The sequence below is a fragment of the Varanus komodoensis genome, unplaced genomic scaffold (genome assembly GCF_004798865.1).
Source record: "Varanus komodoensis strain SLA01 unplaced genomic scaffold, ASM479886v1 scaffold46_3, whole genome shotgun sequence".
Lineage (NCBI taxonomy): Eukaryota > Metazoa > Chordata > Lepidosauria > Squamata > Varanidae > Varanus > Varanus komodoensis.
In genome coordinates, this window is record NW_025336044.1 from 929,948 (window position 1) to 1,069,231 (window position 139,284).

A 139,284-nucleotide genomic window follows, 5' to 3' on the forward strand; every position below is an offset into this window, starting at 1 on the left:
CGGGACCAGAAGACCCAGCCTGGGGCAAATGGATTTCATATGATACAACCTCTTTTGGTGCCCCTCGCAGAATCCCTGATGGCGCCTCCCGCAGTTTTGTGGGGAGGGAAAAAAGATCAGAGCCAGTTTGATCTCTTTCTGGGGGTCTCCTTCGAGGTTTTTTCGTCTTTTAAAAATGTTTCCTTCCTGTTTCCTTTTTGCCGTTGTATTTGGAGTGCTAACACCTGGGAAGGTTTCAGCCTGGGTTTTGGAGCATCTGAAAAATATTAGGAGGAGTTTTGTTCAAATGTGATTGGGATGTACATTTTATGGCCTGTTCTGCCCTGGAGCAAAAGTCCCACTGTCTATGGGGGAATGAGACTCCAGAGCCTGGCAACCCGTTCGGGGTGCAAATCTGCCCGAGCTTACTCAGAAGTAAGTCTCCTGTATTCAAGGAGCCTTATTTCCAGGTGTGTGCATCACAACCTTCGTGTTTTAAATTAGTTTGCCTTACTGCTGATGAGAATGTTTTCATGCAGATTTGAGGAAGGGGCAGGGGGGGGACCTCTTTGGATTATATTGCCTTCAAAATTGCAGGAGAGCTAAACAATCCGAAACGGGAAATGTTACCGTGGTGCAGTGGTTAGAATACTGGTTTGGGAAGCTTGCTGAGTGTGTGTGAAGAGGTAGTCACTGACCTGGGTTGCACGCAACGGCACTGCCTGGGCCGCTCAACCCAGGCACGGCTGCGACCGAGCCACGCGAGCGAACACGCTGCCCGGCAAGTGCCCCCTGCCTCAGCGCTCGGTCTGGAACGAGCCGCGGGTGCTGGTTGGGTGAACCTGGAGCTGCTTCATGTGGCTCAGGCCAGAGTCCTGGCTGCACGAATGGGTGTTCCTGCGTTGTCAGATGAAAGCGGAAGTGAGCAGTAGGGGTGGTCGCACGCCCTGGGCTAAACAACGCGAGTCACAACATGGTTACGCGTGAGTCAAACCTAAATGGATTGAGGACAAGGATGTTTTTCGGTTCTTCCGTTGTTTTTCTGCATGCATTTCAGAGTGGAGTATATTAATTTTGATATAAGCGTTTTCATTTCTTATTCATATGGTGTCAGTGGAACACCCTGCTCTCTCTGGAGGAAATAAACAAATAAATAAAATTTCAACTAGGCAGGGGAGTTTTTGTAAAACGGAAAAGGAATTCTTTGCAATTGCTTTGTCCATGTGCCGCAGATGAGTACCACTGGTGTGCAGAGACGATGTGGAAACTTCCATATATTGGCCCAAAGTGGGGCTGCCATGGAGAAGGTCTCTCAAGCATCCCTGGGCTTTTCATTCGTGGCAGGTGAAATTACTCCTTAACTTTCGCTGCAGCTTCTTACGTGGCTGGTTCAGAAGTAGCACCTGACTGTGCCTTGCTGCTGTGTGAATGAGACTTGCACTCTGCCTTCCCCTTCTCTCCCTCTCTCTCCCCCCATGCCGCCCTGCCAGCTACAGGCTCTGATTTCTGCTTGATGTAGTGCAAACCACAGTTTATCTTAACTCCAGGTTGGGCAAACTGTGGTTGGTCCTTGTGATTTGTGGAACAATCAAGGTTGGCCTGACCCAGATTAATTGTCAAGCTGGATATTTGGGACAAGGAATATCTGAGGTCAGGTTATTCCTGCACCCCCCTGCTGCCCACTGACAGGAACCAGGGAGGCTGGGCTCCATGGCCGGCCTCTGCCTGAAGCAGGATTGGTGCTTACAAACTGCAGGGCCTTCTTAGTGCTGGCTCCAGATTCCGGAACTTTCAGAGCCCCACAGGAAAGCAGAAAGAATATCTGGTTCAGCAGTGTTCAGGGTGGGACAAGGTTTTGTTTCTCCTGTATAGCTGGAGGTGGTGGCTGTTTTAGTCTGGCTCTGCTTTGGATTGTACCTCAGATTTCTTTGCAACCGGCTCCCCGCAGCCCTCTGCTGCAATGGCTAAGAGAAAGCTGCTACTCAGGGGACACCTGTGCCAAGGTGCGCCAGGTACCTCACACAGGGGCTTTCCAGAGAAGGAAAGGGAGAGGTTATTTTTGTGGGGAAGGGAGAGGCTGGGCAGGGCTTCCAGGTGGCATCCGGCCCATGGACTAGGATCCCCGGCCCCCGATCGAGTCAGGCGTGGTAGTTCTGCTTCGAAGCTGGACAAAAGGCAGAGTTTAATCTGTAGCGACAGAAGGTTTGAGCACATGGCCAAGTTCTCGTAGCCATGGTACGCTGGGCTGCTCGTCTGGGACTGGGTTGGTGCTTTCTGTAACGAGAGATAAAGGCGACCAGTGGATGTTGGGTGAAATTAGTCATTTTATCTAGGAAAGGAGAAGCCTGCCCCGCAAATTTTGTGGGCTGGGTGGGGCGTGGGATGGTTCAGGTTGTCGAAAAGAACTGCAGATGAGCCATTCAGTCAACAGAGCTAGCGAGCACGTGGGGCTTTGAGGAAGGGGTGGGCAAGCAATAATTAGATCAGCTTCAAAGTGCCTTGAAAGCCGTCCATGCATCCCGAGCACCTTTCCCCCTCCCTCCTCTATCCGAGTTCAACCTTGCCAATGCTAATTGCTCGCTCTGTGATCAAATATTGGGTGATATTTTTTGTTAAATAACCATTTGTGTTGTCACACAGCCTTTTGCTGAGAAAGATATGAAATGTTTCGTGCAGGGGCTGTCAGAAAGGGGGAGGTTTTGCCATCAGGTGCTTCCTCTTCCATTGTGTTGTTGTCAACCCCGCTCCTCTCCGCCCTTCCTCCGCCTGCCATTAATAAAAGGTAAAAGTGATCTTTTAAAAATCCCTTGACAAAACCCAGCTGGAGTTGAGACAGTCGTGCACTTAATTGACGGAGGGAGAGTCGCCTGCTATTTCAGGAGCTGGGCTGGCATCTGAGGCTGGCATCCTGCACATGCAGGTGTCACCGTCAGCGCTGTGCTGCACACCTTGATCTGGAAGTCTCCTTTTCGTGGTACCTCCTGGTCTTCCCCCTGGAACTTGCAGGGAAGTGAGATGGGATGTGCAGCGGAACCAAGATTTGTGGACACATGCAGCAAATATTTTTCTTTCCAGGCAAATGGGAACAAGAAAACTATGTGATGAATTGGGACAGAAGACCTTTCCTCCGTCTCAATTAATTGCGCGATCTTATCGTTTCCGTTTGCCTGGAAAGTTGATGCCCTTCCTTTACGCTTCACCTTGGCCTGTGAGTGTATTTCATTCCGTCAGAGGAGGCGTCTATAAAAACAGCACCTCTCATCCCAGATCGCCTTCTTTTCAGCGGTGCCTGCTGCCCGCCAGAGCTGGATGACCTCTAAAGCAAGCATTCCTTTGTCTTAAAGCTGGGCTCCTGCTCCCGCTCGAGGGAGAGGAGGAAGGGAGGGGCTCGGGAGGGGCTGGAGCAAGGGATCGTCCGGGGAATGCTCGTTCTGCAGTTAGCATTCCTTTTCCTATCGCCCGGAATGTCAGGCAGAAGGTTTCAAGATCTAGACTCTGATCTGGCCAACGGATCGGTGCCCAGTCAGGGGTTTGCGGCTCTCCGTCCAGGGAACCCAATTTTGGCCCTGCTGGCTAGTTGTCGGTTTATCAGAGGTCTCCTGGATCCCCCGTGCTGCACTCTGGCTGAGGGGTGCGTGCACGTGCTGCCAGGTGCCTCGGAAGCCACGTTCTGGGCAGGGCCCAGAATGCACTGGGGCTGCTTTCCCTGTGGCTGCAGAAGCAGCTTGGTCAATGGTGGCGACCGCGAGCGCACTCTGACGCAAGTGGCATGCTCTGTCCGCTCCATCGGATGCACTTCCACGAGCAGTTCCTTCCTTGCATTTCTCAGCATGCCTGAACTTGGGTGGACGGCCATTTCTTCCACCTTGGGTTCCATGGGCGAAAAGGTGGGATATCGGTGTGGTCAATATATCTGTATTTTGTTTATCAGATTCTATCCTGCCATTTTCTTTCGTAAGGAATGCAAAGTGGCCGAGTGCCTTCTCCTCTCCTGCCCTCAGACTTATCCCCATAACAACTACCCTGTGAGGTAGGTTGGGCGGAGCGCCTGTGCCTGGCCCAGAGTCCCCCAGTGCACAAGCAGGGACTGGAACCAGGATCGCCGGAGGCCCGGAGCTGTGCTGTTCACCCCTGTGCCACACAGGCTCTCCAGTATAGCACCTATCTTAAGATACCTGCTTGCAGGCGGAGATGCTGGGCGCTCCCCCTGCCTGAACATCCAAGGTGCTGTTGCTGCCAGTCAGTGCTGACGATCCTGGGCTAGATGGCACAAGGGATGTCCGTACGCGGCAGCCCCTGTGCATGTCCCTCCCACAGCACCTGAGACCCACCTCCAAGTTTGCCATTTCCAGAGACCGAGCAGGGACCCGCAGAACCGACTGTGGGGTGGCGAGGAAACAGAAGCCTGTGCGGAGAGCGGGGAGGAGATGCGGCCGCCACGGCTTCCTTCTCCTCCACACAGTCCCTCGTGCAGGACAAGGGTGTGACGGGATTCCTCCTGCCCACGTTCCCCAGCAACTGGTCCGCAGGTCCACGGTCTCTGATCGCCGAGGTAGCCCGTAACTGCCAGGACCAGCAGCCACAGACAGCCTCTTCCTCCATCAGTCTGTCCAGCCCCCTTTGGAAGCTGTCCAGCCTGCTGGCGTTCCCTGCCAGGGTCACGAGAGTCCTCCCAGGAGCCAGCCCTTTTCTCTCCACGACTCCTTGTGCCTGGCCCTGGCTTGGGACGTGCGCCGAGCTGAGCGGAAGCCAGCGAGTGCCGGAGGAACTCCAGCTGCACACCGTTTTGTCCACGCTGTGCATCACTTGTCCACCCCTGTCGCGTTCCCCTCATTCGCCTCTCTTCTGAGCGAAACAGCCCCGGAGTATCTGAGAATTGAAGGCACCCTGGCCCGTTTTTTCCAGGCCTCCTGTCGCGCCCACTCAAGGAGGAATTGAATTTGCACACTTGGCAAAAAGGGAAGAAGAGATGGGACAAAATGATCTCTGGGCAAAAGACGCGGGCTGGGGACTCGCCACGTTCTCCCTCTCCCTCTCTATGGCAACTTAAATTGGATTATGAGAAGATCAGCCGGGAGTGTAACCTGAGATGAGGCAGATGGACTGGTAGACAAAGGAGGGGAGGGTTGCTGGCGCTGCGTGTCAAAGGTGAGGCTGCAAGAACTTTCCCAAACGGAGAGGCTCCGTTCAGTGGCGGAGCAGAGCCCGAGAATAAGCGTGGCTTTTGTCTGTTGCTTTTATTAACCCGTTCAGCATCTGTAAACACCGGGCTCCATCCTGTCCCGCAGGACCGTGCCAAGACCTCCCTCCTGCTCACACTTTAAAAAGCTGCCCGTGTTTTAAACACTTCTAAATGTGGAGGGAGGGGAGGCATTGTGGAAGAGAGCCGAATTAATCTGAATCACATTCTTTACTTCTGCAATCTGGGCCAGTGCTTAAAGCCCAGCGTGTGTCCCCAAACTGACACTGTTATCCAGGAGCCCTGCTTCTCCCACGATGGTCTCCGCAGAAGAGCTCACGTTTACAGTCTTGCCTTTTCCAAGACGTTCCAACCAGTTCCACTCCAACTTCAGATATTTGCCAAAATTGTCCAGATGGTTTCAGGTTTGCCCCCAGGAGTAAGGACTAGCGACTTGTGGTGTCAGAATGCTTGGGTCCCGAGGTCTCCAGCTGTGTGCTGGGTCTCGTCCTGGGCTATGCAGCTTGCATGTGGACTTTTGGCGCTCCCAGGAGCCATCCGTGGAACTCTGTGTGTGGTTTGGTGCATGTAGGGAAAGGGGGCTGGCTTCAGAAATCTTACGGGGAAGGCTAAGCATAGGTCCCCAGGAATAACCTGCCCTCCCTGCTGCTTCTCTTCCAGAGGTGAGCCGCTCCACAGAACTGGCCTTCACCCTTGAACCCAGTGACTGCATCGCCGTGCAGGAAGAGCCACTGGCGCTTCACTGCCAGGTGGGGGGCATCCCGCCCATCAGCATCACGTGGCGGAGGAACGGCGTCCTGGTGGCGGACGGCGAGGACTCCTTCACGCTCACAAACGGCTCGCTGTACTTCTCCCGCTTCCAAAGGCTGAAGGGCGATGGGTCTTCGGACGAGGGGGACTACGACTGCATGGCGCAGAACCGCTTTGGGCTGGTGGTGAGCCGCAAGGCCAGGATTCAAGCGGCCAGTAAGTCTCCTCTCCTCCCCTCCCCGCCGCGCGAAACCTGCCAGTTGGCCGCGTGCAGCAGTGGGAGGGCTACTCGGCCGTGGGGCGGGCGGGCCGCGAGGTGGGGAGAGCCCCGTGGGTGTGCTGCAGGGCCCCGGTGACGAGGGTCGCACGGCTGCTGTTGCAGTTCATTTTCGTGCCGCTGTTCCTCCTGCGAGGAGTGCTGGGTGACTTCGGAGGTTGTCCTCTCCATTTTATCCTTGCAACGGCTACGCTGCGAGGGAGGCGAAGCTGGGAGTCTGTGACTGGGCCAGCGTCCCCAGCCCGGTGGGGACTAGGACCCGGATTCCCCCAGACCCGGGCCAGCACCCTACTGTGCCGCGCCGGCTGGCCGTAAACGGCTGAGACTGTAAAATTCCGAAGCGTTGCAGTTTCAGTCCGGGTGCGATGCGAGACCCCAGGCGGGGAGAGCCTCTTCCTCTCTTGAGCATCTACAGCAGGGCCCTGGCTCATAATTGGACTGTGGTGCAGGGCTTGGGGGTCAGCTCTTTGCCCCGTTCCAGCCCCCCAGCTTCCATACATCGAGCCCCCAAATGGCTGGACGCTGTGCAAGGGAGAACCTGTGGCTGTGAACCCGCTCCCCACGCCCTGGTCCTCCCCGCACGCATCCAGCTGAGACTTGCATCGTCTCCAGCTCCGCTGCTGGCCAGGAGGTGTGGGGGGCCCCTGGTTGGGGGAGGCTGGTGCAGACGCTTTCCCCTCTGCTTGCAGCTTCAGGGGCAGGTGGGCTGCAGCCACGGCATGTGTCAGGCAAAGGCGGGTCTCCTGGAACACGGCTGGCGTCGTGGTGTGATTTTGTGGGAATGCCCATGAGCGCGGCGGGGATGCGACACGCGGGGCAGAGTTTGGCCTCTCAGCTCCTGCCCCAAAACAAGCAACCACAAGTTGCTCGTGTTGTGGCTGCGGAGAGGCTGCTGAAATGCATTTGCGGTCCTACGGAGTGGGGTGGCCGGGGTCTTCGGGCTCTGCCAGCCAGAAGGAGCAACGCCAGGAAGAGGCCTGTGCTAGGATACATTTGCCAGCCTGCTCACTTTGCCTCGATGTTTGCAGGGCCCGCAGTTTGGATCACCTCGCAGCAGCTCCTTGGTTAGGGCTGTGCGGTCACTGCCAGGAGGGAAGAGGGCTGGGAAGCGGCAAGGTCTGCCTGGGGCCGGGGGCCTTGGCAGGTGCTGCAGAGTGTGTGGTGCTCGTCGCAGGCACCTGAGCCACACGGCACTGCGTGTTTATCGATCGCATCCATCACTCACTTCTCTGCCATAAGCGTGGAGAGGCCGATTCAAGGGATCCGTCCCTCTTTGGCACTGGGCCGCTCTTCCATTCGCTTTGCCCCGCTCTTGCATGAATCTGCCGTTCTGGAAAGAAGCCTCCACGGAGCCGCAGCCCTTTCCGAGAACTGACCTCTCAGGGCGAGGTGGAAGGGGAGGGGCTCCATTGCCCCAGCCCCGCTTCCAAATCCTGGTCCGTTTTGATTCCGTGGCTGAGGGTGTCCAGCACTGTTGGGGGTCAAGGGGAACAGGCAAGTGGCGCCCTGCTTCCCAGGGCTCAGACCTGGCCGAAGCGCAGGTGGAGCAGGTCCAGCCCCCCGTGGCTGCCTCCTGCCCAAGCACTGGGCCTCCGGAGCCGGAGGGGATAGTCACACTCGCACATTCTTGTTTCTCCGGCCCAAGAGAAGCTTTCACCAGGAGTGGTCACACAAGCCCTCCTTCAGGGGGGCTGCCACCCCCGAAGGGATGGGTTCCTCCCGGACCCCGCAAATGTAATTAGCCAAGACGGGCAAAGCTTGCTTGCACGGCCCGTTCCCCAGATGTACTGCCCTGCCTGCGTCCGTAGGCTGCAGGCATTCCCAGGACGTTTTGTTGCCCGAAAGAAGGTCTGCGCCGTGCCCCCCACGCCCCAGCCCCAGCCCTGCGCCCCACCCTGAGAACGGCGCACCTTCCCGCGTCGCACTGCATGCAGCCCTCCTCCAGGGGGGCACTGCTGCCCCCCCAGGACCTGCCGCCCGAGTCCAGCGCCCCGTCCCACCTTCCGGGAGGGCCGGCCCTGCAGTGGCCAAACCTGAGCCCATGGTGGCGGGGCGCTGGGCTCCTCCGCGGGGCTGCCCCCAAGGCGCGAGAGCGCAGGCAGAAGGCCCAGCATTTCTCCTTCTCGGAGCCTTTTCTGGAGGTGAACGGGGGGTGGAATCCTGCTTTGAGAGCGCATGGCACCTCGCCGCCCTTCCCTCCTGCCCCGGTCCTTTGTTTCTCTGGGTCTTATCAGGCCGGGATCACTGCTGCCCCCTGGAATTTGCTCTGGGGGGCTTCCTTGCACCTCCTGGCTGTAAATCTTCATCTTCTTTGATGGCTTGATAACAGGCCATTAGCTGCCAAATAAAGAGTCGCAGTCCAGCTCAGCTCGATATCTTTGCCAAGCCCCCACTCTGGATTCAGAAGCATTAACTCTCGACGCTCCGGGATTAAGGCCGAGGCCGGTGATATCCCTCAGTGAGCGAGCCTTTCTCAACCGCTTCTGAATCAGTGCACAGGGTCTTAGATTCAGTTATTAATTTCTGTAGCTCTCTGGGCTGTATTTTATAGTATTTTAGTTTTAAATTGCAAGAACAGAATAGAGCAACATGAACCAACCTTCAACAGTTTAAAACAACAGTATGCACCCCAAATGAAAGCTGTGGCATCAAGATCTAAAAACACACCAGGGGTGCAATTCTGTGCACCTTTTCTTATCTAAACTTACATTTTTATTTTATTTTTTATTTATTTTTGATTTATATCCTGCCTTTTTCCTGCAAAGGGCTCAAGGCAGCTTACATCATTCTCCTCCTCCATCTTATCCCCACAACAACAACCCTGTGAGGTGGGTTGGGCTGATAGTCTGTGACTGGCCCAAAGTCACCCAGTTGGCTCCATGGCTGAGCGGGGACTAGAACCCGGGTCGTCCGAGTCCCAGTCCCAGCTCTTACTTACATAATCTGTGCCTTAAGACAATTTCTAAAATTGAGGTATAAAATTCCTGGAAGAATGAAAGGGGAGTGTTAAATCCAGCAATGGGGACACCAGCAAGCTCTTCTAGGGAGGATGTTCCTCAACCAGGGCGCCACCACTGAAAAGGCTCTGTCCTTAAAGGCCACTCACTTCACTATAAGAACCTCTAGGTGTTTTCTTGGGGCCCAGGAGACATAGAGGGAGCCATGTCTCCGAGTCACCTGGCCCAAAGAAGTCTAGGGCTTTCAAAGATAGTATCAGCACTTTGAATTGGGCCTGGAAGTGGACTGGAAGTCAGTGCAAATCAGAGATCAGCTGGTTCCAGTTAACAAACTCCCTGTCCTGTTCTGGACTACCCGAAGTTTTATTGTGGGTTGCAAAAGTCCAGCAAGGTGCTCTGTACTCTGCAGGCCTGGCAAGCAGGGAGAACAAGGTGCCGGAGCTGGCTTTCCGTAGGGACATCTCCATTGACCATCACGCTTAGATGCCTTCTGTGTTAGCTGGACTCCTTCCTCCCACCCTGGAAGGAGAACTGCAGAGACCTCGGGCTTGTGCAGCACCCGTCCCGAGACATCCAAGGGCGCAACCGCCTGGCTGTGCTTGGCATCGTCTTGCCACGGAAAATGCCTCGGGCCGGTCCCGGCCGTGTCCCTCCCACGATGTGACACAGAGTGCGGATCACAGGGGTGGCAGGCGTGCCTGTTCGTGGGCAGCCCCCTCAGGCACAGGTTTTGGAAGGCTGCCCAGAAGTACGTTTGGGCTACGGGTGAATGAGCGATGGTTGCAGAGTTGGAGAAGGCCTGCTTCTGCCGTCGTCTGAACACAGGTTGGACAAATGGTGCTTTTTGGCCCTTTTGAGAAACTCGCCTGGCTGTTTCAAAAGTCCCGCCTGCTGGGGCCGAGCTGAACCCGCCCCCCCCGCACCTATTCAACACCGGATCTATGGGTGGCAAATTGGATTGGAGGTGTGAGGAGGCGGGGGGTGCATTCACCTTGTCTGCCTTTTTGCCCTCTCAGCCGTTTCATGGTGCTCTGGGGAAAGGGGACCTTTAGCCACGGTTCGGGCATGGCTTCCCGGAAACCCTGCTATGGGCCTGCAATGGCCAGAAACTGGCTCCGCCCATTTTTGCCCCTTTTCTGGCCTTGCATCCATTGCATTTATGGGTAATCCTGCATGCTGCGAATTGCTAGATCCTTTTCTGTCTAAATATGCACAGAATTGCTCCTCAGTTTGCTTTTCTCATCAAAGCAAGATAGTTAAAAAAAACCGGAAAGCAAGAAAAGCGCCCCTTAGATGAAGGCACAGTAGAGCAGCATGACCTCCAGCCCCGTTTTTCTGCAGCTGAGGGAGAAAAGCTTCGTCCACCATGAGATGGGTCCCCCTCTGCCGAAACAACTCCAGGGCCCATCAACCTGCAATTGTGGCCCCACTTCCCATGGGGGGCGTTGCACTCTGGCTCAGTTTCGTTGACCCGTCCAGGTGGCTGCTCTGGCCAAGCCCTCCTCACAGAGTGCACAGCACAGGAGTTCCATTGCCCTGCGGCAGGTGCGGCATTCCGTGGGGTCTCACGCTAGAATCCAGAGGGACTTGCGCCTGGCCCGGGACCGTCACCATGCGAGTGACGGCGCAGTGCTTCTTTCTCTCTCATTGCGACGTTCCTCTGCGAGGCCCTGGCTTCTCTTCCTTTGCGCAGGGGACAGCAATCCCCACTCATTTCCAGGCAGTCGGAGGGAAATTCATCCAAGGGACCGAAGGAATGGCAAAATCTGCAGAGCGGTTTCTCTTTTCCAGCTCTGCTGTGAAAACGCAGAGGCTTTGGCATCAGGATGGCCAGCAAAACAGACTGCAAAGCGCTGCAGAACGCCTGCAAGGATCTCGAAGCTCCTCTGGCGGGGGTGGGGGCCATTGCTGCTCTCCCCGGGCCGGATGCCTGCGCCATTGATTTGGCAGTGGGGCACAGTGCTGGCAAGCGTAGCTCCCTGCAGAAATTTGGTGGTGGATCCCCATGGAGTGCAATTAGGGCGCATCTGAAAGCGCACCCTGTCGCTCCGAAGGGGCTTTTTGCTGATGCAGAATTTGGTTGATGTTGGGGTTGGTGGGGGGCAGGGGGGCAAGAGCAACAGGGCCCTGTGTCATGTGCAGCCGATCGAGGGGCCCCTTCCAAATCAGTGTGCATTCACATGGCAGAGTTCTCTGAGCTGAACTCCGTTCTCTGCGTGTCCGCGGGCGGGCACTGGCTGCAAATGCAGTTCTCTCCTTCCAGCACCCGGAATGGGGGACAGAGCTCTCCCTGATCCGGTTTGTGCCAGAATTTTCCTGCGTCTCATAGTGGGGAAGGATTTGATGCCCTCAGGAAGAGCAAATGGGCAGGAGTATAGCCCATGCTTGCTGCTCTCTTTAAGCAGGACAAACTTCTGCTGAGAGGACAGAAGGAAAAGCGCTCCCCCTCCCAGATCTGAGAGCTGAAGTGAGCGGCAGCGCCAGTGATGTGTGTGTGTGTGTGTGTGCGCGGCTCGCACACAGGCGTGCTCTGAGAATATTTTCTGTCCCTCTTAAGGATGCAACCTCAGCAAGCAAAGAGGCCTCTTTCAATCCCTCTTGAAAACCCACATTGCAGCAGCATCTCCCAGGCGCCGCAAAGCAAGCAGACTTTCGCTTTCCGCGGTGCTCCATTCAGCCCCGAACAATGGGGAACAATGGGAGAAGGGGAGAGGGTGGCCAGCCCTGAGCTGCATTCAAGAGGCCATCTGCTCCAGCCCGTCACTGCCAAGGCTGGGAACAGGGAAGATCCCAGGTTCAGACTTAATCGGAGCGACCTGAGGGAGCGCCTCCCCTTCCTCCAGCCAGCCCAACCGTTAGAGGCCCAGCCCGGCGCAGAAAGCCCCCTGAAAAGGCTGAGCCAAGCCTGCCATCGTCCCTGGTAGCCCTTCTTCCAGGGCCCCTCTCCTCGAATTTCAGAAAGGTGTGACCAGGATGGGAGCCCTTCTCAAACGGCTTCCCACAGAGGCTCGCCCCACAGCAGTTCTGTGGCGCTTTCCTTGCAGGGCGGGAACAATTCCTGCCCCTGGGATTTAGGTGGCAGCCGTGCCCTTTGCCGCTGCTTTTATTCTCCCATTGTGCAACATTATTTCTGCTTTATTATGGCTGTGTTTTGCACCTCTGCTGCATGATTGGCTCTTTCACATTTTATTATGACCGTGTGATCACGTATACAAAACTATCTATAGTTGCTTCATAGGGCAGGAACTGCCTTGTGAATGTTTCGCAATTGTGCATTGTCTATTGTGTCTGTTCTCTGCAGCCCTGAGCCGAGTGGATGGTTTCTGCCTGTTGCGGCCACGAGCACCCCAGTTGTTAGGGTGGGGTGGAAAGGATCGTGTCCAAGAGGCAAACCGGTCCCCGGGGGCCGGATGTGACCCCCCAGGGGGCCACGCCTGCTTCTCTTGGGCCCGTCCTCTTTCTTCCAGGCCCCCGTTGTTGGATGGGCGTCTTGCCCATCCTCCCCTGAAGGCTTGCTGGCGAGCAGAACTAGGAGAAATCCACGCAAAGTATGAGCAGGGCCGGTGGCGCAAGGCAGCCAGCTGCGAGGAGCCAAGTGGAACAGCCTTTCCAAGGACCGAGGGCAGGCGGAACAGGGTAAGGCTTGTGTGCCTCCAGTGGAGGAAGGAGCAAGCCTTGGCAGCGGTGTCCCAGTTTGGAAAAGGCGGGAGCGCCAGAAACCCGGGCAGCACCGAGCCTTCCCTCCCTCTGCCTAGCAGCTCTGATGTTGGCAGGGTTCCAGGGAGGAACCTTCCTGTCTTAGCCGAGAAGGCCAGAAACCGTCTTCTGCACATGAACAAGAAGCTCTTGTGCTCCCCTCTCCTGTTCTCACCACGCACAGCTTTGGCCCTGTGTCCCTGGTAGCCTTACAACCCAGTTCCTCACTGTGTCTGAAATGTGGAGCTGCTGTTCCACGACACTTTAATCTTGATTTATAAACCTTGTTAGCAAAGGTGGGTTGGTAGGGATCCAAAAGAAGGCCTTCTTGGGGCCACCGCAAGGTTTTGGAGGTTTCTTCTGCCAGCCCGGTAAGCAAAGCTCTTTGTATTCATGCTTGAATTGGGCTTCTTGGCTAGTCAGTTGGTTGCCGTTTTTTATTGCTGCTTTTGAAGCTGGATTGTGAATGCATTTGTCTCAGGATTGTTTTAACTAAGTTCTTATTTTAGAACTTGGCCTTTATTATTGCTACCTGCCTGGAGCAGCATTTTCTGGCTGGAAAAGCAGGGAATAAATCAAACACACATAAATAAGAGGTGACAGAGGCCTGTAAAATTCTCTACAGCGTGAAGGAAATAGATAGAGACAAATGTTTCTCTCTGTCTCTGGGAAGCTGCAGAAGGCAGAGGCACCTCTGAAATTTACCAGCACTAGACACAGGGCAAAATATGGAATTACTGCCACGGATTCGGGGACGACTGCTTGCTGAGAGGACATGCGAAGGGAATGACGGCATTTCTGGACGAGGCTCTCAGTGCACGACTGACCCTCGCAATTCGCAGAATTTTAGAGCCGAGCCTTCGTGTTGTGTCTTGCTCGTGTTTTCCCCCCGCGTCGCCTATCTTTTCTCATGAGAAACTCCACCGAGGTTGGTGTAGCTGCTCAGAGTCTTTGGGCGGGTTGTGCGAGGGACCCTCCCTCTGGAAGCGCCATTTGTGACGGAGGGAGAGCGCTCCGTCCGTGCCTCTCCATCGCACTTGGGAAATAAACCGCTGAAGGGAGTGGTCGGGACCCTGCTTGTAAGTTCCCGGCCAACACTTGCTTTCATTTCTTTTCATTTGTGGTTCTCATTTGATTTCTAGCCCGCCCCGTTAGGCACACGGTTCTCGGGGGTGAGGTTAGGTGGACTCTCGGGGTCTGGGGGGAGGTAACCCGTGGGCTCTCCTCCCCGGCTGGGGAATGCGGGGCTGCTGCTTCGGTCTCTCCTGGTGGAAGAGGAGCTGCAGCACTGTGGCTGATGGAGCAAACAAGCCACCCCCTCCTAAGTGGCCTCCAGATTAAAGGCGGCTTGTTGTCAAGGCCAAGGGCACCCGCTCCCCCGCCGTCGGCCCCTTGATGCTGCCGGCGCATGGAGCTCGGTGGCTCTGCTTTTGCCGATCCCAGGAGGGCACCGATGGCCGTGGCGGTTGTGCTGGGAGGCATCGGACGGAGCCCCCGATAGCCCTGGGGTCAGGTTGGCTGCAATGGACGGGAAGGGAAGGGAAAGGGTGGGGGACGGGGTGGCCCCATGGCACGCAGCGATGTGCAGGTTAGTCCTTCCCCCTCCGAGGAGCTGCCTTCTCTGGTTCGAGCTTAAAGGCAGGATCGGGTAAGGTGCCCGGCCATGGCTCTGCCCCGCTGGGGACCTGGTGGAACGAGGCTGTTTGGAGCACAGGGGAGTGGGATGCTGGCAAGCGGGTCAGGCCTGTGGTCCATCTGGCCCCGTACTTTCAGCACCAGCTGGCAGCAGACTCTCCAGGATTTCAGAGTGTCTCAGCCCCTTTCGCTGTGACTGAACTTGGCGCTGTTGGCACGTGACGCATGCAGAGCGTAGGACGTCGCTTTACGCTGAGCCCGCCCCGCGGGTCACTTGGCTCAGGCTTGCCTACACTGGCCGGCAGCAGCTCTTTGAGGTTCCAGACGGGGTCCGCTCTGGGTTGTCTCAGAAACACCCTGACGTGAGCCTGGCGCTGCCAGCACACAGGCTGCTTGGGAAGCCAGCGTGCCTGGCCCTCTTCGGAAGTTCCTTTCATAAATACTTGGGATCGGGGCCTTTCCAGGTCTCCTCCTCAATCACATGTGTCCTGAATTTGCAGAGGAACGGGGCAGACTGGAGCGCCGTTGCTGCGCATACGCGATGCGGAATGGGAGCCGCTACCGCAGCCTCCAGACCAGTCCTGGGGCACAGAAAGCTGCCTGAGGCTGGGGCAGCCCCTTGGTCCTTCCGGCCCGGTGAGCGGCAGCAAAGGCTCTCGGGGTTTTCCAGCCCCACCGGGAGATGCTGAGATTGCACTTCTGCCGGCGAAGCAGCTGCCTTGTCCCGGTGCGACCGTCCCTCCCTCCTCGCCCTGGCCTCGCCTCACTGCAAGCGTCGGGCAGAGAAATGGGGGAGAGGTTCCTCTTGGCACGGGTGGTTCTTTTATGTGCGCCCCAAAAGCATGCCTGCCCTCGAGGAGGCGCGGAAAGCACCTCCGAGCGGCAGTGGCGGGAAAGGTTTGTTGCCCTTGCCAGAAATCAAGGGATGCTTGAAGTGCCAAAGGGTTAGGCGGAAGAGACTGGAACTAAGAAAGGAAGAGGCGAGTGTGCGCCCAAACGTGAGTGCCAGAGAGGTCGAGGAGGAGAAGCCGGGGGGCATCATCTCCACATGGTGGCTTGCAGCTCCCATCTCCCTCCCCTTGGCTAGGCTGGTGTAAATAGAGGAGGCGAAGGATTTAGACGGTCCTTTCCATTCTGCCCTCACAACAACAGCCCTGCAAGGTAGGTTAGGCTGAGAGGCAACGACTGGCACTCCTGGCGCTTCATGGAGCCAAGAAGCCAGATCCTCCAAGTGCCAGTCCAACACTAACTACTAGGCCACTTGGTTGTCTTTTCCCCACATCATTTGCCCCGAGCACATAATGAGGCAGGAGGGAAGGGCTTTTGTCTTCCTCCCCCGTGAAAGGAGGCATGAGGGGGGCACTTCCGCTTTGTCATTCTGAGCCGTTTGCTTCCCAGCAGCCGCAGAGGAGGGCCAGTGTGGTGCGGAGGCGAGACCCACTGGGCTAGAACTGGGGAGACCAAGGTTCTAGTCCTCACTGTCAAATTCCTGGGTGACACTGGGCCTCACCCTGTCTCACAGGGTGGTTGCCGTGAGGATAAAACAGAGGAAGAGGATCATGGACACACCCTTGGAGGGAAAGGCAGAAATGTAGCAAATGAACAGCGGTGAAAAGCGGAACTGTGGTCTTTCCCTTCACCTACCGTTCGCCCTCTCTCCTGCCAGAGTCCCTCTGATGCCTTGATGCTCCGCTCCGGGTGCCTCCACCCGACCTAGAGAACTTCCTCAGGGTTCCCCTCGCACCCACACCGTGATCTTCCCAGGCTTCGGCCCTCTCTCAGGCCTTTAAGGATGACTCGCCTGTTGTTTGCAGCTGCCCTGGGTTCTATGTTTCAAGCAGGCATAGAAACATAGAAACAGAGCGAGTCAGAAGGGGCCTCCTGGGCCATCTAGTCTGACCCCCGGCTCCAGCCAGCTCCACTCACGACATGCCCACCATGTGCATGCCCAGCCTATCCTTGAACACCCGCACCGATGGTGCCTCAGCCGCCTCCCGTGGAAGCCCATCCCACTCCCTCGGGGTCCTGACTGTCAGGAAGTGCTTCCTGGCATCCAAATTGAACCTTGGTTCCCTGAGCTTTGCTCCGTTGGAGTGCGTCCTGCCTTCCTCTGCAGGGGAGAACAGGTCTCTGCCCCCCTCCGCGTGACACCCCCTCACATGTCTGTATGTGCCAACAGATCCCCTCTGAGTCTCCTCTTCTCCAGGCTGAAGAGACCCAGTTCCCTCAGTCTCGCCTCATACGGCTTCCCCTGCAAACCGGCCACCAGCCTTGTGGCCCTACACTGCACTGACTCCAACCTGGCTATATCCTTCCTGTAATGAGGGGCCCAAAACTGAGCACAATACTCCAGTTGCGGGCGCACCAGAGTCGTACAGAGTGGTAGTAATCCCTCTCTTGATCTAGAAGCCACACTTCTGGCTATATGCCTGGTATGAACTAAACCTAACTTTCCTAACCCTTTGCCATACTAGCTGGGGCTGATGGGAACTGTGGTTGAGAAACATCCAGAGGGCACTGTGCTGGGGAAGACTGGGCCCCCGCAGGCTGTTCAGGGGCATTGACTCTTTTCTTTCTTGGTGTTTTTCACTGGCCCTCTTTGCAATGTGCTGTGAAGGTGGAGACACACCTTTTGCACACACCTCGAGAGGCAAAGAGAGGCAGCATATCGTGCCACCTTGCATTCAGGTGCGGAGGAAGGAGCGCATCAGGCCATGGGCCTGTCAGTGCTGGCAAAAAGTCATTGCAACATTTGGCCTGTTGCCAGTGACAACAATGGCCCGGGTGGGGGGGATTAGCAGACAAATAACACTTTCTTAACCACTGCTGCATAATTACGGGGCGCTTTCTAATGCAGCTCTTTTTCTCTTGCAACTCCACCCCCAAAAGCAAAGCACTCCTCAGTGTGTGTGTGTGTGTGTGTGTGTGTGTGCGCGCTCTGCTATGAAAAACATGCTGTTTTGACGGGGGAATCAGGTCCTTGCTGAAAGGGGAGAGTCTGAATCCCATTTAGATCATCTGGGCCACTTGTGGGAGGAAGAAGCAGAGGACCGCTCAGTGGTGGCTGCACAGTCAGAGCTAGCCAGGCCGTCTGAAGTGGTCCTCAGTTCTGGAATGCCACAGGCCCTTTGTGTCCCGTCCCTCGGCAGGTTTCTTCCAGGAAGTTCCAATGCTCTGTCCGTCAAAAGCCTCCAGTCGTCCCCTGCTGTGTCAGCCAGGCAGTGGACAAAACCCAAAACCCACCGTCCTTCCTGAAGCTTGTCGGTTATGTTTTGCTTCTTTAAAGTCCTATGTTTTGCTTCTTTAAAGTCCTCTTTGTTTGGGCCAGCGCTCAGCCTTGCAAAACTGACATTACTTTCCACAACCTTGAACTAAAACAGTGGCGGGTTTTGTGATTTGCGGTGGCACAGGGAGGAAGGGACCCCTCGCCGTTCCCGCGAGTCATTCTCAGTTCTTCAGAAAGATGGCCTCCCCTTCCTGGCTTTGCAGATCCGTGAAATGCTTTGCCCATCCCCAGGAATGCTTGGCTGGTGTGAATTGGAGTCCTGCAACAGCAGGGGCTTGGACCTGATGGTTCCTTCCAGCTCATGCATTCTTTGAAGAACGCATCGCAGTTTTATTTCGCAAAGTCCGGCGTAGGTGGAATGACCTGTAATAAGCATGAGGGGGCTGCTGCCAAAATGAGGAGCGCACCTAACTGGATTGAGCATTCCTGGCTGTTTCCACCAGCCGCCTGACCTGACGGGGCACTGCTTGTGCATCGGCGCAGCCTCAGTTTCTCTGCGCTCCGGGGTGGCTCCATCACCGCTGAGCGACCACGTTCGTCTCCCACGTCTGGCGTGGTGGAGAAGCACCAGTGGCTCTGGCCGTGGAGAGAGGCCGTGCTCCTGGGACCCCGGCAGCTGCCTCTGCCGCAGGGCTGCCCCTCCTGTCGGGGAGGGTGAGCCAGCGGCCTGGAGTTCTACACAAATCCAGCTCCTGTCCTCAGAGCCGTCTGCCAGTGCAGCCCGTCGTTGCACGTGGAGTGCCTGCGGGTGCCATCATGCCCTTCGCCGCCGGCAGTGAGGGGTCTTGGGCAGCCCGGCCCCATGTGGGGCGCCCCAGAGCAGCTGGCCCAGATCCTCCATGGAGCACCTCTGTCTTGTGGACGGGCTCTGTCCAGCGCAGCCCTTTGACCATTCAGCTGTAGGCGTGCTTGTGCCCACCTTCCCCAGACTGGTGGTTCTCACGGGCTTTGGCTTTGGCATTTTGGGGAAATCGCTCGCCGGGCACTTGACCACAATGCGTCCCTTTGGGTTCATCCTGGAGTGCAAAACCCCCCTTTGTTTCCGCAGAGCCTGGTTTTGCTTCCAAAGGACCCCCCTGGAAACAGCCAGGCCTGGGTGGCACATTTAGGGCCAGGCTGCGTTTGGAACAAAGCGCCGTGCTTTTCTCGAAGTGCGTGGGGTTGCGTCTGTATCCAAGCCGAACTAATGGCAGCAGTTGAAGCAGAGTCCAGGCCTCGCCCGCCTTATGGCCACCCCTCCAATGCCTTGAAAATGCTACAGAGAATTCAGACGCCCGGCGAAATGGGGAAGGGGATGTTAGGGGAAGAGGCTCTCCGAAAGCCAGGCCGAGCTTCCTTCCTCGCGCCAAGGCAGCTGCAGCATCCAGCCTGCTTGCTGGAGAAAACCAGCCCAGGGCGTGGGGCTCTTCCCCACTGGGGCTGCAAGCATTTCCTGCTCCAGGTGGCCCTCCCCATGCTCTTCCTCCCCAGAGGCGCTTTCTGTACAGCAGAGGTGGGAGGATGGGCGTGAACCCGGGGGCCGGTTCGGGGCCTCCAGAGGGCTTTTCCCCCAGAGCAGGAGCGCGCTGCTTGAGAGGTGTGAATTTGGCCCAGGGTCACCTCCCCACAGGGCCGCACCTACCACGGCAAGCCCGCCATGCGCCCTCGCCTTTTCCGCCACCTCCCATCTCACGCCACCTTTGCCGTAGATGTGGCAGCGGCAAAGGGGAGCGGGGGCACGGTGAGGGGCAGCGGGCAGCTCCAGAGGGCAGTTGACATGGCAGGAGGGCAGTGGGAGGGGGTGGGTGACCACGTTTGCTGCCTGACACCAGCCCCTCGCCCAATTTCAGTGGGAGGCCAGCCCTGGTGAGGTTGCCTGCCATCGGACCATTGAGATTTGGGCCCAGGATGGCAGCTTGGCCTTTGGCGTTTGCTTGCGGGGGAAATTAGGATTTGTGGGATTCGGGTTAGAGGTTAGAGTTTTGAGATGAGCTGCTCCGCTTTCCTCAAGGGACTGGCTCTTTCCCAGCTGCCCCCTTTAGCGACTGTCTTTGCACAGTCTCCTAACCCAGCATCCTGAATTCGAGCTGGTGCTTCTGCACCAATCCGAGCCCAGAAATGGCCTGCGGCAGAGCCCTTCTTGAGCCGTGCCATGTGGGGTTGAAGACGGTGCAATGGCCTGTCTGAATGCAAGGACGATATGATGGACGATAAGCAGGGCCAGCTCTTTGCTGGTTGAAATATGGCTAGAGTGGAGACTCGGCAAAGCTTCCCCCTTGCGTGCCAACTTTGCACGCACCAGGTTTTTAAGGAAAGCAACCGTGGTCGTTGGATATGCAAATACGGCGTGATTCTTGCGAACCCACTGGAAGGTTTTAAAAATGTGCTCCTTCCCCTCCTCCCCAACATCTAAAACATCCCACCCCTCACCACCCACCGCTTCCAGTCCTCCCAGAAGGAAGCTTTTTTCTGGCCCTCTCCATCCTTGCCCCCCCCCCCCCCCCCGCCCTCCTTGCACTCTCTTTCATTGCCCTGCTTTCCTGCGAACGTGTAGCCAGCAGATGTCCACAACGGGCATTTTTCTTTTTCTCCTCCCCAAGTTCTCACACCACTAGAAACTTCTCAAGAGGGGCAGCTTCCGTTTTATAATGCAGATGAGCCCGTTTTCCCAGTCCTTTGCTGCCTTAAAATCCGGGGCTGGGAACACTAAGCCAGGAAACTCACAAAGCTTACGAGGGTCCCCAGTCTTTGGACAAGAGGGCGATTTGCAATTTTAAGCGGAGAGGGAATAATGATGATAATCATAATTTTGGGAAGGGGGGAAAGGACTCCTTTCCTCACCGATGAATTGCTTTTGGGGGGAGGGTCCGGATGTATCAGACCACCCCTGCCCGGAGCAAGCAAATGAGTCTGAGGCTCGTAATTGCGGGCCTGCCTTTCAAGGGTTCCTCTAGGGGATTCCTGAGTAATGGAGGTCGCGCAAGGTCACTGGAGAGCACCGGAGAATAAATCTGAAAGCACTAAGTCTCTCTCCCCTTTTAAAGCCATGCATAAAGGATTTATTTTGTGGAAGGACAGCTGTGGAACAATGCCCTGCTACCCTTCCTATGCATATACAAGCTTGCAGAATAAATAGCCGGTCCTGGACTGGCTCCCTGTAAAGCGTCAAAGTCATTTTCTCAGGGTGGGAAGTGGGTTTAAAAGAATAAAATAGAATAAAATAAAGACTGGTTTGAAGAAAAGTGCCTCCTGGCCTGGGGCCCCAACCCAGGCAATCTAAGTTGACGGGGCTGCCAGAGGGGAGAAAAGGCCCGGAGGTCCCTTGAACATGGACTTGTGTGGACCTGGTAGAGCGCCAAATGGGACCTGCTGCCTTGGAGCGCCACAGGATCGGCAGCCCCAGTTCGGCTCTCCAGGCATTTCACAGCCAAGCCCAGTTCCGCGGCTGCAACCTCGGGCCAGCTAGAATAGCAGCGGAGGACGCTGCCCTGTGCGTGTTTAGGTAGGAAAATGGATCTGTGACTCCTTGTAGATTGTAGAGGCTTGGCTTGGACATCATGGCCGAAGCTGCTTTGCCGTGGGAGGAATTCAGGGAGGGCATCCGAGCTCACAGTGGAAGGGAAAGGAGAGAAAACACTCGAGTTCAAGGCCGGTCCGTGGGATGCGAAGGCTGCAACCCTCAGCGCGTTTATTGGGCACTGCCCTCCACCGACTGCTGTGGGACATGCTTCTAAATAAGCGTGTGCAAGGTTTTTTGGCATGCCAGACTTTGGAGCTGAGCCCGAACCAAACCAGTGTCACATCTATAATGGACACAAGCAAGAACCCAGGTTCTAAATCAGGAACCCCAGTTCTGTTGCTGTTGCTGACGGACTCTAAGCAGCGGTGCACAAGGAGGGGGGGGGCGTGACTGCAGCTGCCTTGGGAAAGCCTTGCCTTGCAAGCTCCAAATGCTGCAAAACAAACGCGATATTGGACCCTCATGGCCTTTTAAAATACAGCCTAAAATAAAACAACATATGGAATGGAATGGCTTGGTCAGACCAAGTGGCTCTGAAGATCACTCTGGGAGGGCTGGGTGATCAGGCAGGAAATACCCATGATGGATTGGAAACCAAAATCTGTGGCTGCTAACCAACCTCAAAAGAAGCTGACATCACTGATCAAAGGGTTGCGTTTTGTTTGTACCTCAAACCCATGGCCATCTTCATGGCCATGTGGCTCACTGGTTGATATTAGCTGCGGCCGAATAAAAAGTCCGCCATGTACTTCAATTGGCTTTGCAGCAACTGCAAGTGATTTGCTCACCGTGGGGTTCAGAGTGTGGCTCTCCCGGGTGCCTGTTACTTGCCAGCTGCGTCGCACAGAGGTGCAGGAGGAAGGGTGCCGAGCCGCCACGTGATTTGTTTCCTAGATGACATGCCAAATGTGGGCAAATTAGCCACGAAATCTTAGCAGTGCGTCGTTTAATTTTATTTGCAGATGAATTAAACCCATTTCTTCCCATTCCAGTTTTCTGGTGAAGCTTGATTAAAGTGGATTTATATAGAGATGTAAATGCAGATGTAGATATATATGTGTATGCGTGGGCCCAGCAAAATATCACACACTGCAATCCCGGAGAAAATCTGGAATTCCGCATCAGAAGAGAGCTTGCCAGCTGGGCTGATTCCGAGCAGCCATTTCCCAGTCTTAATTGTCGCTATTTTGCTGTGCGTTTCCCCTGAAGGAAAAGGGGGCGGCCTGGATCGGCAACTCACACAGAGACACAGTAGGAATTTCTCCTCAGAAAGGGCACCCTAGCATCAGGAAGGGATCACTCTCTTCCATCCAGTACCAGAAGGTAGCAGAGTGAGTGTCTTGTCCCTGGGAAAGCCCAATGAGCAAGCCACAAGGCGTGCAGAGACACAGCGGGCAGACTCTTTCCTGGGCAGCACCTCCAAAGTCGTTCATTCATCCCTGTGTTTGTCACAGGCTTCCTGAGAGCCACTCTCTTTCTGGCACCGTCTCTCTCCATGTGCCTCCCGTTTTTTGTGTTAGCATGTTTACCCGTATAGTTGTCTGTTTGGTATTAGTTGCAAAATTCACCCTGTTGCTAAGCCTTTGAGCAGCAGTGCCTAGTGAAATCTCAGAAGCCAGGTCATTTCCTGACTAGCGGAACAGTAGTAAATCATGTAAAAGATGCAGTTGTGGGTATGGTTTATACAGCTTGAAGGATTCAGCCTTTCTTTGCAGCTTGATGCAGAATTTCGACTGCTTTGGACACAGCCCATGCAACCAGCCCCTCCACCTTCAAGGTGTAGCTAGATGCTCGTTTTCCCTCCTCACGTTTGCTAGCTGATGGATGGCATTTAATATTTCCCCAGTCCTTGGTCTCATTTTCCCTTGACATCTGAGGAGGGAATGCGTATATCAGCACTGTGACTTAAATGATGCCCATCAGGCAACGAGGCACCAACGGGGGACCTTTAATAAAGCGGAGGATGGCATGAGAACGGCCTGCATTTTTGGTGGTGCAGGAGATGACACGCCAGCAGAGGCCTGCTCTTTGCACGTGACTCACGAGAAACACGAAACTACTGCTGCCCTCGTACCATCCCAGTTCGTGGACTCTCCCTCACTCCCCTTCCACAGCCAGGCATATCTTGTCTCTCCGTGGGTCTAACCTCCTGGAAAGCCACCAAAACCTGCAGCATATCTTGTGGAAATAAATCCTATCAATGAGTCATATCTTGTATGAAGAAATACCGTCTTCCCTTAGCCGAGTCTTGTTCTTGTCACGTGCCATCAAGGCATCTCCAACTGATGGCGACCCCAGGAACGAACGCCTTCCCGGATGTCCCACCCCGGGCAACCACACGCAGCTCTTGTGGCGTCAGGGCTGCAGCTTGCTGTATCGAGTCCATCCGCCTCTTTTCTCTCCCCGTTCTTCTTTCCCTAGCAGGGTGGTCTTCTCCAGGGGTCCTGGCCTTCTCGGGATGTGGCCAGAGCAAGAGCCTCAGCAGGGTCATTTCTGCTTCTAGGGAAAGTTCTGGTGTGATCTGGCTCAGCGCCCCCGTTGGCCTTTCCGTCAGTCCAGGGGTGCGCAGAGCTCTCCTCCAGCACCACGTCCCAGCGCATCCATTTTCTTCCTGTCGGCTTCCTTCACTGCCGAGCTTGCACACCCAGACACAGTGATCAGGGAGACGGTAGTGCGAATGAGCTGGGCCTCGGTCTGCGGCGAAACGCCACCCGCTTGATGATCTTTTCCGGCTCCTTCATTGCTGCCCTTCCCAGCCTCAGTCGTCACTCTCTGCTAGAAAAGAAGAGGGAGCCCAGTGCAGTCACTGCATCGTTAGCTGTATAGTTCCGCCGCCCTTCTCTTGCTGCGATTTTTGCTTGCTTAATATTCAGCCAAATCTATATACCATGTGGGTGCCCAAATATGTCCACATGAACTGCTTGCTCAATTCATTAGGCGACTCTTCCAGAAGGGCATCTCACAGGTTATTATAAGGCTGCAGGGCACTGCGGGGATCGACATGGAAGCTCTTCTGCTTTGTGGGGAAGTTCAAACTGTTGGTCCTTTTAGAAGGGCAGCCAATCAACTGAACTGGGGAAATTAAATCTCAAAAGAGTGGCAGAGCAGAGGCATTTTGAAGATCTTATCCCTGACAAAAAAGGGTCTCACCTGTGATCATGTTTTGTGAGCCCAGAACCTACTTCCAGATTTCCCAGTTTGGATGCTTTCAAAACTCAGGTATTAACAGAGGTGTTAGCCTTCTGGCTTTGATAAAACTGTGATAAAAAGTGATGAGATGCTAAAATATCCCAGTTCAATCAATTATAGGTCACACATCGGTGCCACTTTGCATCCAGATAGCTTTCTTAGCATTTTAACATGCTTTGGAATTTATTTTGCCATTCACTGAGGGCCGCTCTATGAGAACTGTACTTACGAAGGGCTACGCATAATACCACTCACCAGTTGAAAATAAATGTTTTTAGAGAGCCAAAATGCAAATGCCTATTTTAGATCAACCAAAATGCGTTCCCTGAGCAGAATGTCTCCATTTAGACTCCAAAGAAGGCCTTCCGAAGATCTCTGAAGGCAAATGACATTGGTGGTGACCATCTTGCACTTTTCGTTGGCAAGTTTCTCACAAGCTTTGGCCTCATTTACTTTCTGCCCTTCTTTTGGGGCCTCTCCCCCCAGACAGAGGTCACCGAACCTGATGGCTTCCCCTCTGTGTTGAAACGCTCCGCGCTGGTAGTGAGCGGGGCTGATGGTCTTACTTGGCCTCAGGTGCAAGGAAGAGGTGATGATGAGCAGACCTCCAGCTGGCTGGTGGTCCCAAGCCATGAACTGTGCGCTCCGGCAGTTCTCCTCTGAGGAAAAGTTGCCAAGTCTGAGCGAGAGGGGACTGCCATCCCTCGAAACCTGTGAAATTTTCTGGCTGTGCACAAGTGTTTGACGTTGTGCAGTTACCCACGCTGTACTGTCTTTAGACCATGGGTGCAAAGGTTTGCCATCAAGGAGATGGTGTGTATTCTTTGTGGAGAAAAGACACACTTTTCAAAAGGCATTGAGCAGTAACCAGAAGAAAACTCACGTGTGTGCACGCACATGTACAGGAGAGGTTAGGCCAGTCCAGTGCAGTATTATGGGTTGGATGAGGTAGAAGGAGCTGCAGTGCTGTTGCATTTGGTTCTTCTGCGTGAGCCACCTGGGGATCCAGAGGCGGGCTAGGAATCAAAGCCAAATAAACGAGGGCTCATCTAATGCCTATTAAGACCAGCAGCCCTCGGCCGTGGGGAGGGCGGGTGCTGGAAACAGGATGCCAGGATGGGCGAGGAGGCCCTTTGGCCTGATTCGACAAGGCAGTTGTTTCATTCCTCCGAAGAAAAGGAAAACATGATCTAACCCGGGAGTGGAGCCGGAATGCTGCTAAAAGGAAGGGGGGAGGGCGGGGCAGGGGGCGGCGCCTTCCTTTCGCCGTGTGCCGGGCACGGCTGTTTCCACTTAGCCTTCTTCGGCTGGGCTGTCTCTCCGCATCAGGGCTCTGCTTTCATCATGCCTATCTTCCACACTCCCCCCGCCCCTCCCCCGCTCAGAGGCCCCGGGAGCCGAAGGCTGGTGGGCTGTCTGGCAGGGAGCAGTGACCTCTGCCTGAGTAGCCGGGCAGATGCCCTCTCCCCCTTCCCGCGCGGTTCCCGCATGGCCCCTGCGGGCATGGCCCTGGCCTCTGCTGCAGTGGCGCGCGGGGCGCCCCAAGCGCGGCTCCGGTGTGCGCAGCGACGGGTGGGCACAACCCCTCCCCCCCTCCCCGAGGAGCCGCACGGCCCAGTTCGCTTCGTGCCGAGCGGGTTGGGTGGGAGGTGCTCGGGCAGTTCCCGTGGGCGTGCGTGGGATGGAGACGCTGGAGGAGCCCTGGCTGCCGTGGGACCCTCCAGAGGTTGCTGGGCTGCAGCTGCCATCACCCCCCACGGGTGGCCTCACGGACTGCAGCTGGTGGGAGGGGAGGCTGCCATGTGTCCCCCTCCCTCCTGCAAAGTTTGGATGCAAGAACTGGCAGGCAGCTGGGTCCACCGTGTGCCCAAGGGTCACTTCTCTTGGGTGGGCCAGTTTTGCATCCGGGTGCCTCAGAGGGCCGGGAGGCATCAGGTCTGCCGTTCTGCCAAATACTGTGCGGGGAGCAAAGCTGGTAGGCGTCCCAGGCTGCTTTTTTGCTCTTGCTGGATCATGAGTTGCAAGATGGGGACAGAGCAGGAGGCGGCCATGCTTGTTTGGGCCAGCTTCCTGGGCGAGTCTATCAGCCAAGATCCCCTTCCGGTCCTCGGGCCGCATCAGAGATGTTGTACATTGGCAAGGGCCGCAGGTGCAAGAATTCCTGGCGCATCTAAGGGCCGGCCCCAAAACAATTGTAGTTCATCCATCGACACAGGTGTGAACTAAATCAGCAGCCCGTGGACTCAGAGGCATGTGGAAAGTATCTGTCTGTCTATCTATCTGTCTGTCTATCTGTCTATCTATCGATCGCATTTGTATGCCGCCCCGTAGCCAAATGCTCTCTGGGTAGCTCACAGTGCAGTACAAGTATATATAAAATGTGGATAAAAATAAATATAAATAACAAACAAACCATAAAACATAGTAAAATTAAAATGCAATATAAATGTAACCATAGAAATAGGACACAGGAGGAAAATAAACACAATATAACATAGAAACAGAGCGAGTCAGAAGGGGCCTCCTGGGCCATCTCGTCTGACCCTCGGCTCCAACTGGCTCCACTCATGACATGCCCACCATAACCATTAGCAATAACCAATAAAAAATACACCAGCAGTAACCTAACAGTCCATTCTAAAGAGAGACATGAAATAAAAAAGTCTCAACTTGGCACTGAAAGCAAGACAAAGTGAGTGAGCTCCATGGATTTGATGTTTGTTTTGTTTGTTTGTTTGGGATTCTTATATGCCGCCCCATTCGCATACGCCTCAGGGCGGCTTCCAACAAATAAATAACAATACAAATATATAAAAACTAGAAATATCCAGGCAATACGTTAAAACAATAAATAAATTAACAATTAATTAAAATAAAGTTTAAATAAAAAGGTCTTGGCCTGGCGCCGAAAAACAAATAACGACAGCGCCAGACGGACCTCTCTGGGATTGAGAGAGCCTTCCCCACCCCGATGCCCTCTGCTGTTCTGCACCCAGCTCCCCACTTTCCCTGGGCACTATAGCTGGGACCTGTAGTCCAGGACTTTTGGACATGGCTGGGCAGGTTCCAGCAGGGGTCCCCCACCTTTGCAGCGCTCCTCGTGGCCACGCGCTGTTTCTGCCAGGAGGCCATGCCCGGGTTGTGAGGTGTTTGGAGAAAGCCACGAGCAAAGGCTGCCCTGGGGGCACCCTCCGTCCAGATGTCTTGGCCAGGGGGCCTAGTCTGGGCCTGACGCTGCTGCACTGCTCCCGTTCATCCCGGTGGAGAAACCGGGCCTGTCTCCCGCATCCCTGCCCTCTGCTTCCTTCTCATCCAAACGTTCTTGGCTGGCTGCACCTGGAACGGTTCCTACCTAAGGATGGCTTCCGCCGGGGACTTGTGGGAAGGGGCGTTCATGAAGAGAGTTCAGGGCCTGACAACTTAGGTTAGGCGGTGGCGGCGGCGCTTCCATCTGAACCCAGAAGGGCTCCCCCATTTCTCCAGCTTGCTTCCTGCCTTATCCCCGTAAGAACCCTGCGAGGTAACAGGCTGGGCTGAGGAGTGAGTGGCCTGAGGTCCTCCATTGCACCTCTCGGCCGAGGCTGGGGGTGGCGTGGCCTATGTTACAGGGGCAGCCCTCTCTTTAGAGGGGGGGCAGCCCAGATCTTGAAGGTGCTTCTCGACAGTTGGCCGCAGCATATCAGAATCTTCCTAGCATTTCTGCCTGCATCCTGGGTGGGCACCACGTCCCCCCCTCACCAGCGTGGAATTTGCAGTGACAACCCCACCCCGCCCCAATGCTTCAGCTGTGGGGTGGGCCTCTGCGGCTTCCTTAATGGGGGCACACGGTCCGATCTTCTCCCTGGGAGTGGCAGGGGGCAAATGCGAGGAGGGAGCCCTCCAGAGTCAGTGACCCCTTGCTGCCGTGGTGTCTGAACCCTGCCACGGTGTTTCACCGCAGTGCTTCTCTGTACCACTGGGGTTGTCGGATTGTTTGACCCCAGGAGCATGGTTTCCACGGGTCTGGCATGCAACCACAGACTCCTCTGGGAAAAGTGGCTAGTGTTGGAGTTGTTCCCGCTGTCCAGCTTCCGTGGGCACCCCAGTGAGGAAGAGGCAGGTCATACAGGCCGGGAGTGATGCACCTTGGGCCTGAATTTCAGGCACCGTGGCTGATGGATGCATGCCAACAGTGGGAGGATGGAACCCACAGAAAAGTGGGAGCGGAACCACTTGGTTGTCTGGCGGGTAGATTCAGGAATCCCCTCTGCCGCAGAGATCCCCATGCAGGCTGCTTGCTGTGCGGTGTGAATGCAATGCTTTCCAGTCGGGAAGAGAGTGGCAAGGAGCCCCAGAACCAGAGTGCAGGAAGGCAGGCGCAGGGCTGCCTCGCTCGGAGCATCGAGCCGGCCCAGGGGACTGGAAGAGGAAGCGAGCTGCTCTCTGAGGGTCGAGCCTTCAGTTGACCCTGACCTTGGGACAGCCCAGGTAGGGCCGGGGATGCCTGGAGCAGAGGCCTTTGTGGTGGAACGAGAGGCCAGCTCAGGGACTGTTCCCTTAGCCGCATTTCCTGTTTGCTTCCTGAAACAAGCCCAGTCTGCACAGCGTTCTGGCGCCGGATGAGGCTCATAATGGAATGCAGTGCCGTCTCGCTCTTGCTCCACGTGGAAAAGGAAGCGTTTGCAAATGAATTGGCCGTGAAAGCGCCTCCTTATCAGCCCTACTTATCAGTATTAGTTATGCCCTATAAAATCCGTACGGTGCCCCTTGGGGGAAATCTGTCTAATTGCAGGCAGGGCCATGGACGCCCCTGCACTGTCTCTATACGTGCCTTAGAACCCCGGGGAACCCAAATGCAAGTGCGCACACCGAACAGCTCCCGAAAAGCAAAAGGAAACAAACTGGTCGCTGTGTAAGGTGGCTCGCCAGCGCCTCTTTGACTGGTTCCAGGCTGAACCCTTCTGCACGCACCTTCTCACCTTTTCTGGTCAAGGAGTAGAGCAAACGGCCATCAATTTACGGATTATATGCATTTGGGCTGGCTTGCTCCCTTAATGACCCTTTCTGACTGTTGGAATTCTCAGCAGTGGAGACTATTTCCGTTTTCTTTTCTTTTCCTTTTTATCCCCTGTGCACCTGCTTCCATGGGCGCAAAATGCACAGCAGGCGAAGAGTGAAGCCAAACCAAACAGACATAACCAATAGATCCGTCGTCAGCTTAGACAGATGTGAATCCGAAAGCGAAATGGCTTGCTCAGAAGTAACTCGCAGGTCAATATGATTGGTGGTGCAGTCTTTCACCAAAGCTGAACAAGCATTTTCAAAACCAGGAGGTGGATTCTGTGACATGTAGAAATTATGCATATTTGCATGAGTTGTTTGTTTAGTGGGATGCCCCCCTCAGGCCTTATCCAGTGAAAATCGGAACAGTTCATGCTGTGGAACTGCAGCGCAGCTTTCCTTGCTGATCCTTGTGACTGGAAGGCTTGCTTTTGAAGAAGCTTGCTTTGGAGGAACCCAGATTCCCAGGGAACTGAATTTTACAGCTTTAACCTGTACGCAAGGGCTTTCCTTTGCTGTTTCTCACATGCATGCAAGGAATGCCGAGTTTCACAGGGTGGATGGAACCCTGGACAGGTGGAAAGCGGCATGGAGGCATGCAGGGGTTGATAGGTCCAACTCAGCCCCATTCCGTACTTTCTCCTGTACTGGAAGGATCCGGAGGGAGAATCGTCTTCCTCCTTCCCGGCATCCTTTCCACCCTGATGCAGGGGAGGTGTGTTGCTTTCTTGGGTGGCTTTCCCACATCCTTGCCCCCTGGAGATGTGCGGTCTCCAGGCCTTACAATCATGACCCACACCATTGGGTCCAAGCCCCACTGCCATAAATGGAGCTTAGTCAATCCTGCCCCATTGCTTTCAGTGGGCCTGAGGCCTGGACGCAGGTCCGATGGAGCTCACCGGGGCTTCCTTCTGAAAGATGTGTCTCCGTCTCTCTGCAATTTTGGCCTTTTCCCACCTGGGCCATGGTTGGGAATGCTGGGAGTTGAAGTCCGAAACATCTGGAGATCTACTTTCTGCCCACCCCTGCTGCTCAGTCGTAATTTCAGCAGGAATGTGCCCCCTCCCTGCCCCCGCCCCCTCTTTTGTTCCTCGGAGCCGAAGCCTGGCTCTGGGAACGGCAACACCTTAAGGTCAGGGCAAAGGGCCCCTCCTAATGGGCAGGGGGAGAGACGAGGGGGGGCAGCCAGCGCAGGATGTTGTTTTGTCATTAGCCGCACTTCAAAGCGAAGGGGCGCTCGGCTGGGGGGGGGGCTGAGAGCCAATTAGGGCTGGCCCGTGGGGGTTCAAGACCACTTATTTCTTTCACCTGGTACGCAGCTGCCTCCGTGGGGGGGGGTGGGGGTGGGCCTTGGGAGGGAATGTGGGCCGGGGAGGGGGCCGGGGCGGCTCCCGCCATTTCTCTCCAAGCCCCTTCAGTTGACGGAATCCAGACTCAGCACAGGGCCTCCCCTCTCTCAAGGAGCCGCCACGGCCCTGTTCGCAGCGCCAGCTGCTCGGGCGGCCCTCTGCTGCCTGCTGGTGCCGGCAGAGGAGCGAAGGAGGGTCCGCCCTGGCAGGGCGCTTCCGTCCAGGTCTCCCCTTTCCTGGAAGCGCTCAATGCAGCCTGCCGTACTGAGACGACTACCCGGAATGATTTGGTGCCAGAGGCAGCAACCCCAAACGGTCCCCTACAGAAATGTAAATTAGGCAGTTGTCCTCTTCCTGCCCTTTCGGACGGGTCTGGGGTAGGCCCCTTGGCTGTGCAGAGCGGATATGATGATCGTGGGTGTGATGGGGTCGGACATCAGGAATTTGGGTGTGTGGCACACGGGGAGAATCTAGGTAGGCCCCGCAAAAGGTGCCTTGGCCTGTCCCCCTCGGGGCCTTTGCGGGGTTGCAGGCACCATCTGCGGCTGGGTGGCACGGCATATGTGCGAAATAGTCCACCATGCTGAGTGAGTGCCGGGGAAGCTGCTGTTTGCGGAGCCAGGCAGCTGGCCCATGTGGTTCAGTATTGCCTGCACTGGCTGGCAGCAGCTTCCTTGGCCGTGGGTCTTGCCGGCCCCACCTGAAAACCTCAGGGCTGGAACCAGGGACCCTTTGCATGCCAGGTGTCCTGTGGGGTTGCAGCCTCTCTGCCCACAGCAACCGTCCAGACCGTGGGATTCCAACTTCCACCATTCCCATCTTCCATGGTCAGGAGTGCTGGGAATTGTAGTCCAAGACATGGGGATAGGACGGGGTTGCAGACGGCTGGTCTGCTCTGGTCAGCGGCTGTCCCAAGTCCCAGGCATGGGAGGTTGGGGACTGAGCTTGGAACTTTCTGCATTTATTGTTCCTTGGCGCTTCGGCTGGTTACTAAGCAGGCATGGGGGCCCTGGCCTGCGGGAGCTCCCCATCCAGCCCCACATCTTGCCTGGCCCCACCCCTTTGGGCAGCCTTGCCTCTGCTCACAGGCCGTACTTTCCCCTCCTTAGCACTGAGAAGGCAGCCCTCCAGGAGAGAGCAAGGCAGTGGCCCGCGCTGAGCGGCATCCTTCCTTGTGAATGATGCTCATGATTACTTCTGAGCAGGCGTGCAGATGATTGGCAGCTGGGAAGCTCTTTGGAGACAGGGATAAAGTCTGAATGCAAGAATGTGGTGGTGGGGGGCTCTTCTGCGGGGCCCAAAGGCCTGGTCCCATTTTGAAGATGCTCTTGAGGGCCACACTCCAGTTGCAGGCAAAACCGGGGGGGGGGGGGGCTGAAGCATCCAACCCTGCTAGATCCCAGTGTTGCCACTCTATGGAAGAAACGTGGCTATTCACAAGTAAGGACGCCATCATTTCTACTCATAAATAAGCAGGACACACCTCTGCCGGTTTACATAGAAGTAAGAAGGACCAAATCGCTCAGTGGTAGTAGAGCCTTCACCCAAAACGGGACTAGGACTGTGGTTGGAAACAGAAAGTGAGAGTGATCCAGGCAGCTTCCAGGCCCTAAAGAACGAAGAAATGCCCAAACAGGGCTACAACAATGGTTATGTTGTAAATATTTACATTTATCATACAAACCTTTTCAACAAAAGAAGACAAAATGCAAACATTTGCAACAAATGTTACTTTGCTATTTAGCAAGTGCTTTCGTAGGCTTTTTCTGTGCAAGTTTGCCCAGTAGCATAGACTATATATATCGTTCTTGTGTAGGCATAGCAACGGTCTTGCCCATGGGTCCTCAAACCACAGCCCATGGGCCAGGTCCGGCCTGCCATGCCCATTTATCTGGCCCGCCACAGAGGTTCTGGACTTGCCGCATGTGCGCGCCTGGCAAAGTGGTGGCTTGCTTGTGAGCAGATCATTTTGGGCTCGCTCGGAGAAAAGGATCTCCTTGCGAGCAGGCTGGCGCCTCGCCATGCGCACGCCCAGCGGCAGCTTGCGAGCAAGGGGATCCTTTTCTCCGAGCGAGCCCAAAATGATCTCTGCACGAGCGAGCTGGAGCCTCGCCGTGCGGCGGCTCGCTTGCGAGATCGGTTTGGACTCGCTCGGAGAAGGCGAGCGCCTCGTGTGCCTGCCCCCCCTCGCCATGCCGGGGCCCGCACTCCCTGCCCGCACCACCTTGGCGGCCCGCGCCCATCGCCAGCACCTTTCAACTGGCCCCCTGTTGGAAAAGTGTGAGGACCCCTGGCCTTGTCCCACAGTCAAGCGGCAGTCCGCTTCAGCACAGAGACATTCGAAGACCTCCGGAAATGGGAGGCATGGGGTTCAGGTGGCCCCGGTTGGGGGGCGGGCTTGACTGAGGAGGGCAGGTGTGTCTGCAGCTTTCCCCTTCCAGCAGAGTGCCGGGGCTTCCCCGGGCCCAGCCCCCAGGTGGCTGCTGTTGCCACAGCTTCCGCCATTACACAAGGAAAATGCATTTTAAAAAAAGAAGCCGGCACTGGCTTAACAATGCCTCTGAGTATTATTTCAAATGCACATAATAAATCTGGGCTAATAACATGGGGAGTTTACAAGCTTTTTAGAGATTTTAGGGGATAAATGGTGCTCTGCAGCAGCACGGTTCGATTCCTTAATATGAGCGGCGCATTTATCCCAGTCTCTTAAAAGTGATAGGGAGGCAGATAGATGCTCGTCCTGCCATTAAAAGCACAACATTGCAGCATGTGATTTATATTCCTGCCGGCAGTGGGTTTGGGAAACTCATTATCTGTGGGCGCTGCCGTTGTGGCGGACGAGCGCGATAAGCGCTGCTATGCGTCTCACCTGGCGGTCCTACCTTGGCAATCCTCCTTTTTAACCACGGGTGCGTTGTGCCGAGAGGAAGGCTGGAACATCTTGCGAGGGCCCGCAAGTGCGCGGCTGGTGCGTGGGGGCCCACAAATGCCGTGAAAGGAGGGAGGCTTCTCGCGGCCAAGTCTGGGACCTGGTGCTCCGGCATTGCCCCAAGCGCTCGAGGAAGGTTTGCCGGGTTGGAGCCATCTCTTTGCAGGAAGGTCTGCAAGCGTCCTGCTTGCGAGAGCAGTTTGGTCGTGGGTAGGCCCTCTTCTGCCTTAGACAGCCCCCGGCCCTCCCGGGGGCTACTGCCTCCCTCCCCTGTCTGAGAGTGGCTCAATGCACCCTGGGGAGACTCCCTCAATGCACCCCCTTGCTCAGCCTCGGGCTCCCACTGGCGCCGCCCAGGCCATGCAGCCCTCCCTCTGGAGGTGCGCCCCAAGCGTGGACTTGTGGGCGCGACCCCCTCGTGGCCTGTCTCGGGGTCGTGTGAACGGCACAGAGGTCGGCGATGGAACGGGAACGAACGGCCCTCGCTGGGCGCCCCGCACGGGCCTTCTTCCCAGCTCCAGAGCCACCAAGGAGAGCTGGGAGGGCCCCCGGCCTGGCAAAGCGCATGGCTTGGGGGGCAGCCGAGGCACGGCCTGGCCAGGGGGGGGGCAAGGCAACTGGGGGCGACCTGCGCTCCTCACACCCCTCCCAGGGCCGGGCCAAAACCTTCTTCTTTGCGCAGTATTTCAATTGTCGACATTTTTGCATCTTTAGCGTATTTATTTTCTGTGACCCGGGGCAATGGCTTTGTTTCATTTGCTTTTGATCCCATTCATTTTCTAATTATTTCCATTAGTTCATATGCCTGGCTTCATACTTTGTTTTACTCTTATCAATGGGGTGTTCTTACTGGCGGGAACTTGGTGCTTGTTTAATGTGGCTGGCGGTGCGGTTACGTCTTCAGTTTTTAGTGTGTTGCAAGCCGTCCTGAGGGTCATTGGCGGGATAGGAGCACAGTAGGAATGCCTCACATAAACCGAGAGGCTGGTGTCCCCGTGGGATGCCCTGGAGCCGAGCCGGGGATGCCCAAGATGCCGCTCGGCCAGGCCTTCATTGTGGGGGTGCTGCGGCCACTCGCCACCCTTCCCCTGGGCCAGGCAGCCGTCCCCCCAGGAGCTGGGCTGGGCGGGTGGGGAACGGTCTTCTTTCTGTTGCAATGCAGCGTTTTCCTCTCCGGGCCACCTGGCCTTGGGCGGCCCGTGCAGGCCAGCTGGGTTACCCCAAGCTCTGATCCCAGTGAAGATGAAAACTGGAGCTGCCTTGCCGATGCAGATTGGAGAGTTTGGACCTCTTCGTTGTGGGGAGGTGGCCATGGGGGCTGCCATGAATTCACTCCTGGATCGCTGGAGAGAAGTGGGGTGGCGGGATTGAAATGGGGGTGGGGGCTCAAGGTCGTGTTTCTGCTGGACCACAGAGCCCTGGATGGGCGAACAGGAGGAGAAAGGGCTGCAGGCCCCGATGCGCTGTGTGAGCATGATCATCACGAAGTTAGTCACATAATGTGAACAAATAAAGAAGGAAGCTGGTGCAGCTGGCCATTTCCCCTGCGTTCTGCAAGCAGCAGTGCTTGGACTTGGGCTTCCTTACCGTGTCTGCTGGCCTCACGGGGCAACTCGAGGGCCGAAGCCCAGCCTTCGCTCTCTTGGGCTAAGTTTCCCGCTAGTTGTCACGGACCTGTCCAGCAATGCCGTCGGGCTGTGCCTGGGCCCCGTCAGTCTCATCCACATCAGCAAAGAACTGCTAATAGTTTCCCAAACAACATAATACAGACTTTGGTGAAGCAGTAATTTGCTGGCTCATTAGGAAGGCAATTGTTCGAGGTTGCACTGAGGGGCAGGGTGTCTTAGGACCACGCGTGTTTGCATTTCCGGCCTGTGAATTTGTGTGCGTTCCTCTCCCTGCTGCTTTGGCGCAGATGATTTGCAGGATCTGCTCCTGGCGGCAGAGCTCCAGCGCATGGCTTTTTGCGGCTCCAGGCCTGGCTACCCAGTGGCTTTCTTTGCTTGCTTAATATGGAGACGGCACCGACACACTGTGCGCATCGTGCTTAATTCTCTCCTCCGTCCCTGGAGCCCGCTCGGGCAGTGAGCCCCTGCCAGCGCTGGGGCGCGGCGTTGCTCTGAGCATCCAGCGTCCTGAAAGTGTTGCCGCGCCATCACCAGCACAGTGCTTTTGCACCGTGCTCGGGGTGAGTCACACCTGCCCCCCTTTGTGCAGAGGAGGCTTCTACCCTACAGCAGAGGTGGTGCGGCGCCGAGTCCTGAAGCATGGGCATCCGGCGTGGCTCCCCCTGGAGCCTTGCCTGCCAGGAGGGCCCACGGTTCCAGCTGCAGTGCTGCTCCACACATCAGTTGCACAGGCAGTGCGTCTTGCTGGCCCACTCAGGACACAGCTGCACAAAATACTTTGCGTTGCGCTGTGGATGGCACATGGGCATGGTTGTTGCTGGGAAACTTCCTTTCCTCCCAGCTATTGTGAAAATCGCAGCAAAGCTGCAAGGGAGTGGGGAATTCTGGGGAGGGGGTGGCGGATGATGTCGCCATCCCTGCTCATCGAAAAGTGCCGGCGTTGCATTCCTGCACGCCACCACCCCACCGGCAACCATCCTGCCTCGAACCTAGAACATTCTGGGGGTCCCGATACCAACTGCCCATCGTCCACGGACATCCCGCACAGGGCGCCATGGGGGGTGGGCGGGGTTCCTGGGCCAAGTCAATGAGTGCATTTACTTGCTTTATAATTAGTAACAATGGTGAACATGGGATGCATTTGCATTTAATGAAATGAGAATCGTTAGTAGATCATCGCAGTGGTTTGTTGTGAAGTGCCGAGTCCCACAATGAGCCCGAGAGGCGAGCAGACTCTGTGGGTTGGCTTGCATGCTCCCCTGCATCCATCCTTTTCATTCCCCTTCGCCATCTCCTTCTGTAACCCGCCCGTGTTTTCCCACTGCTTCGTCCACCGTTTTCCTTACTCTCTGTGATCTGTATGTAGGAAAAGAAGTAATCACAGCACGGTGTCCGGATCTGCACCAGCCGGAGCCCCTGTCTCTGCAGCGCTCCATGTAGCTCCTGAAGGAACTCTGGGGCCCGTGTGCCTTCAGGACATGAATCCGTCGGGAACACCAGCTAGTTCCGATGCGGGGAATCTCAGTTATTACCAGAGCTTGTGGACAGGCATAGTGCAATACTCGGGAAGCAGAATCGGGGGAGACTCCTCAGGGTTTTGAAGAGGGCTTTGTGGTGCCCAGGTGTGTCAGTTGCCTTGGACAGCCCGTGGGTGGTCTCCACCTGGGAGAGCCAGCAGCTTCTGCTCCACCTGCAGCCGCGGGGGTACCCCTTCCCCTGACTCTGGGGTGTTGGATTTCTTCCAGCCCAAGGGCCGAATGGCATTCTCGGGGGCAGGACTGAAGGCAAAGGGGGCAGCCCCAGAGGCAGGCATGGGCCAAACCTGAGCACACCCTGCTTGAGACGGTCACTGCCAGTCATAAAGCTGTGGGCAAGGCACTTCCGCCTGTTAGAACGGGGGGAACTTGTACAGTCACCAGGAGAGCATCAGGCAGGCCGTGGCAACGGTACATCCCAGCTCCTGGTAAACCAGGCCGTGTTTCGTTTTCCGTGTCCTTCTGCGATGAGAGATGAGGTTGTTTTCCGTTCTTGCATTAAACACTCGCTCCCACCCGCAATTCATTTCGTGGCACAAACATCACAGCGTCCTTGCCGATCTCTGAGGGAGCCATCGGATGCACAAAGAATTCATGTAAGGGCGACTTGATAGTGATGCTCGTTATTTTTGGACACCTCCAGTGACTTCCCAGGTGAACCCTGGGAATCACCAGAAAGGCCTCTTCCTCCCATCTTCGAGGTGTCTCCTCCCCCCATAGGGATGAGCCCCCAGTCAAGTGAATGCTTTCCAGGAGCACACAGCGGATCAACACCGGAGATTCCCTGCACTGTAAAGCTGCACAGACGCCTCCGGGGACTGGGTTCCCCCCTACGGGGGTCATCCTTGTTTTTGAAGGCTGCCTTGTTTGGGGGAGATCGCAAAACGACCGGGAGGGCTAAATGGCAAAGCGCTCCTGGCTCAGAGACGGCCGATTACTGCAGTTTCCCCACTAGTTTTCCGTATTTGAGAGAGGTATTTTAAAGCTGGCTTTAAAAAGCGACTCCCTCTGAGCATGGCTTTGGCTGGGCTTTATGCAGCAACCCTTGCAGAAATGCCCGGGTGTCGGAAGGCATAATTTATAGGGGCAGGGAGTGTTCCTGCTGAGTCAGGACACACGTGCAGTGAAAGCCTCAAACTCTGTGCAGGACTGGAACGGCCGAGTCCACACGCCGGAGCTACGAACTTTCCCGTTCCGGCAGCCAGAGCTTGGCCGGCTGCCAACAGAAGCATAAGGCTGTGGCGGAGGAGGTGGAAAAGGGAACTTCCAGCGATAAGCTATTTTCAGCCAACAGGGCTTTTCCGAGTGAATAAATAGAACAGGGTCGCCCGTGGCATCGCAGTCATGTGACCCATTTCCAGGGATTTGCCGTATATTCCCAGAAACTGCTGATTCAGCGTGCCTTTTTCTGAATCTGCACCAGCGAAACGCAGAAGCAGCTACAGGTGCGGAAGGGCTGAATGTGCACTGTTTTGCCACGGGAAGAAAGAAAAGCAAAGGAGATGAGATGGCCGGTGCTGATTCTGGGGCCGGAGCCTCAGGAATTACTCCTGCTAAGCATTTAATATAATGTAATAGATCGGGCCGTGGATGAAATGGAAGGGCTGGTCCGCCGGACCTCTCCTGGCACCTCCTCAGCTCCCTGCCACTCCTGATTTTCATGTTCTTGCTCAGGATGCATTTATTTTAAACAGGAGGCAGCAGAGCTGCAGCATGAATTGCATCTTTTTTTGGATTCAGAGGAACAGTTTCATGTCTCAGAGGTCAGGTCCCACCTCCGCCGTGTAACCCGTTCCTTGCTCTCTGTCTTACTGGTTTGCCTTCTGGGAAAGGAGCGTTGTGTGACGCACCAGGACTGCCATGTCGGCCATTTTATGGGTGGGCAAGCGGAGTCCCACAGCGGCCCTTTTGCATGGCTGCTCACAAGGCTCAGCCATGGGGCCTCTGACCCCCAAAAGGTGGGACCGGCTTTGTTGGAGAACCTGCAGCCACTAAAACTAAGGGTGACGTGTGCATTGCGGCCTACAAAAGGATTGTTACTTGGAGGCAGCCCATTTTTGTTTTCAGCCATTATTCCATGTTACTCATTTTCTGATTCATGTCACTTCAGTGCTTTTTGAGCCCCGAGTGCAGGAATCATCCCATCACAGAACCGCAGAGCTGGAAAGCGCCCCTAAAGCTGTCGGGTCCAACCCCCTGCTCAGTTCAGGACTCCAGTGGAAGCATCCCTGAAAGTTGGCGGCCCAACTGCCTCTAGGATGCCTCCCGTGGGAGAGAGCCCACCACCTCCCTAGGTCTTCAGCTCCATTGCCGTATCACTCTAGCAGTCAGGAAGTTCTTCTGGAGGTCCAACTGGAACTTGGCTTCCTGGGACTTGAGCCCGTTTTTCCGTGCCGTGCACTCTGGGATGGTCGAGAGAGATCGGAGGATGAGTTCCCACTCTGGCATCAGTCCTCACTTCAGCAGAGCTGACGGGCTCAGTGCAAAAGGCGGCAGGCTCAGTCTCTGGGATCTTCACGTCGTGCTGGGAAAGATCCCTGCGGGCAGGGCAATGGTCCAGCGTGGGGTACGGCAGACTTACAGGGGGACTTGCTGTGCTCACACGCTTCGGGAGGCAGCGTTCCTCTGAGGGTCAGAGAAGGCACCCTATCCAGTGATGCTTTCGGGCCCCAAAGGGGTTTTGCACTGGGAATGGCTGGCCGGCCAGTTTGCTCAGGGTGATCTTGAAATGGAGTGTGACAACAGTGGGTCCTGGAAGGGAGCAGAGGGGAAGCAACCCCGGGGTTCAGGCGGCTGGAAACGGTGCTCCGTGGATGCCGATGGGACCCAGGCTAGAGGTGGCCAATTAAGGAGGAGGTCTTGAGGGCGGAGCGGCGTGCTTGGGGAAAGTGCCGACCCCAGGAGGGCAAAAGGGCCGATTCCGCATTGGACGTCCTTGGGGAAGACGCTGGAAGGAGAACTGCCAGGGTCATGCTGGCTGTAAGCAGACTGATGCTGTGGCCACACGGAGAAGAGTTTGAGCAGCTTTCAGCTCAGCTCACCCGGCAGAAGGTACCACTGGGGTGGGGAAGGTGCCGACAAGGGCGAGCCGAGTTATCCAGGGGTGGAGCAGTTCCTGCGTGAAAAAGGGCTGCAGCATGGCGTGCCCACCCACGCTGGCAATGAGCCGTGTTGCCGACAACCCGTGAAGCACCAGCAGGCGCTCTCCATGCATTGTCCCCCCTCCCCCCCCAGGCTTCCTGTGGGTCTCCCGAGGACACGTACTCGGCAGGACTTGCTTGTCGGACCCACTGTCGTGATCGCAAGTCCTTCAGAGCCACAAGGCCTGATCCAGATCTGCCCCGTTAAGGAGCACGCAGGCAGCCCGGAGGCCCTCTCCTGCAGTGCACATAATGAACTACGGCACTCACAGTCACAGGGTGGGCTGCTTGTGATCTGAATTTGGAAAGTCATGGAGAATGTTTGTTTGTTTCATAGGAACAGGGCAAGTCAGAAGGGATCCCCCAGGCCATCTAGTCTGACCCCCGGCTCCAGTCATTTCTATACGGCCACTAGCCAAAGCCAGTGGCTTACAACAAAGTATTAAAAAATTCAATAGACTAAAAAAAAAGTTAACAAGAATTTAAAAATTTAATTTAAAGTGGCATAAAAGGACTTGGAAAGACAGTGAAGAAGACCTGGTCCAGAATAAAAGAAAGGTGCTGGATAATTGTGCCAGGCCCCCGAATGAGAGCCAGTGTGGTGCACTGGTTAAGAGCGTGGGACTGGGACTCAGAGGATCTGGGTTCGAGTCCCCACTCAGCCATGGAGCCAACTGGGTGACTTTGGGCCAGTCACAGACTCAGCCCAACCTACCTCACAGGGTTGTTGTTGTGGGGATGAGATGGAGGAGGAGAGATGATGTAAGCTGCCTTGAGCCCTCTGTAGGAAAAAGGCAGGAGATAAATCGCAATATAAATAATTAAATAAATGACCAGGAAGGGGTTGAAAGACCTTCTTAAGGAGGGCTGTTTCAAACTGGTGCCGAAAAGGTGGCAGGTTTGGCTCAATGTGCGTTGCAGCAGGAGGACTGTTTCAAAGGTGGGGGGCCAGCACAGAAAAGTCCCTCCCCCAGTTGCTGTCAGTGGCAACTTGCCTGATGGCCCCTGGTTGCCTCCAGTTTTGGGGAGGGTCTGTGTCTCAGCACCAGCTGCGGGACTCGGAGCAGCTGTGCTCTGCCGTGGGAGCAGAATGCCGGGCAGGACTGGCCTTCACGCTGACCTGCCAGCATTCTTCCTATGTTCTGTTTCTCGGGAGTAAATGACCTGGGGCCCTGCAGGAGTTTTGGACTCCTACAATTCCTCCCCCTCCCCCCCACCCCGTAAATCATTCCTTCTGGCCATGTCTTATGGGAGTTCTCATCCAAAACCCCTGGAGAGCTTCCTGAGGGGACACGCACCTTGGCTGTCCCCCTTTTTCTGGGCTGCTCAGCACCTTCTGGCACATGGATTCTGGTCAGGCCTCCCCGCGACTCCCTCCTCTCCTTTGCTCTGCGAGTCGCTTGCTGGTCCCTTCGCCCTGCCAGCTCACAGTCTGTTCCTTGGCCAGGATGCCATCTTTGAATCGGCCTGGAGGAACCGTGTGTCTCTGCCCAATGCTTTGGCCCTCACCTTGGGCAGGTGCCTGAGCTGGGCCGATTCCAACCCCTCCTCCGCCCAGCCTCTGACCCTGTCCCTGCATGGCAGCAGCTGCTTGTGGGATTCACGATGACGTCCAGGCGAGCCTCCAGGCGAGATTGTCGCCTAGATTGTCCAGGCGAGCCTCGGTCCTCTCGGAGGCAGGACGGAACCACGATGACGTCTGTGATTGTCAAGGAAGAAGGAGGCAATTAACTTGCGCGACGCGATTGGCTGCCGCTCTGATGAAAATGGCACCTTGCCCAAGCAATCTATAAATCACCCATTCCATTTGGAAAGGCGCTTTCCGTGGTAATTAATGAGCCAGTATGAAGACATTAAATGTGGAGCTGCGTGGTGATGGACGGGCCTGCCATTCACGCGCACGTCCTCTTCCTCTTTCACAGATAACCACCAAAGAACAAAGGGCAAACTCCTTACAGACCAGAGCTCACCGCGTTTTCTGAGAACAGGGCATTAAATAATCCTTTGTAAATAACAAAGCTGGGTTAAAAGACATTTTAGGAAGCTATTGTAAGCACACTGTTGAGGATGCATTCCAAAAGCTTATAGGCGATTGTTGGAATGCTTGCGTTATGAGAATGTGAAGATTGACGGGGCTGTTTTGATTTCGGTTTGGATTCATTAGCCCTGACATGGTACCCGGAAGGGTTTGACGGTGTCCTGAGCGGGCATGGGATAAAAGGGATGCCCTTTCCAGGGTGCAGAGGCTGGTATTTGTATGGGGTTCAGTCAGTGTGTAGAAACACAGGAACCATCCACGGATGAAGAGCTTAACCCTGGCAAGGATTGTGCAAACGGTCAAGAGAAGCCAGTGTGACCCGCTGGCATGTGAGCTCCATACCTTCCGTTAACTAGTTGTTGTTAGTCGCGAAGTCGTGTCCGACCCATTGCGACCCCAGGGACAACATTCAGTCCCAAGTTATGTTGGCTTAGGCCATGCCTCAGGCGTAGCTGCCCTGGTGATGGGATTAATCTGGGTTATGCTGTGAGGGAAGCAAGTTGCCAGCACATCCTGGGAAGAGGTGATGCCGGGGCTCGGGAGGAGCAAGTGATCTAGGAAGCAGGGGGCTGAAGCCTGGCCTTTTGCAAGCAAGTATGCACCTTCCAGCTTCCGAGGGCAGTGGTTGGGAATGTTCGGGATGGGTTGAAGTTTCGTGCCTTTGGTGATCTATTTCCTGCCCACCTGGGGACAGTGGTGGGAAGAGGGTCGCCCACATCATTCCGCGACCGACCAGGCCTCGCCTCCATTCTTCCTTCCTTTTGTCTTATTTAGCGCTGCGTTTCAGACCGGCCACGTGGGACCGAGCCCACTCCCAGCCTCACTCCTGCCAGGGTGGGCCGCGGCGCACGCTGGGGCTTCCAGGCAGCCGCTTCGAGTGTCCGGCGCCTGGCTGCAGCCTGCGCTTGGTACAGAACCAGGCGGAGGGCGTGGTGGGTGCGGGCTGAGCACAGAGAATGGCTTGCAGGGCGCAGCAGCTGTTGCCCCCGTGCCCGTGCCTGGCCCCTGCTGGGCAGGTTTGGATGCCCTGGCAAGGTGCAGCCCGGTGCAAAAGATGCAGCTCCTGCTTGCACACCCGGTGGCCCACTTGATTGGCTCGTGGAAACGGGACTGTTGCCTTGCAGCGCAGCCCGTGCCCAGCAAAAAGCGACTCCGTTCCTCCCCTGGGGACTTCAGGACTGAGCATGGGGGTCCTTTGTGGGACCCCCCAGAGAAGCCTGGGGACCCAGGACCTTTGGCTGTGCACCCAGCTGACTCCTTCCGTGGGAACTTCAAGTGGAAAAGGGCAAGGTGCAAGAGATGGCGGTTATAATCCAGAAGATTCAGGAAGAGTGGAATGTGCCACGGACTAATAAGGAAATGCATCTGCCTTTCCGTTTGGTAATGGCAGCCTGAGCCCACCGTATAGCTGGGTCTACGGGAAGGATTTGGGCATTTGCACCTTTTTCTCTTCTCATCATTGCTGCCGAAGCTGTGATGCTGGGCTCCACTTTATTTATTTAGTGGAGTTATTTTTTTTTTATTTGTATGTCACCCAATTAACCCTAGGCCCTCCAGCATCTTTGCTCCTGGAATTTCCCCTTTCCTGTCCTTCTCTGACTTGCGGTGCCTGCTTTCCAGGCACTTTCCCCTGCCCCAGATATTTTGTGTGACCAAAAAATGGAAGATGGCAATCCACCGCGGTCATATTATTCTTAAAGAAGTTCTGTTTTCCCAAGCTTTCTCCCACACTCTGCCACGGCAATATGTATGTAAATGCTACAAAGTGATTTGGTTAAAAATGGCACCAGCGGGGAGAGGGTGAGGCAGGCTTTTGCCCAGCTCGGGGCGCCCTGAATAAGAAAAAACGATGCTCGTGTCACAGCCTGCTTACTGGAAGCACAAAGGAAGGAAAGGGGGCTCAGCCGCTTTAGTATTTCCCGCCATTTCATCTGTTTAAATCCAGCTTTCCCCTTCTCTGAAGCCCTGGATCAGTGCCCCCCGCCCGCCCCCAAAGCACCGGGAGAATAAATGGGCGGCCGCTCGTTCACACTTGGCTACGCATAAAGACGTGCGCATTCAAAGCGAGGCGCTGGGGCCGGTCGGTGGCAGCTTTGGACAAGGCCGTCATTAGACACGGGGAGCGAGTCCCTGTTCCCGGCGCGGCTGCTCAGATGCTGGGAATCGCCGGCGGACCCTTTTTCCGGGAGGGAACCCTTTGGGCAGCCCCGTGGAGGTGGGGAGACAGAAGGGCCCTGTTAAAAGGATGATGCAGTATTTTTTTCTTTTAAAAAGCATGAAACCTTGGTAGGGTTGTCAGTGCTGCAAGAGGACAAAGCCATGGAGTGCGCTCGCTCGCGCGCGCGCGCGCGCGCGCGCTCTCTCTCTCTCTCTCTCTCTCTCTCTCTCTCTCTCTCTCTCTCTCTCTCTCTCTCTTATCTCCTGGTTCCGCTCATATTTTGGGGTCCCAGGGTATAAGAAGAAACTGCATAAAACCCACATTCTTCCTGTGCTTTCTCGGCGGGTGGGGCTCCACCCTCCTGTTGGGGGCCCATGGTGGTGTCCCCCAGCGGGCTTGAGTCCCGGCCTTGGGCTATGGAAAGCCCGGCGAGCTGCTGCACGAGCCGGCCAGGGCTGTGACGAGCTGCTGGGTGCCACGGATGGCTTTGGCGGCCCGTTGGAAGCAGCCCCGTAACCCGTTGAGTCGGCATGATGAGGAAATGACCCTGCCCTGGCCAATTTCGCCACTGGGGTGGCCTCCGGCGTGCCCGGCGAGCTCCTCTGAACTGAAAATTGGTGCCAGCGTAGTCAGAGGGTCACGTCCCCCACCGCAGATGGGAAGCCGGGCCCTCAGGGCCCTCAGCCGGGGGGACTCCTGCAAGAAGACGCGCTGCCGTGCACGGTCGCTGCTGAAATACTGGGTTTGCTCTGGTGGCGTGGGCTGGGATGCACTGGAAGCTGTAGGGCTTTTTCTTTTGAACCTGCCTAGCATCGTGCCTTTGGCCTTTCTTAGAGCAAACCCACTGAAACCTGTGGGACATCAGTTGTTCTCAGCCAGTTACACGAGTCGCTTTCAGTGCATTAGTTGGACTTGAACTGAATCTGGATCCAACCACTTGCATTTGTTTTATTAAGCTTGTCCTGGTTCGCAGCGTGACTTCAAGGTTTGTGCTTTCCAGCGTGGCAGCAAAGCAGGAGAGGCTGTCGTAACAAAGGAGGATACACACTCCCTTCTGGTCATGGCGGAGTGTTTCTGCTGGAGAGTTGAAGTGCGGTGAGACGGAGCTCCTTCCCGTTCAGGCGAACGCTTTAACCGGGACTGAGCAGAAAGCCACTTGCGGGTCCTCCAACCATTTGCCTCCGATCTGTCGTGGTCCGAGCAGCTTTTGTGGGGCTGCATCACCCAGCCACGGGGCTCCAGTGACTCTTCTTCGGTTCATAGCGGAGCCGTCCATAGCGGCTGCCTCTTCTTGCAAACCACGCGGAAGCTTTCCCCATCTCCTGTACTGCACTACAGCGCCTCTCATCCCCAGTCAGCATGACGGGGGCTGCAATTCACATCTGGGGGCAGCCAGGTTGGGGAAAGCCAATCCGTAGACGCATCCATGTGTGCGCACACGCCTTGCCTAACTTGGATGCTTTTCCAGTCGCAGGGAGGACATCCCTAAGGAGAAGCTGTGCGCCCTGGGAATGCTGGGCCAGGTGGACCGTTGTGCTGATCCAGCGGGGCGCCTCTTGGGCAGCGCACACGTGGGGACAATAAAATGGGCCGGCGGGCAATAGTCCACCTGCCTCGGCTGGAGCCAGGGGCCTGCCTGCACGAGGGAGGGAGGGAGGGAGGGAGGGAGGAGCGCTCTGCCCAGACCCCGGGAACCGGGCCTGGGCCTGCTTCCCAGGACGCTCCCCTCTTTGCCATCCCCACCAGATGCCACGTGGACGCGCTCTGCTCACCACCACTGGCCACGGATCCAGATGTTCGGGCTTCAACAGTCCTAACAGGCTTTTGACAATCTGGGTTGCTGTTTGTCTCTCCTCGCACCAGTTCTAGGCCAGCCTCCTCTCTACCTCTAGCGCTGTGCTGAGCGAGCACGGATTGTTTGCTGATGGCCGCAAGGTAGTTTTTCACAGAGCAAAGACAGCATTCTTCAGTGCGTGTTGTGATCCCCTTTATGTCCGTTTCGCTCTGCCGGGGTCAGGTTCTCCTGCCATTCAATTGAGAGCAATCCGACCGAACTGTTTGCCATAATAAACCTGCCGCGAAGATGGATGAGTGGTGATCTGCCCGTAAATAGGAAGGCTTCTGTTTGTATGGCTCGTCCTTGGTCTTGATGGAAACCAGAGCTCACCAGAAGCTAGAGAGATGGACGCCGGAATGCGTCGGACGTCCTGGCCAGCCACGGCCAGCGCTGTCCTGTTGGCCGAGCACCGAGCGTCCCGCCAGCGTGCAGCCTGAAACGGAATGGCCTCGGGGCAGCATTTGAAGAAGGATCGTTTTGGCTCGGTGCTGGTGCCACCCCACCGGCAACCTGGCAGTCAGTGTAGCGAATCTCTCCCAGGTGGCAGTTTGCTGCTGGATCGGGCGGCTGTTGGCTGAATGGCAGCCCGGAGTGTCTTTCCACGCAACTGTAAATAAACTTTGCGAAACCTGGACAGCGTTTTATAATGCAGGGCATGAATGTTTAATGCAAAGTATAAAAACCAGGTGCTTTGGCAAGGATTGTGGCATTTCCCCAGCATCCGACATAAAATGCTGCTTTAATGCTGTATTAGAAGGTCACTGCAGAGCCGTATTTTACTTAACATCCTCATCATTGAATTATTTATGCCCTCCCGATGTTTTATTCATGATCAATATTAATACCGGTGTCTTTAAGAGGAGAGGCTATTGCTCAATTTTACCTGGAAGAGATGATCTTATTGAAATAAAGCGACGGGGAAACCAGGCCTTCATTTGGGGGTGTTTTCACGGGCAAACTCCGCTTCCCCTTAACCCTTTGCCAACTGGAGGACTTTCATGCGGGGGATTCCTACAAGGTGGAGTTGCGTTCTCCTTTCGGAGCTTCCTTTGTTTATTTGGTCCCTGGGAAGCGTTTGTTGGGGTCCCCACATTTTTAGCATCCTGAATTTGTGGGCCTTTCCAGAGGGAAGCCAGAAGCCTTTCAGCTTGACGATATTCATGACCTGCTGAAGCTGTCCGTGCTTTCTGTTCATGGCTAAGGCAGCTCAGACTTCCTTCTTTTAGGAAATCCTTTTGACACCAGCTTAGCTGTTGAGGAGCCCCTTGTAGGTGCAAAGTAGGGGATCTTGTTGGAGTAGAGGGTGAAAATACACTCAGCCTTGAAGCTCTGTGTTGAAGAAGAAGGTGGAAAGTGGATATTCAAACCACTGGCCGTCACCGAAGGTTCTGCTGAAGGACACCTGTTAAGTGACCAACCACCCCAGGGTTTGGAAGAAGAGCCAGGACTCTGCCTCTTAAAGCACTTACTCAGAGGGTAAGCGAAGGAAGAGTTAAGTTTCAGGATAATTTCTTGCTCTGTCCATGAGCATCAGTGCCATTACAGTGGTCGCGAGAACCGAGAACGCCACTCGCTACTAAAAATAGAACAACGCCGTATCAATCCTTACAACATTATCACAATAAACCCTCCTAAAACAACTGTATTTCCATCGCACTTGCACTTCTGTGAGCTGGTGCTCAGCACGCTTTTCTTAACACAATAAAATGCAATTAGCGCTCAAGGGGTTTACATAATTTAATAAAATGCTCTCAAATTACATTAGAAGCCAGTTCAAACCAGATTTTCTTTTTGAAGGAGGAGTCGAAAAGGAACAGCAGCGGATCTCTTAAAAGCACGATCGGCACGTTGTGTTTTCAAAACCCTTCTCTTTAGCAAGCTGAAGCTTATGACAGAGGGGCGTGAGGAGGGTAACGCGGCCCATGTTTAATGTATGAAATGGAATAAGCATCCCATCTGTCGGAGCCCAATGGGACCCCGTCGATGAATGATGGATACTTCCTGACATGTCTATGGGTCTTTCCCTTAAAGAGATGCACATGTATTATCTTTGATGTATGTTGAAAGGAGGAGATTGTGGTGCATGTGTTTCGGGGAGAGATTGTGGGTGTGAATGTGCAGCCAGAAGGCATTTTGCAAGGGCGGGGGAGCGCGGCAGACTGAGGCACGGCTAAAAGGTGTCTTTTTGTTTGGGAAGTTAGGAGCTCGGAGGATTTCCTGGCTCCTGGCTCGATTAAGAATTAGTCTGGAGTTGGGAGCCGCTGTTCATCGGCCCGTGCTCGGCCAGCTGCGCCCTTTTAGCACATGAAGGCGGTGTGGCTGTCGAGGCAGCGTGAGGGCTCAGCCAGGGCTCTGCGTGGCCATGTCCTGGTGCAGAGCTTGCCTCTAAGGCAGGGCCCCTGGGACTGGGCCCGTTTGGGGCTGCTGTTGGAACGGGCCAGGACAGCCTGGCGGGGCGGTTGCCAAGGGCCTGCAGTCCAGCGCAGGCCCAGCGGTTCCCCTCTCCAGCAGCTCCTCCTCTTCGTCTGGGCTCCCCGGTATGTTCCCCCACTGCTCGCTCAGGCTTGGACAATAGCGATGCTCAGAAACGGAGGAGCAGAGGGTCTCTCCTGCTCGTTCGTGGACTCTGCTTGCGCAGCCAGTGGGTGGCGGCAGCGATGGAATGTCAGAAGCTGCCTGGTGCCAAGGTCAGAGGGCCCATCCAGCCCACTGTGGACTTCACGCAGGGATTTTTCCAGCCCCCTCTGGGATCATGCTGTCTTGGGATGCATGAATCGAAGTATTACCTCCACATCATGAGAAGGAACAGTTCCCCTGTACTCCTCATCAGTCAGACTTCATCTGGAATACTGTGTCCAGTTCTGGGGACCAAGACTTAAGAAAGATGCAGGTAAATTAGAAAGGGTCCAGTGAAGGGCAATAAAAATGATCCAGGGTTTGGAAACACTGCCCTGTGAGGAGAGGCCGAGAGAACTGGGCATGTTCAGCCTTGAGGAGGGAAGGCTGAGGGGGGGACATGATGTCCCTCTAGAAGTCCCTCAAAGGCTGCCGCAAAAAGGAAGGCCAAGGTCTCTTCTCACTGATTCCAGAGTGCAGGACACGGAAGAATCATTTCAAGCTGTGACAACCCAGAGTCAGGCTGGACATCAGGAAAAGCTTCCCCACGGTCAGAGCAATAGGACAGTGGGACCCGCTGCCTGGAGAGGTGGGGGGCTCTCCCACCCTGGAGACATTCAAGGTGAAACTGGGCAGCCCTCTGAGTGGGAGGGTGTAATGTGGTGTCCTGCACCAGCAGGGGGTTGGACTTGATGGCCTTCAGGGCCCCTTCCTGCTGTGCTCTTCTGTGATTCTAAGCCTGGGACCTGAGAGGGTGGACAAGGGGCACCCAAGCCAGGGACAACGGTGGTGAGCAGGAGGGCTTGTCAAGAAAGGGTCCAGTGGAGGGTGTTTTGCAGGAGGGCCCCCTAAGGACAGCCTGGAGATGGTGTGACGTGGGTAATGCTGCATGAGCTCTTCAGGGGGAGGGGGAGGTAGGCATGGCTTCACTAAATCAGCTCTGCCTGCGGAGTGAGAGAGGTCGTTGTTTCAAGGTCAGGAAGATCTGGACTCTTCCGATGGGGAGGATGGGCCTGGGAAGTGGGACCTAGAAGTACCGAGATGGAAGAGGCAGGGGGCTTATCGAGGCCGCCCTCCCCAGGTGTGCAGGGGGCCTCTGAGGGCAGCCAGAGGCAGCACCTGCCGGGGGGGGCCATGGGGGAGGCCCGGGGGCCAGCCGAGCCTGGTAGGACTCCTGGGCCCGTGGCGTGATGTGGGGAGAGAAGGGCTGGCCAACCGGAGGGGCGGTGGGTGGCTAAGAGGCAGCCCGACTCCAGAGGGGCCCTCCCAGAGGGGTGCCCCCCCCCCGGGTTACTCAGAAGGAAGTTCTTGGAAGTCATTTCTGGTGTGGATTCAATGAACTGCTCTGTGCATGCTCAGAGACTCATTTGGTAGCAGTTTTGCTTATTGCATGCAGAAGGAGCTTTTGCCAGGGCAGCCTGTTGCTTTGACAGGGCGAGGGGGAAGCCATGCTCCCGACTGCGTGGAGGCTCGGTGGTGGGCCCCGGGCCGCGCGGAGAAATCTCCCTGGACAGGGAGTTCCAGAGGTGCGAATCGCACCATCCAGCCGAGCCTCGCTGCGCCGCAGTCCGCCCCAACTGATGGCAGGCCTCTTGGGGTGGCGGGGGAGCCCCTTGGCTTACCTGGCGCTGGGAGGGAGGCTTGCTCCCACTCTGCAGCAGCTCACCTTTCGTGCGCAGAATTAATCCCAAACATGCCTCCGTTGTCTGTCTGTCCGTCTGTCTGTCTGTCTGCAGCCATGTCCGAGTTCCACATTCACCCCCAGAGCGCGGTGGTGGAGGAAGGAGGGGTCGCCAGATTCCAGTGCCAAATCCACGGCGTGCCTGAGCCGGTCATCATGTGGCAGAAGAACCATCTCCCCATCAGCACAGAAAATGACAGGTAAGCACCACAGGCCCACGCATGCTGCATCACTGCATTTCTCAGAATTCGTCTCCTTTGGGCATCCTGTTTATCTATCTATCAGCTTTCTATCCTTCCTTTTTTTCTTCCAAAGAACTCAAAGCAGCTTACATCCCCCCTCCTCTTATCCCCAAAACAACAGTCCTGTGAGGTAGGCTAGGCTGAGAGTCTGTGTCTGGTCCAAAGTCTCCCGGTTGGCGCCGTGGCTGAGTGGGGACTCGAACCCGGGTCGCCTGAGTCCCAGTCCCGTGCCCTGAACCACTGCTTCACACTGGCTCTCTCAGTGGTTCTCACACGAACGGAGCCGTTCAGCACGCTATGCCGTGCGTGCTGCAAAGGATTCTGGGAGGCACGCGGAGGAGCCCCATCCAGGGCGTCGTTCTGTGGCTGCATGTGAACTCTCCAAAGCACACTCGGCGTCCGGCACTTGTGAGATTCCCACGGACAGAGCAGCGAGCAGCTGTCTTTGAGGACCAGGCGCCCGATATCAGTGATCTGATAAACATCTGGGGAACTCCAGGGTGTGCCCATCACTGTGCCGGAGGAGTAGCGGTTCTAGGCTTGAATTAACGTTAAACAAGGAAACTGGATGTATGCCCAGCTGCATACATGTGTTCCCGTGTGCTCCCAAACTGGCAACTGCAAGGAGCCGTCCCATAATATTCCAAGGGTGTATCTGTCCTGGGATTTCTTATGGAGCCAGATGTGCGCATTGCAGACGCGATCAGACCATTAACACAGCGGGTTTCAAAAGCTCACGTTGCATTTGTGGTCTTGGTCCTGTTCCAGAGTTGCACCCGGGTCTCTCCCCCCCCAACCCTTTCCACTACCCTATTCCCAAGTCAAGGGAGTTTTTTCCCCCTTACCGGATGATTTAGTCATTTTCCAGTCACCCTCCCCTGTGCTGCTTTCTACCAATGAGTTTAGAGTAGCTTGCAAATTATAAAATGCATTAAAAAGTCATAAGAAATCACCAGAACGATTCAAAATCACCAGCCAAAAACGCAGACGATGGTAACCGTGGGCAGTACGAGGGATTCCGGCGGACTGTTTGGTTCCAGTTAATCCACAAACCAGGTGAAGCCCCCTTAAAGAGGGCCAGCTTCTCTCCCCACTGCAAGGAGAGCTCAGCTGGCTGGAGAAATTTCCCAAGGCAGGGAAGGGCAGCAGGGTGGTGGCCCTCCGAGGAAGAGGGGAGGCGGGGGCACCTCGTATTGCATTGGCCCCTTGTGGCGGCAGGGGCTAATATTGCCGCAAGGACCACCCTCCTCCCTCCAGCAGTTTTCTTAGCCATACCCGGAATTGCCAAGGGACTGACCTGAGGGCTGCTTGCGTGGGAATTGTCCCAGGTTCACCGCAGTGCTGCACCTTCTGGTGATGGCCACTGGAATAAATAAAGCATACTGTTATTGGGGGCAAGTAGTCACAGAGCTCACATCCTGAGGAGGCCAAACCCCCCCGAAGAAGACAATTGTGCTAGGGAAAGTCAGAGGCAGAAGAAAAGGAAGAGCAGTGGGGAGAGGGACCGACGCCATTAGGAAGAGCACAACTTGTGTTTGGGAGAGCTGAGCTGGGCCGTCATGGATCGGGCAGCCCATAGGGTCACCATAGTCAGAGACGACCAGGTGGCCTGTAGCAGCAAAACCACAGAGCCGGCTTTGGCGCCTTCATCCTCCCCAGCTGGATTGAGAGTGTGGTGCGAGGGGAGGTGGGCTTCATCTTCCCTCTTTCCCTGTTTCCCCACTGGCAGCACCCTTCCTCTGACTGCTTGGAAACATTCATGGGCATGCAGGCTTCCCAACCAGCAGGGGTAAATGTTGGTTTCAATCTCAGGCGGAATTGGCATCTTTTTTTCTAGAGGCTTGTTGGGTGGGCACCAGATCTGAATGCTCTGCTGTGAGAAAGCAAGGCAAAACCTCTCGCCCACAAAAAGAGGGCTTCCCCAGTGCCATTAAAAAGGCAGCAGCAGCAACAAAGGAAGGCAAAACAAAGCAAAGCAAAGCAAAACAACACAACTCAACACAACTCAACACAAATGAAACACAACTGCTGTTGAGAAGATTAGGATTGGGATGTTCTAATGTCTTATTGTAAATTATGTTTTCTCTAAAAAGAGGAGCCAAGGAGTTAAAGCAGTAGGGGTTAAAACATAACAAAACATTAAAACAATTTTGAGCAAGTGTGCAAACAATTCAGATGCCAAATCCAGCGCAGGACTCGGCAGAAAGAAAGCCCGCTCCCGCCAGCATTGCGTGGCCAGTATGCCCAGCTGCTGCTGACTGGGGCAGGCCGGAGTGGCGGGCCTGGACTGGGTCTAGATGATTGCCGGATCGCCCCTGGCGTGAAGCAGCCCCATCGTAGGCCCTCTGGGGTCAGCAGAGATCCCTCTCCCTCCCAGTCGTTGGCCAGCCTCCCTGAGATGCTGATCGCAGCGCGCTGGCCGCCTCTGGCGCTGGGCGAAATGTCCCATCCCACCTTCACGGGTCTCCTGGTCGCCACAGGTACACCTTGCTGCCCAAGGGGGTCTTGCAGATCACCGGACTCCGTGCCGAGGACGCCGGGATCTTCCACTGTGTGGCCACCAACATCGCCAGCGTGAAGTTCAGCAGGGGAGCCCGGCTCACTGTGTCAGGTTGGTCAGGGGGACCGAGGGTGTGCCTGGGGGGTGAGGGTGGGAGGCGGCAGGTCCTCATCAGGGCTGGCCCCGTCATCGGGCAGGAGGCGGCGGCAGCGGCTGCACCCGGCAGGAGAGAACCTCGGAGGCTTGTTGGAGGACCCATCTCTGTTGGCCAAACTGGTCCTCCTGCAGCCCGCGCCCTCTCGCCCGTGTCGGCTGCCGGGTTGTCTTGGGCTTGCGCAGGGCGGGGGCTGCCTTGCACCCTTCACTTCAGGCAGCGAACTATCTGGGGGCTGCCCTGCTTGCCACTGCTCAGCACCATTGTGTCCGACCTGTTGGTGGAGCTGCTTGGGCTGCAGAGGGCAGGCGGGACATTCCCTTTCACACGGTGTTCTGTCCACCCCACTTCTTTTCAAGGGGGGCTGTGGTGTCCGGCCCGCCCACCCCTTTCCCTCCCATTCCGGGCACTGCAGAGGACTGGACCCCCCCCCCCCCCCCCCTGCTCTGATGGCTGCCAGAGAACTTGGCCCGCTCTTCTCCATCTGTCACGGAGCGGGAGGCATCCTCGGGGATAACCGCCACGGAGGTTTTCTTCCGGAGCCGGTTTTTGCTTTGTCCCCTCTCCTGATGGGGCGACACGGAAAGCCTAGGGGGCCACTTTGGCACCATGTCCTGCAAAGGAAAAGGTCAAGTTGTGGCTTGTGCAGAGCATGCAAGGCAAGGCCACTTCCCCTGCTCTGCATCGCTGCCTGTTCGGCCTGTTCGGATTCCCAAGAAAGGGCCACAAGTCGCACAGGCTGGTGAGGCGCCGCTCCCTGAGCAGCAGAGCAGAAATTCTGCGATCTGCATAAATCATGGCTAATTTATCCTGCTCCTTCAAGTCGTGGGGCTGGACAGGGACCTGGAGAGGACATAAAACTCTTGCCCAACGGTGCAAATCCTAAAGTGCTTCCCTTGCCATTAGAGACCTCATCGCTGCCCACTTCAAAGCTGATCCTCTCTTTGGGTGCCGACTGGACAAAGGGAGGGCAAACTGCAGGACCTTTTGCACAGGGCTCTGGAGAGCAGAAGCATAGTATTTCTGCAAGCTCGGAGCTAACCAGATACGGTTTACCTTTGCAAAGCTGGTTTCCACCGGCCCCCTCCCCAGCCCGGCGCCCACTGCCCCCGCCGGCCTATTGGAGGCTGGAAGCGACGGCAGCAGTGCCATGCAGCTGCACAGAACTGTTTTGCCAGGGGCAAACGGGAGACGGTTGGAATTGCGTGCACGCTTTGTTTGGCGTTGCCGGTTGCATCTCCGTCGGGGTTCTGCAATTCAGCGCCACCGTCCCTCCAGGCCTTGCCTTGGTGCCAGGTGCACCTAAAAGTCTGTTGGAGCATAGAAAAGAGCGCAGCGCGATGGCTGGGAAGGGCATTTTTTCTCACAGCCAAGCCGCCTGAGTTGGTCCCTGGAGGCCATCCCTGCGTAGAAGCCTTGCTGCCACCGGGAGATTTGCTGGAGGGGCTTCGGGATTTGTAGCGATACATTTGGACGTGGGCAGAACACGGATGGCGGGTGTCAGGCCAGTGGGGACGAAGGTGCTCACGCCCGGAGTGAGCATTTTGGGTACCGCTCTTTCCTGCTTCCTACCTTTTCAAGGCCGGTGGTGGAGCAGAGAGTTTGCCGTGCAGGACAGCCCAAGTCTTGCACCTGCAGCTCTGGAGAAATGCTGCTAGTTGGCATCCACCGCCGTGCGCGAGAGAGACCTGCGGGCCGACTCGGTGGCAGGGCCTCGCTCTGTCGCTCAGAGGCAGCGCCTGTGCCTGGCAGGCGGGAAGCCTCCCTTCCCGGCCTCTCCCGGTGGGGCAGGAAAAGCACCTGCCTGCCATCGAGCAGCTGCGGCTCAGTGCGGACGACACTGGACTAGAGCGATGGGCAGGCTGGCTCCACGGGTGCCCAGGGGACCCTGGGCCAGCCTCACAGCCAGCGGGGTGGTGAGGACGGCCCTCCTGGACCGCTGCTTGGCCAAGCAGCTGGGCAGGCTCACGGGAGAGGCTGGGAGGCCTGGAGGTCTTGATTGCTCCCTTCCGCAGCGTCGCTGCACTCCTCAAAACGGCAAGCTGCGGAAAAGCGATGGGGAAAGACCGTGGCCTCCCTGGGTGTGAGCTGGCCGGTTAGGGGAGCACCTCGTTGGTTGGGCCAAAGAACGGGACCTTCCAGGGCAGCCCTGCTCTGTCTGCTGCCCGACAGTGTTGGCTAAACTAAGCTAGACGTGCCTTGAGTCAGCCAAGTCCAGTGACTCTTGATATTTATTCATTTGACACTTTTATATACTGTCCCAGCACTGACGTCTCGGGATGGTTCAATTCCGCCTGCTTCCTCTTCCTCTTCCTCTTGATAGCTCCAGGCCCGACCCCCACTTAGCATCCCGCAGCTCACCCCTGCTCGCTCAGCCAGCTCGCGGGCCGCTTGCACATCGGGCTGTGTCTCCCGTTCACGGCGAGGCTGGCCTTCTGCCAAGGCACAGCATCCCTTCCGTGGCTCCGGCCAGGGCTTCTCGGCTGGGCTAGAACTGGCTGTGCTGATGGCTCTTTGGACAGAGGTACCCGGGGGTGAGATGCCCTGAGCGGAAGGAAAGAGGAAGCAGACACAGAATTTAGCGGCACAGCAGGATCATGGGGTGGGGACTCCCACGTCCATGGGCCACGCTCAGGCCTTCTGGGACCCAGCCCCATGTGGCTGCACTGCCTTCCACCAGCCCCACTCCCTTTCCACCAACCAACCACCCATCATGTCATGGTTTTCTGGCCTTGGTGCAGTTTCTCGCCACTTTCTGGAAGGGTGAAATTTGTCTCCCGAGGCTTAGTTTTTGGCAATGGGCACTTTGAGCTAGAATGGCCTGGAACTCAGCAGCCCTTGAAACCAACCAGGACGGGCTTGCTTTGCATTTGCACTTGTGGCCAGCGCCTCCAGGTGGGCCATAGCTGATGCCGAGGAAAGGGGACCGGCCCTTCCTGCCAAGCCCAGCTTTTCAGCCAAGCTGCAGCTGGTGTCAGCGACCCAGGCTGAAGGGGATCCCGGCCAGCTGTGTTTCTCGCATGGCTGCCTTTCCCCGCCTGGCCGGAGGACACGCAGGCACCCCGAATGCCAACACCACGCGCACCTGCCCCAGGGCGAGGCAGGGCATGTATGACGAGCTGCCCCATCCCAGCGTCTCTCAGCTGACGGCTGCTCTGTCCACACAGGTTCCCCTTCTGCGGTGTACAAGGATCCCATGATTCTCGTGGGGCCAGAGAACCTGACCTTAACGGTGCACCAGACGGCGGTCCTGGAGTGCATCGCGACCGGGAACCCCCGGCCCATCGTCTCCTGGAGCCGGCTTGGTAAGTCGCCAGAGCGGCCGGCCTGGCCTGCCCTCCCGGTGGGAGGCTTTGGATCTCACGGCACCCAGAGCAGAGTCTCCCCCGCAAAATTTACTGTGCTTGGGTTGCCGTCCAAGCAGGTAAGCAGAGAGCTCTGTGGAGCCGTGTGCACGTTAGGCCAGAGCCTGCATTTGCCCCGCTGCGATGCTGAGACGACTGGCTGACATGCCAGGGCTGCTGTTGCACGGGTCACAGAGGCAATGTGCGCACGAGCTGCGGGAGGCCACTGGCTGATCTGGGCTCTCGCTGCGCCCGGGCCGTTTAATTCTGGGCAGACTGTCTTTGGGAGGAAAAGGGATTGCCTTTGCGCACAGGGTTCAGTGAGTGCTTGGTTCCTTGACCACTTTGAGGAAGAATCTCTCTCTCTCTCTCTCTCTCTCTCTTTCTTAAAAGCATTACTATCCTGTCTCCTACAAATGTCTTGGGATGGCTTACAATAAATACATAGAAGAAAACAAGCCCCACGGCATCCGACAGTTAATACACTAAAGCCGCAGTTAAAATCGAAGGAACATTAAAATAGTGGGAAAATTAAACGGTTTTTGCCTGCCGCCAGAAAGAATATAACGTGGGCTCCCGGAGAACCTCACTGGGGAGCCCATTCCACCATCGGGGCTCCACCGCAGAGAAGGCTCTTGGTGCTCACTCTTCTAACCTCCTTCAAGGAGGGCTCCCGGGGCAGGGCCTCTGGGGCAGGAGGGCACATGGGGAAGAAGGCATCCTTCAGGTGTCCAGGACCCAAGCCATTTAGGGCTTTATAGGTCAGAACCAGTACCTTAAACTGGCTACCAATTGGGCTTCAATTGGTAGCCAGTGTAACCGGAAGAGGGCCGGCATTATATGTGCGTATCTGCCAGTTCCTGTTAACATCCTGGCATCTCTATTCTAACCCAATGGAAGTATCCGGACCGTCTTCAAGGGCAGCCCCACACAGAGCTCATTACAGTAACCCAACTGAGAAGTTACCAGAGTGTGGGGCACTGCTGCAAGGCGATGCTCATCCATCATACATTTCCTGAGAGTAGTTTCTGTCTCGAAACAGGACAAGCAGCGAGTCAGAGTGGGAGGAGGAAAAGAAGCAGAAGGAAGGCAGCCGGGCCTTTGAGGCCACACACGGAGACGTGTCCGCACGGTGTCAGGCAGATGCGTGTACATGTGCCGTGTACGCCGGCACACCGTCTTGCAGGGACAGGTGTGTGGAACATCTCGACATGAGCCGCAGCATCTCTGTAAGCCTGAGCTTGCCTGGCCAGAGAAGCTCAAACATCACCCAGTAAAGAGCTGGAGGAAATGGGCATTCTTCCCAGCCGGCACTGAGCCGGCTGGTAAACTTTTCTGTTGGCTGGTTTGGACATCAGCAAGCTGAGTGGTCGGGGCTCCTGGATGTTGTGGGATCCGCGGCAGGCCCGTCTGCTGAGGCACACTTGCTCACGGGCCTGGATGCGGCCGTGGCGCTGACCCGGCTCTTGGGGAGGGTCTCTGGCCTGGGGTGCAGCCCCCGCTAGGCAGCAGAAGGGGGGTGCTCAAAGGTCCTTGCCTGAAACCCCGGAGGGTCCCTGCTGCCAGTCAGTGTGGACAGCACTGCTCTCGGTGAACCCATGGCCTGACCCAGGGCATGGGCAGCTTCGGATGCCCCTCATTCCAGGAATCAGGAATTCCACTCCCAGCCATTCGCTGCCGTCCCAGCAGTCCTAGGCTTCTGTGGAGCTGACACTCTTGGCATAGCCGGGATTGCCCATTCCAGAGCTGCATGTTCCAGATCCAGGAGGCATCCAAGCCCTTCCTCCCAAACGCTTTTGGGATTTATGCAAACAAATTTTATTTATATGTGTTTATTTTGAAATACTGCATATTAATGCTTCCTTTTAACCACCACGTTTGCACTCTTGACTCCATAAAAAGCTCACAGGTGGAACCGGTATATTGCTAAAGAGTTAGAAAACTGTGACTTAAAGAAAAAAAAATGCCTCCAGGTTATCGGAAAGCTGTCAGAATAGGGGATATAGTGAAAACTAAATAACTCTGGAAGGAGCCATTAGTGGTAAAAGCTCAGATGACAGAGGGGGGATCCAAGCAACATGCTTCTGGTTGGCGCACTGCGTACTGCTTCCTTGAATATTTTTGAGCGAATAAATTTCAGCTTTTTCCCCCCTCCGCTGACATCTCGTACATTTCACTGGTTGCTTTTTCTTCCCAAGAGGGAGATGAGACCTTTATACCTAGTGTAAATAATTTTTAAAGGTGAAATTGAGCTGAAGCTGAAATTCAGCCCAGCCCTTCATGAACGTTGCTGAGGAAGACATCCTGTTGCTACGAAATTCCAGGCGGGTTCTGCTTCACGGCTCGTCTCTTGTCCCCTCGTGCCGACCACGTTACCGCTTAACGCCAGCCGGCTGTTTGTCCACTCTGGCTCTCTGCCTCAAAATCCCTGAGGATGTAACCCCACATAAAAGGCCCCTTTTCTGTCTAAAGTCACACAGGACGGCACCTTTAAACACGTTTTCATATTCTGCTTAGAAAGGAGTCGGACGTTGTCCAAAGAAAACTGCCACTTTTGCAAGGGGTGGACCTGTGGGCTTCATACCAAGAGCGGTAGCAGGGCGCTCGTCAAGGTGGTGACCAGCAGCAGGTTTTGACGTGTGGGCTCTCATCCTGACAACTCCTGCAGCCCAGGGGAGCCCGCAAGCTCAGGCTGGCCTTGTGTGAAGCCTCCACGGACCGAGTTGGGCACGTTCCCTGGGAAAACTCATCCACCACCTGTGTGGGAGTTCCTGCCGAGCGTGGCCTCCCAGCACCGCTCCTGGCTGCCGTCCGGGCAGGGTTGCCCTGGTGGAAGGAGGGGCGAGGTCTGTGGGAGAAGCCCTTGGGGTGAGTCCTGACCTGGGGGAATCACTTCGGTCTCTTGTCCCTCGATCCAGATGGGCGTCCCATTGGCGTCGAAGGGATTCAGGTCCTCGGCACCGGCAACCTGATGATTTCGGACCTCACTGTGCAGCACTCTGGGATCTACGTGTGTGCCGCCAACAAGCCGGGGACACGGGTGAGGAGGACGGCCCAGGGACGGCTGGTGGTGCAAGGTGAGGCGGCAGGGCCGGGGTCCCTGCAGGGCTCCGTCGCCACTCGGCTGGGTGCAGAGGGGGTGCCGAGGCCGCTCCCTCGCCTCCCTTGTGCCCGTGAATTGAGCGGAGTGGGTACCCCGCACCCCCCAGCCGTGGAAATGCCACCTGGTGCTTCCTGCATGAGCCTTCGGAAGAGGCAGGTTGTGGAGGAAGACACGGGAAACTGCCCAGGGCTGCCGGCAGCCCTTTACCTGCAAATGACAGGCAACGGGGTGCTCTGGGTGTCTGGGGGTTGGCAGCAGGCCTGGTGCCAGGAATGGCGGGCTGGAGCGGCTAAGGACACACCGACAGAGCCCTGGTGTGTGTCTCGTCTCGACTTCTACGTGGAAGGCTTGTGTGAAGCTGGGAAGGAGGGTTTGCTGGGGCAGCACCTGCGGTCCCTGGCTCCGTGCCCAACTTCTCCAGGTAGGGCTGGGGCAACCCCCTGCAGGCACGACCTAAGCAGGTGAACCCATGGCCGGTATGCCGCAGCGTCGTAACTGCCTCAAGAAGCATGGCGCCGAGGGATCTTGCCCCATTTAGCCATAAAGCACTTTATTGATTTATTAAGTTTATAGCCCATCTGCTTTCCTTCCGAGGAACTCAAGGCAGCCTCCGTAATTCTCCTCTCCTCCCAATAGTGTCCTGCAACAACAGGGGAGGTTCAGGTTAGGCTGAGAAAGAGGTCTTTCCGAAGTCCTGAAGAACGGTGGCCCAGCTCCTCAACTAGGGCTCCCATGGGCACGACCGTATGTCTGTCTCTCCTCCTCCTCCTCCTCCTCCTCCTCCTCCTCCTCCTCCTCATTGTCTTCATTTCTATTATTACTCCCATTCCTGCCCTGCCCCACAGCCAGCGGCATCTCTGGATGGGAAGGAAAAAGCACAGCGAAATCGCTCTCAGTCACTGGTTTCTCCGCCTGAGCCTGTAAATGCAGTCGAGCCTTCGTGATGCTCTCGTGCTCACCCAGAGCTCTTGCGGGTTGGCTCCTCACCGAGCCATCGGGAGGATTCGGCCTGGATCCGTCGGGTTCTTTCCCCACAAGTAAAACAGCCAGAGGCCTGATGCTTTGGCTTTGTTCCGGGGGACATTTAGGGAGGGGCTCGGCTTAATCCCTCTGCGCCCCCGTAGCTGCAGCCGTGGGACCAACTCCCTGAACATCTGGGGGAGCCCTTTGGGACTTGGGGTGTGCCGTGCACCGGGCAATCGTGTGCCCCCCCGCCACACACACTCAAGCCCCCAACAACCGTTCCAAAAAGCCAGTTTTAATGACCTCGGGTGACAACGCTCAGAAAGGATTTTCTCAAATGTTTGCCGAACCTCAAGTCTCCATGGTGAAGTTTTTGCAAAGAGAATGTCTTTTGCACAGAAAAGGGGGCTGGGAGGCAGGAGGCCGTGCCAAGCCGAGAGCAGGGAGCTGAATGGTGTTAATCCTTTCCTGATTACGAGCCCTCATTTTTGTCTTTGAAGTAGCGCATTTCAAGCAGCCCGACATTCTCATCAGCCTCGCTCGTTAACGGCTGTCTTGATGAGCGCCTGAATCTAAAATTATATTTCTCCCGCCCAGGCAGCTTAATTGCGCATTTTCACAGGGGCACCAACGGAAGAGGGTTCTTTGCACGCTGGGCTTGCCTTCCACTCGCTCCGAGCAGCCCCCACAATGGGGGCAGCGTGATGCTCGAGTCCCCCCTTGCGTGATGACAGGTGTCTGCTGACGGGGGCCGCTTGGCAAATGGGTCCACCAAAGTTTGCGGTTCAGGTAGCTGCAGTCCAAACAAAGCTTCTGCCGAGGGTCCCTGTCTTGGTGGGGCAACAGCATCGCACTGGCTGAACACGCAGTCGGCATGCAAAAAGTCTGGTCGGGGGGCGGGGGCAAAATGTCCAAAATCTGGACAGCTGCCTCCCAGCACCAAGATTTCGGGGCCAAAGGCACATCTGGATTCATGAGATGGTGCCATGGGCGGTCGTGGCGGAGAATCGGAAGATGGCTGCAACCGGGAAGCACCGTGGGGGACGTGTGGGTCAGTGAGGTGTGGGGAGGGCTGCAGTCCAGGGCCAAGCTTTGCAGGCTGAGGGTTCCTGCTTCAACAGCCGGCATCTCCCGGTGGGACTGGAACAAAGTCCCTTTCCGGAAAGCAGAGAGCTGTCTTTACCCAGCTGCAGCCAAGACCGAGGTGGAAGGATCCATCGCTAGATCCTCGCAGGGTTTCTGCGATGGGAGAGGAGAACCTCATTGCATGAGGAGAGAAATGGTCGTGGAATGGCCAGGGCCTCGGGCTCACACGATCCATCAGCGCAAGTTATACTTGCACATCATTAACCAGTAAGAACACGAAATCTGCCTCAGTGCGGCACTGGGCGAAAAGGATGAAGGATGGCCAAATGGAGTAGTATCTCCCGCCGCCTGTCTCTCAACCAGCAGCCGAAAATGGCAGGAGGGACATTCCACCGCCGCCTGTCCACCTCCTGATGGCTCAGGACTGAGCACGCGAGTCAGATCTGTTGGAAAGCTCCGGGCTTTCAGCGCAGTGGAGCCCTTCCGTCTCCTGCTTGAGTGTGGCAGCTCGGCATCGTTCGTGCGGCCATCCTGTGCGAGCCGCAACGCTGCGGAAATCCTGCTCTCCTGACCGGAGCCAGAGCCTCACGTACAGGGCCAGCCCTTAAGTGGCGGCCATGGTGCAGGCCGGCCCTCGATCGGGGCATCTCCGTGGCCCCCCTGCCCCGCTGGAGCGTCAAGCCTTCAGCCACGGCTGGAATGTGCCGTATGTTCTGAAATGGATTCTTGTGCTCGCAAAAGCCAACCCAAAAGCAAGCGGGGTGGGGGGCAGTGGAAGGAAGGCCTTGGAATGGTGCCCTCAGAGTCGAAAGGCTGCACTGCCGAAGCGCTTTCATTTCCTCCCAGCCCACCGTGGAAATCCGCCATCCCGTGTCGCACATCCCGCGCCCCCCGGAGGGATGGCCCTCGCCGCCCAGTCGGCACAGCGCTCCCTCCGGCGGAACTCGCGTTCTTGCCTGAAGTGTGAAAGTGCAAGCTGGGGTCGAGAGAGCCTTCCCTCCCACGCCTCCTCTCCAGAGCCCTCACAGCCAACACAACCCTTTCCGCTAACTCACAGTCAGCGTCACTCGCACCCCCTTTGCCCAAACTTTAGACCTGTCCCCTTTTGTCCGCCTTTCCCAACTTTTGCAGAATCCTTTGATCTCCGTAGCTTTGTTTCTGCTGCAGGGCATTTCCTGTACCCTTTGTGAATATGTCACTTCCAATGCTGGACGTTGCTCTCGTTCCCCATCGCAAACCCAGAACCCCGCAGGGACGGGAAGGGAAGGGGGTGATTAATAGGACCATGTGTTGACCGAAAACTCACTCTGTTTGAACCTTGATTGTTCAGTGCTCAGGGTGCTGGTTGGTCTGTGTGAGTATCCCTGTTATGGGGGGCCCTGGACGCCCACACGTCCTACATGCCCTTCCTCATCCCCCAGCCCAACTGCGAGACCCTCGTGCAGATGGCTCCTATGCCCCCTCTCCTTCCAGCAGCCCCGTCTGCTTCTTTTCCCAAACCCAGGATGGATGCGTTTCATTTTAAATATTTCTGAAGAGGGTATTTAAGCTTTTTGAAAGGAACCCCATGCCTTTAAATTAGGGACCGTTGGAGATCTGTTCTCCCTTCCCTTTTCCTATTAAGTCCTCCAGAATAAAAGCTTTTGCTGCAGCGCACAAGGAAGGTGCCGCCATCTCCCACCCGGCCGTCATGGTGCCGTTCCTGAGATGCCAATTGGCCTTTTAGTGCTGGCTGCCTCCCTTCACCCCCCCCCCCCGCCCACTCCCCACCTGCCCCGCACCTCTGCTTACGGCATGGCTCCTCTTCGGGGCATCATGAAGCGGGCGGGGGGCATCCAGAGCTATCGCACACGTCAGTGTAAAGGCAACTCCTGGTGCAAACACCGCCTTGACCTTGCTGAAATCTTGCTTCTGCTGCGTCCTCGCTGGGCAGCCTCAGGCAAGCCGCTCCCTCTTAGCCTCTGATCCCCCTGCCTGCAGCTTGGTGAGACAGTATCGCTTGCTGCCGCTGCTGCTGCTGCTGGATGCCGTCCGGCCAGTGTTCCTCCGCCCTGTAGCCGCGTGCCAGGCCAGCCGCAGGGGTGAGGCTGAGGAGGCCCACGGCACAGTGCGATGTGCGGGCCCCCTCCCACCCGCCAGAACGCAGTCGGAAAAGGCAAAGGTCCCCCCTGCACATGTGCGCTTGTCGGGACCAACTCCAGGAGGGGCGCGCGTCCCTGTTTCTAAGCTGCAGAGACGGCCTTGGCCAGGGACGCTCCCGTGGTCGTGTGGCCGGCATGACTGGACGCTTTCGCACACGCAACGCTGTTGGCTTCCCACCGAAGCGGCACCTATTTATCCACTCGCATTTGCACGCTTTTGAACTGCTAGGTTGGCAGAACCTGGGACAGGAGCTCTCTCCATCACTAGGGACTAGTGGCACTAGGGATTTGAACTGCCAGCCTTCCGGTTGACAAGCTCAGCGTCTTACCTGCTCAGCCACTGTGCCCCCCCCCCAAAAGTACTGTACCTTAAAAAAAACTAGTTCTAGTTTCCACTTTGTCTTGGCCCGCAAAGCCTTAGAAACTGGCACACTCCAGATTCAAGTGGAGGATTTATTTTAGAGGCCAGGATAGACATGCTCCCCGCTCTGCCCTGCGCAGTGTTCCGGAATAATTTTTCTTCCAAGGTGAACGGAGGCACTAAGGAAGCCCATGGAAGTGATGGGGACCTGGGGCACCCTGGCTTTTTCATAGGGTGCAGTGTTGTTTTAGGATTTCCTATAAAAGAGCGCCCAGCGGATCCAAGATCCATCTGGCACCTCAGTCTTGGTATCTACTTGAAGGTGGGAGCGGCAGTGGGCCTTGTGTGGGAAAACATTCCTACCTCTTGGATTGCCCGTTTCCCCTTCCCGCCACAAACAGCTCCCGCTCAAGAAACGGGGTCTGTCTTTTACTCCTTCCTCGCTCTTTTGCAGCGCCTGCGGAATTCGTGCAGCACCCCCAGTCCATTTCCAGGCCCGTGGGAACCACGGCCATCTTCACCTGCCTGGCTCAGGGGGAGCCTCCGCCGCAGGTCACGTGGCTGAAGAACGGGCGGATTTTAGAACCCACGGACCACATTAAGCTGAAGAACAGCAACAGGTGAGCACGCCAGCTCCTGGGGGCTTTACTAGGAGTGGGAAGGAAGGGTGGGTGGGACAAGCGCACTGCTGTGGACCTGATGGGGGCACAGACGGGAGGGAGAGAAGCTGGCGGCCTGGGTTCTTGAAAGGTGCGTCTCGGGTTCTTCAAGGAGGTGAGTGGTGGACAAAGGTCTGCAGAAGGTGCCTTGCTCTGCAGGTGCCAGGTCTCCTTCGCAGCACGTGCCTGCGAAGCTGCCGGGGATCCACCCACACAGGTGGATGCAGAACGATTCCTGGAAGGCTCAAGCCTTGAGAACGTGGCCTCTGGCGTAGCCCAGCACCTTTCCTTCCGTGAAATGCCTTGACAGCGATCCATGTGGTACTTGAGTGGCTCTGGTTTTGGGCAGTCTTTTCCCAACAAGCGTTCCTGCCTTTCCCTGTATCCGTTTGGGCCCCCAACTGCGTGTGCGATGGCCCCCAATCCATGCCCTTTGATAAGAGTGACCTTGTGGCTAAGTTCTCTGAACTCTTATCTCGCTGGGGACTAACGCTGTTTTTCGCAAAGCTCCAAGAACCAGATTTCCATGCTAGAATGAAATGATATTCATGTTGTAGAAATAGCAGAGTGAGATGAACCTAGTGAGAAAATTGCTGCCAATGGGCTTGACTTCTGTAGAAATAATTCAAAGAATACGGGGAGAAGTAACCGTCAGAGTTGTGCATCTCTGGGTGCTGAGTGTTTCAATGGATGTGCGTGGCCTGAGCGGAAAAAGAAACCCGCCTGCCCTCCTCGAGAGTTTCTTACTCTGTGGAGATGTCACGTGGGCAGAGGTGAATGGAAGGCTGCTGGGAAGAGCCCCCTCTGCAAGCCATATGGCAAAGGCATTGGATAAGAGTGCCTCTGAACATGAGCAGAGTGCCTCATGCACCGGGAGTTAGGAGGAGAGACTGAGCTTCTGGTCCAGAAAGCATGGTCAGCACTCCGGAGCGTCCCTTTTCTTTCCAACAAGTTTGCCTCCCAATTCTGTATCGTGCTCAGTCCATTCTTGGATCTGGTTTTCTTTAGGGCCATTTACAAGCCTAAAAACCCACAGCAGCAGCAAGGATGAAGCAACAGAAAAATACTGTAGTCAATACTGGAAACGTTCAGGAGCCAGCAGTAAAATTAATCAAGCAACGTATTAGAGGATAAAATGCCTGTTTACAGAGGAAGGCCTTGAGTGCAATTGGTGTCTTGCCTGGCATTAATCTTCGCAGCCTCCTCTGCTCAAATAGCAGTCCAGTTTCTGAGTGTGGCCAAGACGGTGCTGTTCACGTGCATGTCGGAAGGGTCGGGAGTTTCAGGCAACCCCCCAAGGTTTGCATCTCCATCATCATCATCACCTTCATCATCATCACTGGGGTAAGGGGGAACCTGCACCCCAAGGGAGCACCTCGAGCACTGGCAGCAGCACTGTTTGTGAGCCGCCCCGAGGCTTTGGCGAACGGGGCGGCATAGAAGTTCCCCAAATAAACAAATAGACAGACCCTACCCACCTGTGGCCGAGAAGCAAATGTGCCTGCACCAGCACCCCCCTCCCAGTGCCCCACCTCCACGCCCATCTGCCTCCATGCCCAGCTCCCCCTCCTGCCCCTGTTTTCTCCCCCCAGGCCAGCCAGCAATTTCATGATTTCAATTAAAATCTTTGGAAGCAAAACTTAAATCAGGAACTTTCGCCTTGCACTGTGTCCTTCACCCCCTGCAAGACCCCCCTGGAGCTGAGCCGTCGCAGACTTCGGTTGTGCTTTGCTCGGACCCAAAACAACTCTGGCCTGTCTCCCCCTCGCCTGCGCTGGGGAGGACCCGCCGAGTCTGAGGGCCCCAGCAAGACTTTGTGTCCTCAGCGCTCCTGGTGTCGTGGCTGCTGGCCCTTTCTTCCTCCCCACAAGTCGCCCTCATTGCTAGAGGGGGATTGGGGCCACAAAACATGACACACTGCGTGATAGCTTCAGCTGCCAGTCTGAGCTAAGCCCGTGCAGTTCTTTATGGCTTTTGTATTCCATTGCTCCTCCCGAGAGCGTGGGACCACATGTATTTCTCCATCTTTCCAGCACCACTCCCCTGCTAGGTAGATTAAGCTTCAAGAGAATCTTCCAGGATCAATGGGAGGTTGGACCCAAGTCTGTGCATTTCCAACCCCACACAAGGAGCTAGAGGGGTTTGCACACGCCCAGTTTGAACACAACTGTCCTAGCGGGGCCGATGGTGTGATTCACTGCCAGGAAAGGTTCCTCTAATCAGTACATCCTCAGTCATCCATGATTTCTAAATCCACGTTCCTGAGCAAAGTCACCAGAGAGTTTTTGGAAGAGGGTGCGGTGAGTGATGTTGGAGATGAGGCGAGTTTTTCCCTTTGAGGTGTGCCGTTCTCTCTCTCTCTCTCACTCTCTCTCTTCCCATATCTTTGTTTCATCCTTGTGCGCATGTCTAAATGCTGTAACCCACTTAGTTCCAGGCAGAATTGGTTTGCGCCGTGGCCTTTGGACATATCTGCCAATGGCACTCGGAGAAAAAAAATATTTCCCTGTGTAATGATGGGATCTCTTATCTTGCAGTAATGAGTCTGACTAAGCTTCAGTGTGAGCCTCGTAATTAGATTACATGCTCCCCCCCTGCAAATTTCATTTGGATTAAAATGCGTCATATGGTAATAAAAAGACTGAATGCCCCTGAAGGATTTCCCCCTTTTTCTTGATTAAAAAAGAAGAGGAAGAACGGGAAAAGGAAAGAAATGCATCCGTCTCAGCTCATGCTGTTTGCTAATTGATGCAATATCACCTCAGTGATTATTTTTCTGGGAATGAAACATGCCAAGAAAAAAAGCTGAAGCGAGAGCATCAGATCCAGGCAGCTTCTTTTTCTGTGGAGGCTTGCCAAAATCCTAGCCTGAGCTTTTCCAGGGCCAAACCACCCGGGATGCAGAAGATCCCGGACAGGATTTGCAGCAGTGCAGCCGCGAGGAGCCCTGATGTTGCCGAGAACAGTGGTGTCGGTGGAGAGGGTGTTTAACCCACCGATGATGCCATTTCAGCAGCTGAAATGGTTGGCCCCACCTGGCTGTCATTAGCCCCACTGCAGAAAATAATATCAGCACAAGGCCAGTAAAAGCTGGAGCGCCTTCTGCTGCATTCCTTCCCTAAAGTTGGAAAATCCACCGTGGGCTTCCCCTTCTGGGTGCTTCAGCCCTAGAACAGTCCAGGGTGAGCCGATCCATCCGGCTTGTGCAGCCGGCCAAGGTGCACCCAGCCCCCTCTCAGCCGTGCCTGAGGGTCCCCCAGAGGGACGACAAGCCCCATGATGCAGTCGCCTGCCTGGGCTGCAGAGCCCCCAGGCTGTCCAGCCCAGGAAATGGGAGCAGCCTTGTCCTGGCCTGGCCATGGGTTCACCGAGAGCAGTGCTGTCCACACTGACTGGCAGCAGGGACCCTCCGGGGTTTCAGGCTAGGACCTTTGAGCACCCCCCTTCTGCTGGCCATGTAGGGGGCTGCACCCCAGGCCAGAGACCCTCCCCAAGAGCCGGGTCAGCGCCACGGCCGCATCCAGGCCCGTGAGCAGGTGTGTCTCAGCAGACGGGCCTGCCTTGGATCCCACCAGCGCCCTCGGGCCTTGGCCTTCTCTGCGTGGCCTCCCCTCGCCCTGCCCTTCGCAACTTGGGGTGGTGATGTGCCTTCTGGCGCCCCTGCAAGCCGCGGGGCCAGCTTCCAACTGCCTGGCCGTGCCGCTCTCCTGGAGCCCAGTGCAGGGCCCGGGGCCACACGCTCTCCAGCGAGGTGTCCACTTCTTTCGTTGAGGGTGCTCCGCACTTGCTCCAGGTGAGTCTTTACTGGGACGGCAGTGCAAGTGAGCTTAACCTGGAGCACCCCAGGCCCCGGGGGGAAGAGGTGCGGTGAGCCAGCAGCTGCGGAGGCTGATTTGCCCGTCAGGTTTGGGGCAGAATTGGGCAGAGGGAGGCCAGAAAATGGAGTGGCAAAATTTCCACTGGCTTTCTTTATTGCCCTTTTCCCTGGCCTGATCTGTGTACGTCAAGGGCTGCGCTGGGTACGTGCGTGTGCGCTCAGGGAGGCAATTTGCGGGCAAGAAAATAAATTTGGTTAAAGGGGTTTTGTTTCTGCAATGCATCTACTGCCAGAGGAGGCAGCGAAAGCTAACCTTCCAGGTGCAAAGGCAGGCTACTAATATTGATTTTTATGTTTCCTGCGGGAAGATTGTATTTACAAATGGTAATTAAGGGGTCCCTATTCATCAGTTCTGGCAAAAAGCCCTTCTGAGCCTTGGGCAAGGGCTCCGCAGTCACTTGTACTTCCGTCTTACGAACGCCCATCCCCCCGTCTCTCATTCTTTCCCCAGCACGTCATTTTTTGCTGATCCCCTGCACCCCAGTTGCTTCTCCTTGATTTGGAAGCCCGCAACGTACCTTGGAACCCCAGCAGCTGCCTTGTGTCAGTTCAGGGACTAGCTAGTGGTGCCGGCACAGGTCGGCAGCAATGATTTTCCAGGGCTTCCCGTTTTTCTGGCCCTCCTGGGGGTCACACTCAGGCCCTTCCACACGCGCTCGGCCACAGGTGCAGCCCCGCCCACCTCCTCCTCCGGGTGCGGCACACGGCCGTTATGGGACAACTCTGCACGAGCTCAATTGCGCTAAGGCAAGCATCCTTCTGTGCGGCCATCCAGCGCCCGGATGCAGGTGAACTCCGGCAGTGGCCAGCGGGGTCCTCCTGGAAGCTGCTTTTGCCACAACACTGCCCAGCTCTCTGAAGCATATGGCCTTGGAGGCGCGGAAGCCTGTTCAGCTGCTGCTGGGCCGGCCCAGTGATCGGACCAACCTTCTAGGCTGAGGCACTTGGCGGGAAGGTTTCACGCTCTACCTGTATTGTCCTTTCACCTTCGTCGGGTGTCCCAGATGTGAAGGAGGAGCAAAGGTACCCTTCCAACACCTACAGAGGGGGCTTCGCATTTGCATGCGTCCGGTGTAACTCAGGTCCCGGCGGCCCGATGGCTTCCAAGCGCCATTAGTGGACCGTGCACAGGAAGCCTGCCCCATGGGGACCCCGGGGGGGGGGTGGGCTCTTTCTGGACATTAATAATGAACAATTAGTAAATTAATATTATCAATAATTGATGTAATCTTTGGGGACCCCCTTGGGAGGGCACCTCTGGCCAGCTCACTGGCGGCAAACGCCGTGTGGGGTGCAGTCCTTTGCAAGCGAGCCCGTCTCCTCCCACGAAGAGTGAAGGCGCACGTCCCTTGACCTTAGGAAATGGCGGCTGCGACTCTTGGACCCATAGTGGGACTTGTAGTATCGGGGTGGCATATACAAACAAATAAATATTGATAACAGTGCCATGGTTAATGGGAAGTGTAACAAGTTGAAATCAAAATTGTGAAAGGTCTCGTGTGCCTCGGCTTGGTCATCCGTTCCGAGGGAGACTGCAGCCCAGCGATTGGAAGAAGACCGCGATGTGGAAGGGCTGGCAGTGAAGGAACTGGGAAAGATAATCAGGTGGAAGGACGTTTCACTGGAGGCCAAGGCCAAGTTCGTCGAAATGGCTGCATTCCCAAGCATGATGTTTAGGAGTGAGAGCCAGACAGCGAAGGATGGTAGGAGCAAAATGGATGCATTCAAAACGCGGTGCTGGGGGATTGACGACGACCAGAACGACGACCAGGGGAGTCCTGGATCAAATCAAGCCTGAGGCTGGCTTGCTCTGGGCACAGCTCGAGAAGGCCAGACTCCCTGGAGAAGACCATCGTGGCCATGAAAGCAGCAGAAGACAGAGAAAAGGTGGATCGATCTTGCTGGGGAAGCTGCGGGCTTGGATTTGGGAAAGCAACGCAGGGCTGTCCTGGACTGGGCAGTTTGCGGGGCGTCACTCGTAAGGTTGGTGCAGGGGACTTGGTGGCACACAGCAACAGGCAGCCAGGCGCTGCAAGAAGAGCCTCGAGATGCATGGTGCAGGACAGGCCAGGCCTCTTCGCCTCTGCTCTTGAAACTACTGCCCCCTTCCTGCCAGCCCCCCCTCCCCTAGGCGGGGGTGGGCAACCCCAGCCTTGGGCTGCGCCGAAGCCCCCTGTGCCCCCCTCTTCATTGGAGTGGCCAACGACTCTTGGGTCGTGGGCGTAGGACGGATCATTCATGGGTCATCCACCCTTTTTCTTGCATCCTTTAATTTATCTTCCCGAATGGCACCTTGTACCGGACCTCTGCCTTTGCGTGAGATCAGCCGAGGGACTGCCATGATGGCCGGCCAGCTGGACTCCCACTCTCTTGCACGTGCTCTTAGTTTCTCTCTCAGTGCCCTGCGCCCGATCCAGCAATCCACGGAGCCGTGCCAGAAGCAGCTTCCCTCCCCGTTCCGTGCCTGTCGGCATTCTCTTGCGTGGCCGGCCTTGGCCAGCAGGGCTCTTTGAACGTATCTTTAGGAACTGGTGGGAAGAAAAATCTTCCCGGGTAAATTGCGCCGGCTGTCCGTGAATGCTGCGCCAGCCCGGCCCTGGCAGTGAAGTTTCCGGAGAGCAGGCGTCCCCGCATTTCCGGCATTTCTGCGCAGAGAGAAAGAAGGACTCGTGCTGGATGGCCATGGCACACACCGCCGTTCCTTCCCCTGCACGCAAAGCTGCCGGCCCCTCCGCATCCAGTCCTCTGTCTTTCTGAGTCCAGGGCTCCTCCCTCCACAGCAGCCTCCAGGAGGCACTCAGGATGGGCAGGGCGGCGGGGGGGGGGATGCCTTGCTGTCAGGCCCACGGCTTTTCATGGGGCATCAGAACGCAAGCGCGGCTTTGCTGGAGCAGACCTTGAAATCTGTGAGCAAGAAGCAGCCAGCGGGCCAGAGGCCTCTGGGAGATGAATAAGCAGGGCATGAGCTACTGCTCCGTACTTGCACCCGGCTCCCACGTTTGGTACTCGGAGGTGCTCTCACTCCAAGCGTGCTGTGACGTCAGCTCCGATCCACTGTGTTTTTAATGTGTTTGTTTTATTATTGTTTCGGCCAAGTGTTTGTTTTCATTGTTGAAGCACTTTTTAGTCCTTAAGACTGTGAATCACCCTGACTTGCCCTTTGCCGAGTGCGCCAGTCGGATCTGTAAATACCTGTATGGCGCATGGCTGCTCTTCGCCATGAATTGGCCACTTCGTGGGTCACTCCGTGCGCCCAGCCTGCTGCCCAGAGCCACTTGGAGTATTTCCCCTCGCCATGCCTGACCACAGCTCCCATTCTCCCCAGCCAGCTGCCGTGTTAGCTGGGTGTAGTGGGCGTCCTAGCCCAGCTCATCTGGAGCCCTCCCCGTCTGGGAAGCCCGATTTCCGGGATGCCCACAGGACTCCGACCCTTGTGGCTCCTTGCCTCGGCTTCCTTGCACGCACCAGGCCGTGTGCGAGTGCCGAGTGGCTTCCCCGTAGTGAGGACGACAGCTGGCAGTGCTTTCCACGTGGCCTTTGGCCCGCCTGGTTGCTCCGCCTGTCTCAGCAAGCCCCCAGCCCTGTCCCGCGAAGGCTGGTGGGCTTCGCAGGGGGTCCGTCGCACACGGATGCCAGATGGCGCCTGCGCGGGCATTGCATCCCGACGGGTCGCAGACGGTCTGGCGCAGGCTCCGCAGGTCCGGCTCCCTCCTTGGGCATTCTGCTGCCCCCCGCAGAAGAGAACTGATGCCGGTCGCTGCGGGGGGAAGGCCCAAGGACTGGATAAGACCAAAGTCTCGAGAGCATCTTGTGTCCGCGAAGCTCGCCGGAGTTGCTCCGGGTCCGTTTTGGCTCGTCCAAGGCCCCGGTGTCGCCCCTTTCCTCTCCCACCCCAAATCTCCATATTGTTCCTGGGATGGGAATAACATGAAGCTTGGGAACACGCTGTGCACAGGACTGAGACGTGTCCCCCAACTCTGTAGGGGGAAGAGAAGGGTGCTTCTTGCCCTGAGACTCCACGGGGCTTAGGGTTCGGGATGTTTGCCCTTTCCCACAGAGCTTGCTGCTGTGGGCCTCCCCCCCCCCCCCCCCCCTGCCCCCCTCTGGGTCCAATGTGCAGAACTTGCTCAAAATGGGGACAGCCTGGAAGGGCACCGGGGTTGTGGGGCTGACACCAGCTGGCTGAGCCAGGGCCTTTGTGCTGCCTGCCCCTGTACCTTTCGGAGCTCCTGGAGTGTCTGAGGCCAGAGCCTCGGCCATCCCAGAGAGCTCGCCAAGGCCGTGGGGCATCCAGTTGAAACACAAGTGTGTGAGATTCACACAGCCCGCTAAGCCCAAGGGGGCCTGGATCCGGGTCGGTCGCCTGCACGGTGGCAGCCTGGAGTCTTGGCCCCGTGGCAGGGAGGTTGACGGCCTGAGGGAGGAAGAAGAGGGCAAGGGAAGGGGTGCCCTGCAGAAGACGGGGCAGAATCTTCTGTTGCTGCTGCTGTTGCTGCTGCAGCTGCTGCTAGAAGACAGTGGAAGTTGCAGGGAAGCAGATTTGGGCTGTTTTAAAAAGTGCTCCAGTTTTTAAAAACGGCAAGCATTTTCCAGTAATGCCAAGTGCTAACAGTAAATTGCTTGGGGGGGGGGGGTTAAAGCCCTTAATAGGGGCATCCCTCATTCCACCCCCCTGCAAAAACCAGAACAAAAGCATGTAGGAGAAAATGCCCGTGATCCAGTCGGGCTGCCGAGCTCCCACTTTGGAAGCGTGCGCCGTCGCTTATGCAGCCAGAGGGCTGTGCAGCGGCAGCCCTGGAATGGGCGGGAGGCGTCTGCGGCTCCCTCCACAACCTCCGCCGACCCGCCGCTTTCTGGGAGAGAGAGTTTCCGCTCGTTTTGTCTCCCTGGGTGCCAGTGGTGGGTTTCACCGCCACGCGTGCTGGCCAGATTCTGCCTGCTGCTTTCCATTCTTTCATTCCATCGGCAGCACTTGCACTGGTACTTGCAGCCACAGCAGCAGCTGCTATCATCATCATCATCATCATCATCATCATCATCATCGCATTGGCTTGCACAATCCTCTTCCTTGCCGTGCTATTCCCACAACAACCTTCCGAGGTAGGTTAGGCCAGGTGCCAGTGAGTGACCCAAAATCACAAGGACAAATGAGGTCCAGTGTCCCACTTGAACACTAACTGCTAGGCCATACTGCCTCCCCTCCACCTTGCACAGAAACACTGAGCCTGTCATTTAAGTATATGCCTGATCAAGACCGCCTGCTCTCCCCCCTCGGTGCCCATCGTTCCCGGCTTGCTTTGTCTGTAACCAGAAAGCAGGACGGTCCTGCCCTCGGCTTCTGACCCAGATGTGACCAGGCTCTCCCCAGCCCACATGCCTGATGACATTCGCCAGCTGCCTGGGCGCCCCGCTCCTTCCTTCCCTCCCCAGCAGGCTAATGCCAAATGGAACGGGCAAGCTTTGGAGAGTCGCACCCCCCCCATGCCATCTGTCCAGGCAAGATCTGGGGCTGCCTTGACACGGCTTAGGGGCCTCCCCCCCGCCCCGCCCCGCCCCCTCCGCCTTTGATGACCCGGGAGCTGGGCTGAACCGGATCGGCAGCCCTGAGATGGGCGCCTGGCCAGTTTGCAGAAATCCCATTGGCCAAGCCCCGCCCTTCCTCTTGCCCATGTTCCCTAGGAAACATGCGCTCCGGGATGAGCAAGAAGGAATAAGCATGTGCTAAGATGGCCACAGCGGTTCTGGGATTCCGCCGAACGGGAGCGGGTGGCATGGGAAATGAGCAGCAGGCGACAGCGGCCATGCGCCGGCTGCCACGCCGGAGGAGCGCTTGTGGCGAGGGCGTGGGCGCTTGGCGTTCTCCCGTCACGCGTGCAGCCCAGGCTTCCCACGGCACCCTTCCTGCCTGCGCTTGCGGTGACCCTCGTCGCATCCCATCGATGGCTTTGGTCCGACAGCCTGTCAGCGCAGGAATGCCTTCTGTGGAGGCTGGGCCCGGTTTGTTGGGAGCGGATATTCGAAAGCTGTTATTGCGCTCATGCGCACACGCACTGCAGTGCTCGGGCCTCCCTGGCAGGCGCTGGCAAGGCATAAACGGGGAGGGGGGAACAACGCATAACGCGAGTCACTTTTGGAAAAAAAGCCGGGCTGGAAAGATCATGAATGCAATGAAATGGGCACGGCCTCCTTGCGGCCCCCACCCATGCTGCTGGGAGCTGCTTTGTAGAGAGCCGGGCAGTTACTAGCACCCACTGGGGACGGAGGGATCTGTGGCATTAATGGCTTCTGTGAGAAGACGGCAGCCTCCCCGGAGAGGGGCGCTGATGGCACTCCGCTCACAAAGCGGAGCGTGAGGGAGGGGGCGAAGGGCCGACCCCCACCCGCCTCAGCTGCGAACTCGCCGTTCTGGCCACCCTGCTCCTCTGCCTGCGGCAAAGCTTATCGCAGCCGTCCGTGAAAATGGCTTTGCACACTTGAGCACGATGGTAAAGTAGTAACGTGGAGGAGTGCCCCTGCACCCGTTTGTACATTGCCCCTGCACCCTCAGGCAGGCGGGAGGCCAAAATTCCTCTTTGAGCCTTTCCCGGGTAGCGTGGATGGCCTCAGCAGGTTGCATTCTGTTTAGTCGCAAAGTCGTGTCCGACCCATCACCATCGTGGTTATCGAGATCTTCCTGGTATCGTTCTTCCATGCAATCTTGCCATTTCTTCTGCCTCTAGTAGGTCCCTGCCATTTTTGTCCTTTATCATGCTCATCTTTGCATGAAAGTTCCCTTGATAACTCCAATTGTCTTGAAGAGATCTCTGGTCTTCCCTATTCTATCGTTTTCCTCTACTTCTTTGCACTGTTCATTTAAGAAGGCCTTCTTCTCTCTTCTAGCCATTCTCTGGAATTCTGCATTCAGTTGGTTGTATCTTTCCCTTTTACCCTTGCCTTTCACTTCCCTTCTTTCCCCAGCTATCAGCTAATCAGGTTGCACTGGATGAGGACGATTTTACCTTTACAATTCTCTGTTCCAGCGAATGCTGGCTGGGACAGCATCAGTTTGGTACAGGTGGGGAGGTACAGGTGCTCCTCATCAGGGTACCTGTGGATTGCCTGCAAATATCCGTGTTTGTGCTTACACCTGATGTGTATGGCATGCGCCGTGCGGCTGCAGAATTTTGTAATTCACTCAACTCTTGTCCATTTGCAATGCTCACCTTTGCCCATGAGGTGGGATTGATATATATTAGTATGTGCTACATACTGTACGGATCACAAATTTACTCTATGCAGAATATTCCTACATTTCCAGCCACCTGAATAAGGGTCCCTCCTCGGTTTTCTCAGCCTCGCCAGGAATTTACCCTTTTCTCCTTAGGATTTTAATTGCTGGAGGCTGCAGTCCCTTTAACACAAGGCAGAGCCAGGCTTCCTGCTGGTTGGAGTGGCGCTGCCCCAACGCTGCCGCCGCCTCCGCCTCCTCGCTGTTGCTCTTGCCTTTCAGCATAAAGCCGCGGGCGTGTTCCTGGACGGGGTGTGAGCTGCCATCCTGGGTGCCCGGCTTCCCCACCTCTTCTCCCACCTTGCCCAACGCAGGGCAGTGTAGTGACATCCCTGCAGAACTGCCCTCCCTTTCGATGCATGCTTCTCCAGTGCACGGGGGGGGGGGGGGGATTGGCCGGGGCTGCGGGCTGGGCGCCTATCCAGGTCGGAGGCCCCTGGCAAGGAGCGCTAACCTCGCCTCACCGCCCCGCTCTCCGCAGCACCCTGACCATCCACAGCATCAGCAAGGACGACGAGGCCATCTACCAGTGCCTCGCCGAGAACAGCGCGGGCTCCACCCAGGCCAGCGCCCGGCTGACGGTGCTGTGGGCCGACGGGCTGCCCGGCCCGCCGCAGAAGGTGAAGGCGGAGACCGTCTCGGCCACGACCATCCAGGTGCTGTGGAGCGAGCCTCTGCAGAACACCAAGGAAATCATCGGCTACGTCCTGCACATCAGGCGCGCGGCGGGTAAGAAGGGTGGCCGGGACACTGATCCGCCGAGAGGTGGCAAGCGGAGGAATGGCCGAGCCAAGCTGATGGCCCCGGGCTCAAGCCGGCAGGTGGTGGGGCCCCATTCTGGTGGCTGGACTCCTGCACCCACCAGCGTAAGCAGGGGCTGGCTTCACCTGCCCCAGCCTTTCCCACTGGGGTTTATTTGCTCCCCTTTCCGACAGGTGTGCTGGGCCCAGGGCGTCCCCCTGCTATCTTCAGGTGTGATGGGGGACACAAGGAGCAACCTCTCCGACCTCCTCCCAGGCCCCCTATGGGGAGGGGCTTGGAGAGGGAAGGTGGCCTGGGAGGGAGGAAGCTCAAGAGAGGGCGGAGGTCAAAAGGCGTCCTCTCGAGCTCTGGGGCAAGCTGGGGGTGGTTGCAGGTCTTTTGGCTACGCTGTGTGGGCCTGATTGGTGAGCTGCATTGTGAGCTGATGCTGCTGACGGGAAGGAAGGCACCAGACCTTAGCAACTTGCTGAAGCTAAGCAGGGCTGGGCCTGGTCCGAGCCAGGAGGGGTGCCCAGCTTGGAATGCCCTGTGGCCACCTTGAGCCACATGACGGAAGGAAGGGGGGAAATTGGTGTAGGGAGGGAGGGAGGGACTCGTCGTGTGGTTGGGCCCCGACATCTAGTGGCACAGTCCAGCACCAACAGCTTGGGCAAGATGCCCCTCCAGGAAGCCTGGGTCAGGGAGCAAGGATGGGAAGCTTCCCTCCGCAGTGACTCCCCCGCCTCCTGGGGCTCTGCAACTGGCCCCAGCCCGGAGGGCCTTTCTGGGCCACTGGGAAGACCGCGCTGCCCCTGAGCTGCCAGGAGAGCCCGGCCGCCAGACGAGGCGGGCACAGCACCCGTGTCCCCCGAGCTGCAGCGCCCCGGGGTGGCAGGCTTGGAATGCAGCTCTTCCCCTGCGGCGGGAATCCGGAGGCCTGCTTCCCCTTGCACTGCAGACCCCGTGGAGATGGAGTACCAAGAGGCCGTCAGCAAGAACACCTTCCAGCAGCTGGTGACTGACCTGGAGCCCTCCACCAGCTATAGCTTCTACATCAAGGCCTACACCTCCCGCGGGGCCAGCAAGTCCTCTGAAGTCGTGCTGGTGAGCACGCTGGGGGAAGGTAAGGCACATCTGGGGCACGGCCAGGGTTGGCATGACCAGAGGTAGGGGTCCAGTGCAGCGCAGGACCACCCGCTGTGCCTGCAGAAGGGGCCTGTTACTCCAAAGCATCTCCTCTTGGAAGCCATGAATGCCAGAGCTGGGAATGCTGAACTCCCCAAGAGCTGGGTGGGGTTTGATCTCGCCACATGCACCCCCCTTCCACACATCCTAGTTCCCAACTGTTTCGCCTTCACAGTTCCTAAAATGTGCCCCCCCCCCGAAAAAAAGATCCTGATTCTGCATCGAGTTATATATGATGTCAGTTATGTTGGAAATCCTATTAGCCCTTCTCCAAGGAGCCCCTCCACAGGGAGAAGTGGGAGGGGAGGGTGATGGCCGGACCCGCTTGTGGCGTCAACTTGCGTGCCCACGGGCGGGCCGGTGTGTGCATCTGTTCTCTTCCTTCTCCTTGCCGGCTCCCTCACTGCCGTGCAACCTCTCCGGGGTGTTGCGGTGCATCCGAAAGGCCATTTGAGGGCACCTGCTTCAGATGAGCGTCGGTGCCCCGTGCCCCGAGGGCTCCCGAGTCGCGTCCAGATCCCTGGCCTGGTGGAGAGGGCTCTGGGGAAGGGCTGCTGCCGGCGCCTGGGGAGACCCGTCCCACCAGAAGCCTCTTCCCGCTGCTCTGTTCCAGCGCCGGCGGTGCCGTCCCTCTTCATCAAGGTGCTCAACAGCACCGCCATCCAGGCCACGTGGGAGCCCTCCCTCAAGCTGGGCCAGCACGAGGGCTTCAAGCTTTACTACCGGAAGGTGCACGTCTCCCACTTCGTCGGCCCCCTGCTTCTGGCTGGCAACACCACCGCGCACAACATCACTCGCCTCGGTGAGTCGGGGCCAGAGGCCTGCAGGGTCGCGGGGGGGGCGCGTCTCCACCTCTGCTCTGCCCGTCTGCGGCTGCCGACGACCCGTTCTGCCTAGTCCTCGGCTCAATGCCAGGCGAGGCGGGGGAGCGTCCGTCCCTGCCCACCCCTTACGGGGCATCCCTCTCTTGCCCACTTTTGGGGGGGTGAAGGGGGTGAGTGGCCGGGCCACGTGCGCCTCACGGATCATGTGCAACCTCCCCCTCTGATAGCTGCAGGACAGTCCAGCTGCTGGGAGTTGCATGCCGCAGGATCGGCTCGCCCCTTTAATCATAGGTTCATGAGGGGGTGTCACGCGGAGGTGGGCAGAGACCTGATCTCCCCTGCAGAGGAAGGCAGGACACGCTCCAACAGAGCAAAGCTCAGGGAGCCAAGGTCCGATTTGGATGCCAGGAAGCACTTCCTGACAGTCAGGACCCTGAGGGTGTGGAATGGGCTTCCCTGGGAGGTGGTTCAGGCCCCATCGGTGAGGCTGTTCAAAGATAGGCTGGACATGCACGTGGTGGGCATGTCGTGAGCGGAGCTGGCTGGAGCCGGGGGTCAGACTAGATGGCCCGGGAGACCCCTTCTGACTTGCCCAGTTTCTATGCTTCTGTCGGAATGAGCGGAGAGCGCATGGATGGGACAGTGCGGCGAATTCACGGACTTTTTCCAATCTGGGCAGATCTGCACAGTATTGAGCCTTAGTACCACTGAAGCACGTGCCTCCATCCCTCTCCCCCTTTCCCTTGCAGACCCTGCGGTTGTGTACGAAGTCAAGCTGCTCGCATACAACCAGCACGGGGACGGGAACGCCACCGTCCGCTTCGTGTCTCTTCGAGAGAGCACCGAAAAAGCAGGTGAGGCGACCAGGATACCAAGCTTTCTGCTTTCCTGTATTTGTAGTCCTCCGCTGAGATCATTAGAGAAGTCCTTTTTGGTCATTCTTTGGCCGGTGGGATATCACCAGATAGCAGGGCCTTCTCCATGGTGGCGCCTGCTGTTAGAACTCTCTCCCACATGTGGTCCAAGAGGCAGAAAATGTGGCAGGTTTTAAGCACCCTTGCAAACACTGTCGCTCGTGCAAGCTTCCCCCGCCTGTACGTAACTGTCGACATGTTTATGTTGCATTGTCATACCTTCTGTTGTCGGAACCTGCCGTAATTATGCCCATGAGCAGCCCTGAGTGTGGTGCGTGTGGGCAGAGAGGCCAGGCAGAAACCAGGCCCGCAAGTAAGAGGGCTCCGGCCGGCCCTCAGCACGCTTTTCCGTCGCCCAGGGTCAAATCCCCCATGCAACTGTCTGAAGGACGAGCACGGCAACAAGACCTCGGCTACGGGCATCGTCATTGGGATCCACATCGGAGTGACCTGCATCATCTTCTGTGTCCTGTTCCTCATGTTTGGCTACCGAGGACGGTGGGTGTCCGTGCCCCGTGCCAGGAGCGTGGGGTGGGGCGCCTAGGACTGCAGCTGGAGGAGTCCCTCCTTCCCCCCAGATTTTCCCGGAGACGTTGGCGGATGCCCCGGGAACTGCGCTTCAGGCCCGGCTGGCCCGGCCAGTGTGCCCTCCAGATGTGTCCGGGTGGCTGGGGATGATGGGAGTTGTCCGGTGTGTCTGTGGGGCGGTGCCCAGCTAGGGGCAGCTGCTTTTGTGTAGGCGGTCAGGCCTTCGCATCCGCAGCCACGTCCAGCAGGGGCTCCAGCAGAGGCTGCTTCACCCGCTCGCTCACTCTCCATCCGCAGCTGGCCTCCTCTGCCCCCACTCGTGGCTGCTTTGAGGGCCACGGCGTGGCACAGCGGGGCCCCAGCACTGCTCCCGAGGCTCAGAAGCCCCTCCGAATCATAGCACCAGGAATCCGCAGAGCGTGGTTGATCCGGGCCCTCTGCCAGTGCCCCCCCCCCCAGCAAAAACCCCACACGTGCACCAGCACGCTCAGGCATGAGTGGTGGGCTGCGACTGGGGTAGCCCCCTTCACAAGCCGTGTGTTGGCACCCTGCCGTGCGATGCTGGGATAGTAGCGGGGGGCTCCCAGGCAAGGGGTGCCTTGTGCCGGGGGCTGGCTTCCCCAGTGTGGTCGCTGTGGTGGGTCGCACATTCTCATTTCCCAGCAGGCAACCAAATTAAAAGAAAAGTGACTTCCCCAAGAGCTGCAGTGCAGCGAGATGCAGGGTTAGCGACAGCGCTCCGGACATGGAAAGTTGGCCAGAAAACAGAAAGATGGCCATCTCCCAGTTAATTATTGTTAAACTGGAATAAATTCACGGAGGGCAGGTGTCTGTGTGCACAGCCGTGATTGTAGCTGCTGCATTGGAGTCCCTCGCTTCCCAGCAACCTACCCAGGAGTGTCTCATGGAAGGACACACAGGCCCAGCTCAACCCAGCTGTGATGCTGGCTTGTCACGGCTTCCTTCCCAGCCCAGATGCAGCAGTGCGATAGCAGTGCCCCTTCTCAGCCATCTCCAGGGAACCTGGGCACCTGCACTGGCCAGCAGCACCTTGGGCAGAATCCTTTCTGAGCCCTCTCCACTGAAGTTGAGGAGCTTTGGTGGGCAAGTTTCCACCACTGAACCATGGCCCTTCCCACTGACCAGCAGCTGTAGGATTCTGGTGATGCCCCTGAAAGTGCGTGGCCAGACAGGTTTTGGTTCTGCCTCTCGTTTGCACAGCCTGCTAATGTGTAAAAACGTCCAGGAGCAGCTGTCGACTCCACAGATCCAGAGGAGCCACAGAAATGCCGTGGGCCTAGCCCTGAATGGATCTGCTCCGAGGGAAAGGCACGATCCAGATGCAAATGGGAAGCAGGTGGACATGAATGAACTGGAAAGGCTGTTCCCGGCACCACCTTCCCCTCCCGATCCACACAGTAAGGGTATAACGGTAAGAAAATGGTGACTTTCGCTCGCCCTCCTTTTTTCGGAATGCAAACACTCTCGGCGGCACTGGATCCTGGGCCACAGAGGTCCACCGTCGCTTGGTGCTCCAGTCGCTCGTCTGCCTCGCTCGCTTGTTCCACCCCCTGCCTTTCTTTCTCCACCTCCTCCCATCGTCCGCACCCAGACTGTAAGGTCCTTGGCGCAGGGGCCTTCTTTCAGGCTGCGTCATTCTCGGAAGTGCTGTGCAGGCCGATGGCGCTGGAACTCGGTGACTAAGCGCCCCAGCAGCAGTAGAACCAGCGAAACAAGCCGGCCGCAGGCGGCCATCCCGCTGTCCGACCCGGCAATGAGCAGGGCCTCCCCGTAAATCTGCAGAGCCTCCCTGCATCTTGGGAGCAATGAGCCATTTCGCAAATGAGCCATTCTGGGAAAATGATGCGCTGGCGCCAGCGGCGCATTTCCTTTGTGTTGCCAGCTGAATGCCACGGCAGCTCCTAGAATAGCAGGAGCCAGGGAGGGACAGGCCTGGGAGAGTCCACGTTGGGGGGCAGCAGAGGAAGGAAAGGGGGAGATGCAGGTGACTGGAGGCGCAGAAATGCAAATACTCCTCCCGAAAATCAGGTGGGTTTCCGTGCAGGCTGAGGGTGGAGGAGGTGGTGCCAAGGAGAAAGTTTAGAAGAGGGGATCCTGGCCAAAGAGGAGAAATCTGTGCAGTCTGGGACAGGCCACGTTCCCTTGTTCAAAAAGGCCGCGAGCAACTGCTGTGCCCTGAAAGAGCCGCTTTTGCTTTTTGCTCCCGTTTCTCAGCTGGATCGCATTCCTGCTACCTCACCTAACGAAACGCAGATGTCCACGCTTCTGCCAGACGAATTCAGCATCACGGAAGAGCAGATCGATGCCCCACTTCCAGACTTGCCCTCAGGCACACAGGGCAAACTTCGGCTTCGCGTCGGCCAAGAAGGACCAGCTTCGAACCCAGCTCCAACCAATGAAGAATAATTGCCAAGACGTTAAAGCTTCTTGTAGGATGTGCCAGTGAACATTTTGTGTGTCTGGCAATGTCTTTAAAATGACTCATCAATCTCAGGTCAATTTAAGATTTCTACAGTCTGTTTCTTTGCCTCAGGCCTTTTAGTACATTCCTTTCCCTCTGGATCTCAGCTGTTCTACAGCTGCTGAATTGGAGGCATCTGAAGACATTTTTTGCCTCAGCAACCATGGACACCAAATGCAATGGGAAACAGTGGTTGTCTTGATGAACCAATGTGTTTCCTTGTTGGCAGCTTTAGGATAATTTATCTGGGGATCCATTTTTGTACCATGTCAAGAACAGTGGTGACGGGTGGATCCTTCCAGGTTTGCTCCCAAGAACCTCAGGAGCTTGGTTGGCCAACCTTTCCATGGAGCGACCGACAACTTCGTCATGTGCATTCAACTCTCGATAATTCTCAGGATGTTTGTTGCTGATTAACTATTTAACAGCAAAGCGAGTGTGTCAAAAAAGAAGAAGAAAAGGCCTGCAAAAAGGCTACTGAAAAAAAAAGAGAAAACAAAAACTTGGACTAATACCCCAAGTAAACTCAGAACCTACCTCAACCGGAATTGAATGTCTTCTGGGAAGAAGCAAATATCTTGTGTCTTCCTTTTCTTTTCAAAGCTTGTAGCGTAGCGCTTGGTCAGTACATGTTTTGGTACTACCTCAGAAGTCACACTCCATGTCTACCATGTTGGTTGTTTTTTGGGTTTTTAAAGTATTCCTTTATTGTCATTGTCGTTCCAGTGTAAAGCACTTCCAAAACCTTGAAAGCAATGTTCTACCTCAAGACATTTTTTATAGAAGAACCGTGTGTTGTGTCGTCACACCTCTTGCCCTTCACCTCTCAGTTTCTGCTTGGTCCCAGTATTCCAAAAGAGAAATCGAAATGAGCGACATGGATTTATGTCCGGTAGTGGGTGTTGATGACCTTTCCCCCTAGTGTTATTTGCTTTCCTTTTAGGCAAGTTGCTAGCTCACCTGAGTAGCGTTTTCCTGTGTCAAGAGTTCTTTTACATCACGTTTGTCTTTTGGAAACTTCGAAGAGTGGTTGGGTTGAGTGGGAGGCGGCCACCGGCGACCTCAAGACCACGCTCGCCTGTAGAAGGTCGCTACTGCTCACAAGTTACTACTGAGGAGCTCCTTCCTTTCCAGGCCACCGTCCAGAGCTGCTTCCCAACATGCCTGCTTGCTTGCTTACTGCAGTATCAAGTGGGGGTTGACATGTGTGAAGGGGCGCATCGCTTTCACCCAGCCCGTTTGGCTTCCGGTCATCCAATGCCTTGTAGCAAGTCGGAGGACCACTGGGCCAGCTGGCCCAAGCGTGTCTCCTCTGGCTCACTGGACAAAGAGAGGTCTATTCCTGGAACCAGAGAGCTGAGCAATGCCCTGTCCATTTGAAGAGCACCCTCTTGTTTCGGGGAAATGCCTCTTTGCACTTCCCGGCAGGAGCTCCGCCTCTCTCCCCCACTCTCTCTGTCTCTCTCTCTCCAGCAGCCTTCCCACCTGAAGTCCTTCACACCAGGGATGCTCAGGATTGGAGCCGCACGCGCAGTGTGCCAGCTGCCACAGGGCATGGGACACTGTCCAGAGCTGCGTGTTAAACTCACACGAGGCGCCCCGGGGCAGGCCAGTGTCCGGTACCTGTGTCCTCAAAGGGATGTCCCATGTCTCAGCCAAGCAGGCCCCAGTCGGAGCTGTCTGCTCAGGGCAAAGCTGAGCTCCCCCAAAGCATGCGATGCCACTGGCCCCTGAAGCCGTCGGTGTCGAGGGCTCCCCTGCAGCTGCTCCTTAGGGTACCGGTGGCAGCTCGGAGGGTGATGGACCTCGTGCCTGAAGCCTTAGGATGCCGCACGTTGTCCCGATAGGCTGGTTACCTACCTCAGTGCGAGTAGTCGAAGCAGCGAAAGGAGACCAGAAGAAGGAGGTTCCCACAAGATCGGTGGTGGGAGATGAAAAGGTGCCCCCTTCCCCGTCGATGCAGGCAAGAGGGCTCCGTCAATGCATGCAGGGCTCCCTTTGGGGCAAGGGGAGCCCCCCATGTCTGCCCACGGAAGGAGCCAGCGTGGCTCCGGGGCCCCCGCCATCGCGTGCGCTCTGCGCATGGCTCGCTCCACCTCCAGAGTAGCCCTCCGTCCTCGTGTTTTCTTTTCTTTTTAATGTTGACTTCCAATAGCTATTTTTATATGCAGTGATTAAAAACAGTGAATGAATTGAATTTTGGGGGGGAAGGAAAAGACATTAAAGAAGGGGTGAGGAGAAGCTAGTTTACGTGTTTTGTTAAACAGCAAGCATTCTGTTATGACCTTCCTTCCTTCCTTCCGTCCTCTTTTAAAGAAAGCTTATTAAGAATTCCTGAAATTCTCCCGTCGGCACCAGCATGAGGAAATGAGTGGGCATTTCCATCACTCCTTCCCTTTCCTCTGGGCAACACATTTGCTTGTTTTGTAGAACGTAAACCTTCTGTCTGCAGGTTTCATCCAGCAGAAAGACGAGGAGGCGAACGTGATCTGCGCACACGCCTCTTGTGCTGCAGCGTCGTCCCAGAGAGGGCGGTCCTCCATAAAGGTGGCCGATCACTGGCTCTCTTGGCTGTGAAGGCCACCGAGAGAGCCAGCAAAGGGTGAAGAGTTTGGGAGGCTCCTTTCCGGAATACCTTCTGACCTCCAGGCAGGGAAGAACTGTGGAGGAATCCCAGGGAGCAGGGAGCAAAGAAAGCCAGGCGGAAGGAGGCAGGGTGCCTTTGGGGGCATCTTCTCAGGCCCATCCTGCCCCGCTCCGTGTCTCTTGGGAACTGCTGTGTGGGGGCATACCGGGAATCCTCTGTGCAGAACCCCACCCCGTTGTGGTATGGGGGGCACAACAACCTTCTCCAGCCTCCAGATGTCTCGGAGTGAGTAGGAATGATGAGCATTGCAGTCCGGTGCATCCAGAGGCATCAGGCTGGGGACACTGGACCAGGTGGGGGGAGCCATGCGGAGCCCGGTGATTTCTAGTCTGCTCAGCATCTCTTGACCTACCCAGCTCATGGAGGCTGGAGGAGGGATTTAAAGGGAGGTCTCCCACCTTGTTGCCTGCTTAGGTTATAGTGAAGGAAAGGAAAGGAAAGGTCCACATTTATTTTGATTGTACATCAAGTTCTGGTGTCCCTGCTTGTTGATTTTAACATGACTTCAGTGATACGAAGTCTCAGATTTACATGAAGGGCTGTTGCCAAAGCAAACAACATAATTTTCAGACTAGCTTCAGCTTCAAATTCCTCGGGCTGTATGAACCTGCTCTTAATTTAATATCATGTTATCGTGATACTGTAAACAACTATTTGTCACTGCTTCCTTTGATTAAAAGGGAAACTGTTGTGCCATTTGATTAGTGAGTCTATAGTAGCCTGTAGCATAGAAATACATTTCCTTCCTTCCCTCCCTCCCTCCCTCCCTCCTTCCTTCCTTCCTTCCTGGAAATATGATGGCTTAACCCAGTGTGGATTTCCCATGGGTATGAGACAACTGATGGATGCGAACCTCTAAAGATTATTATTAATTATTATCAATTGTTTTTATTATTCATTGTTTTTAGATGAGTAGATTTTACTCTGTTTGGGGGTTTCTTTAAAGTACCATAACAAAATAGCCACAGAAATGGCCAGGAGGCAAAACCTGGAATGCCCGCACTCACGTTCCAAGTAAGGTAAATTCTGCCGCATCTTCCCTCGTTACCGTTCCCACTTCCAGCCCAAGATGAAGCCTCTGGGCTCCCAAATGGGACTAACCAGGGGCTGGTACTCCGGAAACAAATGCGAGGTGCAACGCACACCCAGCCCACCTCCCCGTTCAGCACAGTGGACAGCTCAGGTGCCCAGTGCGGTGCCGGTGCATGGACACAGGTGGCCTGTTTCTCCACACGAATCGAAGGAGCACCCCGTGCAAGCCAAGCCTTTTGATTGCTAAATCATTTCCTAGCAGTAGCCACAAAAATGGAGGGACCTCTGCTCCTACTGAAGAAAGACTCATACTGAAAAATAACCCTTCTTAACAAGGAAAATGCACCAGCTCTCCATTGCCCGACGGAATTGCAAGGCTGATAGGCAAGCTGCTTGCCGTTGCCCTGGCTAGATGAAGCACTGGTCCAAGGAGTACCTGGGCATTTCTTCATAACTCTTGGTTGTCATAAGAGGAAACCTGTAGAGAAATCAAGCAGGATAAGAAATAGTATTTTGGCTGGGAAATGCCCGTGCTGTTGTTAGCTGTCCTGGGCAAGCAGTCCAGTTCTCGGCTCTTCCTCCTCTGCATCTGCAGTGATGATCAGGCTGTCCCAACGCGATGCGTATGAAGTACGTTTGAACACTTGAAACGTGCTCTGCAAATCCGGACTCTTGCTATGACTGTTGTTCTTATTGCAATGCTCCCGAACCAAGTTTCATTCCTCTCCTTTAATGACCAAGGGTGCTTCTTGTGAGCCGTCATCCAAAATCTACCAGGAATGGTCTCTACCTCAGGGAAAAAAGAAGGAAGAAATCACCTGCTTTGTCCATTATTTACCAGGAAGCTGATATTTCAACCACGAGTTGCGGTGTTGTGCTCTCGCAAAGCTCTCATTCGTTTTAGGGGCATGAGTAACAGCAACAAATGAAACGAGTTGCTCATGACCCGCACCAGCAGGATCGGGACCTACAGGCTTTATATCAACCAGGCGCGGATGCCTTTTGATTCTGTGACCAGGGACTTTTCATGCAAATGCGTTGCAACCTTGTTTGCAAACCCTGTTCTGCTTTGCTTTCTCTCACCTGTCTTCTGCATGAGCGACAGAATTTGTGAGAATGATTCTTACCAGCATGTATTCTTTCTAAAGTTGCCCTGGAAGATGTAAATTGGATGGCAAGGATTTGTGTTTTCAGCCAGCAATAATGATAATCCAACACAGAAAAGAAAGAGCAGGGCAACATTTCGGCCCAATCCAGTGTTGTTGTTTATATATTTGTTTTATGTTGACGTTTTTCTACAAATGTGGTGTGTGTGGGTGCATCTTGAATCTCTGGAGCATTTCTGTGAGATCCCCAGTTCTGTGACATATTTAATGTGCAGTGAAGCCCTCCCAACTTGGCCCCCTTCTGATGTGTTGGACTACAACTCCCACCATCCCTGGCCATTTGCTCTTTTGGCTGGGGCTGAAAGGTATTTCAGTCCGACAGTTCTGGAGACTGCCAGGCTTGGGAAAAGTTGGTGTAGTCATTTAAGTTGCCTCGGCACCTCCTTGCCTGCAAGAATGAAAATGTGGCATCCAAGGTTGCTTTTCAAGGGCAAACATGGTGTAGAAACTCATGTAGCGCTACATTTCCCATGACAGAGTTCCTTCTTCTTGGGTGCTTCTTGCACTCATCCCGAGGTGCATTCCCACGTTCAGGATGATTTCAGAGATGTTTACAAGGGATCTGCGATGTCAGTATTTGACTGTCCTTGTGCTGTGTACGTTCAGTGTGGCAGTACCACGTCCGTGGCCTTCTTGGACTAGGTTTCCACGAACCCTTCATCTTTCCCCACTGAATTGCTGCCCTGTAGGTCAGAATTGCCTGGGCACATGAGCAGTGGCAAGGGATTTCCTTTGGACCATCAAATTGCCCTGAAAATGAAAGCTGAGCCCAGCCTCGCCTTCCTTCCGGGTGTAGATGCGAGGCCTGAATCCGTGTGCAAACACTTGGACAGGTGAGCACAAATCCCGCCTCCTGGCTCTGCTTTGAAATGGCCCTTCTATTTGCTAGGCATCCTTGCAGAATGTGTGGCCCATGCCCATGGGTAGGAAAGGGCTGGGGTGAAAAGTCAGGGAGGGAGGGAAAGCTGGCTTAGCAGAGAAGCATTTCGCGCCCTGGGTCTTGGCCCGGTCAATTCGCAGCTCCGTCCGAAGCCAGCAACTGAAAGCATTTGGTTGGCTGGTGTCAGTGTTACTGTTCCGTGGGGTGGAGTGGCCAGGGGCGGCAGCAGGGGGAGAAGAAAAGCCCCCTTGGTTTGTTTTGTACAAGATGTTCTCTGAGATTGCCGTGGGTGAGCTTAGAGAGACCCAAAGTTTGAAGGACCCAAGAGGAAATGTGATTTAGATGAACATAGGATCGTGTTGTTACTGTGCTTATATACCTTAAAAAAGGCAGCTGAGGTGGTGTGGAAGGGGTGACCATGGTTTCCGGGCGCCCTAACCAAGTACAAATTCAAAATATCTCCAGACCAGCATAGAACCAAAGTCTGCAGTGGCAGAGGAGAGATGATGGTCAACCCAGAGAGTCGGAAGCACACTGTGGGACTGCACTGAAGTCCAGGTGGATTTGCTTCCATTCTCACGACCAGCTTGTGCCTCCCGATGATTTAGACTACAACTCTCAGGACTCCCAACCACTGGCCATGTGCTGCCTGCAGCTGATGGGAGTGGAGGTCCAAAACATCTGGAGTGCCCAGCTGGGAAAGGCTGGTCTGTGTCTTGTACATTCTTGGGTAAGAAGGCCAGCCCACCAGGATCAGTCCAGAGGCCATCTCTAGGCCAGGTGGGCTTCCTTGAATGTAGATGTTTCATACTGAATGAGTGCTCTCTTCCTCCGTAAATACAAGCCCTTTGGAAAGCCATCTTAAGTTAGTTTCCATCACATCCAGGAGAATAATCTCTTGACCTTTGGGCACAAACATTTCTCTCATGGAGCCTAGAAGAGTTTGTCTTCCAAAACTTAGGAGGAATAGATTTTCGCACATGGTGATCTGCATCTTAAAAGGATGGTGGGGCATTGTGGGAATTAAAGTTGGATTTGCCACAGCATTCCCATCCACAAGGGCATGGGCACGCCTGATATAAATCTCGACCCACAACTTCCAGATAGAAGCTGTGATCAGGCAGGGCGGAGATTAAGCAGAAGAAAGTGACTTGGTTTCTATTGCTGTCACCCAGCCCAGTGAAAAGGCTCCTGGATTTTGGCCCACAGAGGCAAACTTCACCACAGCCAAGTGTGCAGCTGAGCTCACCGGGGGCCGGGGTTGGTGTGCGTGGGACACATCCTGATGTGGAATCCTTCCACACGCCTGCTGCACTCAGGTTTGTCCCTGACGCGTGCATGGGTGCCCCCGGTAGCAGAATTTGGGGGTCTGATATCAAGGCAGCTGAGCGGAGATTGCATTCTGTGTCATGGAAGGGAGACGGAATGTGGCCCAAGGTCAGTCGGGATGTCACTTGGTTCTTGAGGCCCTGCTCGCGTGCTGTTACTGCTTGTACTTGGCTGCTCGTTAAATCAGCTTTCTGGAACTGGCGTTCCAAATTGTGACACAGGATGCAACTTCACGGTTCCCCCAGGGAGCACTGTTACTCTCTGGGCCTCGTCCTGCCCACGTAAACAGTGGGTGAAGCGCTAAGCCTGCGGCAGGTTCTGCCCCTGCCAAGCGCAGTCGGGGAGGGAGCCCCCAGGCCGGATGCTTCCCCAGCCCCTGCACATAGAGACTTAGCATATCGGGGGAAGGCAGAGCTTTCCCCTGCCACCCCAATTTCCGCCTGCAGGTACACCTGGCCACCTGGAAACAACGGCTTGGTAGCAGCTCGCCAGGGTGCGTTGAGGGACAGGACCTGGAGATTCTCTCTTCCAAAACAGTGAGCTTGTCTCCTGGCCTTGCCACCCCAGAAGCCTCTGCTGCCTTTCCATTCTTTTAAAATTCAAATTGAAAAGTAACACAGAGAATAACACACTTTCTATTTCGGTCCTCTTCAGGAAGAGCGGACTGAAAAGCACTTTTCTACCCTTTATTTTCTAACTTCCTTTTCATGCTCTTTGAAATCCCACTGAGCTGATGATTGTTAGTTCTGTATTTTTTAAACAAAAGGAGCGGGGATAAAATTCTGGATTTTTTTGTAGAACGTTCTGTTTAGCTTTTTAGCTTGTGGTTACTTATACGAGAGAAATAAAGCTAGAATAAACTGGTTCTTCTCTTGAGGTGCTGTTTGCTTGTTTGCTTTGGAGCCCACTCACAAGTTACACACGCGGTTGGCACTAATGCTGGTGAGAACAGGCCCAAACACACTGTTTTCACAAGTGGGTGGACCAGGCAGAATGCAGGGCTTCCATTTAGGGGTTCTCCGGCGAAGCACCATTTCCAGCTGCACAAAACCAGCGCGTTCCCCACCCCACCCTTCCTTGCCCAAACACCCACCAGAATTTTTCCAATGGAAAACAATAACAAGATGATTATTATATTACCAACTGCACAAAAACTTGGTTTGCAGCAATTTGTAAAACAATGTAAGAAAATGTATCTAGCTGCACAGCCTGCCTGCCTGCCAACACCCTGGCAGAATCGAGGACTCTGCCCCAATGCTTTTTGTTAGTTGGGGTACTGACACCTTCTCCCCTCTCTCTTCCCAGCTTCTCAGGCTTCCCTGGTCCCTCTAGGTTCTGCTGCAGTTCCCCCAGTAGCTGGGTGGGAACGAAATCCCCGGGCACAATATATATCTCCCTATTGCCATGCAAAGTATTTTGGGCTGGCTTGTTGTTCATGGCATGACGCTAAACCCTTAGCATGCTGGACAATGGGTTTGTCCCCTGCAGGCCAAGAAGCGCCATGGGGGTGGCTCAGGGCCCCTTGCAAGCGCCTCGCCTCAAGGCATGTGGCTGCACCCCCATTTGGGGGCAGCTCTCCTTCCTTCTTTAGTTCAATCCCTTTCCCTGCACCTAGACTGGAACTGGGCCTGGGCACAAACAGGTGCATTGCTGAACACTTATTTTATTTAAGTCTCGTACTCTTGCATTCCCCTTCCCTCCTTTGCCCACCAAACCCCACTGTCAAAATGTCAGGAATAAATTCAGGCTGGGGCCATTCCCTTGGGGCTCCACATGCCTGGAATGGACTGAACACGGACTGATGCTCAGAGCAAGGTCTCCGCCTCATGGCTCTCCTCCGCACGCTTCCGGTCCTGGGATGCTTGGCACATATTTTCACCTCTTCAATCTGCTCAGCAGAAGCCCAGCCGGCTGAAATTTCTGGCTGCAAGGGAAAGCAACTCGGCACTTGCCCACAGCCGGGCAACAAAAATGCCATCCCCAGGATGGCATTTCACACGTGCAGCACAGGTCAGCAGCAGCGACAGGTACGTGCAGGTGGAGAGGATCCCCCGGAGGCGGCTGCTTTTGCTGCGGCACCCTCCTGATGGTGCTGAAGCACCTGGCGAAGCAGAGGCGCCTGTACAAAGGGCTTCTCAACAGAAGGGTAATTGAGTCAGGAACCCCGCTCGGAGCGGCAGAGCAAAGTGGCTCCGTTGTTTGGCTCAAGTGCCGCTGCGCAGCCGCATCTTGAGAGCTCTCGAGCCACTTCAGAGCCTGCCCCGGTTGCCAGCTCCGGAGCCGTGATGCTCTCAGCAGCCCCGAGCCGGGAAGACGTTCCTTGGACCTGGGACCTCGGCTGCAGTCGCCGCGGCTGCCGCTCTGCACGCCCCCTTCTCCTCCTGTGCGGGGGCCAAATAGCATTCCAGGAAAAGATCGCCCCGTGACCCTCCCATCACACGAGCTTTTATTGCAAGGAGGTTCTTTTACTCATTTATTTCATTTCTTTTCGGTGGGCGGGGGACCAAAATCACGGGGGGGGGTTGGTTTGCAGGCCTTTTAAGGACCACATTCATTCTCTGTCTGCAAAACAAATTCGGGAGGCTAAGACGGTGCAGCGGGAAGGAAGTTTCTACTGGCTCGCCTTGTGGGTGTGGGGGGTGTGTGGATGTTTTTCACCTCAAAGGTCCTGTTCCATGTTGGAGAAACCCACAAGTGCCACATTCCAAAGATGGGCTGAGGGCAGAAGAAAGCCTACCAAAATGGCGGGCCATTTAACTGAAAGTGCTTACTTCCAGGAATTAAGCTTTAGGAGAGACATTTCAGACTTTTGAGAGGAGGTGGATCCTGCAAAGCCGGGAAATTGCTCAAGAATTGGTGGCTGGTGTCCTCTTGACCCCCCTGGAGGACTGAATTTGGACTTGGATTGGGCCAGCTTTGCTTTCCGTGTTTGAGGCTCATTGCTCCTGCCCTAACCTCTGTTCGGCAGCTTGTTTTTTAAATTAAGTGATGCGCATCTACCTAAAAAGCTGGTCCCTTGTGCCTCTTGTCCTGAGCATTCAGGTATTTCGAAAAGATGCAGCAAAATATTAGTAAATAAAAAAACTGACAGCAAGTGATGCCAGAAGAAAATGAATTGGTTTGTTGACTTACTGTTCCGTTCAAGTCGCATACATGAGATTCTCAGGAATAGATTTTCAGCTTTTTTTCATGCTAAAGAGAGAAAAGCAAAAAAGCAGACCAAAACAAATTGGGGAGGAGTATGGAAAGGGATTGTGAAGCTGGAGCTTGAAAGGTGCTGAAAATGGCCCACAACTATAAGAAAAAAGGAGAATGTGTGAAAATAAATCTGTTTGTTAGTCCAAATAACTGCTTTTCTTGAATGCCTATTTTTATGGTTTCCTCGTGGGGCATGTCATAAAGAGCAAAGGCAGGAGATGGTTGTGAATAGGAGAAAGAATAAAAGGCCTGAAAGCAGATTTGTTCTGCAAAGGGTTTTAAATGCGAAGGTGTCGTGATGTGACAGAAGGTAAGGAGAAGGAGGTGTGGAATTCAGAGATGAAGAAGTACCCATTTCCTTGGAAATCGCATTTGGCCCACGGCCCACGGCCATTTGGGAAAGCCCGTGCGATGCGATCTGGGAACAGCGATGTCAGCCAGGCATGTAGAAAAGGGATTTCTGATGTGGATGTGCAAGGTTAGGGTTCGGGTTGCCCATAGAGGACTGTCCACCACCTTATTAGGCAAGACTCTGGAGAGGGTGGCTGCTGACTCTTTCCCAGAAAAAGAGGAAATGCATCACTCTAGAAAGAGGACACCCCTCTGTGTCACATTTGCCTATATAAATGGATACATGTAGGTGCACGTTCAGAAAGAATAATTATACTTTAAATAGAAATATTTCTCTCCAAAATATACGACTACCACTCTGTATGACTCTGGTGCGCCCGCAACTGGAGTATTGTGCTCAGTTTTGGGCCCCTCATTATGGGAAAGATATAGCCAGCTTAGAGTCAGTGCAGCATAGGGCCACAAGGCTGGTGGCCGGTTTGCAGGGGATGGGGGATGGGGCGAGACTAAGGGAACTGGGTCTCTTCAGCCTGGAGGAGACTCAGAGGGGATCTGTTGGTGACATACAGGTATGTGAGGGGGTGTCAAATGGAGGTGGGTAGAGACCTGTTCTCTCCTGCAGAGGAAGGCAGGACACACTCCAACGGAGCAAAGCTCAGGGGAACCAAGGTTCAATTTGGATGCCAGGAAGCACTTCCTGACAGTCAGGACCCCGAGGGTGTGGAATGGGCTTCCACGGGAGGTCGTTGAGGCCCCATCGGGGTGGGTGTTCAAGGACAGGCTGGACGTGCACATGGTGGGCATGTCGTGAGCGGAGCCGGCTGGAGCCGGGGGTCAGACTAGATGGCCCAGGAGGTTCCTTCTGACTCACTCTCTCTGTTTCTAAAATGTAGCCGTGCTGGACCATGGGCTTTGGTTTCTTCCATGGGGCCCTTTGGCTCAAAACCTGCATGCACTCCAAAGAAGAGGACTTTCCCTTGACACCTGGCTATCCTACCTCCCATCCTGGTGGCTTCCAGATGTGCCAGACTCCAGCCAAGCCAGCGTGGCTCAGTTAGATAAGGCGGCCTTGGGAATGTGTTCCCGGAGAAATAGCGCCTCATTTGCTCAGGGAGTCCAAAGCGCCGCTGCATGCGTTTGGCACATGTACAAAAATTGTTAACAGTCACAAATGCACTAATAATTAATAATAAAACCTGAACTTCCCCACACCCTGCCTTTAAGCTTTGATCATGCCAGATTTGGTTATACTTAAAAGGAGATTTCCTGTGAACGTTTCTTTTGATCTACTCATAACCACCATTGGAAAGGCTGATCTTGGGTGTGTTTCTCCAACCAGCTTCCATGTTCAGCCCTAGTGATTCCCTTGGAGTTCTGCTTGGCCAGCTAGAAAAATCACCCCCAACACATGCTGAAATGCATGTAAGACGTCCAGTTGGGAACCGACTGCTCTTTTAGTACTTGCTCACTACGAAAAGACACACAAAAGCGGTTCTTGAGGGCGAAAAGCTTTTCCAAGGGGAGAGATGGACCTTTCAGCTAGACATTATTCATCTGAAAAATGCAGAATCTGTTTGTCAAAAAGGAATTGTGCTGATCAAGTAGCTTTTGGTAAACTACAGAGAAAAAGAAGAGTCCTCTGTGCAATGCCATGCCGGTTTACCCCCACTGAATTCAATGGGGTGCATGCCCAGGAGTGTTTGCCACATTGCTGCCTGAAACACACCAGATGAGCGCCAGGTGAGCACTGGCCACTGGCCCTCAGGGCAACTGGCCATCTGACAGGACACTGAAAGCTGCAGGGAAGCTGTGTCCCCTCTTTGCTGGGAAGAGGACCATGGGAAGAGGGACCAGAATGGCCCCATCCATCAGCCAAAGGAGGTCCAGCTTTCTTCCTCCCTGCAAGGGACAAGTTCGAACTCCAGGTTCACCAGTGGTCCATGGGAACTGGCTTGGGCTTCAGCCACCAGCCAAGAGACTAAGAAGGCCGCCACAGTGTGGAGACCATCTATGCCTCTGCAGAAGATCATTCAGGCGAACGACGGGGCATCAGTCTTGCCGGATCCATGCTTAGGTGATTTTTTTATTTTCTTGCATCCCACCTTTTATCCTGCAAGGAAGCCAGTGAGATGGCTCATGCGATCCTCCTCTTTCTCCATGTTATCCTCCGAACAATCTTCTGGGGTGGCTTAGGCTGGGAGACCGTCACCGGCCCAAGTCCACCCATGGAGACCAGAGCGTGGGCTCTCCGGAAGCCCAGCCTGGTGCTGCACCCGTCCACCCCATCACACCGACTCTCCTTCACCACGGCGACTGGGCCAGTTTATTTCAGTGGCCATTCTATGCTTTCGAGCACGCCTCAAGCTGCGTCAGGCCCCGTGCCATGACAGGTGCCAGGACTGGGCTGAGTGAGCCACGGAACGTGGGAGGCACCGGGCACAAAAGGCAGGGACCGGCATCAGGGGTCACGCCAGAAGGACGAAGGGCACCCAGAGCCCGGGAGGACCTTGGTGCACAAGACTGGCTCGGGTGGCACCAGGTGACCTTTGCACCAGAACCCGGGCCCTCTGCCTTGCCTGGGCAGGGCATTTCAGCGAGAAGTGGCCCACACTTCAAGGGCTGGCTGTCCCCCTGGCAGGCGATGTGCAGGCTCCGAAGACTGAAAATCGGGCTTTGAATTACTCTCCAGGCCAGACCGGAAGCCTCGAGCCGGTCCCATTCGGCTGGTCCCAAGAGCATCTAACTGCTGTGCTGGGAACCTGCGCTCATCTCCGTGTGGTCTTAGCGGTCAGCTAAGCTTGGTGTCAGTCCAGAAAGTGATCCCAAACAGGTTTGGGGGGAGTTTGTGGAAATAAGCTCCAGGGAGCTTCAGAGCGGACCTGCACCACTCCTAAGATTCCCTGGTGAAGTTCTTTCACTTGCAGCTGGAGCCACAGACTTAAGCTGATGCCCCTCCTGAAATCCATGAGCTTGCCTGCTGCTTTCTCCCAATGAGAGCACTGTTAAAGGCAGAGGAGCAGGCCAGGCCCTTTTCCTGGTCAGTTGGCAACTCTGGAAAGCAAATACAAAGCAGGAGGTGATGGCGATGAGCCGCAGACAGGGAGGGGTGGGGGTGGGGGTGGGGGGGAAGGGACCGCTGGGGCTCACGTTGTCACAGGAACACCGCCGGCGGCAAATATACATTTTATAACACCCCATAAAAGTCAAACTACCCGAAAGGTCATTTGGGCTTCTGTGAGATTGCACTGGGTCCTTTGAGCTCATTTGCTGACACTTTTATGAATCCATGCTTAATTTCAACTGGGCGGCTGTAAAACTGTTTTATAGGGATGTTTGCCATGCTGGAAAATGATCAGTAAAGAGCAAGCGCTGGAACATCTTCATCAGCCCCGTGCGGACGGGCAGCGTGCCCCTGCCTCATTGCCCTGCTCGCCTTTGCTCTGCTCCCCGAAATTGCTCTCTGGCCCTGGACCACGAGCGGGGAGAGGGGTGCGGGCCGCCTGCTGTGTGTGTGCTGGGGGCTTCTTCGGCAAGCATGGCTTGTACCGTTATCGGGCCGGGGGGAGGGCGGATCGGTGATGGCATTTGCGATGTTTGATCCTCATGGCATTTGATCCTCTTTCATCTCCGGGGTTTATACAGTAGCTGGGGGTGGGGCTTCAGGGATGTGTGACCCCAGCAATCCATGTGGCTTTTCGGGGGGCTGGTGGGCGCTGCCACAGTGGACCAAACCAGGGGCAAGCTGGCATCACTGTGATTCCAGCTCAGAGGCGCTGGGAGCGGCTGGTGAGAAACTGGCTTAAGCACTGCAGAACTGCTCGCAGTCAGAAGGACAACTTCGATTCAACAGGATGGAATATAACCTATCGCCTATAAAGCCCTAAGCCAGTGGTGTGAACCTATGGCACGTGTGCCGCAGTGGCAACGCAGACCCTCTCTGTCGGCACGCGAGCCAAGGCACCCCAGCATCGCCCCACCAGCCGAGCATCGGATAACAGTGCACTCAGGGGCCATGCACATGCTCGGAAAGGAGTAGTGGCGCCAGGCGATGTCATGAGCTGTGACTCATTAGCCGCGACTTGTCCGAGCTTTCACATGTCCGGTCAGTGCGCTGCCAAGGAGAGAGAGAGAGAGAGATTTGCTTGGACTGACTGTGAGCTGTTTTTTCTAAACTAAAACCTCAGTATTCAGGTTTTATTGCAGTGCTGGATAGGTGGGTTTTGGGTTGCGGTCCCTAAAAGGTTCACCATCACTGCCCTAACCAGTTTAGGACCTGGTTATCTGAAGGAGCACCTCCTTCCCTTTGTGCCTGCCCACCCCTTAAGATCTGGGGCAGAGGTCCTTCCTTGGGAGCCCCCCTTGAAGGAGATTAGCAGGGTGGCTACCCAGAGGAGGACCTTCTCTGCAGTGGCACCCTGATTGTGGATTCCTGTAACACGGTCTACATGGGGCTGCTCTTAAAGACAGTCTGGATACTGCAATTGGTTCAGAACAGAGCTGCCAGATCACTGTTGGGGGCTGGTTGCTGTTCTCACATAACGTCGGCCTTTTATCGGCTTCACTGAAGTCTGGGCCCAATTCACGTCACTTCACTGAAGTCCGGGCCCAATTTAAGGTGCTGGTTATGACCTATAAAGCCCTAAACGGCTTGGGACCAGGATACCTGAAGGAATGTCTTTTTCCCTACATGCCCAGCCGCCCCTTAAGATCTGCAGCAGAGGCCCTGCTCCGGGAGCCCTCCCTGAAGTTTAATTTTAATTATATTTTTATGCTCAGTTTGTGTATCATTTCTATTATTTGGGTACCTATGTATTTATTGGTTTTGAATTGTAAGGCATCCACGGACCCATTCTGTATTGGACGGGGTAAAAAATACCCAAATAAATTAAATAAATAAATATGCTCCCTAGAGAGGTTCACCTGGCACCGACACTCGATTCTTTTCACCACCAGGGCAACCCCTTTTTAGTTTCCCATTATTTTAAGATTAAACTTTTATTTTAATCAGGTTTTTATGCTGGGCCTTTGTTGTTGGACTGTCCTGAGCCTTGTCTGTATAGGATGGGGTACACAAGTTTAAGAGCTTTTCAAGAACTTCCCAAAACAGAACTTGGGATCTAGGAAAAGATCAGCCACTGCAATCAGCAGAGGCAGTGGCAGGCATGCCCCCATGAACCGCCCAAATAATGCAAGTTACTGATTCAAGTTCCTGCATTGCTTATATGACTTCAAGTTCTCCATTTCTTTTATTCATTCTTACATTAATTATTATATAATATCAAATTAGGACGGGTTATGTCAAGGAAGTCAAGACAGCTTACTTAATCCTCCACCTCTGGATCTTATCCTCACAACAACAACCTTGTGAGGTAGGATAGGCTGAGAGTCTGTGACTGGCCCAGAGCCACCCAGTGAGCTGCACAGTTGAGTGGGGAGTGAACCTTGATCTCCTGAGCCCCAGGCCTGCTTACATGGCCCTCCTCCTGTCCATTTTATTCTCATAACAACAACCCTGTGAGGTAGGCCAGTCCGAGAGTCTGTCACTGGCCCCAAGTCTTCTAGGAGTCCCAAGGCCAAGGGGACCAGAATCAGAGTTCCTAAGGAGAAGGGCCTTTTCTGTGGTGGTGAAATCCTGACCCAGGAAAACTCACCGGGAACGTCTTTTATTCTACATTTTTGTTCTGGCAAGATTTTTCAGCCTGCAGTTTTAAAAACACTGCCTGTGTGTTTCTGGATCTTTGCAGGCTTTCACGCTGTTTTTTTGTTTTTAAACTTTGGTTCAACCCTTAAGATGCTTCTATTATGTTTTACCACATTGCTATATTCTATGATTTTAAGCTTCCTTTTGTGAACTGCCAGATTGGTTTGGACACTGGGCGTGCTCTAAGCACCATACCAGCCTATGGACTTCACAGTGGAACGGACACCCTTCCACCTTCAGTTTTCACTTTATGGCGCTCACTGCCACAAGACCTGGGGACCGCGACAGGCTGGCCGGGGTTTTCAAACCCCCTGGGGCTGCTGCATGGTCAGCTGTGAGAAATGAGGGTTCACCCGCACATCTGAAAGCATTCCTGCCCTGACTACCAGGCGGGTGCCTTCACCCCCAAAGCTGCCAGGCTGGGAACGGTTGGGAGCAGCGTGCTTGGCTGCTTGAGGCTGGTCCAGCAAGGTCGTGCCCAAGGGTCATTTTCACCACACACCCCAGACCAAGCACGGCATGCTTTTCAGTGGGAGGCATGAGGGAATTTAACCAAGGAGGGAAGATGTGCTGAGCAGATGCTTTGACCAGCCCCTTATGAGAAGTCCTGCTTCTTTGCATCCGCTCGCCCCTTCCTGCTCCCAGACTCATCTTCTGCCTTGCCGGGACCCAGCAGGCAGGAGCTCCCTGGGGCCAGCTGCACCAGCTGCCTGCCCGGGGAACGCGGCAGGGTGGGTGCGTATTGCCAGGAACGGGCAGCTGCAGGCGACACCTGCTCACCTAGCAACAACAGAACGTCTCTGGTAGTTGCAGGATTGGTCCCAGATGCTGCGGAAGCTTCCAGGACCCTCATGAGCACCACCTGGGATTCCTGGGAGCACAGCTATTTAAGAACTGGCTCTTGGCTCAGCAAGATTGCTTTCCATTTCTCTGCCTTTCGGATCTTTCCTGCTCCAAGATGCCCACCTTTTGCACTTCGGTCTTCCCAGCTCCTGCCTTGCTCTGACTGTGTGTTTGCCTTCTGGAATAAACCGCACTCTGGTCTCTGAGTTACTCCCGCTTTGGACTTCAGCTTGCTTGGACTTGGGCTGGTTAGTGGACTCTGGACTTGCATGACCACAGTCACTGTGTCTGGGTACCAGGGTGCTTGTCTAAATCTTGCCGCCCAAGCCCCGGCTCTCGACACGCATCAGTGCTCGCCTTGCTTCAGGAGAAAAGCATGCAGAAATACTGAGGCTGCTGCCCATTTTAGTCCCAGACCCCAGAAAAACAGGCCTCTGAAGGGTGTTGTGAGCCACCTGCCAGAACTGCACGAACAGCAAAGGCTGGCACTCGGCAAACGCAAGGTGGGGTGCAGCCACGCACCCGCTGAGGCTCCCCCCAGACCAGAATGCCCCCAACTTGCTCCTCCTCTTCTCCAGTGCAAGCTGTGCATCCCCTTGCCTCTTGCTCTGGCCAGATCCTGGCAATGGAGAGCAGCAGCAGCAGCAGCAGAATCTGGTCCATTTCCTCACCAGCCCTGGGCTGCTGGGTGAGCAAGAGGAGTGGCAGGTAATGGGGGCGGGGGGGGGGGGAATGACAATGGTGTGGAGATGGCAGGCTCCTGTGGGGAGGGGCACCCTGAGGGTGACTTGCCCACGGGCATCCCAGGACCCGCAGCTGGCCTGAGGACCCGTCCGAGATCCCCGTGTCCAACACCTGGGATGGGGCAGCCAAACAGAATGAGCAAGCCTTGGAGGCAAGGCTGCTGTTTTGTCCTTCCGTGCCCAGTGCCAAGATGTGGAGGTCTCTGAAGTGTGTCCATTTCTGATGAACTTTTGCTTGGCCCAGTAAGGCTGAGAGTCAGGAGGCCAGGGAGATGAGCCGCTTGCCCCTCCTGCCCTGGCGGTTGGTGGTCTGAGGGGCACATGCCTTACCTCCCTCCACACGGTGATAATAAGCCTCATCCTACGGATTCTGCTTCTCAAGCCACTGAGAAAAGCAGCTCTGGTTGATAAGCCAGCAACCCTGGGGTAGAAAGACCTCCCAGCTGTGCAGGGCGTCAGGCATGGGTTGTTTTTGGAACTGCAGAAGGAAGGGTGTCTTCTGGAGGGATAGAAGAAGGGAAAGATACAGAAACTTAATTCTCCAGTTCCTACATGTAGAGTCCAGTTCCAACATCCAATAGCACAATTGTTTCACTGGCTGCCTTCCCTCTGGCTTTTGCTTTATCTGTAAAGCCAGGAAATGATTTTCTGCTTCTCCGCCACTGGGATGAATTGCTGGGAGGGGTCGGCACAGCCCCTTTTGGACCTGCAAAGATTACGCTCAACTTCCACCTAAGCAGCCAGTTGTTGTAAGCCCACCCTCCATAAATCATTCGCATGAATCCTAATAATAATTGGTAAGTGTTTCCAAACATTTGCCCAGAGTATGCAAAATGCTATTACAGCTGCGCTATAGAGTCGGAGGCCTGGTTGGCATCATCAGCATCAGGCGTGTGAGATGAAATTAGGCGAACAGTGGTTCTTGCTTATGATCATCACAATATAATGTAATTAGTCTCTTTCTAGATCATGTGTTCCAAGATGTGCGATGCCAATTGACTTAATTTTATCCTAGCTGCTGCTGTAAAAAGGGGCCATGTGGGTGGAAGACGAGGCTGGGTTCATCCGTGGGGCAAGTGCACTAAGCAGAAGCTCTGACAGCACATTTTGGACCCCAAAACATGAGCTGGCTATTTCCCACAGATGCATATCGGTTTATTTGTGGTATATGCGGCTGGTGGAATTTAAGCCATGGTCCTTGTTAAGCAATGCGCAGGTGGTGAGTGTGGATTTGGGGGCCCAGCCTGGCCACCCCCTGATCAGACCTGCGCTGGCTCCAAAATGTAAGAGCCCTGCTCCTGTCTTGTTCCCAAGAGGGGCCAGCCAGGTTCCCCTGGGAAACCCAGAAGTAGCACAGGAAGGAGAAACATAGAGACAGAGTGAGGCAGAAGGGGTCTCCTGGGCCATCTAGTCTGACCCCCGGCTCCAGCCAGTTCCACTCACGACATGCCTACTATGTGCATGTCCAGCCTATCCTTGAGCACCCTCACTGATGGGGCTTCAACCAGCTCCGTGGAAGCCCATTGCACACCCTTGGAGTTCTAACCATCTGGAAGTGGTTCCTGGCATCCACCCTAAATCTTGGTCCCCTGAGCTTAGCCCCATTGGAACACGTCCTGCCCTCCACTGCAGGGGAAAAAGGTCATGACCCACCTCTGCGAGGCACCCCCTCACGTACCTGCATGCTGCTAACAGGTCCCCCCTGAGTCTCCTCCTCTCCAGGCTGAGAAGACCCAGCTCCCTCAGTCTCGCCTCATCTGGCTTCCCCTGCAAACCGGCCACCAGCCTAGTGCATGGATTCCAAAACACACATGCCCACAAACTGGTAGCATTTCTGGCAGCTTTATCTCAAACAGAATAGCAAATGGGGTTAAAGGTCTGTTGAAAGGACACCTGTTTTCCACAAATTTGTCCAACTTGTCTTGTAGCGCAGGCGTGTGCCACCTGCTGCCCCCTGCAGCCTCATTTCATGCAGCCCTTGGGCTCATTTCAAAAGACCCCCTGCAAGCAAATGGTTCAGGCCTCCAGCAAGAGTGATCCATCCCACCCTGGGGCGGGCAGAGAGCGGTGAAAGAGAAGGTGTGTCAGAGAGAAAACCTGGGAAATAAGAGGACAGCAGAGAGAGAGAGAGCGAGAGAGAGAGAGAGAGAGAGAGAAGGTGGATGGCATTCCGCCCACTGCCAGCATGAAGGGAATTGGCTCACCCCCTTTCAAAGTCATCCTGAAGTACATTCCTGAGCTTGGTTAGACAAAAGAGGGGCTGCAGCTACCAGCCCTCCCCAGTCAGCCATGCTGGGAGTTTTATTTTTATTTACTTATGGTTGAATCTATCATCTGCATTAACTGATAGTCCAGAACATGGGTCCTCAAACGATAGCCCACAGGCCAGATCCGGCCCACCATGACCATTTATCCAGCCCACCTCAGAGGTTTTGGACTCAATCGGAGAAAACGATCTCTGAGCAAGTCCAAAACCTCGGAGCCGGCGCAGGCATTCTCTGAAACTGAGCAGAGAGAGAGAGTCAGCGCACGCCCAAATTGCAGCAGCTCAACCGCGCATTTGCTGGATTCACACCCCCCACCCCCGCCGCCCCATTGCACACATATACAGAGCGGGAATACGGAGCGGGAAACAGAGGCGGGAAGAAGAGAAAGAGAGACGAAGATGGCAAAGGCGAAGACAAAGAAACTAAAAAAGGATTGAAGTAAGTAAAATACAACTTTTAAAATCTTTTTTTAATTATGCGAGCCTGGGAGCAGCCAGCCTCACAGCCTTCTCCTTGCGAGAAAGCTGCCGCCTCGCCGTGCCCACACCCACCGCTGCCACCTTTCAACTGGCCCCCTGTTGAAAAAGTTTGAGGACCCCTGGTCCAGAAGATCATTGCTGAATCATTACATTGTCTAAGGACAACACAAAGGCAACACAGTGCTGTTTTGTCTAAACAACAAATGTGCGTCCTGAGTCGATGCCCATCTTGAGGTACTAAGATCTGGGAGAGAGGATGCATGAAGGGACAGGCCTTCCTCTCTGTCCCAGAGTATTGGCAACGGATTTAATGAAAGCAGCGTAGATGCTGTTTCATATGATGTCAACAACAAAAAAGTTAAAATGTGACAGATTTTCCATCTCTAGGCTCGTCCATCAATTCCCACAGCCAAGTTGGTGTATTGTGGTGTCCTGCAGCAGCAGGGGCTGGACCCGATGGCCTTCCAAGTCTACTATTTTATGAGTCTATGACTTAATGACACATGACTACAACAACAATTTTATGAGAAATAGAGAGCAAGATGAGAGAGAAGGGGAGGAGGGAGGGAGGGAGGGAGAGAAGGGGGTATTCTCCCTGTGTGTCCCTAAAGTGGAGTATCACAACTCTGGTTTTCATGTTGGAACATGAATGTTCAAAGTCAGGTTCCAGCACATGCATGACAAAGGTTGATTTCCGCATCTGTGCAGTACCTGGATGGAGCCACATACTAGCAGGTGGAGGTCTCTCTTGAGGAGCCCCCACACCTCATCCTTGTGGGCCTTGCAGCTTGGGATCAGGTCGCAGATTGCAAGACATGCAGTTGCTTCGTTCAGCAGCCCCTTCCCGCTTCCCTGCTGCGTTTACTCAGCATTAACCCCATCTGACCTGCCCTCACCCTAATGGAAAGCAGCTGCTTTTTGCATTAGCCCATTTCCCCCTGGTAACGGTCAGCCCTACATCACTTCCCTCTTGAGCAACTGGGGCCATCTGTCTTGGGGGATTCGCTTAGATGGCGTTTTCCCCAGGGCAGCTCTGCTTTTTTTCGTGAAAACCTCCAAAGGACAGAATGGCTGTTTCCCGTGGAGGATATAAGGATGGAAGGAACTGCACTGTTTCCAGGTGATTCACCAAGGATGGATGTCTTTTGGCTGCTTGAGCAGGTGAGGACCAGTTTCCCCGTAGCCACACTGGTGCAAATCCCATGACAGAATTTAGGGAGTGGGCTATGTTTTGACCCCGCCCAATAGCCAAAACTCACCGTACCGTTTGTGTAGCTTAAACCCCTAAATCGCCATCTAATAACATAATGTAAAATCATCTATTCATGCAAACCCAAAACAATCTTTAAAAATCATTAAAAAATATTCCAGGTCCTTATAAAAACCTCATCTCCGTCTTCCTTTTCTCTATCACCCCCTAGCTGAAAGTCTCAACATATGTGGTGAAATGCCCAGGAGCAGAGGAAGGTCTTGATCTGACACTGAAAAAATGACAGGACTGGTGCAAAGCAGACCTAACTGGAGAAAGCTAGTTGGGGCCACCACTGGGAAGGCCTCCTCCCTTACTGATATCCTCTGGTCCTCAAGGTACATGGGCAAGCTTGCACTGGGAGGGGTCTTTGTCAGGTATTGCGGTCCCTTGGAGACGGGGCTATGCGCTTAAATGGAATTGCTGAATAAGGAAGAAAAAGTGCAGAAGAAGAGTCTGGAGAGACTTCCAGGTACTTCAAAAGCTGCCATAGGCAGAGGGCATTTCTAGAGGCGGGGCTGAACAACCTGCCGCACAGAGCCGTCGTCTCGTCGCAGAGGAAAATGCATCCTTTCAGCTCCCTGGAGGTTCCCAGATGGCCATGCTGCTTCTCCTTGGCCCTGCCTGCTTTCTCCCAACCACAGATCATCAGGTGCTTTCCGCGTTGTTGGGTGCTTTCCTCCCACTCTGAAAGGCTGACGTGCCCGTGATACTACGTGGGAAGCATGTGCTTTAAGTGAAATACGCGGACAGATTTGGCCCTTTGCCCTCCCACCACCGGAACGCAGCCCCCAGTCATCTCCAGATGCAGGAACCACCGGACTGTTGGTGGTGGGCAGCAGCAAGGTGGGACCACGGAGAGACTGCAGCCTTGCAGGATGGAGCTCCCCGGTCCAGGCGCCCCCTTCCTGGAGCTGGCAGAAGATCCAGCAGCCTGACTTTGTATAACTCCAGCTCAGAACCAGCCTTGAAAGATTCTTCTGCCATGGCTTACAGGGGTTGGGGGAATCCAGATAAAGCCTGGTAGAAAAAGGTTGCTTATATGTGCATTTGCTGCACAATCACATCTGCAACATCTCTCCCCTCTTTCTCAGAAAGTACCAGAATTCCAAGACAGGCTTCTGTTTAGTGTTATTTTCAAAGCTGTTCCTTTAAGAGATGGCTACTACCTGGGGGAGGGGGGAGCCTTGCAAAAGGAGGCTCCCAAGGCTATTCTTGGGCTGTTGTGGTTGTTAGTTGAAGTCTGACCGATGGACAACATTCCTCCAGGCCTTCCTGTCCTCCACCATCCCCCGGAGTCCACTCAAGCTCACACCAAGTGCCTCAGTGACCCCATCCAGCCACCTCATCCTCTGCCATCCCCTTCTTCTTTTGCCATCTATTGTTCCCAGCATCAGGCTCTTCTCCAGGAAGTCCTACCTTCTCATTAGGTGGCCAAAGTATTTGAGTTTCATCTTCAGTGTCTGGCCTTCTAAAGAGCAGTCAGGGTTGATCTCCTCCAGGACTGACCAGTTTGATCGCCTTGTGGTCCAAGGGACTTGCAGGAGTCTCCGCCAGCACCACAATTCAAAGGCCTCAATTCTCTGGCGCTCAGCCTTCCTTATGGTCCAGCTTTCACAGCCATACATTGCAACTGGGAAAACCATAGCCTTGACTATACGCACTTTTGTTGGCAGGGTGATGTCTCTGCTTTTTAGTATGCTGTCTAGATTTGCCATAGCTTTCCTCCCCAGGAGCAAGCGTCTTTTAATTTCTTGGCTGCAGTCACCATCTGTGGTGATCTTGGAGCCCAGGAAAATAAAATCCGTCACTACCTCCATTTCTTCCCCATCTATTTGCCAGGAAGTGAGAGCACTGGATACCATGACCTTAGTTTTCTTAATGTTGAGTTTCAAGCCAACTTTTGCGCTCTCCTCCTTCACCCGCATAGAGAAGCTCCTTAGTTCCTCTTCACTTTCAGCCATTAGAGTGGAATCATCTGCATATCTGAGGTTGCTGATATTTCTGCAGGCAATCTTAATTCCAACTGGTGATTCATCTAGCCCAGACTTTCACATGATGTGCTCTGCATATACAAGTAAATTTAAATAGGCAGGATGACAGTATACAGCCTTGCTGAACTCCTTTCTCATTGAACCGATCAGTGGTTCTGTGTCCAGTTCTCACTGTTGCTTCTTGACCCGCATATAGGTTTCTGAAGAGACAAATAAGATGGTCTGGTGCTCCCATCTCTTTAAGAACTTGCCACAACTTGTTGTGATCCACACAATCAAAGACTTTAGCATAGTCAATGAAGCAGATGTTTTTCTGGAGCTCCCTAGCTTTCTCCATGATCCAGCGTATGTTGGCAATTTGATCTCTAGTTCCTCGGTCTCTTCGAAACCCTGCCTGTACTTCTGGTAGTTCTTGGTCCACATACTGCTGGAGCCTAGCTTGTAGGATTTTGACTAACAGCTAACAAAACTGATAAGGTGGGCAGACAAGTTTTTCCAGCAGTAATGCGCTCACCCTCATTTGCATGCCAAGACCCCCAGTAATCCCTGTGCCTCAGTGATCATTATGTTAATCTCCTGTAATCAAGGCTACTGTATTAAGTCTCCTCTGCAGATCTCCCACATTCTTTTTCACTGTGTTCCCCTTATTTTGTCATTACCTGCTCAACTGCTATGTCATGTGATTCAGAGTCTATAAAACACTCTGTGTATGCTCTAAAAGCTTGTGGTTGGCAGTGAGGACCACCGCCCGGGAGCAGGCTGGCACAAGTCACTGCAGGGGCCTGGGTCATCTCAGCCATAAAAGCGCCAGTTCAAGGCGAGTCAACCTTCCCTGTGGGTCCAAGCGTTCATTCTCGCCATTGGCAAAGAGGCTCAGCCACAGGTCAATGCCTGCTGACGACAGGACGACATTACGGTGAGTCGTGAATGCTGGGGAGTCATGAGAAGAGAGTCCACGCCTTGCCCCAGCTTTGCAACCAGTGGAGCTTGGAAAAGGAGCCACCGCAGTGCATCTCGCGGGTTCAGTCAGGTGACCGTTTTTCACCCATTAACTAACCATCCTTACTTCAGGGAGCACAAATCATTAATCACCTGTGGCCAATACCGTTCCCTTCGGCTGCGATGGATGGAGGTGGAGGGAAGGCGCCCCGACATTCGGGTGACCTTGGGAGAAACAAAGCCGGGAAGACGCTCACTGCAGCCCCGGCCTACGTCAGTCAGTACATTCGCTCCTTTTAGCTTACTTTAGCAGTCCCGTCCCAAAAAAGCAGAGCAAAAATGGCGACCTGCCAAGGCAGGTCCTAGAAAACAGGGCTGTCCCTAGCTAACCAGGCCTGCTTATTCTTCTCCTGCTCCATTCCTCCTTTGTTTGCAGTTTAATGCCATTGCATCCCCAAGGCAATGCCCACACTGTGGCGGCAAATTCCTGAACTCTTGTGGAAGTCTTCACTGGGGTTGTGACGTGAAATGTGGGCCACGGAGAGTTCATAAAGAAGTGAAGTCTAAAGGCTGTTGATGGAAGGCTTTGTATTTGGGAAGCCTCAGGTGCTTCTCCAAAGATGCCGCCAATGGGCAGAACCCAAGAACGGCAGAGCGGGAAGGGGCCAACAAGGCCATCGGGTCCAACTACTGCAGGACACCAGTTTAGACCGTCCCACTCAGACGCCTGAGAAAGCAAGTTCAGTGCAGCGCAAGCAGTGCTCACATTATGGAGGGGAGGAACCTCCGTCCACCTGCTCCTTGACGTGTACGAACTTAGCCCTCCTGCTTCTGTTCCCTCTTAACTACGCAAACATGCGAGAATTGGGCTCTTTCTGGCTATTTCACCAGAAAAGCAGACAAAAGTAAGGGGGGGGGGAATGGAGTCAGGATGATGGTGCAAGAAAAGCTTTGTCCTGCGGTGCAGCCTGGCCTTGTGGAAGGGAAGCGCTGAACCAAGACACGTCCCCATAGCCAGTGCCCCGCCAACCTGCTGCCAGCAGGACAAGAAGCACGGGGGAGCTCCTTCTCCCCACTTCAGCCACCACGTCTGGCTCCTTCAGTCTGTGGGGTGGCACAGAATGCCTGGCATCATCCTTCCCTCTCTCCTTCCTTTCCCACCCACCAGAAGCACCCTCCTTCCTGACCATGCTGGGGCCGCTTCAGAGACCTCAGCAAGGGGCTGCCAGGGGCAATGGGAGGTAAGATTCCAGAATCCCCTTCTGCAGCCAGAGCCCCTCGGAAGAGCCTGCCCAAACTGCAAATTATGAATGCATCTCAAGCTCACTGTCGCTGACATCTCTACCAGCCCAAACGCTGTTGGCCGCAGTGAAGCATTGGCCATCATTTCCCCCCGTGCCAAGATGTGTTGCACCTGTGAGATCCCCGCCTGTCCAGAGCCAGCAACACAACCAGAGAGAGAGCAGCTCCAGGGACATTAAAGGGATGGGAAGATAACAGGGAGCAGTGGCTGTGCCCGAGAGTCTTCCAGGTGCCACCCCAACGCAAGGATTTCCTTTCTGCTTCTCAGCAAGGCCTGGCCTCCAGCAGCCTCTCTTGTGATTCACCTTGATTGTTACCTGAGGATCCAGGGGGCTCGATATGCAAACAGGGTTGCAATTGTCAATTGCATAAGAAGCTGCCTGAGCGTGGTGTATGTGGGTTGGGGGCCAAGATGTGGGGGGTGGATCCTACCCCCTAATGGCAGGCACCATGGACTAGAAGAGATGAAGAATCGCATCCGTGGCTGCAGCACGGAGGTTTTCTCAGTACAGATGCCCTGATTTACATCCAGTTTTCCAGGTTTTGACAGGCGGGGGAAGCAACAAAGAGCGGCAGGAAATTTTGGTTCAAATCCCAGCGCCTTCGCGCATGCATTCATTTAGCTGCCCGTTCACATGATGGAGCGCCCAGAGCAAGAGATGGTACTGACTCAAGCAGGATGATGAACTCCCCCTGCCCCCACCCCTTGCCATTTTCTTCTCCAACGGCCATGGGACCCCCCCTCCCCCCTCCTCGCTTGGACTCCAAGTGGGTATCTTGCACTTCTGTATTTCTTGGGCACACTGATCTCAGTCTTTGGAATCTCCGTGGTCACATTTTGGCCTGACCTCCCCACCACAAGATTATTCTGAGAAGAAACAAGTGGTACCTGCAACAAAATGTTGCAGCGCATCTTCACCAGGCAAGAACGCTCCTCTTTGCGGTGTCAGTTCACCAACCGGGCCTTCCTCCAGAGTGCTCTTTCTACTCCGGCCCCTTTTGCATTCTTCTTTTCCGGCTGACATTCAGCTGGAAGGGTATGCCCAGTCCCTGTTGGGAACATGGAGCATCTGCCCGGCAGGGTCCGACTTCAGCTTCACCACCTTTGGAGCGCATCCTGTGAGTCTGATGGAAGAATCCCATTCCCCAGGCATTTGGAGGAGACACAGCCGAGCCGGCTTCCCCATCAGTGCATTCCCAGCTACCGGCAATCCCTTTCGGAAGAGTGGCGGATGATGCATCCCGGGGGGACCAGAACATGCTGTTGTCATAGGAACTTTGGCAGGCTGAGCGGCAGGATGCCTCAAAGGACTGCGGCTCCATCCCTTGACCTGTCGGCAGCTGACTGCACGCGAGCTGTGGCAACGCGGTGCGCGAGAGGGGACAAGCCAGCTCATGGCTGCCGTTTGCCAGCGGAGGTTTGCATCCCGGGAAACAGGTACTGCTGCAGGTAATGGCACCCACCTGGACATCTGGCATGGCTCCACAGTGCCCCTTAGCGTGCCTCTGGTGTCAGGAGAGGCCCGTCTCACCTTCTTGTTCTCCGAAATTCCCTGGGCCGTCTTGACTTTCCTTTCAGCGCCAGGCAAAGACACCACCTTTGTGGGCATTTTTTTAACACTTAGCCTGGATGCTGCGGCCCCTTTTATATTGCTTTTATAGATATTTTTAATTTGTTGTGTTTTAATTTGTTTCAACGTGTTTTATTCTGTTAATATGTTTTATGCATTGTAAGCTGCCTAGGAAGGCCTTGGCAGTTACAGGTGGCCTATAAATACACGCCTAAATATATAATAAATAAATAAATAGAATGCATCCCAAGCTTAAGCGCTCAGTTTTGAGGTAGGCCAGGCTGAAAGCATGACTGGTCCAAAGCCAGCCAGTGAGCTCCATGACTGAGTGGGGAATCAAACCTGCATCTCCTGGGTCCCCAATCCTGCACTCTTAACCACTAGACCGTACTGCCTTGCTGGGAGAAAAGACAGTCATCTGCCCCATCCTGCATCCCTAGACAAAAAGGACATTTGGTTCCATCACCTTCTTTTCCCAGTTAAAGGGGAATGTACTGAATGGGCAAGAAGAATCCGGACAGCTATACTAATGACAGATCTTTCTGGTAAGGAACATCTAAAATATAACTGAATAGTGATCAGGGTTAAGACTGAGCTGCATTATTCATCACAAGTGCTAAATCATGCAGTGTGGAGAGAAAGGGAGAGAATGGAAGTCAGCTGACTTTGGTTGTCGTGAATATTTGTTCTAGCTGGGGGTGAGAAGGGTGGGCACTCAGCTCTCAAAATACCAGTGGGGGATTGAATGATGGCTGCATAGTCTTTGGGTAATCAACACATCTCTCACTGAGCAACCTCGGGAAAAAACAGCTGCCCATGCTCGTTTATGTCATCCATTCGTGGTTTATTTAATATATTTCCTGCCTCCTATTTTTTAGCATAAACCCTTCACAAGGTGACTTACAGCAAAAACGTTGCAGGCAAAACGATCCTGCAAGCATAACGAAAATGCTGCCCAGTTAGCTCGGTTGCTTAAACTGGACAGTCAGACATGGATGCCAAGAGCTGGATTTCCATGGAATAAGCCCCCTGCCGCGGAATCGCTCTGGCTCTGCAAAGTGGCCAAATAAAAATACGGCCACTTTGGAATAAAAAATCAGTGCTGGCATTTTGTGACAAAGTTACCAAGAATGTAACACGGGGTGCAGTCCTGGGGCCTCTCGACATCATTGGCGGGGCCACAGGATTTTTGGGGGTGCCCGCTCCAAGGTCCTGTGGCACGGGCCCTGTTCCCTTGTGGTGGCACAGAGAGAATGGCACAGGATCCGCAACGCCAAAGCCCTGTTTGGGCCCACTTGCCCACGCGGTGCACACCTCTGTGTGAAAACCATCCTCTGGTGCACCATCGGCAAGAACTTGTTCTCTGGGGAGCAAGAACAACGCGTGGCTTGTCAGCTGGCCAGGGATCCTTCCTCTTCCCCCAGGGACCTGAAGGCCGGATTCGAGGCTGCACTGACTCCGTTGTTACGTCCCATTCTTTGTTGCATCCCGGAGGGAAGGGAACCCTGCTTGTTTTCCAGAGAATCTTTGCTGCCATCCATTGGCAGAACCCCTCTATGGCAGAAATCCCCCAAACAGGATTCCCAACACTTTGGTCTTACTTGCTACTTCCTCTATATCTGAAGCTCTGAGATGGGAAGTTTGGGGCCATTTGCCCGGCCTCCGGTCTCCCCTTTGGCTCACATTAGGAGAGCGCGTGTGTGTGAAAGAGTCACGTTTGACAGCAAGCTCCGTTTGACCCATGTGGGTCCCATGTGGTTTCCTTGTCAAATAAATGCAGCAGTCCTCTTGGGGCTCTTTGGGGGCAGCAATGAGGCAGAAACGCATCCTGTAGCTTGCTAATTATTCCAGGCCATGGTAGGAAGTGTTAACCTGCCCCGTGGCCCTTGGCAGCTTTGCTGCAGCACGACAGACGAGGCTTTAAGTGAGACTGAATGGGGGGGGGGGGGCCGACACACAGTTTGACTGTGGAACTCGCTTCCACCAGGTGTGGCAGCGGCCGCAAGTTTGGATGGCTTTAAAGGGCAATTGGACAAAGGCCTGGGTGAAAGACTATAGTGGCGACTAGTCCAATGGCCCACCGGCAGGGTCAGAGTGGTGTGCCAATGTACACCATTGCTGGGGAACATGGGTGGGGAGTACTGTTGCACTTCCATCCTGGTTGAGGGTTCCCGGGGGAGCTGGCTTGACTGCGTGGACAGCGAAGGTGCCATGGAAAGTGGTGGGCAGCTGGGGCCCTTGGGAGGTTTCAGCCTGCTGCTCTCATCAGCTGGGATCCTGGGCAAAGCCAGTGTCCCACGAGCTACATGCGGGGAGGGACCCCCAGCGTGGCTAGAGAGGACGAGCTGAGGAGATGGAGAAAGGCAGGGAAGGGCTGCTGAAACGGGAGCCGCTTCTCCAGTTGACCTCGCCTCAGAGGGCTGCAGTGGGGCTTTCCCGGGCCGATGGTCCATGCAACATGTAGAAAATGCATGCCTAGGTAATTATTATTATTATTGCGTTTTTATACCACCCCATAGCTTATTGAGCTCTCTGGGTGGTGTATAAATTCAGTTACAGAATACACACAAGCAAACAATACACTATAATAACAATAGGTAATGCAGCAGTACAAAATGATCTTCCGGTGCCAGGAGAAGTGCCTCAAATGCACCAAGTTTTGGCCCTGAAGGTGGAGCCACAGGTGCTTGGGCAAGGTGAGCAAAGGGAGCTTTGGGTGCTTCTATCTAGGACTGCAGCCAAGAAAGTAAAAGACGCTTGCTCCTGGGGAGGAAAGCTATGGCAAATCTAGACAGCATACTAAAAAGCAGAGACATCACCCTGCCAACAAAAGTGCGTATAGTCAAGGCTATGGTTTTCCCAGTTGCAGTGTATGGCTGTGAAAGCTGGACCATAAGGAAGGCTGAGCGCCAGAGAATTGAGGCCTTTGAATTGTAGTGCTGGAGGAGACTCCTGCGAGTCCCTTGGACCACAAGGCGATCAAACTGGTCAGTCCTGGAGGAGATCAACCCTGACTGCTCTTTAGAAGGCCAGATCCTGAAGATGGAACTCAAATACTTTGGCCACCTAATGAGAAGGAAGGACTCCCTGGAGAAGCCCCTGATGCTGGGAACGACTGAGGCCAAAAGAAGGAGGGGATGGCAGAGGATGAGGTGGATGGATGGAGTCACGGAAGCAGACGGCGTGAGCTTAGGTGGACTCCAGGGGATGGTGGAGGACAGGAAGGCCTGGAGGAATGTTGTCCGTGGGGTCGTGATGGGTCAGACACGACTTCGCAACTAAAAACAACAACAAATCTAGCCTGGGTGTAACTCCCATTTAACTCAATGGGATTGCTGCAGAATATACGTTAAACACCGTTTGCTGCCGTGCTGCCCACAGCCACAGCACAGGAAAGAAAAGGAAAAGGGCAAGACTGGAGCTTTGTTATTATCGCTCATGTGGTCATTGTTTTATTTCTAGCAAACTGTAGCAAAATCTCTCTTTGGCTCAGCGGCTGCTACTGAGCATGCCCAGAATAAGAGACGGGCAAAGAATAGGGCAGGACTGGAGCTTCAGGGGCTGCTACTGAGCATGCGTACAAGCAGACGCCCCCGCCTCCCAGGCGGTGCTAGTGAACATTTTAGGGATGGATCGAATGCACGGCGTGGGCCAAGCCGCTGCTTCAAATGCTGCTACTGCGCATGTTCCATAACGAAACTTGCCCTGCCTATGGCTTCAGTTGCTGCTACTGAGCATGTGCGTGACAAACGGCGCATGCTCAGTTGGATGTTGGGAGGAGGAAGAGGCTTGCGTGTCAGTCGCCTTTGGAGGAGCCGCCGCTGAGGAAGGCCGGAGGGTGAGCGGAGGATTAAAGACCTCAAACCTCTGTGAAGCTTGGGGGGTGGTCGCGAGAAAGCGGGAGCTACTCGGGCAGGCAGTCTGCGGTCTTAGCGGCTGTATTGCGGATAGAAGTTCGACAGGTGCAGAGAACAGTCCCCCAAAGGGGATTACCTAATCGGTTGGATTTCTGCCTGTCGCGAGCTGTCAGAGCCACCAGTTTTGTCGGGCGCCAGGCATGGGCAATGCTTGCGTTGCCTTCCAGATGCTTATTCCATTTTCACGCTGTCCCCAGAGTGTTTTAAAGCCCCCCCCCCCGTTTTAAGCTCTAAAAAAATACAATATGCAAGGACAAAGAATGGGGAATGGTTTTGGGCTTCAGCTTCCATCAGCCATTGTTCAGCAGCAGAGTTTGCAACCCAGCAATATATGTTTGGCTGTGAAAAGTAGGGGTTTTTCTGGTGGGGTGGCATTGTGTATGCGTCAGGGAAACAAAAATATTTTGAGGCTGGGAAGCGGGGGGCTGCAGCATTACCTGTTGCATGTCTGCCTGTTGTGCAGCTTTTTAAGGCATAGGTCAGGATGCACTCGTGGAGGTAGTTTTAAGGCAAGGAGTGCTGTCGGGTCTGGGGACCGTGTGCACTGTGGAGTCCTTACTTGAAGATTTCTCTCCCTTCCAGCAGGAAAGAGCGATCTTGTTGTGTCCTGCAGAGAAAGACTGCTGTGCGAAGGCTGTTCAGCGAAGAGGTGCCGGAAGCAGCCTTTCTGATTCCGTTCTCAACCATCCCCGTGTTTCTTTGACAGAGCCCCTGGGGAATGCAAGCACCAAGTGCCGATGAAGCTGCCCACAAAGAGCGGGTGCAGGAGGCCATCCGGAAGGGTCTCTTGGCTGCCGACCTGAAGTGCAGCTTCTTTGTCTCCGCTCTGCAGAGCTACAAGCGGGATTCGGTCCTCCGGCCCTTCCCGGGACTTTATGCCACTGAGGAGAACAAGGATTTTGAGGCATTGGTGAGTGGGCATCTCTTTGTGACCCAAAGCGGGGCCCGGTTTTCGCTTGCCCGCTCCAAGTGCGAGTCTTGCTACAGCCCGCAGTCGGTCCCACAATCCTTGGGCGCAGCGCTGAAACTTGCCTTGGTTCTGTGGCTTTCGGGGTGCAATTCTGAGAGCGTAAGGACACAAAAACTGTTGCACCAGGCCGGGGCCCCATCCAGGCCAGTGCCCTGCTCACACAGTGGCCAACTAGCTGCCCACAGGCTCCCGCAAGCAGGAGAGGAGGACAGGACTGTGTGAGCCGTACCAAAATGTGTACAAGGGGAATGCCATCTTGGCAGTTTCCTTTCCAAATTAAGCCTAACATGGAGTTTGCCTTTCCCACAGCAGCCACACGCTGGGTTGATGCTTCCCCTGAGCTGCCCGCCACAACCCCAGGACCCCTTTCTTGGAACATGTTCACCTATTTAACTTGCTTTTTATCAGCTCACACTCATTTTAGACAATCCTCCTCTTTTGTGAGTGTGCTGGACGTCTTTAGGACTCTTCCACCCAAGTGTTTATTAAACCTAATAATCCCGTGGTTCAACAATATTTACATCAGGTCTTGGGCGACTCTGCCTAGGAGTAAATGCAGCATTGCCTCCTCTCTGCTTGGCTCCCTGAGCCAGGCCAGGCGTTTAGGACAGTGGGAAGCTTAATCTCTTTGTCAGAACTGGAACAGACATTTCTCTAGTCACTGGTTATTACAGGACTGCCCCTCTTGGCAGCCTCCATGCTTTGATTCCCCATCTCAGGATCAACCCGAGCATTCTGGTCTGGAAAAGGAGAGCATATTCCTAGGACTAAATTAGTTTGGAGCCAGGCATTGACACCCACAGAGCTTTTAGGCATGTTTAGACAAAAAGGGTCATACAGCTTTATGGCTGAGGTTTACCGAGAATTCTAGGTCTTTATGTCCATACTTGCAGTGTTGTTGTTGGATGTGTGTGTTTTTAAACCTTTAATCGCTATAGGCTTTGCGAACTTGCCACAGGGGACAAGGTGAGTGGCAGCTTGCAAGTCAGACTTACTCAGTGCTGGACGGTTGCGGGACTCGGCTTTCTGCATAAGAACATTCCCTTGTGTCGGCTTTCTCTGCTTGCCCCCGCTGCTTGCCAGCTTCCACGCTGCCTTTCCTACTCTGGAAGTTTAAAGTTGGGGTGTGGGTTTCGCTAGATGCCGGGACTGACTGTCCCTAACTCTTGCCAGGGGGCGGCACTGCACTCCCTCCGGTGAGGTTTCCTGGGGCAGGCGCTGAGCATTCAGCCCGGCCTCCGAGTCCAACTTGGTGCTTATCTGTTTTAGGAAGCTTTGGACAAATACACCAGCTGCATAGGGGGACGTGTCCTTTTCTGCCAAGCACTGCATTGCTGTTGCAGAAAAGCCAGCGTTGCAGTGGTGGCTGTAAAATTCTTCTCTCTGGGAGGACAGCCTGCCGAGGAGAGTTGTTGCCTCTGTTTTCCCAGGACGGGAGGTGACCTTTGTCAGGATATAATCGATGATGACAAGGAACAAGTTATGTAGTGACTAATTTCACACACTCCAAGGATATAGAAGACGGCCTCATCAACCCCAACACAAAAGAGACACGCAGATTAGGGTATCTCATTTTGAATGAGCGGCATTCTATGTAACCGGAGTGTTAAGTTTATAATCCATATGATTTGGGGAGGGAAAAGGGGACAAAATCTAGAAATGGGGGGTAGGGGGAATTATATGGTGGCAAAGCGAATCTAATATTTTCTATTCTGTGACTGAAATGTGTGAATGTTCAAACCTCTTGTGGCTTGTTCAGTAGGTAAATATGATTTTTAAGGGGGGGGATCACTCACCTCTTTGTGAATAAAAGAGCAGGTGCCGATTCCTGCCCATCCTGCCTGTGCCCCTTCTGCAAACAGCTTGGCATGATACGATGGTGCAGGTGCCCCTCTGGAAGGGTCTGAAAGGAGCCCCGTTGTGCTTGAGAACAGACTGGTCCTCACAGTCTGGAGCCATTTCTAGCGTCCGAGAGTCATTGTGGCGTAGCTGTTACAGGGCTGGACTGGGACCCAGGAGGCCTCGTTTCGTCCCCAGTTGACCACGAAGCTTCCCGGGTGACTTTGGGCATGTCACTCCCTCTCAGCATCACCTGCCCCACACGGCGCTGGCTGTGAGGACGAAATGCAGGCGGGGAGATGGACTGTGTCGGATAGCTTGGGTTCCTTGCAGGAAAAATGGCAGCGTCCAAACGCAATCACTGTCATCATGGGGCTCCCACAACGCCATCTGCAGTGACTAGGAAAATGATGTCACTGGAGGCTGAAAGAATGATTAGTCAACAGTCTTTTGCCATAGAGCTCCAGTAGCTGGTCCCAGAAAGCCTAATGTGATGTCCTGCTGGGTACTTAGAAGGGAGGACTGAAAAAACAAAGGCCTCGACAGCATCATGGCAGTGAGGCTGGGAAAGACCCCCGCGCAAGCCCGGAGACCACCCGCTCGTCTACATAGGAGTGGTGGCTGGATGGAGGGCATGCAGTGGATGTGGTTTACCTGGATTTCAGCAAGGCCTTTGACAAAGTGCCCCATGATATCCTGGTGGAGAAACTGAGGAGTTTTGGGATACACCAAAGCACTGTCCGGTGGATTAGGGCATGGCTGACTGACCGAAAGCAGAGGATAACCATTAGTGGGGAATCATGGGGATGGCAGCCAGTGACAAGTGGGGTCCCCCAGGGCTCTGTCCTGGGGCCGATCCTGTTTAATCTCTTCATCAATGACATGGAAGAAAGGGTGAACAGTCTGCTGATCAAATTCGCAGACGACACTAAAACTGGAGCAGTGGCCACAACTGAGGAGCAGGTACTCCAGATCCAAAAGGATCTGGACAGACTATGGAAGTGGGCAGGAGACAACAGGATGGCGTTCAATGTGGATAAGTGCAAGGTCTTGCACTTGGGGCACAGGAATGGGGTGTCATAAGTGCAGGTTAGTGGACAAGTGGCTGGAGAGCAGCACTTGTGAAAGGGACCTCGGGGTGCTGGTTGACTGCAGGCTGAACATGAGTCAGACGTGTGATGCGGTGGCCAAGAGGGCGAACGCCACCCTTGACTGCATAGCCAGAAGTGTGGCTTCTAGATCAAGAGGGATTACTGCCACTCTACACAACTCTGGTGCGCCCATAACTGGAGTATTGTGCTCAGTTTTGGGCCCCTCGTTACAGAAAGGATATAGCCAGGTTGGAGTCAGTGCAGCGTAGGGCCACAGGGTTGGTGGCCGGTTTGCAGGGGATGCCGTACGAGGCGGGACTGAGGGAACTGGGCCTCTTCAGCCTGGAGAAGAGGAGACTCAGAGGGATCTGTTGGCGACATGCAGGTATGTGAGGGGGTGTCACACGGAGGTGGGTAGAGACCTGTTCTCCCCTGCAGAGGAAGGCAGGACGTGCTCCAAGGGAGCAAAGCTCAGGGAGCCAAGGTTCAATTTGGATGCCAGGAAGCACTTCCTGACAGTCAGGACCCCGAGGGTGTGGAGTGGGCTTCCACGAGAGGTCGTTGAGGCCCCATCGGTGCGGGTGTTCAAGGACAGGCTGGACGTGCACATGGTGGGCGTGTCGTGAGCAGAGCTGGCTGGAGCCGGGGATCAGACTAGATGGCCCAGAAGGCCCCTTCTGACTCGCTCTGTTTCTCTGTTTCTGTGTGTACTGCAGGCCTCGCAGGGTTGTGCAGGCCAGCCTCTCCCAACCTCGTGCCCTCCAGACATGCCGGATTGCGACTCCCAGCATTCCCAGCCAGCCATGCTGAGGAGAGTTAGTCCCAGACCTCTGGGGACCACAAGGCTCAAGGAGGCAGGTGCAGACAACCCTGTGCTGGAGGGACCAGCGGCCTGGCTGAGCGGGAGGCAGCTTCCAGTGTTGCCAAAGCGTTTGGCCTGCCTGGGGCTGTCTCAATTCACAATGCTTCCACGTTTTCCCAGGTTCCCCATCCCATCCAGCATCCCTTTGCACCCTCAGCCATACTGCCTCGAGGGCACCGGGTACCGATTCCCAGGCTGGTGTGCTGTGGATGAGTGGCACTAGCCCCAGCCCCAGGCCAGGGTCCTGCTGCTGGGCTGGGCCCGCCCGCGCAGGGGCAGCTACAGGACAGGATTGCCAGAGACGCGGCTTCTCTTCTTTTTCTTCCCTTTGACCATCAGGGGGCCTCTTAGCTCTGCAAGATGCTCAGGAAAAGCCAGAAACGCCCCCTAAGCATGTTTCTCTCTCAGCTTGCAGACACAAATGCGCTTGGCAGCCTGGAGGAACTCCTTGCCTCGGGCCAAGACGTGGACCAAAGGGCCTGGGAGCTGCTGGCCTGGGTTTTATCTTCCAAGGTCTTGTGCATACAGAGTAGCAGCAAGCAAGAGGTGAGCACCCCTGCGGCGGATGGGATCCAGCAGATGTGGATGGCTCAGAGCGGTCCTGGGGTGGGGAGCGCTCTCTGGGCTGCCCTAGAGGACCCATGGGGCAGAGCAAGCCAGGATCTTAAAGCAGTTTCGAGTAACCAGATTCAGGAAGAGAACCACCCAGTCAAAGTCAGGGGTTTTGAGTTTGTATTTTTGAAGCCTTAAGAAAAGATGTTTGTCCTACAAGTGAGCCAGAAGCCTAGCAACAAGCTGCTAATGCAGTGCCAAAACCACAGGATTTGACCAAACATTGGGACGGGTTGGGTGCGGATCTGAGTAGACCTATTGCAATCAATTAGTCATGTTAGTTGACGAACCTAGGTTCCACTGATTTTTATCTGTCTGCTCTAATCATGATCTGTCCCAAGATAGATGTACCCACAAAAGCCAAATGGGCAGCTGTGATCGAAATGACCCGCAGAAAAACCCCAACGTGGGAGTCAGGCAAAGTGGCCCTGCTCACTTGGAGAGTCCCAAATGCCCTCTGGAAAAATGCAGCCTTCCCTTGTCCAAAAGACGAGGAGGAGAACAGCTGGCCCACGGCAGAGCGTTCAAGCGCTGTCCTCTTGATTTCAAGTCCCACGCAGTTCGGGTGGATTTGCTTTATGCTCTTCCGCAGAAGTCAGTGGCATTTCCAAGCACTTGGCTGTGGCGTGCGATTCGTTGTTTCAAGATGGTATTTCAGGAAGGGCGTTTTGAACAGGCAGGCTGTAAAGGGCTTCTCTCTGGAGGTCCTCATAAGGGCAAATGGCATCTTGGGTTAATCGGTATTCCCCAAGGTGCGTCTGGGCAAACAGCAGGGTGCTGCCGGGTGCTTCAGGCGGATGTTGGGACGCCCATGTGGGCAGGCCGTGTATTCAGGTCCTTTAGCTTTCTGCCCTCCCTTTTGGTCAAATAATCACCAGGGCACCTCGTAGAGGATCTGAAGAGTGCCTTTACCTCGGGGCAGCCAAAAGAGGTGCTCAAGGGGGAAGTTTGTGCTGTTAGCATAGCCTTTTCCAACCTGGTGTCCTCCAGGAGGGTTGGGCTACAACTCGCAGCCTCCCCCATGGCTTGCTGGGATTTGTAGTCCATCAGATTAGGCTGCATTAAAGTACAGTGATTGGCTTTCTTTGTCCAGAGGTCATTTGGCATCACGAGGTTCTTTTTAGGGCTTGGGGCAGACAAGAGCAGTTTCCACGGTGTTGGCATGATTTGTAAAGGGTATTGTTAGCAAACGCATTTATGCGCTGGTTTTCAACCTCATAGGCTTGCAAAGCTGCGCACAGATAGCAGTGCTAGTTCTCAGGCCTGCCATCTAAAAAGGTGTGATATAAAAGGGAAAAGCAAACGCAGCGTGCCCTGAGTACGTGCCGCCCCAGGGCCTTGAACCCGACACATTCCCCTCCAGCGCTCCCTAGCCCGACCCCTGTGGAAATGCTCTGTGCTCTGAAGCCACTAACCTCGCCATCTCTTAATGGCATTGAAGTATAAGAAGATAGAAGAGCTCACGGGAGCGCCCAGCGTCCCAGTGCCTGCGCCCGACTTCCTCTTTGAAGTCACCTATTGCAACCAAATGAACGCCAAGTTCGAGGAGACCAGGGCGGGGAGAGGCCTCATCTATGCCTTCCACGGGAGCCACCTGGAGAACTTCCACTCCATCGTGCACAACGGGCTGCATTGCCACTTAAACCGGGTAAGGCTGCGCCTCGCTTGTCCCGGGGCAGGAGGAGCGCCGGCGGGCGCTCTGTGTGTCCCCTGCTTCCCCCGCGGCTGGCAATTCAAAGGGCTGCTGGGAATTGTGAAGGGTGGCCCCTGGCAGGCGGCATCCTGCTTCCCCATGCTGGCGCTCTCCGGACCACAACTCCCCGGAGGTAGCTGCGAGAAGGCGCGCAACCCGCTCTGAGAGCCCCCAGCTGGGGAGGGCGGCCGCGTCCTCCCTTCTTGGACGAGCCCCTTTTGAAGCCCTCTGAGCGGCTGGGGGTGCTGCCCCTTCGTGCCTGTCGTGAGCCTCCTGCCAGTCAGCGCCGCTGCAGAAGGCTGGCTTCTAGTCTTACAGGCGTGGGAGACAGGCTTCCCCCAGCCATCTCTGCCGGGGATCATTTCCAGTATACTGCTTGTGTGTCATTTGTCCTAAGCACTCCCCCCCCACCCCAAAAAAACCCCATTGCTCTTGCAATGTTTGCAACACTGCTTGTTGCAGTTCATGTTGCACTGTAGCTTCTCGGGGGCCTGTGCCCCGTTCTGTCACGGCCGAGCTCGGGGAGCTGCCCGCTGGGGAGAAACCAGCTTCTCTTCGAGGAGATGCGTTGTTGGGTCCCTCGGTAGCATGCATCTGTTTGCTCCTCAGCCAGCCTCCCCTGCTTGCCTGCTGCAGGCACAGTCGGCACAGAAAATACCACTCGCCTCCTCCTCCCTACGGGCCTTCCTAGGTTTTTTGAGTGGGCGAGCTGGGGGCAGCGTGCTCTTGGAGAAGCCAGCAGCAGGCGGCTGTGGACCTTCCTGGCCTGCTCACTCTCCTGGCTCTCCTGAGGGTGGCAGGCCTCCGCTGCTGCCCCCATCCAGGCAGTTTGTTTCTTTGAAGTTTTTCTATGCTGTCCCAATTCTAAAAGTCTCACGTTCATGCACACCGCACTGCATTTATCTGGGCTTTCCCCACTGCTCACCCCCAAAGGCTCAGGTGGGCAATTTGTGGTCCTGCTGATGTTTGGACCAACTCCTCCCATCCTCCCTCACCACTGGCAACACTGATGGGCATTGTAGGCCAAGGCCAAACCGCTCAGAGAGTCTTGTAGGACTCTTTAAGTGGCCTATAAACTCAATAATTAACTAACTAAAGGCCAAACCACTCAGAGAGTCCATAGGATTCTTGAGTGGCCTATAAGTTCAGTGAATAAATGAATAACAAATGTGGGGCAGATGGGTCTTGCAGGGCGAGCCCCCTGGCGGTTGCCTGCAATTGCCAAAAGGTGCTGAGCAGCTTTGACCAATATTTAAATATTTGTGTTTGAAGAGGCATCCTCTCAGTGCGTATCTGTGCACAGAAGGCAGGTTTTCTGTTGTTCTGGGAAAAAGCCTTGTCTGAAGAACACACCTTGTTCTTCACGGGGAGAGGAGATGACCTTCCATGAGTACCGAGGGCTGAAGTCTCTTCTCCGCTCCCTTCCTCCCTGCCTCCCTCCCGTAGACTTGTCAGTGTTTGGGTAATCTCAGTGCGGCAGGAGCTCAATAAATAACTATTTTGGGAAGAGAGGCTGCTAGGTTGCCATTTAGTTGATGTGCAAAGCCTTCCTCCTTTTCCCAGACCTCCCTGTTCGGGGAAGGCACTTACCTGACCAGCGACCTGAGCCTCGCCCTTCTCTATAGCCCCCACGGTCTCGGTTGGCAGCGAAGCGTAATGGGCCCGATTCTTAGCTGCGTTGCTGTTTGTGAAATCATCGACCATCCAGATGTGAAGTGCCAAGCCAAGAAGAAAGGTGAGTCTCTCCTGAGCCATTCCCGGTGAGACTTCCAGCTGGAGGTGTTGCCAGGAATAAAGCCACGTGTTCTCTGCACCAGGGTGGGCAACTTTGGAGGCGTGGGGCCGCTTTTGCGCTCCATGGGAACCCCATTCTAAGACAGATAAATACCTCTAAAGAACTTGTCCTGGCGTGCTGGAGTGCAGTTAAATGGAGCCATGGGGCTGCATGTCGCTCCAGTGCTACTTTGGCCTCCCGCCTTGGCTCTAAGAGGCGCTGTTCTCGTGCAGACTCGAAGGAAATCGACAAGAAGCGAGCCAGGGTGAAGAACAGCGAAGGGGGCGACGTTCCTCAGAAATACTTCGTTGTTACCAACAACCAGCTGATTCGCGTGAAATACTTGCTTGTCTACTCACAGAAGCAGCACCGGAGGTAAGCGCTCCCCACTCCTCCGCAGATCCAGCCACAGGTGTGACACAGGGCCTTTGCACACCGCCTGAGAAGGTGTGGCTCCCCTCACCGCCCACTCGTTCGGAATGGCAGAATGGCATTGCTGGCTAGGGAAGAGAGATCCTAAAAGGGCGTGCAGAGGGTGCTGCCACACTGGCGTAGTTGCTGTGCCGGCACACAAAAGGACTGGCCTCCCTGGGAGTCTTGGGTTCCTGCCCCCTTTCAGTCAAGGCAAGCAGCTCATCCAGGTAGCTGCAGAGAGGGAGGTGGCTGCTTGGAACGGGGTGGCGCTTCATCCAGGAGGAGAGAGAGAAAGCAGAAGGGCTGCCTGGTGTTTTTTCTTGAACCAACTTGTTTGGAGGGAGTGGGGAGCTGTGTGGGACCGAGGCTGTGCGGGGGTCGCGGTGCTCGCGGGTGCTGCGCTGGGGGCCACCGCATGGGCGCGAAGCGCATTCGGGGGCAGAAATCATGATCTTGGTCCCCTTTCCTCCCACAGCTCTGCTGGTCAGTCCTGGCTCTCCAAGCATCGCTTTGCTGTGATAATGATCCTCTACTTGCTGCTGCTGATAATCATAGGGGCTAGCAACTCTCCGGCTTTCCTCTATTACCGGAACAGGCTTTTTGACTCGAAGTGGTGAACAGGCAGGCTCAGCTGGCAGTGCAGCCTACCTCACCTGATGCCTTAACGGGGAGAGCTCCGATGTCTTCTGGAAACCCATCAGCCCCCAGACCTCTGGAGACGGCCCCGGGGACGGATGGGTGGAGTGGTGGAGACGGACTCTTCTCTGGTGCCTTTATCCTCCCAGTACACCTTACCTTTTTACCGGCTTTTCTTTTCAAGCATCTGGTTCAGGAGCCTCTCCTCCCCGGCCTTGGTAAGGAGGGCACGGGGCACTGCAGGGACACCCTGGAGGGAAGATGCTGGGAGAAAACGCGGCAGGCCGGTGGCCAGGGGCGCTTCCGGGGAGACTTGCTGCACCTCGGCCTTTTCTCACGCCCTGCAAATCGGGGCGAAGTCCTTCGCCTTGTACCTCTCACAGTGCTTTCGTACTCCTTCCGGATTTGGGCATGCGGAAGATATTTGCCGAAGCACGTTGTTAAAATGTGCTGTCGATGCATACCCGCGCACGAACGGGCAGGTGGCCCCGTGCCCTTTAAAATCTGCTTTGCAGCAGGTGTCTTTTCTATGGCCAAGCCGACCTGACTGGAAAGCCAGACATGCCGCTTGGGCTCCTGGCGTGCCCGGCTTGTCTGTCCGTGAAGTCGGCCGTTCCGCTCCGCAGTTTGCTTGGCTTATCCAGCCCGCACCCCTTCCTCAAAGGGGGAGACCAAAGATTGGGAAGATGCGCGCAGCAGCAAGATCTGCGCTCGCACGGCAACTGTGCCCAACGCGAGGGGAGGGCAAGTGCGTGGCATCCGTGTGACTCTTTCGAACTTGCTCCAGCCGTGTGGCCGGGCATGAAGTGTAAGGCGGCCGCTTACTCCACCCTCTGCCAACTGGTGCTCTCCAGTGGGGCTGGACTGCAGCACCCACCCTCTGGCTGGCTGGGATGACGGGGGCCCAGTCCAGCCCACTTGGAAGGCACCAGCTTGACGAAGTCCTGTGCATGCGCTCCCCTTTGCTGCAGGAAGAGGCAGATCAGCTTGCGTGCCTTCAGAGGGGCATCTTCTTGCCACTGCCCTGCAGGAGGGGACGGCAGCCTAGAAGCCCGCGAGGTCAGGGCTCAGCTCAGTGGCGAAGGAAGCCACCTGTGTGCAGGGGCACAGGACCCCCAACGTCCTTGTGGCTAACAGATCGTTGGGGGCAAGGTGCCAAGAACTGGGGAAAGCTACGAAAGAGCTTTATCTTCCGAGGAAAGCACAATGTTTGGAGGATAAGCTTGGAATGGTGACCTTCCTTCTGTGGCTGGAAGAGAGTAAATTTTCACCGATCAGGTTTTTTGCCAGCATCTCCCTTCTCCAGTCTTCTTGTGCCCCCAACCCAAGAATCTGCCCCTGCGGACTCCGGGATACCGTGTGCGGGGCGGTGGGTCTAGGTGAAGGGAGGAATTGCTGGAAGTACCCCTTTCTGTAAGTGAACAGGATCTTGGATCCAAGCCATGACCCTCTTTTATAATGTATCCTTTAGGAATGCTGTTTGTCATAATTCATGGCACATCATCTAACTGGGAATCAAGTTGGGGGGAAATAAATAAGGAAACAGTCCTCTTAAGTTTTCTCGCAGAGCCTAACGCTGGGGCTAGGTGTCCTTTGTTGTGCTACTTGTCTGGGAAAGAACCAAGCGGATCCTTGCTGGAAAAGGTGGGTTTCCCTCCCCTCCCCACACCTCAGGCCTTCTGCAGGTGAACTGCTGCAAACTCCAGGTCCCCTTTTCTAAAGTGGGGATGCCGGTGGCCTACCTCGCAAACTTGTTGTGAAGGCAATCGCAATAATGACTGTCAAGCACTTTGAACATTAAAGTCGCTATGTGCGTGGGAAGGAGTGGTGTCGCGCTTTCATGTGGTCCAACGGAGTGGGCGCACTGGGCTTTGAAAAGACCCAAGAACTGTTTGATGTGCCTCTCGTGCTCCTTTCTATTCCCTGCGCTTGGATGAGAAGCCATGTTTGAAACGAAGGTAAATTCGAAGGTAGTTCGTGGTGCTGCATGCAGGGAGGCAGGATTTTACTTTTCAGAGGTGTGAGAGAACCCAGTTTTACTGAGCTACTATTGTAGTACTATTTACTACCTAAAATAGTAGCTCAGTAAAACTGGGCTCTCGCAGAAATAGGAATATTTAGGTATTTAGGAATACCTAAAATAGTACTTTAGATTTCAGCGGATTTGTTCATAGCTTCCCTAAGGGCTAGTAATTCTGCAACTAGCTCTTGCTTCTTCACTTCTGGATGTGGGAAACTAGGATCTGTCTCTTTGTCTCCTTCATCCGAGCAGAGCTGCAATCCTGCACAACCACAACTGTGTCTCTCAGTGCCCTTCCCTAAGAATAGCCATTTCCCATCGCTTTCCCAAAGTAGTTCCAGGCAGTGCAGAGAAAATAAGGGGGTGGGAATTGCACAGGACTGCGGCCAAAAGCAGGCCGCTCCAGCTGGAGACGGAGACCCGTCTGCGGAGCTGCGTGTCTCATTTCATTCAAGTGGCAGGAGGGGGCCTTGGCAAGGCATCCCCCGGGGCCAGCAAGGACCTGTGTGTGGGGGACCTTCTCTGTTGCCCCCAGATTCTGGCAAGTTTTTTCTGACTGGCTCTTCTCTTCTGCATTTAGGAAATGGATCGCAGCACATCTTTTTTTACTTAGTCTTTTAAACTTGTCGCAGCTTGTAATGTTTTGCAATATGTTAATTCAATGGTGCTTTTTCTTTTGTTAATGCCATTGGCCGGCTTCAGAAAAGGGGGCAAGAAAGTCTGTAAAGGCAGACATTTCGGTGGCACTCCGAGAATGGCCAGCAAAGGCCCTGGGAGAAGGCTTGGGGGTGGTGGTCAGGTTCTCCTTCAATGCTGGGGCGAGAGCAAGGTCTTTTCCTCTGATAACTGCTAGCGGGGGAGTGTGTCCCTCAGTCCAAGGCGTGTGTGTGAGCTTTCATGCTCCCCACGGAGCTGCGTCCAGTGATGCCAGTTTACTGAGACAGAAGGCATTGTGGATTTCGGCTTCCATAAGCTCAATACCCCTTTCTTCCCATAGCAGACTGTATTATTACTACTTTGTGTTCGTATCCCACCTCTTTGTGTGAGGAACTCAAGGCAGCTTACGCAGGAGAGTCAGGAAAGTCTGGCTTGCATCTCTAGGGATGGGCTATCCATATGAGCAAGGAAGAGGTTTGAACTCCCACTAGAAAGATTCCCCCCCCCCACCCCCAATAGCTATCTTTTGCTCTTACAGAAAAAGCAAAGTGGTACCCCTTGGGATGGCAAATCTAGACAGCATACAAAAAAGCAGAGACATCACCCTGCCAACAAAAGTGCGTATAGTCAAGGCTATGGTTTTCCCAGTTGCAATGTATGGCTGTGAAAGCTGGACCATAAGGAAGGCTGAGCGCCGAAGGATTGAGGCCTTCGAATTGTGGTGCTGGAGGAGACTCCTGCGAGTCCCTTGGACTGCAAGGTGATCAAACCGGTCAGTCCTAGAGGAGATCAACCCTGACTGCTGTTTAGAAGGCCAGATCCTGAAGATGAAACTCAAATGCTTTGGCCACCTAACGAGAAGGAAGGACTGCCTGGAGAAGAGCCCAATGCTGGGAACAATGGATGGCAAAAGAAGAAGGGGACAGCAGAGGATGAGGTGGCTGGATGGGGTCACTGAGGCAGTTGGTGTGAGCTTAGGTGGACTCCAGGGGATGGTGGAGGACAGGAAGGCCTGGAGGAATGTTGTCCATGGTGTCGCGATGGGTCGGGCACGACTTCGCGACTAACAACAACCCTTTGGAACAATCGGGCAGTGAGGAGATCTGCCCTGCCTGGGCACAGGTGATGTGCCGGTGCTCCGCAGGTGTATGTCCACCTGTTGACTTTGAAGGAGGGAGGGTGCTTGCGGCAATTTCCTTGTGGGGAGCCCAGAAGAAAATTAGGTGGGGAAAGGGCTCTCTGTGCCAGGTGCGTCTTGTGTTCCTGCTTCAGGAGAGTGTTCCAGTCATGGGCTTTTCCCACCCACAGGTAGGCAAGCCCCCTCGTTTCCCCCACAGTGGCTGGTCCCAAACGCTGCCTCTGAGAGCAGAAGTGTGACAACTTTTCAAATACCTGGGAAGTGCCATCCCATCTCCCCTCAGCCTTCTCAAAATGTGCATGCCCAGTTCTTTCAATCTCCTCCATGGGGCTTTGTTTTGAGTCATTCCTGTTGCCTTCCTCTGAACCAAAGCAAAATAAACCAAAGCCCAAATAAAACATACTGTTTCCCAAACTGGATCCAACCGGAAGTATAATTTACATTATATCTGGTCTCCAGCCACATTTAATTCAGGACACGTTTTGGACAGAATTGCACCCTGCCCTGTGGGCAACCAAATAGCTGATGACTCCTTGGTGTCCACTGAGTGGAAACTGGGGTGGTCAACCTTTTGGGGTTGTGGGGAAACCCCGCCATGGAACCCTTGGAGGGCCACCCGCAGCCGCGAGATTTTCCCTCTGGGGATGCCTATGCCTGTCCTGTGCCATGTTTCCTGCAGCAGTGGGGAGAAGCCTTTGAGAGACCCTCTTTGGGGAAAACTTTGCGCAGGGGGGACCCTCTTGTGCCCTGTGCAGTGGTGGCACCGCTGGCCTCAGGAACTGGGCCTGTGGGTTGCCCCCCCCCCCCCGCATTAAACAAGTTCATTTCCGGAGTCCATTCACATGCTTAGCTGCATGTTCTCAAGTGCACCCCAATGTCACAGATGCAGTGTGGGTCTGTGCCGAGCGTCTCCCTTAATGAAGATCCTTCCTCTATAATACAGTGAGTGCTGCGCCACTGGAAGCACTTGACGGTGCCTGGCCACGATCCCGAGAGTCTTTATTGTTCATCTCCGAGACAGACCCGAGGGCCTTTTCCGTGTGCGTCAGAGTTAATTTCAACGTGCCAAGGCAGAGCCTCATGTCCTCGCGGAACGATGGTGTGTAGAGCCCGTAGATGATGGGGTCCGTGCAGGTGTGCAGCAAGCCAAAGAGGAACAGGAAGTGGCCGATGTATTCCGGCATCTTATGGATCATGTCCGGCTGGAACCAGTACCACAAACCCAGGAGGTAATAAGGGGTCCAGCAAATGATGAAAGATGCCACTATGACGATCGTCATCTTGAGCGTCTTCATGCGAGCCTTGGAGATGTGGTCGTCCTTCCCCCTGGCCAGGCCTGTGGGAAAGTTGCAAAGGGGCCAGTTACCTGAGGAACCGGGGCGAGTGACGTCTGAACCAGCAACAGAAGGAACTGCGCAGGCCAAGACGGCAGGCTCCTACAAATGTGGACCGGCATTCTCCGGGGGGTTAGGGGGACCCTGTGAACTGGTGGACAGTTCCCCGCAATGCAGGAATTTAAGTGTAGGGTCTGCTAAGGACCTGGACTGGGAGGGGTTACCTGATCAGTTGGATTTTTGGATGGCCATAAATTATTTAGAGCAGTGAAGTGGCCAAGTTTGCTGATGATACCATTCAGGTGTTAGAAATAAGGGATTGGTAAGTGTTTCCAAAGATTCCTCCAGGACTACAACTCCCAGCATGAGGCTTACCATCATTTGTGGCTTTGGCAATGGACAGACAGCACAAAGAGCGAGTTCCCTGAAATTCAAGGCCCTTGAAGGCAATGAGGAAGGTAACACGCTAAGCCCAAAGCTTGTATCACACGCAGAGAAAGGACGGGAAACTCACCTTGGTTAATTTTCAGTTGCTTGCTAATCTCCGCTAAGATGCGGGTGTAGCAAATGATCATTACACACAGTGGGGTGACGTAGAGGCTGGCGAAGGTGAACATGTTGTAGGTGGTCTCCTGCCAGTGCTCCTTGAAACTTCCGTGCGTCACACACTGAGTGAAATTGACCCCTGGGATGGTGTGCAGGTGGAAGAGGAAGAGCTAGAATTGACACGGGAGGAAGATCAGGTTTTCCTAAGTGGTGGGCAGGCTGCGGGGAGCACTGGGCATCCCTTCCCAAGTCTACAGACCCCTGCACATTTTCACGCTGCTTTTTTAACAACCGGGTGAGGTGGGTTCGGCGAAGAGGCAGTGACTGGCCCAAAGCCGGGAGTGAGTAACAGGTGGGAACTAGAAGCTGGAAATCCCCAGTCCGGGTGCAACAGTGACCACTGTGACCCCCCACCTCAAATATTGAACCTCATTGTCCTTGTACTTTCTTTCCACATCAGGAATAATACCTTATTTCCCCCAATTTAACATTTAAAAAAAAACCCTCTGAAACTACTGTTTAAAAATGATGCTAATCTGGAAGGTCATGTTATTATCCAAGCAACCTGTGAAAATCCATGAGTAGGGAACGACAAGCGTGCAACAAATGCCTTGTCTCAAAAAGCTCACAGAATTCAAGGGGACCTCAGAGGATAGCTAGTCCAACCCCCAGGTGATGTGGGAAGTCTGTTCCCACAGGCCAAAGAGCTTGTTTATATACTCAGCAGGCTGAACTGATGAAATTTTTGTGAGGGGGCGGTTGTTGCTTCAGGGCGACCATCTCAGATAGGAACACCTCTGGTGTTCTCTCCGCTGCCTGCCCTCTCATGGCACACATTTGTGCATGGATCACATGCACAGCAGGGGAGAGGATTTATTCATGTCAAAGCACATCCTGCATTTCTTCCCAGCAATGAGCCTTTAAGGCAGCAGGCGATGCAGGAAAATTAATATGGAATAAACATACCATTTTGCTGGGAGTTTCTGACTTGGGAAAGCTTGGGTGAGATGGGGAGACCATGAATGGAAGCTGTCCATTCCCCAGGCCTTGGGTCAGGAGCCAAGGGTGGGAAGGATCGAATGATGGACCAAATGATGGTCAAATTGCACCCTGGGAAAGATCGGGGACAGCACGTTCCCTCCGTAGGTGAGAGCAAACATGACTATAAGATGTAAGATTTTAAGACAGCCAGTGGTGAAGAGTGCAGGGTTGGGACTCAGGCGATCCGGGTTCCAGTCCCCTCTCAGCCATGGAGCCAACTGGGTGACATTGGGCCAGTCACAGGGTCTCAGCCCAGCCTACCTCACAGGGTTGTTGTGAGGATAGGATTGAGAGCAGCAGGAGGGGAATGATGTAAGCTGCTTTGGGTTTGTTATAAGGGGAAAAGAGGGATATAAATCTAATAAATAATATAAGCAGGATCATTTCGCTCAGCACTGCCAAGTAGTGCGCCCAGTCTTTGCCAAAGCTTTACTCAGTCTACTCACAAGTAAGCAGACCTCGGTTCAGGCGTTCTCCCTCCCATCTGACGCTCATGTGCATGCAGGACAGGGCCTTTCCTGCGGGGCGGACTCTCTGGCGCCCTGGCTTCTTACCTGGGGAGAGGCCAGCAAGAGGCTGAGTGTCCACGCGATGCAAAGCATCATGCGATTCCGGCGGCTGGAACTGGCAAAAGAAAGCGGGTGGACGATCGCGGCATGCCGGTCCAAGCTGATCACCACAAGCACCAGCGCGGCCGAGTACATGGCAAAGAGCTTGAGGAAGTTCAGGAACCTGCAAAGCGCGTCTCCGGCGTACCACTGGACCGTGACGTTCCACGCGGCGTCCAGCGGCATGACCGTCACGGTCACCAGCAAGTCCGCCGCTGCCAGGTTCCGGATGAGCCGCTGCACGTGAGACTTCTGTCTCTTCCTCGAGACGCTGTAGAAGACGGCAGAGTTGTTGCACGCGGCCACCACAAAGAGGCAGCCGGTGATGACAACCCGAGCCTTGGCGGCGAGCGTGAAGGTCGGCTGGACCCAGGCCTTGGGGCAAAGGTAGACCGAGCCGTTCTCACTGGCGGGGCTGCATCGCTGTGAGTGCTGCATCTGTGGCTCGCCTTCCGTGGCTGCCGGGAGGAAACCAAGAAGGGATTGCTTTTGGCATGCAGCCCTCCGGGGCGCCTGCTTCAGCGGGGCGGTGCTGAAGGACCACCACTTCCGTTTGGATCCAGAGAGGTACTCCTAAGAGCTGAGAAACAGTCTGCACAGAACCCTTTCTCGGGGGAGCCAGCGATGCACCCAAGTGGGGCGAGCATCAGGAATCGTGGCCGGACGGATCGCTGCAGCCGAGGCCAGGCCTGCGGCCTCAGCTTCAGCGGCACAGAAGCTGCCCCCACAACCCGCTTGAACAACAGTGGTGGATGCCGCAGGGATCTGGAGCAGACTGCCGGGGAGGGAACCACATGATGGCAGGGGGGGTCCATCTGTGATTTCTAAAATATGGAATACAACTGACAGAGGCATCCCCACAGTGAGAACACTCAGAGGGTGCATTTAAGGGGAAGCTACGGAGCAAACGGAAGAGACCGACTATGTTTCTGAACCTGGCAAGGTCATGAATATAGAACTATGTGCTGATTTTCTTTTGCGAAAGCTTGGCTCGGAGGGAGAAGCAGCAGCGTGGCGGCTTGATGATGCCGCAGCTGTCGGCCAGAAATGGTCGGCGCTGCAGTGGTGCGAGCCCAGCCTCCACCAGCCGGAGCGGGCCCCTCATTTCCCCCAGCTCCTAGCCAACCTAGCGGCTCGAAAGCATGCGAGATGAATAGGTGCCACCTTGGTGGGAAGGAAACGGTGCTCTGTGGCATCATGCTGGCCACGTGACTGGGGGATCGTCCTTGGGCAGCGCTGGCTCGTGGCCTCAGACGGGGAGATGAGCATCACCCCCTCGTGGCTCCACCGGTCCCTTTCTGCTCAGAGCAATCACACCCACCGTTGCTCGTTCACACCCACATCTGTGGTGATTCGTGAATGGCCCCACCCACACTCAGCCCTTTGCATGCCAGAAAGAAATGGCTCCTTACCGTCAGGTGCTCCAGGGAAAAGAGGCTGTTCCGCCCAGGTGGTGTGGCAGTGCATCTGACAGCCCGCAGCTCCCCATGGGAAATGCTGGAAGCATCGGAGGCTCTTCCACACCTGGGCCTGGGAGCTGCGGCAGCTATAGCTATGGTAGCTAGCCATTGCACCAGGTTGCACCCTACCCTGACCCCGACCCTGCCATTAGACTGAGTCAGGCTGCGGTCCCATCCAGTCCAGCACTGCTGTGTCTGAAGGGCCATAAATGGCCCAGGGTTTCAAGTAGAATCCCTTCTTAGCCCTACAGAGGTGCAGATCTTGTTAAACCCTTTCCATCCACTTCTCATGCATTGCCAAGTCTCTTTCTCTCTGTTGTTTCTCTGGTGCAAACTCACAGAACCCAAAGGTGCACCAGCGTGCAAAAGCCCAAATGTGCACCAGCCAGGTCACGTTTGCCCCATTTCCCCCTCGCATTTCCCCATCGCATGCCTCCAAAGAGGCCGGTCTTCTGTGGAACCTGTGGGTCGTATGCTGAAGAACGTGCGTGCGTTTGAATCTGTCGCGGATTTCTCAGATGTCCGCACCTGGGACTGGCAGGCACGTGTTCGGCCAAGGAGCCACACCTCCGTATGTCCTCCAAAGTGCCATGGTTGGAATAGCTCCCCACACAACCTGTCCACTCTAAGGCGGCCAGAAACAATTTGGGCTGTATTTTCCTACTGTCGGGAGAGGAGGAAGGAGGGGGTTCCATTTCTAAAAGTATATCCTTGGCCTCAAGCCTATATGAGGGTGTGGGGGGGGGGGGCATTCTTCTGCTCTGAAAGGAAATCCATTCCTTCATTAGAATACGCGGATGCAGACAGCAGCAAAAGGCAATCACCACATGCTCAGAAGAAATGCTTTTCTTTCTCACGTAATGGTTGGCGAGCTCCTGGCCATAGATGGAAGGGAATGGCACAATATGGATATGATTACAGGAGGAGAACTTCACAAGCGTGTAATCCTATAACTATCTATTCAGATGCAAGTCCCACTGAGTTCAATGCCCCTTACTCCTAAGTAAGTAATTTGGCTTACTTGCTATTATAAGCATGATTCTCGGCATGACTGGCTCATACTGCTTTTTCAGACATTCTGAAAGATATAATTCTCAAAAACCTGTATGATGCTGAAAGTTTCTGGTGCATTTCAAACTGCTTTTCGGGATGGATTAGTGGGGAATCTCACTTGTGGGGCAGTACTGTTGGATCACTGTTTACTGCTAGGTGAATAGGGTTGTCCACTCCCCTTGCCCTTCTCCTCCAGGGCATCCACTTCCCCCAAATCTGAACACATTGTGGTTAATTCAAACTATGATTTGTCCAAACAAGCCAAGTTCAAACTGTGATTTCTGATCCTGGCTTGTTTGGATGACACAGGAACCTGTGGTTATTCTTAGCTTAAACTGAGGGGGTCCTTCTGGTCATGAGGCCAGTGGAGAGGATGTGCGCAAAAGGCTTGTGTTTGTCATGCCAAATTGTGTTTAGGTCTTACATCGGGACTGGGATCAGCGTTCTCAGTAGAAGGTCAGAGGGCAAAACAATTCAGAAGAAAGAGCCATGCCACTTGGTCCAATCTATTCCATAAGGCAGTACTCACGGAATACTTGATATTATGCCTGTCTTCACTCTTCTTTATTCTAGAGTCCCAAAGCTGCAGTCCTTAAACCATAAGTACCATGACGTAAGTAAAAGCAGCAGGGAAAAAAGCAGAAGTTAAAATGCCAGGCTTAAGAGAGGGGTGGGTCACTTTGGGGAGGGAATTCTATGCTGGATCCAGTGTTGCCTAGTGGTTAGCATAGGATGCAGGGGATCTCATTTCTAGTTTTCCCTCAGCCATAAAACTCACGAGGTACCTTTGGGCCGGTCACAGACTGTTACCCCAATCTACCTCACAGGGCCGTTGTTGTGAGGATTAAAAGGAGAGAAGGACCACCTTGTAAACTGACTTGGATTCCATACAAGAAGAAGAAAAATGTGGAGTGAATGCAATGCAGTAGTAATTTTAATTGTTAATATTATTTATTTATTTTATTCTTTGGCCAGGGCGACTTAATTTATATTGTTTTATAGGATGTTATTTATTTATGTTTGTGAGCTGCCCCGAGGCTTCGGTGAATGGAGTGGCATAGAAGTTCCCTAAATAAATAAATAATCACATTGGGGGGGCACCAGCAGGAAGAGGGGGGCATGTTCCCAGGCTGGGCAGGGCGGGAAATCTGAGCAAGCAGCTTCACGCAGGCACGGCCAGGAGACCCCTTGGAATGGGGGGATGCCACAAAGGCTGAGCCGCAATCGGCACTTGGGGGAAAGGGGATCCGGGGAGGGGGGTGGCGACCCCCAGCTCTGCCCCCAAACCACACCGGGCACTGTCTCCAGCCGTCCTGCTGCCCAAATGCCTCTCGAGCAGGTACTGAAAAGCATCCCGTGGTGCTATTTTAAGCACAAAGTCCCGCCTGCCCCGAAACACGCAATTGACTGCCCAATTCCGTGTGTCACGGTCACATCGAGCTCACCTTTCCCCCAAGGGGTCCTAGGACACACACGCACTCCTTCCTCTCACGTTCACCCACACAACCGTCCTGAGAGGTAGGCCAGGCCGGTGACTGACCTGCAGTGAGCTTCGTGGGTGAGTGCAGTGCCCGCTACGTCACAGTGGCTCTCCGTTATGGGACCCACAGAGTTCAGTGGGGCTTGTTGCCAGGTATGGGGCACAGAGCTGCAGCCTGAAGCCGGAACTCCAGCGGTTAAAAATGGAAAACTGTCCAGTTATCCACAAATCAATCAGCTGAAGTAGTAAGTACGGCTTAACAGCCCTGTGAGCACGGGCTCCATCCATCCTCGGTACACAACAAAACAGGCCCGAGTAACTGCATTCTAAAAGCAAGGTGCCCTTCCATAAATCGGAACTAGCCAAGTCACAAACCATCTCAGGCGTTTGCTCGCCGTTGTCACATCTCAGAAAGCCCACATAGCCTTCAAAGGGAAATAAAAAGATGACGGAACCAAAAGATGTTAAAAATCAGACCCACCAAAAGGACTCAGGGGATCTATACCCCGTGGTTACTAAGATCTGTTGGCCCCACGGTGGAATTCCACGCTCTAGAGATTGCGGTCAGGTGCACCTGCAGGACGAGCCCTGTGCTAGTGACTCTCTGATAAAAGCAGATATGAAAAAGAGAAGCAGGAATCCACGCTCAGTGGAAGTCTCTCTACTATACCTGCACTCCACATGTCCTTGAAAGGAAAAAGGGGAAGGTCGCGGGTTGTGTTGTCTTCCCGGGCTGATGCAAGCACTTCCGACCGGCTCTCTGCAGCTCTCAGGACCATATCGCCCTGCTCTTCAGGTGATGCCTGGGCTTGGAAAGCCGAGCGAAGGACTCAGCAGAGCCGCGCCGGGACCTTGCCTGCCAGCCAGCCGGGCAGCTGCAGCTGCCGCAGCTTCGGGGTCACCGCCGGCAGCCCAGCCCCGGGACAGAGCGGCATCTCCTGCATGCAGAATGCTGCAAGACGAGCCAGGGAGCGCAGCGGAAAGGACGCGATGCCCGGACCTTGCAGAAGAGACCGTTTTAATCCATACTGCAGCTGCCAGACGTTCTCTCCTCTGCAGAAACAGACTCCTGGCAAAGCGTGAGCCGCCCGTGCCACTGCTTAGCCCCAGAGATCTCAGAAATGCACCAGAGCTGTCCAGGGCACATGGTCTGCAGCACTGGGTGGCGGAATGACTGACGACGGGCCCCCCAAATGTTCCTACGTGTGCCTAAATATAGGCACCGCTTCGCAGAGACAGATCTTGGCCCCACGGAGCCTGCCAGTGGGGAGGACGTGGGGCAGAGGGTCCTTCAACCCTTAGCCCTGCTCAACACTCCCGTGTGGCCAGGAAGTGCCGTTCTGCATTGAAGGGAGACCTCGGGCGGGAACTGCCGAAGCACCTGCACATCAGCCGAGCAGCCGATACACTTGGTTCTTGAGGAGTCCCACTGCACTCCGTGGGGACTCCCCCTGGGTATCCATATACAGAACCGCGGCCGAAGGGAAGGCAGCTCAGCTCCCGCCGGGGGACCCAGAGCAGCCCGACCGTCAGTGCGTTTGAGCCTAACACATCCTTGCCGGCAGCAAAGCCTTAGGAGTGATTTCGAAGAAGAGAAATAAGGAAGAGAAAAGCGGAGAGAAAGCGGTGCAAAAATGGGGAAAGCAGCCAACGCCTGGTGGCTGGGGAGTCGGGGCTGGGCCTGGGGGCGGGGGGGTGGCACCTGGGGCAGCCCCGAGGGCCAGGTTTGGGCCGCACGCTTGCTGTCCAGCACTCCTCTCCTAAAGAGCTTGTTGAGTTTAAGGATGAGGCAGGTGGCTTGCAGGACGCCACCGGCAGGCCTGGAGCCACCCGGACGGCTGCAAATGCACCCAGACACATCTGCGTTCTCCAGGCAGGCACTGTCCCGAGAGAGCCTCCATTCACAGCATGGACTCTGGCGGTGGTTTCAGCTCTGCCTCCCACGCAGTTCGGAAGTTAATAATCTGAGAAGCCTGCTAGGCAGGGGCGAGGACCTCATCTGGACTGCCACAATCTGACTTTTTCCTGCAAAATTGGCTCTTCCGAGGAGAGGTCACGCGTCCCTGGCTCTCCCTGCTCAGCTTCTGCCCTCGCAGCTGCCGCGAGAGGTTGCTTATGCCAAATGGGAAACGGGAATGTCAAGGGCTCGCTTCATTCCAGCGGCCTTCCCCAGCCGGTGCTTCTTCCACCGCACTGCAGTGAATAGAGCCCTTGACCCAAACCCATCATCCTCAGCCACCATGGGAAGCGTGAGGGAGGGCTGCACTCCCAGCATGCCCTGGCAGGCACCGCTGTCCGAGCGCGCCAGTTTCCCTCTGGCGTGCAGTGCCTTTGATGCGTGTCTTCGTAGGCATACGGGGGAAACGAGTCGAGTGATGTTTGGGAGACTTCACACACCCTACTGGCCCGTCCGCCACCCACCCAAAGCGCATCTCCACCCTCCCACCACCGCTTCTCTGGACCAGAGTCCTCTTTGGGTGGCCTTTCCCCCATGCTGATGGGGCACGTCAGGAGGAGAGCACCTGCCGGCAGCCCTGCCCTCTTCGGTCCCCCCTGCAGGTGGACTGCGGCCACCCTGCAACCTTGGGGGCGGACATGGCAACTCGGAGCTCCGGAAAAATGGGGATCATAGGAAGTCCTGCTGTTTAGACCGCCTCCCTCGCATGTGAGGGGCCACCAGTGCCGCCGCGGCCCACATCACCTGGGCGGCTGGCACAGTCCCTCATCACGCCTAGGAGGGGCCTGTACCAGCTGCCCAGGTAATGTGGGCCACGCTTCAGCCTTAGCAAGCACGGTCCGTGGCCACGGATGATGGAAGGTGCGCTCCGACTGCCCTGGGAAGGTAACAGGTTCGCCTGACCCCTGGGGCAGAGAGACTGGACTCGGGACCGTCCCAACGACCGGGCTTGGGCCGTGCGACACCACGGGCCGAGTACGGATTAAGTGAGGGTGGCGTTAGAGGGTAGGTTGTTGTTGGAATGTGGGCTGCCATAACTCCCGAACCCAAATGAGATCGCAAACCGCAGGGAACAAGGAAATCGCCAGCCACTGTGCGGGGCTCACAGTGAACAAGCAGGTCTTGCTAGTGCGGCTGGTTCGGACCACGCTGTGGCCCAGGCTCGACAGCAACCCAGCCACTCGCAGCTGCCCGGAAGCCCCGCGTGTGGATCGTGGCGCATCTGAACCCAGGCGGAGAGCCTCAAAAGTCCCGAGCGGCCACTATTCCTCCAAATCAATGTCTCCCGACAGCAACTGGGTTGCGTTGCTGTGACCACGCAGGGCTAGGAAGCGTGTGGTGCTCCAGATCTCGTTAGACCACAGCCCCCATCGTCCCCAGCCACTGGCCGTGCTGGCCAGGGCGGATGGGAGTTGCCATATATAACCCCTGGCCAGGGTGTTCCCTGCGAAGCAAGCTCAGCCGGGCATCCCGGGGGCTTACCTTCCTCTGCCAGCGTGACCATGTGGGCTGCTTCCTCGCTCTGCTGTGGGTGGCACAAAACCCCCACGGAGGCCGTCACACCACTCCCGGTTTCCGTGTCGCACTTTTCATCTAAGACCAGCCGCCATGATCAAGAAGGCGCAAACTTGCTAGAAACCAAGCGCGGTGTTTGGAGGAAGCTCCTTGCACAGCTGCTTCGGGAACCTGCAAATGAAAGCA

General features: G+C 55.1%; 3 protein-coding genes across 6 annotated transcripts in view; 2 read left to right on the forward strand and 1 right to left on the reverse strand.

Moving 5' to 3' along the window:
- The first annotated feature begins 6,061 nt into the window (after positions 1–6,061).
- IGDCC3 (immunoglobulin superfamily DCC subclass member 3) lies at positions 6,062–82,728 on the forward strand. The gene is given in 14 exon segments (XM_044445069.1): positions 6,062–6,145; positions 50,475–50,619; positions 53,142–53,272; positions 56,483–56,620; positions 59,578–59,736; positions 64,768–64,933; positions 76,598–76,845; positions 77,816–77,980; positions 78,656–78,844; positions 79,616–79,720; positions 80,140–80,278; positions 81,530–81,740; positions 82,544–82,648; positions 82,651–82,728. Coding segments are annotated over 14 exon segments (2,037 nt in total). The 5' UTR covers positions 6,062–6,087.
- A 31,539-nt stretch (positions 82,729–114,267) lies between these two features.
- On the forward strand, positions 114,268–126,110 carry PARP16 (poly(ADP-ribose) polymerase family member 16). Of its 4 annotated transcripts, none has more exons than XM_044445081.1 (7): positions 114,268–114,319; positions 114,984–115,308; positions 119,569–119,706; positions 121,214–121,420; positions 123,029–123,200; positions 123,473–123,614; positions 124,129–126,110. In XM_044445081.1, the coding sequence occupies exons 2-7, from the start codon at positions 115,117–115,119 to the stop codon at positions 124,268–124,270; spliced, it is 993 nt and encodes a 330-aa protein (XP_044301016.1). In that variant the 5' UTR covers positions 114,268–114,319; positions 114,984–115,116; the 3' UTR covers positions 124,271–126,110. The 4 variants fall into 4 exon arrangements, with proteins under 4 accessions (XP_044301016.1, XP_044301015.1, XP_044301017.1 ...); XM_044445080.1 differs by having other exon boundaries at positions 114,273–114,319; positions 114,981–115,308; XM_044445082.1 differs by having other exon boundaries at positions 114,275–114,319; positions 115,105–115,308.
- A 2,926-nt stretch (positions 126,111–129,036) lies between these two features.
- The window catches only part of GNRHR (gonadotropin releasing hormone receptor), a 12,047-nt gene continuing 1,799 nt past the window's right edge, over positions 129,037–139,284 (reverse strand). Inside the window, exons 2-6 of the mRNA XM_044444998.1 lie at positions 139,066–139,176; positions 136,483–136,578; positions 131,580–132,091; positions 129,953–130,154; positions 129,037–129,440 (exon numbers count right to left, since the gene is read on the reverse strand). Coding sequence (XP_044300933.1) covers positions 129,037–129,440; positions 129,953–130,154; positions 131,580–132,091; positions 136,483–136,578; positions 139,066–139,176 — 1,325 coding nt within the window. The remainder of the gene's footprint in view (positions 129,441–129,952; positions 130,155–131,579; positions 132,092–136,482; positions 136,579–139,065; positions 139,177–139,284) is intronic.

What these genes read in the sequence shown, in the direction of transcription:
- PARP16 (XM_044445081.1), top strand. Translation starts at nt 115,117, where the DNA reads ATGCAAGCACCAAGTGCCGATGAAGCTGCCCACAAAGAGCGGGTGCAG. An exon ending in ACAAGGATTTTGAGGCATTG is followed by an intron (nt 115,309 to 119,568) that starts GTGAGTGGGCAT and finishes TTTCTCTCTCAG; the next exon opens with CTTGCAGACACAAATGCGCT. An exon ending in AGAGTAGCAGCAAGCAAGAG is followed by an intron (nt 119,707 to 121,213) that starts GTGAGCACCCCT and finishes ATGGCATTGAAG; the next exon opens with TATAAGAAGATAGAAGAGCT.